The 109545-nt window shown below is 33.7% G+C and overlaps 11 protein-coding genes and 2 long non-coding RNA genes across 21 annotated transcripts; 7 read left to right on the top strand and 6 right to left on the bottom strand.

Moving 5' to 3' along the window:
• Nucleotides 1-5019: 5019 nt before the first annotated feature.
• LOC123713647 (putative ribosome-binding factor A, mitochondrial) lies at nucleotides 5020-12231 on the bottom strand. 2 transcript variants are annotated; one of them, XM_045667419.1, is made up of 7 exons: nucleotides 11982-12231; nucleotides 11708-11909; nucleotides 11355-11523; nucleotides 11128-11267; nucleotides 8897-9000; nucleotides 8126-8279; nucleotides 5020-5794 (listed from the first exon to the last, which is right to left on the bottom strand). In XM_045667419.1, the coding sequence occupies exons 1-7, from the start codon at nucleotides 12074-12076 to the stop codon at nucleotides 5642-5644; spliced, it is 1017 nt and encodes a 338-aa protein (XP_045523375.1). In that variant the 5' UTR covers nucleotides 12077-12231; the 3' UTR covers nucleotides 5020-5641. The 2 variants fall into 2 exon arrangements, with proteins under 2 accessions (XP_045523375.1, XP_045523376.1); XM_045667420.1 differs by having other exon boundaries at nucleotides 11708-11925; nucleotides 11982-12224.
• A 138-nt stretch (nucleotides 12232-12369) lies between these two features.
• LOC123712745 (retinoblastoma-like protein 1) lies at nucleotides 12370-32928 on the top strand. The gene is made up of 19 exons (XM_045665992.1): nucleotides 12370-12655; nucleotides 12838-12974; nucleotides 13153-13353; nucleotides 13784-13974; nucleotides 14405-14565; nucleotides 15289-15424; nucleotides 16688-16770; nucleotides 17472-17638; nucleotides 18372-18582; nucleotides 19451-19660; nucleotides 20616-20739; nucleotides 21666-21773; nucleotides 22782-22903; nucleotides 23207-23386; nucleotides 25843-25966; nucleotides 27826-27923; nucleotides 28969-29142; nucleotides 29702-29855; nucleotides 30263-32928. Exons 1-18 carry the CDS (start codon nucleotides 12518-12520, stop codon nucleotides 29852-29854), a joined length of 2718 nt encoding a protein of 905 aa, XP_045521948.1. The 5' UTR covers nucleotides 12370-12517; the 3' UTR covers nucleotide 29855; nucleotides 30263-32928.
• A 607-nt stretch (nucleotides 32929-33535) lies between these two features.
• Nucleotides 33536-38635, bottom strand: LOC123712746 (SAGA-associated factor 29). The gene is made up of 7 exons (XM_045665993.1): nucleotides 38512-38635; nucleotides 38285-38402; nucleotides 37370-37513; nucleotides 36558-36683; nucleotides 35798-36022; nucleotides 35107-35364; nucleotides 33536-33670 (listed from the first exon to the last, which is right to left on the bottom strand). The coding sequence occupies exons 2-7, from the start codon at nucleotides 38321-38323 to the stop codon at nucleotides 33578-33580; spliced, it is 885 nt and encodes a 294-aa protein (XP_045521949.1). The 5' UTR covers nucleotides 38324-38402; nucleotides 38512-38635; the 3' UTR covers nucleotides 33536-33577.
• Nucleotides 38636-39512: 877 nt separating this feature from the next.
• Nucleotides 39513-43997, top strand: LOC123713412 (polyadenylate-binding protein 2-like). Its single transcript, XM_045667059.1, has 6 exons — nucleotides 39513-39906; nucleotides 40496-40643; nucleotides 40718-40850; nucleotides 40988-41117; nucleotides 41247-41386; nucleotides 42941-43997. The coding sequence occupies exons 1-6, from the start codon at nucleotides 39817-39819 to the stop codon at nucleotides 42975-42977; spliced, it is 678 nt and encodes a 225-aa protein (XP_045523015.1). The 5' UTR covers nucleotides 39513-39816; the 3' UTR covers nucleotides 42978-43997.
• Nucleotides 43998-45130: 1133 nt separating this feature from the next.
• Nucleotides 45131-57364, top strand: LOC123712740. Its single transcript, XM_045665986.1, has 8 exons — nucleotides 45131-45469; nucleotides 45585-45821; nucleotides 51467-51698; nucleotides 51963-52138; nucleotides 52563-52685; nucleotides 54622-54764; nucleotides 55546-55717; nucleotides 57102-57364. The coding sequence occupies exons 1-8, from the start codon at nucleotides 45359-45361 to the stop codon at nucleotides 57213-57215; spliced, it is 1308 nt and encodes a 435-aa protein (XP_045521942.1). The 5' UTR covers nucleotides 45131-45358; the 3' UTR covers nucleotides 57216-57364.
• Nucleotides 57365-57773: 409 nt separating this feature from the next.
• On the top strand, nucleotides 57774-60292 carry LOC123712741. Its single transcript, XR_006754127.1, has 2 exons — nucleotides 57774-57924; nucleotides 59315-60292. It is a non-coding gene; the product is annotated as an uncharacterized LOC123712741 (long non-coding RNA).
• Nucleotides 58121-61961, bottom strand: LOC123712739 (probable splicing factor, arginine/serine-rich 7). 2 transcript variants are annotated; one of them, XM_045665984.1, is made up of 4 exons: nucleotides 61059-61961; nucleotides 60799-60959; nucleotides 59311-59451; nucleotides 58121-59035 (listed from the first exon to the last, which is right to left on the bottom strand). In XM_045665984.1, the coding sequence occupies exons 1-4, from the start codon at nucleotides 61773-61775 to the stop codon at nucleotides 58258-58260; spliced, it is 1797 nt and encodes a 598-aa protein (XP_045521940.1). In that variant the 5' UTR covers nucleotides 61776-61961; the 3' UTR covers nucleotides 58121-58257. The 2 variants fall into 2 exon arrangements, with proteins under 2 accessions (XP_045521940.1, XP_045521941.1); XM_045665985.1 differs by lacking the exon at nucleotides 58121-59035 and adding an exon at nucleotides 60336-60415 and having other exon boundaries at nucleotides 59339-59451.
• A 586-nt stretch (nucleotides 61962-62547) lies between these two features.
• On the top strand, nucleotides 62548-63560 carry LOC123713316 (the record flags this gene model as incomplete). Its single annotated transcript, XM_045666919.1, has 3 exons — nucleotides 62548-62761; nucleotides 62937-63112; nucleotides 63462-63560. Coding segments are annotated over 3 exons (489 nt in total), but the record flags the coding sequence as incomplete, so codon positions are not given.
• Nucleotides 63561-63626: 66 nt separating this feature from the next.
• LOC123712687 (dynein axonemal heavy chain 12) lies at nucleotides 63627-78324 on the bottom strand. Of its 2 annotated transcripts, XM_045665886.1 has the most exons (4): nucleotides 78226-78324; nucleotides 76325-76576; nucleotides 75743-75916; nucleotides 63627-75422 (listed from the first exon to the last, which is right to left on the bottom strand). In XM_045665886.1, exons 3-4 carry the CDS (start codon nucleotides 75875-75877, stop codon nucleotides 63756-63758), a joined length of 11802 nt encoding a protein of 3933 aa, XP_045521842.1. In that variant the 5' UTR covers nucleotides 75878-75916; nucleotides 76325-76576; nucleotides 78226-78324; the 3' UTR covers nucleotides 63627-63755. The 2 variants fall into 2 exon arrangements, with proteins under 2 accessions (XP_045521842.1, XP_045521843.1); XM_045665887.1 differs by lacking the exons at nucleotides 76325-76576; nucleotides 78226-78324 and having other exon boundaries at nucleotides 75743-75982.
• A 237-nt stretch (nucleotides 78325-78561) lies between these two features.
• Nucleotides 78562-87075, bottom strand: LOC123712953 (store-operated calcium entry regulator STIMATE-like). The gene is made up of 6 exons (XM_045666366.1): nucleotides 86730-87075; nucleotides 86298-86442; nucleotides 85535-85656; nucleotides 85111-85310; nucleotides 84780-84854; nucleotides 78562-82298 (listed from the first exon to the last, which is right to left on the bottom strand). The coding sequence occupies exons 1-6, from the start codon at nucleotides 86851-86853 to the stop codon at nucleotides 82209-82211; spliced, it is 756 nt and encodes a 251-aa protein (XP_045522322.1). The 5' UTR covers nucleotides 86854-87075; the 3' UTR covers nucleotides 78562-82208.
• On the top strand, nucleotides 81398-82930 carry LOC123712954. Its single transcript, XR_006754144.1, has 2 exons — nucleotides 81398-81610; nucleotides 82160-82930. It is a non-coding gene; the product is annotated as an uncharacterized LOC123712954 (long non-coding RNA).
• Nucleotides 87076-87373: 298 nt separating the features above from the next.
• On the top strand, nucleotides 87374-107635 carry LOC123713443 (heterogeneous nuclear ribonucleoprotein K). Of its 4 annotated transcripts, XM_045667109.1 has the most exons (12): nucleotides 87374-87516; nucleotides 93459-93483; nucleotides 96771-96877; nucleotides 97258-97314; nucleotides 97946-97989; nucleotides 98324-98399; nucleotides 98927-99034; nucleotides 104686-104814; nucleotides 105210-105569; nucleotides 105817-105986; nucleotides 106698-106784; nucleotides 107354-107635. In XM_045667109.1, exons 3-11 carry the CDS (start codon nucleotides 96788-96790, stop codon nucleotides 106747-106749), a joined length of 1086 nt encoding a protein of 361 aa, XP_045523065.1. In that variant the 5' UTR covers nucleotides 87374-87516; nucleotides 93459-93483; nucleotides 96771-96787; the 3' UTR covers nucleotides 106750-106784; nucleotides 107354-107635. The 4 variants fall into 4 exon arrangements, with proteins under 4 accessions (XP_045523065.1, XP_045523067.1, XP_045523066.1 ...); XM_045667111.1 differs by lacking the exon at nucleotides 106698-106784 and having other exon boundaries at nucleotides 87375-87516; XM_045667110.1 differs by lacking the exon at nucleotides 93459-93483 and having other exon boundaries at nucleotides 87384-87516.
• A 222-nt stretch (nucleotides 107636-107857) lies between these two features.
• On the bottom strand, nucleotides 107858-109342 carry LOC123713068 (lysM and putative peptidoglycan-binding domain-containing protein 3). Of its 3 annotated transcripts, none has more exons than XM_045666560.1 (3): nucleotides 109227-109342; nucleotides 108893-109073; nucleotides 107858-108503 (listed from the first exon to the last, which is right to left on the bottom strand). In XM_045666560.1, the coding sequence occupies exons 2-3, from the start codon at nucleotides 109031-109033 to the stop codon at nucleotides 107958-107960; spliced, it is 687 nt and encodes a 228-aa protein (XP_045522516.1). In that variant the 5' UTR covers nucleotides 109034-109073; nucleotides 109227-109342; the 3' UTR covers nucleotides 107858-107957. The 3 variants fall into 3 exon arrangements, with proteins under 3 accessions (XP_045522516.1, XP_045522513.1, XP_045522514.1); XM_045666557.1 differs by having other exon boundaries at nucleotides 108893-109085; nucleotides 109155-109332; XM_045666558.1 differs by having other exon boundaries at nucleotides 109155-109329.
• Between the last annotated feature and the right edge of the window lie 203 nt (nucleotides 109343-109545).

The raw sequence follows: 109545 nt of genomic DNA on the forward strand, positions 1-109545 counted from the left end.
CTAAACTGAAGACCTTCGACATGATTACCAAAAGCGTTTATTAACTAACCGAGGTTAGAGTTATAGATATTTCTTTTTTGTACCAAAAACTACTATGACATAATTTTCATTTGTAATTAATGCATTGTTGTTTAAAAAAAAATTATTATTTTCATTGGCAACACCATCTTTTGCCTGTCTCTGATTGCGTAGAAGAAATTTCTTCTGAAACTATCAAATAAAACATTTCTAACCTTTGAAACCCATAATTCAAATCTGTTACAAACCTTTAATTTGAAAAGACTTAAATAAAATAGAATTATTCATGTAATTCATAGTTCAATTTACTTATAGCCACGATAGGTTAGGTTACATAAGTACTTGTAAAAGATTACATATGTCTTGAAAATCAATAGTCCTCTACCCTTTACGAGGATTAAGTGGTAATTGACTGATAATCCGACAAGACACGACTTAACGAATGTTGGAACTAAACAGTTAAAGAATATGCCTTGATGCAACATCTTGGGATCTTGCTCTTGTCCTAATTAATTCAGGGCTTATACTGTCGTGAGTTTTTTAATCTCCTTCCTGGAATCAGTACTTCTTACGGACCAACAATTAGAGCGTATATGATCAGTACAGTGTGCAAAGAACCTTCAGTGAGTATAGTTTCACTCTTAAATGACCTCTATATAAAGGTACGGGAAAATACTTATCATATTTGGATTCGAGAAATTGACCTCCAAGAAACCGAATGTGATATTGAGTGGTAATAGTATTTTTCTGTAACTAACTGTTAACTCTTGTTGTTATGAGGTACAAATGAAACATTTAGTCAGTAATATCAAATTCAACATAATACTTCTAAACTTGTAATAAATACAATAAACTTATAATAAGTTCTCACACGCGAAAACCTTTTAATTGTTACCAGAAAAAGCGTATGTTTTCCCCGCTAAAAGCGAATTCACAGAGGCTTTATGCTTATTAAGTCGACGGAAAAAAGTCATGATGGCGTACTCTAAATAAATTAGTGAGTGAATTCGATTAGTCGGAGTGAAATTACATCTTCCGATAAAGGCTTTTCTATGTAGGTCTTATAGATTTTTTTTTATATTAAATAATAAATCTATCTAATCATATCTATGTTACGTAACTAACGTATCTCCTTCTATTATAGTGTAAACACAGTTTGATAGAAAGAGAGAAGATTTTCAGAATAATAATAATAATCTAGTAGGGCTACAGCCCGATCTTCACATATGATCCGTTGCCTTGATTTAAAAAATAAATAAATAGAATGTTTACAATTAAACAGTTCTTTGAACAATGGTATAACAACACGCCACATAACATATATGATATATGTGTTGTGACACGAAGAGTTCTTAATCTAGACGCTGACTTCTTAACCTTTTTTAATGTTAATTAAAGAAAAATCAGTCTTACACGAGCACTAACAAATTTGTATTTAAACAAAATCTGTTTAGCACAATTAGTTTGGAATTATATGTAAAAAAAATAATTTTATTTTTATATGTAAAAAACAATTCAATTAGTTTACAATAAACATAATTCATAACAAAATAAATAATTACTTTCCGACGTAATGTATATTCTCGTATTCTCTGTAGCATCGTTATTCATATACATATTATATATTTTTGTATTAAGGCTAGCTTGGTCGATATAAAGTATTTTTTATAGAACAGGACAATGTTGTTGTAAGAGTAGATACCTTATGAAATATATATACAGATTTTTTATGTATCCGTATTGTTCAAAACACCCTTAGCTTCTACTCTGCAGATTTATCTTAAATTCAAACATAGGGTTCGTTTCCTAAGAGTGTTTAAAGCTCACATCGAGACGTGGCAAAATCAATAATAAAAAACCTAGTCCCGTCGTAGACCCAGATTGCTATTGATCGCCTGGGAAATCCACTGCTCTTGACTAACAACATATAACCCTCGCTCAGTAGTTGTTTTGTGAGCTAGATTCAGCATATCGCCTTAATTGAAACTATGAACTGTTATTTGAAAGAATCATTATTATTTTAAGGAAATTAGGGTACTAGTCTACCCATTACAATTGTCTTTGTTTACGTATGTACTATATAAACAATTGAATAAAGCTTCCGTGACGGATATAAACGTAAAATTATTTCATGATTAACATATTCAACATTTTGAGGGCTTTTCAACAATCGTGGTTTCTTTGTGAATCATACATATACATATACATTTACATATATATATATATAAACAATTTCTTTATAAAATCAATTATAAATTTACTTGAAATTGACTTAAAGACGTGTTGAAGTAAAACTGTATACTTATTTAAATCACCCGAAGGGAATTTAAATTTATTTATTAAATGTTGGTTTTGTAGTTTATTGTATACTTTATGCAAATGAATTTACTGTCCTTAATTCAAATTTTATTCATTTATTTACAGCCAATTGGCAAATTTCAACATAAAATATTATAATACCTACTATTTATTATACCTAGTAATAGCCATAAATACTGAAACAAAGAAAAAAATCTGTTGAAAATTACATTTATTAATTGTACAGTGTATTAGTTTAATACATAAATATAAACCAATTTAAAATATAAAAAGCTTATTCGATGTGGTATCCATTGGATGCAAAACAGTCCTTTGAACGTTGAGGACAGATATCAAAAGAAGCACTCACTCTTTCCATGGGAAAATTCTTCACTGCCAATCGTACGGATTGTGTTAGGGACTCCTAATTAGCATGGCGTTTAGAGCAAGCCGTAGTCTCTAAAACTGACCATAAATCATAATCCAGCAAATCGGGACTAGACGACGGCCAGTCTTCAGATGAATTCCAAAACGTTCGTTTCCACCCAAGACAAAGGAGACTTACTTGAGACTGACTTGATACAACTGTGCCGATGTTTTTATACCTTTTTTTATAAAAGTATGTCTCCGTCACTCCTTCATAGCTAATCCCCATCCCCACCAAACCATCACTGAAGTCCGATAGCGCCCACGTTGCACTCTGTCGACTAATTGCGAAGCTTCCTTAGAGCTTTGTGCATAAATACGTTCATTTTGTTTGTTAAAATGTAAAAAAACCTTTCAAAAATTTCACAATTTTTTTCTGTACCCTTCCGTACCGCTTCAGTAGTAGTATCAGTTAAGAAATCACTAGTACGTCTCTTATAGGCTACAAGTCTCAAGTCATCTTTTAAAATACGCGACATGGTTCTAGGTGCTATCTTCATCTCCCGAGATAAAATCTTTTGCTCGGACAGGATTTCTTGGAATTATTTCTCTTACTGCTTTGACCACCTTTTTCGTACGAACTCTACGTAGACGGCCAGATCTTTTTCTGTTACAAACACAGGAGGTCTCGTTTATTATTAATAGCACGGTACGCAAACATTTTACTAATACCAAGCGTAGTTTTTAAAATTGCATTTGTCTCCATACCTACTTTGTGTAATGCAATCACAGCGGTTCGGTCCTCTTCATCACAACACTCCATTTTAATATCGCAAAATATTGTAGGTACAATAGATGGCCAGACTAAGCCACCTATACAAAATCCACAGAAAACCTTTTGCTACACATTAATCCTCTCTATGCCCTTATATAATAATTATACCTTTAATTATAATTTTTAATTAGTAAAATAGATTATTCAGTACAGAGAGCATATGAGTCATCACGAAATTTGGGCATCATTTAATATTATAAATATTAATATATAGTAGATAATATTTAAATAATTTTCTAAATCATTCAGAATGTCTATAGATTGAATTCTAAACATATGTAAGTACCACTAATGCGCAGAACGCTTATTTACACTCTTTATGAACCCTTATCCCAGATAATAGTTCTTAATGCGTGCACTTAGTGCTGCGCAGACTTGTCTAGAACATATCTATACATCAAATGATAGGACATACGTAAAATCTATATATTTGATTTGGAAGTCCATATATTTTAGATATAAATATTGCTCAGTGAAAGATTGAAATAAAATGACTTTTGTCATGGAACTTTTTAATTATTTAAGATTATAGTATATTGGATACTTCAGTAAAGTTGAATCCATCCTGGATTAGATTCACGACGAAATAATTGTAAGAAGTAGGCAAGAAAACTGATCTCCTAGTTGTCTATAAAATGATAATAGATCACTGACGAGTCTGCCCCGAAGTATTAAAGTAATCTTATACGAATATTTTATACTTTTTAATGAACATAGCCATTAAATCACTAAATTATTTACATTGATGTTGCAGCCAATTATATAAACATAAAACAAAACAAAAATCTAAAACAATAGGGCGTAAAATTGATAGTGTCAAGTTTCTGTTCAAGATTAAAGTGGCCTTTAATAGTAATGTAAAAGATAAGCTATAGATGTGTGATAAACGTAGGACATTAAAGGCGTGTAAAACAGAAAATTTCTGAAGACTGGTATAAGAAAATTAAATAAATCAAAAGCTATAAAAACAACAAACCAATAGAAAATAACAATCTAAACCAATTTTAAATAAAACAAAGTCACTCATGAACACTACGAACGACTATCCTGTATGTGAATTCTTTTAACATAAATAAAACTATTTCTTGAGAAAAATAATTGCAAAAACACGACAAAATCGGACGACGTATGTATTTATAATTTTCTTTCTCCACAGAGGCACATTGTAGGTAAAAACTCATTTCTATTTGCGCTTTTAACGCTTAAGTGGGTCGAGAATGCCTACAAATTAATTAGGTCACCATTAGCAGTTCCCAGGATACAGAAAACACGTGGAATTTTCTAACTTTTAATTACTTGAGTACCTGTGCTGTTTTGTTCTTGTACAATAAACTACATAATTAGTAAATCAGCTAAGTTTCAGGGCAGTGCAAAATAATAATAAAAAAATCTAGTCTATTATACGTTTAATCAGTCTTTGAAGTGTACCATAAAAAGTGTTTATTTATCGTTAGTTAGTTAGTTAACAATCGAATTCGCAGGAGGTAGATAAAAAGATAATCTTGTGTTGATAATACTTTATTTAAACAAATTAAAAAAATCTAAGTCTTGCAACTAAAATTATCTATGTATATTAATGATTTTATCCATATTTTCGAGTGACTTAAAACAAACCGGGATTCGTCGTTCGCAAAAAAAAATTAAAGTTAGGCTTATCACGAACTATAACTGTTTCAAAATTAACAATCCTAGATGGAAAACATTCTATAGATATTTTTAGCATGCCTTTAGACTAGCTAACAGAATGCAATATTATTTGTCGATTACGCAACGCTGAGTGAAACATTTGAAGCTCTATAATGACTTATGAGACCTCTACGCAAAATATTTGTATTACTCCGAAGATGATCAGCCCGAAATCTCACAACGGGACACAGGGCAAACACAAAGAATGAATGAATTCGTTAAACCGCTAACTTCACATCTTTTTTACTAAATATTATAATAATATTCTCTAACAATTTTACATTTATATACAAATTAAGTATTATTCATAAACATACTATAAGTTTAAATTAACAATGTTTTGTCCTTATCCTTTGTCCTTATATATAAACGTGAGAAATCATACTGGTAATGAGGCTTATAGAACGCTTATAAGACCAATCCTTCTTCAAAACACATTTATTTCTTTTCAGAAATATAATCTACAGCATAATTATCATCATAATCATCGCAAAATTCATATATATCCTCATTTGTTTCCTCAATTTGTTCATCTTCAACATGTGTATCGTCTTGCTTACGTCTTGCCCTCTGTAACTTGTTGTGAAGGATCTGGAAGAAATTATAATTCTATCATTCCAATAGTTATAGTGATCAAATAAAAAAAATCAAATAGTTTTACTATTAATTAAATAATCACTATAAGTGATACACAGAATCTATCATAAGGAAGATAAAACTTTACAATAGATCCGAAGCACAGATATTAGGCTGCAGTAAATGAGTAGTTAACAACAAATTAAATTGTTTATTATTAATCTATGATTAAAGATTATGTAATAGATTCTAAGAACGGTTGTTAAGTATTTTCTGCGAAAGTGTAAAAAATCCAGTTATGTAGGGCAAATCTCTTAAAAATACATTCAGCAAGTTTCAAATAAGCTGACCTCATCGAAATGGCACATTCAATGGACTACCTCTTTTATGAGAAATAAAATAAAAAACGTCGAATGCACATTCAGCTATATCATTGAAAGAAATTTCTATCATCAAAATGTTTAATTAACATTTAATTTCAAAAGGTTTTTAAAATATTTTCAATCGAGTCTTTTCAATTATTCAAAACAAATTTGCACTATGAATCATTTTTGAGTAATTTCTCTTTGGTTTATGCATTTATTGTCTGTGATTATCGGAACTTCCGGTATCTAATCTTTTTCCTTGTCTATGTAACATTACATTATCTTTAACATACATTATGATTTTAAGTTCGTAAGATATGATGGCAGAAATGGACAATCGCCAAACTCGATGTTAACTCAGAAATTATCATAGCATTGAATATTATACAGAATTTGTGATTCACCAACTTCCAAATAAGTAGATTTATTTTAAAAAAAACAAGCGCTACAACCTTTTAGTTCTAGCCTCACTCTTCTGTATCTATGTCGACTTTTTGGATCTATGACGGGGTTGTTTACTCCCACCGTACGAACGAATGTTAAATGCGCACATAGACAGAAAGTCCATTGGTTATTAAGGTCGGTAAAAAATAAGGATTAACTTCAAAATTTAATTTTTGTTTACAGTCATGACGAACAATTCAAACGTCTATATAGAAAAGATGTGTTGTTTTCATAATGGACATCGAGGCCAATTTGTTAATAAAATTCAGTTTAAATTAATTTATTGCAAGATAACAATGTTTTTACTTTGCAACAACAGTGAGAATGTTGGCAAGATAACAAAAAGATTTATTGTTTTATTTGTTTTACCCTTGAACTTAACAAAACAATACATTTGCATACGTATAAGCGACCTTTTAAATAACGCTTTAATTTGCGCCAGTACTCCGTAACTAACCCTTGCCATCCTAAGATCGCGACATCAGCGCTACGAATATTCAGAGAACTACTTCGAAAAAACTATTGGAGGTACACAATGACGGCGTTGCCTCTTTTTTTTAATTTCCACTTCTTTCGTATTATACGAAATAATTAATAAATAACATCTTTAGCCTATTGAATTAGTGGCATTAGCACTTATTTTAGATTTGTGTAAAACATAGGCCCTGCATTCGCCAATAACATCCAAAAAGTTAGTTAAGATATAGATGTAAAAAATATAAGGATACAGATGTAAAAATTATAGAACTTAATAAAGTCTTAAACTTAAGTCTTAAAAATACGAAGTAGGAAGATGACAAAGTCTTGTAAGGCTTCTATTGCGTATGCTTTTTTCTTGATTGTAACGACTAATACTACTTTAATTATAGCTTTATCTATACTTAAACATACATTATGTTGAACATACATAAACAAACATGGAGTAGAGGTTTTATAAAGTTAATATTTTTTTTAGTTACATATTTATTTTATATGTTTCTCATAATTTGTGATTGCAAGAGTCCCCTTTGAAGTGTGTAATATTCCGTACATAAAATCTAATAAATTATAATTTACTGCAATTATAATATAACAAATACTTTTTTTATAAATATTTAAATTTTAAATCGGCACTAAGACATCCTATATTATAAAGTGTGTGAGATTGTTGGGCGCAACTGTGGATCAACCGAAGCGATTTTAAAAACTCTTTTACGATTACAAAGCTACTTGTGAGTGTTATATATCAACCAGAAAATTTTAAAGCTTTCGGGTCAAGCTTACCCATACAAAGCCAGGGCTGGTATCTAATTTTAATAATTGTCTGAAAACTTGATCCAAATTGATAATTATATTAATTATTAATGATTATAATCAAGGAGCTAAAACCCTTATGGCCTCAGATCGCATTTGTTTCTTTGATCATTTTAATTTATACTCTGAGCGTCTGTCACGTTTTGTCTTCATGTATATGATGAATTTATCCTCGCCATACGATTCAGTGTTCATAGCATACATAGAAAAAAAACTTTAATTTTAAAATATTTAAAAAAAATACCTGTCGCTTAATCAGGAACTCAGCTATTTCCTTCTTTTGCTCCTTGTGATCAATGTTAGAGGGTGATGTGTTTGTAGTGCGGTATGATATTACAGGTGACTCTGATTCCAGGTTCTCCCACGCATCTTTACTTCTCTTTCTTGCTGCTAACAATCTATAAAAAAAATATTTGAATCACACTTTGCTGTGGCAAATATAGAATTGATCATTTAATGAAACGACCTACTAAAACTAGCCATATCATATCTTTAATTAGTAATAATAAACAATATTTAACAATAGTTTTATAACACTTAAAATGTTGCGTTACTTAAACAATGTAATAAACACGTGTTTATATCCGTTATCGATGTCAACATTTTTTTTGAAATCTTCTCGAAATGTTTTCAATTAAAAAAGTATTGTTTAATGAGTAATGTCACACTTATATCTCTACGTTTGTTAATGTTTAGTCAATAAGCTTCCTTTGTGGCTACTCTCAATCGTTTAGTTTATGCAATGCTAAAAAATATCAAATAAAGAATTCTAAAACATACTTTTATATTAAGGGCTACATTGACAAAAAATGAGAAACTGTGAAAAGTAAACAAATAAAATGATTGGATGACCTACATTATGACTCAATAAAACTAAAAGACAAAAATGTTGAAATAAACAAATTCAAGCAAGCAAGGCACATTAATTGCATTAATTTATAATCTATGGTATTGATTACATCTGTGGTATGGATTTTTTTCCACAAAATAGAATGAAGATAAGAATGTAAACTACCTATTCATAATTTTCGTATGATCTAAACCATACACAGAATTTGTCATTTCCGGTATAGGGTCCTCAAATATTTCATGACGGTCTTCTAATTGCTTTATTTTTGCCTGTAACCAATTTTATTATATAGACTAAATTATCTATGAAATATTGTGTTTGCTAAAAATATTTTGATCAAACATTGAATGTTATACATTAGGTCCTTACATATGAAATTGGCGTTTTGTATAGGAGGAACAATAAGTTGAATATTTTTAAATATAATATTTAAATTAATCAAAGTATGAACCATTGTTTTCTATGCACTTTTAGGTAGTTCATTGATCCCTTTACTAAAAAAAACCAGTCGGACGGGAATCAATAAAATCTGTGAAGGCGATTTGGACTGCCCCATCAGAGTTAAATTTTTTCCCTTGCAAGAAGTTCGTGTAAGTCCGGGGAGTACGGAGAATGTCTTAGACATTCCAATTGAAGCTCTTCTAATTTGGTAGCCGTCTGTTGTGCAGTGTGTTGTCTAGCGTTGTCGTGTAGTAGTCGTGTCGTCGTTGTGTAGCCGCTAGCTTTTCCATCATGGTTTGCAATTGCTGACAATAGACATCAGCCGTAATAGTCTGGCCAGATTTGAGAAAACTGCAATGAACAATACCGGCACTAGTCCACGAAACGCTTACATGTAACTTTTTGGGGTTAATTTTCGTTTGGGGCAGCAGCAGCACTAGTGCCACGGCGGAACTCGTACTCGTAAATAATGCGATACTTTAAGTTTTCCATTTTGTAAAATGAGTGACGCAAACAGAAAAAACAGAAGAAAAAAACAAATTAATGACGGTCATCGAAGCACAAATACATGAGTAAAGCTGTACAAATTTGAATTTGAAATTCCTAACCAAAGAGGAGGTATTTGAGGTCAAAGTTTCCAGTACGACAAAACGCCAATTTCATATGTAAGGACGTAATATTATACCTAGGTAACACTGAAAATGTTTAGAAAATGAAATACGGCTTAATGTAGAAAGTTGCGAATACTTTTATTGTTTTTCGAAGTAATCTCCGTTCCTCTCTACATATTGTCGCATTCAATGGAACCACTGAGAAAAGCAGTGGGCCCACTCTTCCTTAGGGGTCTCTTCTATGGCATTTGCGTACGCTTTCACCGCATCTTCAGGGCCCGTAAACCGAATACCTCGATTTTTATATTTAGTTCTTGGGAATAAATGAAAGTCGCATTGCGCCAGGTGAGGACTGTATGGCGGATGATTCATTATCTCGACAATTGCCATAGTCATATATTCAACAGTCCGTTTTGCGGAGTACGCTGAAGCATTGTCGTGGTGAAGGAGGATCCTGCTTCGAGGGCGCTGCTGTCGATTTTTTTCCAAGACAACAGGCAAATATCGATTGACATACCTTTTAGCACAACAGTCGCGAAACGACCTTTCCGACCAAAGAATGAGGCAATCATCTTTTTTCCTTGACTTCTTCCTTTCTTTAACTTAGATTGCCAATCCTCGAAAGGAAACACCCACCGAGCTATTTGTCTTTTAGTTTCGGGTTCGTAGCAATATATTCAGCTTTCATCACCTGTGACGATGTCAAATACAGCATTTGAGTCACCGCCGTTAAACTTATCTAACATTTGGCGACACCAGTCCATGCGAAGGTGTTTCTGGTCGTCGGTTAAGGTATCCTGACGCCTAAATGTTCGTGTAATATTTTTTTAACTTGACTCATACCAATGCCTAGGCTTGTCCGTATCTGCTGATAGGTCACTCTCTTATCTTCCTTTATCGTGCGTCGCACAGTACTGATGTTATCTTCAGTAGTCGCTGTTAAAGGACGTACCTCAGGCGATTCATCATTGTGATTGCTACGTGCACGTTTAAACTCGTTAAACTAATTGTAAATAGTGGCACGAGATGGGGCTTCATTAAGAAAAGCTAATTTCAGCCTATCATAGATTTGTTGTAGAGTAAGCCCTCAACGAAAGTCATAATAAATCATTGACCGAAAATTTTCACGTGTAACACGAGTTTTAGATTTGCCGCCACTTCCCAAAAACAAATGAATGAATAAGGTTACCACAGAGTTCTAAAATTGAAATTCAAAAAAGCTTTCATTACCAATGTTTCTAACTGGCCAGTTCTAAACATTTTCAGTGTTACCCAAGTATATATGGATATTGTTTAAACAAGCCTACAAACATTGTATAGTGCCTAGAGACTCTCATTTCTTACTTTTAATTCTGGTGATAACTTCAAATTTAATGTAAATTCAGATTTTAATAGCTCCCCCATATCAGTTGGAGTGTAGTCCTCACCATAATCAGCTTGCAGTAACCGTTTGTCAACATCAACAATCTGAGATTCTTGCTTATCTGAAAACACAACAGTACTCATAAAATACATATGTATTTTAAAATACTATTTGATCAAAATTTAAAGTAAGTGGATAATTCAAACACCTTTTACAAAATATATGTATGGCACTTCTCCCATAAGTCTGAGGGTAGATAGCTCATGTCTCAAGGGCCCTGCAATTGTCTGCAATAATTTATCTGTATCTTTGTCACTTGCGTCGCCTTTACATATCCAGAAAATATTGATGGTTTTGAAGTCTTTTGCAACATTGACCTGTAAAACATTTCAAAGTCAAATTCTTTAAAGATATTTAGTTCCCTCAAAGTTTCTCTTGCAGTTCAATAGTAAAAATTCTTGTACATATTATATTATTTGGCTATATATGTCTCTTGATGAGTGAATACATATGTGAGTTGTGTGCAGGTATATATTGAAAGTTTATATATATATATATCACCTTAGATATTTCTATTCCTCTTCCAATAATATCCATTGAAACCGTGCCAGTGGACATTATATCTGTTATGTGTTTCATAAATAGTTTATTTAAAACAGCTACTCTGCGTATTCCTTGATTATCAGGAACTCTTTGAGTTTTTGTCAATGTATTGAGTGTGGGAAGTATATTTAAATCTGAGGTCTGTGAGGGATACCACTGCCTAAAACAAACATAACCTATAAACAAACTTTGCTGTTTTAGTAGTCTACTACTGTTTGCATCATACATTTACCGTTTATTTTTGGGATTTAACATTTTATGTAACTTCATTCCTTGTTTCTTCATGCTGTATAACACACAAGAACTACTGTAAAATCGAAGAATCATTATTGCAATTTTATATACTAAAATTTACAACTAAATACAAAATTCAGATAATTTTGTCACGTTTTAAGCACATAAATGAATATGAAAAAATCTAAAATTCAAGCTCCAATCATTAAATTTATCCTAATTAAATTCATATTTCGCACTAAAGTCATTGTTTTTTTAATTAAAAATACAAATATCTTAGCTGTCAGTTGTCACCATATAACAAAGTATCACTGTCAGTCTTATATTATCCATATCGAAAATGGCAATACTAATGTCAGTTGTCACTAATGTGTACCGCGCAAGTGCAAAACAGGGAGTGTAATGTGTATTATTCCCGCCAAGTATCTGTCAAAAAAGCAAAAATCGGGAAAGTTTACGGCTGTATCATATTGATTTTATTTAATTTAATCGTACATTATTGGTAGTTAATCATTAATACTTTTATTAAGAAAAATGTCGAATCAAGAAGAAAGTGACGAAAATTGGATTGCTGCTATGGACGATCTATGTTCGCAATTAAATGTAGATCCAGGGGCTACAAAAAAATCAAAGGATTCATTTGCTGAAATAAAACGAAACTTTACTTTAGAAGTGAGTATTTTAAATTAATTTTCTTTAAAATAAACTGCAGAAGACTTTGTTTTCATGTTAGTTATATTACACATGTATATCGTGTTCTTTTTTACTGTTCATTGGCTCTTTAACCTAAAGATTCTATTTTATATTATTAATGGTCGCGAATAATTCACGAAACAGTTATATTTTTGATTTAGGGTGACTCACTACATTGGATGGCATGTGCTCTCTATGTTGCATGTAGAACATCCATCACACCTACAGTTGAATCAGGGAAGGCAGTAAAAGGAAACTGTGTTAGTTTAACAAGATTACTTAGACTATGTAATATAAGGTAAGTTTTATGTTAATTGAAACATAACATTAAAAGTTCTATATTTTAATAAAATTATAGAGAATATAGCACACCACTTAAGTACTAGTTTTCTATTATTTTAACAAATTAAACACATGGTTAGTATGTATATAATTGATATTGTACTAAAGTTTAACAGTTGTATTTTTTCTTACAGTCTAATTCAATTTTTCACTAAAATTAAGAACTGGATGGATATGACTTTAATGCCATCTGATTTTAAAGACAAAATCAGTAGATTAGAGCACAAATTTGCTGTATCAACTATTTTATTTAGAAAATTCCAACCACTGTTTCAAGAAATCTTCATGGGGTTAACAAATGAACCAGTAAAAATAAAAAGTAGCAAAAAACATAAGTAAGTATTATTGAGAATAATATACTAACAGTATTCATAGTAAATATAGTGTAACCTATATTCATCATCATTATCAATCATCATTAATAATTATCTTAGATCTAACTGTAGCTTGAAGTAAACATTCCTCTCTAGCATTGTAGATAATAAATTACAAACATCAAAGAATCATAATCATTTAGTACACTCACAGTTAACAAATTAATTCTAATATTGTTTATACTTGGTGTATTGAATATTCAATATAGTTAGTTTCTACAGTGATAGGTTAGAAGCTCAATTTTTTTGTAATGTTTTAAAGAGGTCCTGAGAAATCCATGCTACATAGAATCAGCCTATATTAATATCTAGGAAGGAAGGACTATAATAAAAATATATAAGTAAGTACTACTACTACTATCTATAAATCTATTTGTTAACTCTGTTACAGACTTCAACCTTGCAGTACCAATGCATTATTTAACTTTACTTGGTGCCTCTACATAAGTGTAAAAGGAGAGTTCCACAATTCAGCTGATGATCTTGTGGACATGTATCATTTGCTTCTGTCTTGTTTAGACTTTATGTATGCTAATGCATTTATGGCAGACCGAAGGGATATATTGAATCCCAATTTTAGAGGTATGTGCATAAGTTTTTATTAAAAATATCTGATTCATTTAAATTTCTGCCTTTAATTACCCTCATTATTAAGAACTTAAACTTCCGTATAGGCTGGGATTTTGTTTTTTATTGGCAACAAGAAATTAATCACCCTCTGTAAACTAAACCTTACCATGTAACATCTGATCCTAATTCTCACTTTAATATGGATTTTGTTGTCACATTTTATTTTTTATAAAATAAATTAATTTTTTTATTCTAATTGGACTTCATTGTTAAATAAATTTATATTCCTTCTGCCTCTGTTAGAGAGTTCCAAGCCCACATTTTTAAGATAATTATTGTAATGCAGCCCTATACAGAGTAACCCTACTGGTCTTTACCCTGGTGTGTTCGAAACACACAAACAACCATTTATATTCTTATAATTTTTGTACCTTTAATACAGGTCTCCCAAGTGACTGGTCAGAAGATGACTATGAACAACCAAATCATCCACCCTGTATAATATCAGTACTGTGCGAACTTAAAGATGGACTTGCAGTGCAGGCCAGGACTATGAAGGACTACAGCTGGAATAGAGTTATCAAATCGTTCTTTGAAAAAGGAGTAAGTTTATTTTAATACTCGTACAACTCGATTTTTTTAAACCACCCCAAAAAGAATTTTTTTTATACGAAATACATTGAACCTTAAATTGTCACCAAACCAATAATCAACCCCTATTTTTTTATTATAGTAGATAGGTTATTTTTATTAAAATGCTAAACTAAAAAAAATCTTTCCATATACATGGCAAAACGGCGTTTTCCGGGTCAGTTAGTAAATATTTTATTCATATCATATCTATTTTAACCTCATTTAACTATGTTTATAAAACATATTTCGAGTTGCACAATAGGTGTACCAATTTAAAACTTAATTGACTAATATTGCCAACTATGGTCTTACGTTTATTTTTTTAAGTTATCTACTGCTAAGCATAGACCTTCTCAGGTCTGGGCCTCATTTCTGTATCTGTTTTATGATCACTGGTCTTATCTAAAAGGCAAGTAGGTAATCAGCCGCGTGTGCTTGACACACCGTCGACTTTTTGGATCTAAAGCATGCCGGTTTCCTCACTATGTTAGCCTTCACCGTTGGAGCGAGTGTTAAATGCGCACATAGAAAGAAAGTCCATTGGTGCACGCACGGCCGGGGATCAAACCTACGACCTCAGGGATGAGAAATGCGCGCTGAAGCCACTGCTGACACTGCTCGTTAAGCAAAGATGGCGCCACTAATAAAGAAATTAAAATTATATTCAATGACAATTAATTTGTCCATTTACAGATTTTAAATGGCGACAGTGAGGATCATTTAGGAGTTTTAGATATTGGAAACTTTGATGTCAATGTGAAATCACTAAACAATTTATATGAGACCTATGTACTCAGTGTTGGAGAATTTGACGAAAGAATATTTTTAGGTATGTAAAAACGTTTTGCATGTTTTTTTCCAGTGAAATTTGCTTTCGTTTCTAACCGACATTAAAACCGTAGGAGGTTACAATTCGACGGTTAATTTTAATCCATAATTAAAAATTCCCACGTATAGGCGTACCCGTATCGTAAAATTTATCGTTTCAAGAAAAAGTTGTATTAGCTAGCCATTATTTAATGCAAAGAAAGCCAGTTCTGGAGATAAACGCGTTCACACAAAGAATGATCTTCTTCTAGTAATGAAGATTTGTAGAGTATATAAAAATCTCTATTTATAAAAATAAAATTTATTTTCCTCTATCTGTCTTTCTCTCAACCTCCGTTATTAAATATGACGTTACGAAAGTCCTATAGCAGCTGTCAAAATTAGTTAAAATTTGCTATTTTTGTCGTAGAACTCGTTTCGAGAAGTATAAAATTTTGTCAAAAGTAACATAATTTTATTAAGTCAAGATTAGTTGACCAAACAAATGTTTTTTATCATATATTCTATAAATCGTTTCAATAATACATCCAGAGAATATAATCTGTTTTCATATAAAAATACTGGCCACAATATCACAAAAAAGTAAAAGGACAGAAATTGTCAGTTAAAAACAAAATGTCAGAAATTTCGGACTGGTTGAGTTCTATATTTTCATATGTTCTAAAAAATACACTGGATGTTACTGATGACTTGAACGGTGAAGGTATATAATAAATTAAGTTCTTATAGTGTATTACAGTTCATGAGGCTATCCATTAGATTTTTGTTTTTGCCTGTCAAATGACCGGCGTAATACGCGTTGCGTAAATTGTATGGCAATGTTTTACACATTGTAAATCACGTACGAAATCTTTTCATACGTCCACGTTATTTATTAATTGGCTTAAATATTTATTATGAAGGAGTTTTTTTACTTAAATTAGTATTTTCTTGGAAATTAGCTATCCTAAAAAGACACGAAAAAATTGCGTTTTTCATTTCGTAGTAGTTTCGTAATCTGTATCTCAGATCGCAATCTCGTCTTGACCATCACGCGTTTAGCTTCAATAGGCTGATAGTTCAAACTATGAATCCCGTTAATGAAATTCATATTTGACATACGAGTGTCAGCAGCGCTTGAACTCCATTTTGAGTATAAGTAGCCTGTAGTCTTGGTTCAGTAGGATAATATTTTAAAAAATGCTAGACTCAATAGGTTAATAATAAATATATGTATGCGTTAACGTTGTTAGCTAGATTGGTTATAAGATATTTTCTTTTGCAGGTGACCACGCTCAAGAACACATCGGTACTATCAAGAAAGTGTCCGATACTGAAATATCACAAGTCATAGCCAATTTTGGACCGGTAAGTTTGCGAAATATATCGTGATGAAGTTGATTAATAAATAATAAGTGTTTATGGTCAAATAACGACGTTTATCATGCACCACGGTTTTTTATATAGAAATGGGCAGGAGGTGATGTTAAGTGATACCGCCGCCCCTGGACACTCTCAATGCCAGAGGGTTGGCGAGTGCCTTGCCGGCCTTTTAAGAATTGGACGCTCTTTTCTTGAAGGAGCCTAAGTCGAATTGGTTCGGAAATACTTCAGTGGGCAGCTGGTTCCACATAGCGGTGGTGCGCGGCATAAATTGCCTTGAAAAACGCTCAGTCGTGGAACGGCGGACGTCGAGGTGATACGGGTGGAATTTTGTATCCTGCCTCGACGTCCGATGATGAAACTCAGCATGTATTAATCCGAACAACTCCTCTGAACACTCTCCATGGTAAATGCGGTAGAAGATACAGATTTGGAACCAATTCTTTAAGTCCGTCAAGAAAAGACCGTACCAAATATTCAAACGCCGACAACACAATCGTAATTATAATGTTAATTCCTTTCTATACATAATTAGATTCATAATAATAAACTTCCATAACATTAAAAAGGGAATGAAAAGTAATTCTTACTAATGCCTGAGCTGTTTGGACTATTATATTTAAAATCTTAGACATTCACGTTTTATACTTGCAGCATGATTTCCTTATTCTTCCGTTCTTATCTAGAGTAACAAAGGCTGCCCAGACACGCCTCTAACAGGGCGGAGGTACCTCGGACGAAGAGCTGAAGAGCTTACCCCAGTCTCGGAAGCAAATAACAGTTTAGCCAGACTGGCGTCATTCCTCAGGCAATCAAAGCCGCAACCCTCCGCTTGTCTAATGAAACTCTTTGCGTGAGTATTATTATTTTTTTAAGTTTTTATTTATTGTAATTTAAAATTTTAATTTAGGAAAGTAATTAAAAAAAGAAAGGTAACAAGACCGTACCGTAAATATTACTTTGTGAGTTTAAAACTTCGATTACCTGTTTAGAATACTGAAACTTACCTATTTTATACATGTCCCCTACAGAAATGCGCATACGCATTATATACACTTATACGCATGTTCATACATCTCAAAAAAATTGTAAACTGTTGATAAAACTTGTACAGTTCCCTGAATTGGTATATATCAGTTTGTTTTATATATATAGATCTGTAAGTGTTATGATATAGTGTTCAATTGTTATCTTTTTATGTTTTCAAGGCAATTGCATTGTAGACAAGGCAATACAACTTCTTACTCTCTGCAATTACTACAAAAGAAAAAAATTCTTGAGCAAAGTGAAACAATGTAATCTAAAATAATAATATAGTACTGGTTACCATGGTTACCATTCTTAACCCCTTACGTCACTATTCTTGCACACTTCCTGTTAGTACTTTAAAAACATACGATTCGTAACGTTTTTGGATGGAAAAGAGTTTAAGGGTAAGATTCAGAAACGAGACAACGCTAAGTGTGACTTTCGGACGTCAAACGAGACTCCTCTTAGATAGACTCACGTATATCACCTTTGACATATGTCTATCTATCTCACCCTACGAGAAAAATATTAGTGCAATACATTTATTCGTTCAACAGCGAATGCGGCGTAAGCGACGAAACAATAACGAAGAAAGTGATAGAACCTTGCAACACTTGGATGGAACAATTTGCTGAAAGCCTTTTAGAGAATCAATGTAGTTCAGAAACCATAGCCTACAGATGCAATATGGTCACGTGTTTATATTACAAGGTCTTCGAACATATTTTACGCGAGGAGCATCGGAAGAAGCCACAGGTATCTTTGCAGGTTAGTAACAAATTTTATTTACGCAGGTACGTAACCATTGTTATTTATTTAGTTCCGGCTCCCCACAGCTAAATTAAATTAAAAAAAAAAACATATTATAATATGGCCAACGATGAAATACTATATAATAGCGTTTAAATATTTACAAAACTTGGAAATATACAATAGATATATTTAACTTAGTATAACGAATTCGGGTGTGATCTGTGAAAGTATATATCATAGCATAAATTGTATAAATAGTTTAAATAATAGTAGTTTAAAGGAATTTATTTGCCATTACGGGGTAGAAGAAATAAACTCTTAGTTTGAATTCTCCAAAATAATAGCAATCAATTCAAAAACTTATGTTCGGGGCTTCTAATCTATTTTTTTAGAATACATAATTTTTAAACGTTTTAATTTGTATAAAATATATACAAAACTTAAGTAGAACTTTTATTCAAATTCGACTCCTTCATATTGTAAAAATACACATAGCCACTCTAAGTCGAAATTTCAACAGTTATCATATGTATCTCGAAGTTCTTGTTAAGTAGATTTTTTTGCATATCGCTCGACATTCGAGTTATCGAGATTCCACTGTATTATCGAATTTATTATAAAATTTACATATTAGGTTTTGTCGCGAAACATCATCAACAACACAGAAACATGTTAAGCATCTTATAGCGCACAAACAATTCCGTGAGTTTGGCAGCTGCGTACTACTTTTGCGGGTACTAAGTAAAAATCACTTCGCCCTTAGTATTTCCCTTTTTATAGGTGCCATACTTTAGCGCTAAGTGTGATTTCCGTATGTCAAATCCGATAGGTCTTTGACGTTAAGTCATGAGTCATATTTTTATAATTATCTATATATTTTCAGGTTCTATTATCACAAGAGACATATCAGTTGACAGTTTACGCGTGTTGTACTGAGGTAGTGCTGCACTCATATGGGGTTCATTCGCTGAGGTTCCCCCGGGTCTTGCAAATATACAACCTTAGCGCTTTCCACTTCTACAAGATCATTGAGCTAGTCGTTAAGGCCGTGGTGGAGAAATTAAGTAGGGATGTCATCAAACATTTAAATGCTGTAAGTATATATGTTACATTTCATTGGAACAATAAAAACAGTGGCGCTACAACCCACAGATTGCTGTATCTGTTTCGTGATATTTATGTCGCAGTAAAGTAGTTAAATCACAAAGTTAATAGAATCTCTAGACAGTTTATTAAATATAATCGATATTCAATCAAGTCGCTAGCATTTTGATTTAAATAAAGCAGCGTCGAAAACGTTTAACTGTCTGTCTGACCGAAAGCCAGCGTGTTGATTAACAATGTAAAACAACACTCCGCTATGATTATTTCATTTGTTATTGTTATTTCGGTGTGATCGTGACGAACGGAGAGCTTGGAAATTCCGTGTTTTACTTTATTGTAAATGGTTAGGTTATGTTAGTCTTGTTGCCTAGGAACGTTTAGGAAACTCGTTAAACGTTTCGTTCAGTCAGTTGTCTAACGGAACTTTAGCAACTTGATTGGACATAGATTTTTAATTAATTGTTTAGAGATTCAATTAACTCTCTGATTTAACTACTTTACTGCGACATTTATATTTCCTAAAAGTGGGTAATCAGTCTTCTGTGCCTGTCACAATTTTTCGGCATAGCTTATGCCGATTTTGTCACGATGTGTTTTGAGAAAAAAAAATTGAGGCTCGAGGCATAACACTGTTGAACTGAATATTTAGGATTATGAAATGGTCTGGAAAAAAGCTTGTTAACAATAACCTTCGTACCTATTTTAGACTCCTAGATTCTATCATATCGTAATTTAATCTTTGTCTATTTTACACTTAATTAATTTTTTGATAAATTCAGTGGACAATAAATACTTTACTAAGCTGTAAATACTATTTATACTTAATAGATTTAATTACTTAAAATTTACATCAAAAAAGAATAATGTGCTTCGCCTAATAAAGAGATATCAAAAATAATAATAATTAGTAAAAAACCTTGAACATGATAATTTGTTCGTTTTAGGTCGAAGAGCAAGTCCTGGAGTCACTAGTCTGGACCGCAGATAGTCCATTGTGGGACCAACTGGATAATACATCTGTTCCGCCCTCGGCTAAGGTCACGATACCTGAGTCACCGTTAAGGAGAGGTAAGAAAGAAAGAAAGGAAAACTTTATTATACACCATGTACGGGATATTTAGGTAAAGTCCACTGGATCTAGGATTCCGCGTTGGGGGCAGCCAGTCTCTTCCTTTTAACATATAAACTGTATTTTCTTTTATGATATCTACATAACACAAATTTATATTTAAAAAAAATTTGCACAAAAATTTTCTGTATGGGAATAGGACAGATTGACAAGATATTCTTTGAGATTTTTTAGTAAGCGTATGTAATGTGTGTTTTTAAATGTTGGTGATAATTTACTTTTTAAGGAAGTGGTTAAAGATGAAAGGGCCTCGGAAGGAGAAAAAGCGTTGGGCGAAGAAAGTTCGTTTTTTGGGTTGCTTATATAGGTTTGCGTTGTTTGATGAGGCGGACGGGTTTTTGTTTCCAGGAGAAAGACAGAGCCACGTCGCGTCACAATATAATCTTTAAACTAAAATAGTCTAATTAATGTTGTCTCTTTCTAATAAATGTGATGAAAAGAGACGGATAAAAAATGGTAAATTTTGATTTTTGTGTGAATATTAGTAATGTTTATTTTAATTTATAATAGTCTGTAAAAAAATTTACAAGGGGTTGCCTGGGAAAGATTGCTTGTTAGCGATATGGCCGCCAGTTGCTTCTTAATTTATGTTATCTGAATGTAGTGCCAAATATGTAATGCAACAAAGAGTTGAAAAAAGAAATATCTAAAGGCTATCTAATAATATTTAAAAAAAAATTGTATATTTCACCTTTCAGTTTTTAGACTCAGTATACAATACTTTAACACTTTTAATATTTTGACTTAAATATATATACCAATGGGGCTACAACCTTTTAGGCCTGGGCCTCAGATTTCTATATCGTTCCGTGGTCATTTTTAATAGGCAAACACCGTCGTTAAAACCATTAACTATTTTTTCTAGGTATCCATTCACCAATGTCGACGGTTGACAGATACCCTCCTTTGATGGCGGACCAGGCGAAGAAGCAGTTGTTCAAAGATAATGTTAAGCCAGGCCAATCGTTATTAGGTATTTTAAATATATTCTCTATATAGTGTTGGCGATATATTTTACTGGATTTAAACATGTTAAGAAAAACAAATATATAGTATTGTCTTTTGTTAAAATAGCTTTTACACATTAAGAAAAACACTTTTTTGAACGGATTAAAGCTATGTATTATTTTTAAAACTTATAGTTATTAACATAATTCTAAATTTTATCTTGGTAAATTTTATCTTATCTTATCGTACCAATCTTGGGAAGAATCTTTTTTCTTTCGCAAGTACTTTCGGTTGGTCAAAGCGTATGTAATGATTAGGCCTATCTAGTGTGTGTTCACAGACTGCTGATTTTGTGTGTCGTCTATGTCTTATATCAAAGTAAAAGATTCTTCCCAAGATTGGTACGCGAAGCCATTGAAATAAAAAACACCCCAATTTCAATAGAGCAGACGGCCTAAAATTATCAAACATCTGGGATCCAATAATATCCAAATTAAAACCCGAACAATCCGCGAAAACAGAGGACACCGTGAGTCATTTTTGCAAAAACCCGTCATCTTTTAGTCGATACCAACTTAGCTTTAATCCGTTCAAAAAAGTGTTTTTCTTAAAACAAATATATATAAACCCTAATATGTACTGTAAACGCAATTTAGGACTCTTACAATATAGCGATACCTACATGACGATGATGTCGTGAATACAGTCAAAATCTGTTATAACGACATCAAAGGGATACTCATTTTTGGCGGTAAAAAGCGATAGTCGTGACAGTCTATTACGTTGTTATTAAGTATACATACGTACGGAATTCCTTCGGTACCTTCGATTTTGATCAATATAACCGGTTATTCGTATTATATACCGGTATATTGTCTAAACGATATCGAAAACGATTTTGACTGTACAATTTCCCTACTTGGATTGTAGATATCTCTACCATATTAGAATTTAATTATTTTTATATAAGATAAGTTAAATCAGATTTTTTAAAAGTAGTTTTGGTAGACGATTTTTATTTTTAAATTTTCAGTACAAACAAATACAAAGAATGAAACTAGTCCTCCAACATCCTCAAATGGTGAAATCACTCCAAAGACCCCAAACACTACGCCTAAGAAGAATAATAATTCGCTCATGTTGTTCTTTAGAAAGGTAAAATATCTAATAACTTTTTAGCAAACGTTTCCATGTAATATTTATCTATTAATTAAAATTTAAACGTTACTCTCTATAACGTTTAGCACTCTTAAAGCGTAGAAAATAAGAATTACTTGGTAGTTTACAGAAAAAAATCGAATTGCATTCAGATTTTTTTTAATACAATTTTCAGAAAAACAATTCAATAGAGCATTTAAAATTTTCTTTTCGATACAATTTTCAGAAAAACAATCCAATAGAGCATTTAGATGTTTTCTTTCAATTTAGTTTTCAATACAATTTTTTTTTCAATTTCAGTTCTATAGCTTAGCTGTGGTCCGTATGAACGACCTTTGTATGCGGCTTCGTCTCACCGATGACGAATTGAAAAGAAAGATTTGGACCTGTTTGGAGTACTCAATAATGCATCAGACGCAGCTGATGATGGACAGGCATCTAGACCAGATCTTGATGTGCGCTGTTTATGTTATTTGTAAGGTGAGTTATACTTACTGTGGTATGGTTTAGTTTTAATTTAATTAAAGAGTCTTTTTTATAAAAAATAAAGTAACTAATTCTTTTATTGTATAAATTTATACGGTATTAAACATAAAATTCTTTAGAAATGGAATTGGTATCAGAGATCAAGATACATTTTAATTAAATTTTTCATATTTTTATTGCGCCGAAATGAAAACTCTTTTCACCAAAAAATAACATATTGTTACGAGCTAGGGGATCGGATAGAAAATTCCGTAGATTTCTTCAAGGGTTTATTTCTTGGTAAATCAATGAGGAATTTATGACCACAAATTAATTGCAGAAATGCACTTATAACACACAAAAAACACAGTCACTAATTACTTCACTTATGCACACTTTACACAGTACTTTATCACTTGTAATCACTTTATTCGCACTTTATCGCTTCGGTGTTTCTCTCCTGTTATCGCATTCAAAACTAAAGGCGACTAGTCGCGTTTCGGCTCGCTTATATATCCCTGGGAATAATTCTAAACAATATTCGAGAACTTTCTAGGCGGGCTTGCTACTGAGTAGCGATTGCACAATTCTAGAACGTCCGCACTCTTTGTCTCTTTCGCACGTTGCTCCGTCCTTGTCGTACGGCGTTCTAGAGTGCTCGTCTAGTTTCGAGAAAGTTCTGATATTCACTCTCTCTCTCTCTCGTATCATTTCATCCTTGTCTCACACCTAGAAACTTTGGTCTAGAATATTCCTTCATCAAAGGGGTATACCTAAAAACCTGTAAAACTGCACCACTCTACTACACATGTTCTTAAACCGACTGAAAAAAGGTTTCAGCTTCCTGAAAACTAGGGTAACATTATGGGAATTACAATTTTCTAATATGTGATTGACCCTCTCCTGAAACGGTCAGAAATCATATTACAGTCTGCTGAAAAGTTCTCTAAGTAGTGGAAAAATCTAGAAACATTGCAGTCGACCCGTCTTCGTAACAATATAAATTGTTTCGTAACTAGGAAACTATAAAGCTAATAAAGTGTTATAGTCTAACATAAATATTGTTTATTTAAAGTCCACACAGTTTCGGGTCTTAAATCATATTTATATGTTTGTCTCGCTCGCACTTACAGGTCCTAAGGGGAGGTGTAGTGTACGAAATAATTGTAGAGGTGCATATCGATAACGGGCTAGTTACGATCGATATGCTAATTAAAGTGTTAATAGGAATAATTTCGCTATCTGAAAATAAAATTTCTTCAGTGTTTGTTTCGAAACCACGTTAGAAAAAAATCTCCGTTGTGCGGATTGCGTAAGTCATGTATTGAGTGTGATAACAAATATGTGAAAAACTCGTAACGACTAATCAGGAGTCAGAGTGGGTGTACGGTATCGATAACGTGTCGTGCATTGCGTCCAAATTCCAACTGTCACTGACATTTATTTCCCGACGACTCAGTTTAAAATGTATAGACTATAGACTTTAAAGAACATTGACACTACGGGTTTGAGTGTTGTTCCCACAGTAAAGTGCCTGCTATTTCACCGCGCTGATAGATTTGCTAATAGAGATAAATCATAATTTTGTTCTTTTGTTTTTTATTATTTAATTACAATCAGCTTTAATACGCGACGAGGAGCGTGATATAAAGGTGCACTAAAAAAAATTTTAATTTTAAAGAGATAATTGTATATTACCAGTTCTCGTCTGCACAAGCCCTTGATTTGAGTGCTGGCAGTTAATGTAATGGAACTATTAACGTTCTAAGTTAACATTAAATTACCTATGTGAATAGTTTCTATTTTGATGAATAAAATGCAAAGAAAGTTTTACATTTAGATCGATTATTTATAAAAATCAGCCATATGAAAATAGGCATGCAAATGTCATATTAATTTTCGTAATGTCATAATAATAAGTTATTTATAATTGTTGTCAAACTATCGTCTAAATAGTCGAAAATGCTATAAACGCACATTGTCTTTTAAAAAATAATAAACTTCCGCTTGAAAGCATTATACGGCAGTGAATCTATAACTACTAGGAAGGTTTTGATTTGGAGTAACTTATAAAATAACACTAATAAGGTTTTTGCCGCGCACCACCGCTATGTGGCCACTGAAGTATTTCCGAACGAATTCGACTTGAAGCCCCTCAAGAAAAAAGGGTATCAATTCTTAAAAGGCAACGCACCCGCGAGTAATCCGGCATTGAGTGTCAACGGCGGCGGTATCACTTAACATCAGATGAGCCTTCTGCCCGTTTGCACAAAAACTCAAAAACTCTTCTAATTCTTGGTTGTCGCAAATTATAGACAATATTGTAATCCCCAGTGCCGATTTACGTTTAAAGGTCTTGAGAAAAATTCCATAGAAAATACCTTTATCTAGAACATTCTAATTTCTATTTAAGATCAGTGTTAATTAGCTTGTAAGTATTTAGTAAAAGAAAATTCTAAAATAATTTCCAGGTATCGAATAGCCCCACCAATCAAGTGGAGCGAACGTTCACAGATATAATGAGATGTTACAGAGCGAGGCCCCTCGCTGATAATCACGTCTATAGATCGGTGCTTATTAACAACACCAAGGAAGGTAAATGCCATTTTTTTTAATAAAAATCATTAGCTAATTCGACGACTTTACCGTAGTAAATATATATATACAGGTTGGCCAAAAAGTTATTTTGTTTTTTCGTCCTAGAAAGAAATTAGAGACACTTATGGCCATGTTGTAATACAGGTTCACTTTTTGCTAAAATATTTTTTTAAACAATGTGGTCCGAAGTAAACAAGAAGTTATGATTTGAGAAATGTACATTTCGTAAAACTTAATATTATCTTCAATACTCCCAATAAACAACCATGTCTAACGTAAGGTCTCTTCAGTACCAGTCTAGTGGATAGCATAAATAAGATACAGGATGTAGATTTTTTTGAATCTTAATAAGAATTAGTAAAAAGTGATATTTTCTTTTAAAAATGCAAAATAAATGATCACTCTGCGGTGGTCGAGTTTAAGGACCTCCCTTAGAAATTTTTATTTCAGCTGATGACCCCATCTAACCCCTAGTTGCGTTTGATACATGACTTTTTGGCCACCCTGTATATGAATTAATATAAAGAACGTAAATAGACCCAATATAGAAATACAATGTATTTTCAATTTTATGAATAAAACAACCTTGTTGTTGCAACATGGCAACGAAGTTTTGATATCATATAATTTGGAATTACTCGACTTTGGTTCCTTTGCATAGCACAACTATAACGCCGGAAAACACAGTTTCACTAAAGGAAATTACATAGACAAGCGCAAATCGAACACGCTGCTTTTACTACCGGCTATAATGCAAATATATAAAGCAAACATAACTGAAAGGGTCTCGCGAGGAATTGCGTCCCGGTTCGCCCACAAAAAAGTTACCGATGCAGTCGGGGCGTATCTCGCGAGACTACTTTATTGTACTAATATATTGTATCTTCTAAAAGTAAAATTTAGAGAGATAGAAAAAGTCCCTGAACACAATTTCCGGGGTAGTGTTATTAAATAATAAAAAATAAAAAAAACGACTATAATGCAAGTTATACCTTGAAATATTTTGTAACTATATTTACAATATTATATTTATTATGGCAGTGTGAGCAGTGTTGGCCTAGTGGCTTCAGCGTACGACTCTCATCCCTGAGGTCGTAGGTTCGATCCCCGGCTACTAATAATATATACCATGTATATATAATAGAAGATGTAACTAAATTATATATAAATTAAATATTTTAAGGAATGTATAACTAAGTTTGTTATGAAAGAGCTGGAAACCCTGACACAGGTATATTTTTTACTTAAAAGGGTTCCCAAATCTTACACATTGTAATGAAATTGAACTTAAAATGAATAAACATATTTTATTATTATTATTACCATGGATTTTCTTTCTATGTGCGCATTTAACATTGTCTCGAACGGTGAAGGAAAACATCGTGAACAAACCGGCTTGCCTTAGTTGACCCAAAAAGTCAACGGCGTGCGTCAGGCACAGAAGGCTGATCACCTACTTGCCCATTAGATTTACAAATGATCGTGAAACAGATACATAAATCTGAGGCCCAGACCTAAAAGGTTGTAGCGCCATTGATTTTATATTTATTATGGAACCTATATTACTCACATGATGGTGATTCTCCAGAGTTTGTGTTTATGTTTGTAACATACAATACATCTATTTTTATAAAATACTAGCGGACCCGACAGACGTTGTCCTTCATGATTCAAGCGATTAGGATATTGAAAAACTATTAAAGTACCGCCTGCAGCGCCATCGATCGGTCTGATGTGTAATCTAAACCATCCAGGGCGCCACCCAACGCATACAAAAAAAAACATCTGTCCAGATGTTTAAGAGTTCAGTGACATATACACGTACAATTAGATAATATTTTCTTAACTTTTTTTAGGTTCACCAGAGAGAGGAGACCTTATCAACTTCTACAATAGAGTGTATGTCCAATGTATGCAGAACTTTGCGCTCCGGTTCACTGGAAGAAATCGAGATGTGAGTTATAACTTTTAAATACTTTTAACCCACTTCAAATAAGGAGTATGTGTGCTTAAAAACTGATGCTGGATTCTTATGGGTGGGGTGCATAATGTGGATAAAATGGACTGACTGAATGGTTTATGGGTTCCAAGAAAGATTTTGACCTGGAAGCCACAACTTGCATGTACCTTCATGTAATTGATATGGTTTCTATGTGTGGCTGAGTTTACCAGTACCTCGTTTTATCATTGATTGTAAAATGTAGGAAAGTATTTTTTTAATTGTTGAATTATTATTGTTTAGGTCAATCTCACTGTAAAGTTAGAATAATTCTGTGGAAAAAATGTCAAGGTAATTCGAATAGCGAAACTAAAACTCGAAACGTTGGCGAATAAAGCCGATATAATTCGAGTTCGTACGAGGCACATGAAACAATTGTGAATGTCTTATCGCGTACGGGGGAGGAAGTCTTAAAGAAATAAATATCAGCAAATAGTGCCTGCTATCTTCTATCCGAAAAAAAAATTATCTTGCTAATTTTGCCGATATTCAAATGAATAAATTAAAATATGTTTATGGGTAGAATAGTTTTTTCTTTTAATAATATGGTACAAAAATGTGTAAGGTGGTACAATAGTAAGTTCGCATATTCTGCCACACACAATGACGCGCAGATTTGTCTTTAAAAGAAATTTACATTATTAGTCAATTTGTATCGTACATATCATATCATACGTTATTAAATTTATATCAACTACAATGTCTCACACAAATAATCATTTATTGAATAATACATTTTTTTTTCAAAAGTAATACACCAAGTCGATTTTTAAAGACTAGTTGAAAGATCTTTTAATGCCTTTGGTAAATTATTGTAAACCATAATTGCCATACAAAAGGTGTTTTTCCTAAACAGTTTCAGCTTGATTTTTGGCACAGCCAATTTCTCCCCATGTCTACTTCTTACTTCGACTTCTACACTACAATATGTATGTTTCTGTGCACGAATTTTGTAATTAATATTACTGCAACAATGCTAAGCTAGTGTATAATGTTTCAGGAGAGCAGCCTTTCGCCGTTGCCAGCAGCGCGTGGCGACGCGACCTACTCCCCCGGCGGACAACGCGTGTCTGGCGCACCTCAGCTCTCCGTCAAGACCCTCACTGCCTCCCCGCCCCCTCCCCCGCCTCACAAACACCATCTCACTTATCGGTTTAGCCGGAGTCCCGCTAAGGTAATTCTGATTGCTATTTCTAAAAATTATTTGTTATTTGTATTTCAGTTTTTCTTTGTTTTAAAAATATACTTACCGTGTTTTGTTAACGATTTTCTAGTAATATCTTACTCAAACCTTCTTTCTTAAATGAACAATAAAATTGTTGTATATTAAAAATTATTTATTTTAAAATGCGATTTTATAAAGCATGGCACAAAAAATGTTCAGAAATTCTGATCTATTACTTCAGGAGTATCATTTGGTTATGTAATTTTTTTATCTTTTTTTATCTTCTTGATTCTTGATTAAGTTTTCTTAGTTAATTATAATTTACTTAAATTAATCAGCCTTAGTCTTGTTGTCCGAAGGGCCGTTACTGCGTAAATGTGTATTTAATTCAATTTTTTTTTTGTGTGTGTGGTGGTCATCCTGAACAATTGATGTAAGCCTTATCTTCTTAAGAAAGAAAGGTGCTGCTCTTCCTCTGACTTAAAAGGAAGTCGGAGTTGGATATTTCCTTAGCGCGTTTAATTTTGTGACGTCATCGCAATGATTGGAATTTGAATAATTCTTTCAGGATTTACACGCAATAAACACGCTCGTGTCGTGCGAAGTGGGCGGATTGAAGCGAGTGTCAGAAACGGAGGAAGTGGTGAAGCGGGCTCGTTGCGGAAGTGCTGGAGTAGCCCGGAAGCTGCAGGGACTTGTCAGCGATCGACAGGCTTTGTGAGGTATTTATAGAACTTTTTGTCTTACGAATATTTATATATTAAATAAAAAAAGATTGAACTTTTATTATTCAATCGCTCATAATAAAAAATATATATGATTCCATCGCTCATAGCGGTGTTGGATTAGTGCCTTCAGCGTTCCCACCCTTGAGGTCCTAGGTTCGATGCCCGACTGTGCACCAATGTACTTTTTTTCTATGTGCGCGTCTAATACGCTCATTCGTTGAAGGAAACTTACTTGTCTATTAGATTGACAAATGATGACGACATAGATACACAAATTTGAGGCCTAGACCTAAAAAGGTTGTAATGGCACTGATTTAATTATTTTAATTCAATCGCCGTTATAAAGCCGTTACTCACAATTTTTTGTATTAATATGAAACTAAATCTAACATTTGTTTCAGATGACTGCTTAAGCTGAGATTAATTTAATTTTCTCCAACTTTGAAATGAAAATCATAGCTCTCTAGGCACTTTTTGACGAAAAATTTAACATCAAATCAATATATGTCACAAATTTGCTCTTGCAAACTCTTTGACGAATTAAGTGACGTTTAATGTAATAAGTAAATCAAAGAAATCAAAACGTATAGTCATCGTCAGTTTTAATACAATTCTGTGTCACCGTGTAGGTATTTTAACCGGATTTCAAAGGAAGGTGATCAATTCGACGTGTAATTTACAAACACACGGTATATATATATATATATGTAAAAATTTGGTATTGATGTCAATACACAATCCGGTAACGAAATTTCATATATTAAAAAAAATATTTTCCTAACTTTAATTGTGTATATAATACTGGAATATATATTATATATATGGTGATTAAGATATCTTTTTGACTAAACACTAACGCTGTAATTTATATGTATGGGCATAAGCACTCGTTTTGTCACGTGACCATTTTCATAACAATTTGTTTGGTGGGTGACACACGCCTGTCGGAAGAGTCATTTTGTCTCAAGCTCAAGAACGAGGAAACAACTGTCGTGGCAGTTATGCGAACAACTTTGATTTATTCACAAAAAATATTTTTATTAACAGCAAGGTTTTATATATATATTATAGCAATATTTTTAATGCCAGTTTCAAGTAAAACAACAGCAAGGTTAACTAGTTATTTTTGAATTTAAAATATTTTACTTGGCTCGTAGCGATGTTCAGTGTTGGTTAAATACAGTTTTACCATACCACAGTAAACACAGTTTTAGTAGGTAAATAATATCTTGTAACAGGAACAAAAAGTGTGGTCATCAAATCCCACGACGGTTTGATCTATTTGGATTTATAGCGACTCTTATATTGTGCCTACAGATACCGGCAAACTTCTTGAGCATTAAACAAGGAAGTGGGGGAAAGTTTGCGTATCGTACACGGCGCCGGACACAAACGTCAATTGATTTACCAATCACGCGTTCGATACGTCACTCTCCCAAGTGATACCTAAAAATTGCTCCTGCGCAGGCATGGATATTTGTTCAAGATATTTTCCGGTATCTATATTTGGGCATGTTAATAAACACAAGTAATTTTTGTTACCATGATTACAGTTTTGAGGGAAAGGCCGTAACCATAGTAACACATCTTTAGTCTATAATTTATGTATTGACAATTTATTAACAATTAATAATCTGAAAATTCCAACGTATGGTAGATTAAGAACGTATGAAAGCGACATCCGTACACTAAGTATTTTAATATGATCCCTTTTAATTTGTTTGATTTTAGTATTTGCCTTTCAAACAATATTTTGCTATTTGAAAAGAAAATGTAAGATAAAATATGTTGTCGGTAACTGAATGTACCATTTCTTTTAATCCATTCAGATAAATTTATTAAAAATATGATAATTTCAGTCAATACATAAATAATAAATGTAAACATGGACTTGGACACTGACATACGGGAATCGTACTAGCCGAGTCTGGAATTTGAGTAGCCGTTCGACTCTTATGCGTCCAGCAAAATATCGTCTAAAAATAGAAAAATTGCGTGATATTCGTAAAACAATGGAATATAAAATGAAGTATATTGATCTCATTTATTTATGTTGAGCGTGAGTATTAAGTAAGCCATATTTAAAAGTTGCTCACAAGACCAATCGCACACGTGTTTTAAATATATCAGGGTTTGTATAACAATGAATAGTGAAAAATCTGTATAATACACAAAAACATAGGCAAAAATCTGGCCTATACAATGTAATGCGTAATGTATAGACACACACACAACAAATCTTAATTTACGCTATATGAAAGTTCGAGTGTATTTTTAATAACGCGGCGAATAATTCCATGTGTGCGTTGGGTTTAATGTATTTAAGTCGTTTCCACTGAAGGAAATGATTAGTTTAATATTGAAACGTGTAAACAAAATCATTTTAAAACACATTTATTGTGACTATTATTGTAAATGTCTCATTAATCACAAGTTTCTTTTAGGATTTTAATAATTTCCTTAGGTATGTCTACCTATTTTTAAGTTCCTTTCGACTGAATGGTGTTAATCAGTCTTTTATTTGCTTCCATCTAATTATATTTGTATGTAGCGTGTAAGTTGATCATTGAGACAAATTTAAATCAATTACGGAAATTCCAAATTTAAAATGTATATTTCGGATTTAAACATTTATTTCTAAGGTCTTAAAATAAAGTGTATAGTTATAGCAGTGTTTTAAAGTCAAACCCAATTATTTATGGAATTGTTCTAAATTTTAAAAACATGCATAGCTATAGATATAATTATTATTTGTGCTATGAACATTTTTTTATCTTCTATTCCACAAGCAATGAATTGAACTAAATCAAACTAGATTATGTACAAATTTTGTACAAATCTTGTCTTGTTCATTTTAATAGGTGAGTAACAATTTCCACTTATGGAAAAACCATTCCACGGCTTGAAACAGAATTCAGTTCTAATATAGTGTATTAGCACAACTGTTATGATTAATATTGGAAATGGGAAATTAAAATTCAATATATTTCACACAATCTAAAACGTACTTTTCTTATAGACATCTAGTTGTCATTAATTAACTTACATTTAACGCAACCTGCAACCGCAACAGCAACCAAAAACAACTAACAAATATAATTGCTTTGTTATCAAGAAGATATAGTCTAAAGTACGTCTTACTTATTAATGTATATAATAATAACTACATTAATCCGATTATAATTGAGTTAATAAGGTATTTGGGAATATTCACAATCATTGCTAAACATATATTTCATATTGACGCAACTCACACATTCAAGTCTACACAATTTTATAATTATAAAGTTAACACTTGGAAATGTTCCATGTACATGATTTTTAAAGCACCAATATGTATGTTTTAAATTTTCATGAATATTCGTAAAAATCTAATTAGGATTTGCGCGTAACTTAAACTAACTTAAAATTATGAATTTTCATACACTTTTATTTACTTCTACTTGGTGCAATTCCTAAAAGCTATCAGAAACTTAGTTCAGTTCTAGTTATCTCTTCTCTAAGTTAATCATTATTAATCAGTCAGTTCTTTTATATAACAACATCGTCAATCTTAAATAGGTAACCTATTCTGCCCGAGTTCAGAGTCAATCAATTGTATAAAAAAATGAATGGCGCATTTGGGCTGCTTATTCAGAGTCGGTGGGCGTAAGGGTACGAGAGTCGTTGGGGGGCGAAGGCGTTGAAGAGGGTGAAGGGGCTGAGGAGGCGCGGGGTCAGGTGGCTCGGCCTTTGCCCTCCTTGATAGCGATCACGTATCGTTGAGCTACGCGCTCCGGGGGGGAGAATCCGTCCGCGTACGAAGAATCCTGAAAATGGGATTTTGTTTTACATAAAGCACAATATATATTAAGATATAATTTCGCTTACTACGTTATGTAAATTATTTAATAATTTTGCGATTATATATGTTTCACAAAGTGTATTTATACATATATAGATTATAACTTTTCCTTTGCCTTGAGGCTTGATTATAGCCTGTCTTATTACACTGTTTTTGTGTCGAATGAATACATTAAGTAATAAGGGACTAAACTAGACGGTGTGACAAGCACATATTGGATTTTGACATAAATACAATCATGCTTCAAAATATAAATCGCTTCTTTAAAGCTTAACTGACCATAACACGACTGAATTTAAAATTTTCGTTTACTATGTAGCAATCTCAAATATAGGAAATATCATATTGTTAGACGTGAGCAAAGCTGTTTAAAAAAAAACTTTTTTTTAAACATGCTACTTACGTATAATTTGTATTAACAATTTTCTCAACCTATAATAATTAAAATGATTAAAAAGAAAATAAAATCAAATTTAAAAAATTTGGTCCCTGCCCCTTAAACGCTGGCAGCATTTCCTCACTGTATTGCGACATATATTCGTTGAGCCAGGAAAGCTCTGACAAGCTCTGGGATCACCGGCACCGGTCTGTATCTTTTTTTTATATTTATTTTACAAAATAAAATAATCTAAATCATTGTATGTTACATTTGAAAACCACTGGTTTGTATTAAAGAAACACTAGCCGAGTTGATCTTGTTTAGGAGCGGGACAAGGGCATATTAAAAAAGTTCTCGACTTGTTTTTTATGTTAACTTTAAGCTATCTAACAAATAACCGGGTATTCCATTACAGACCGCGGTAGTAAAACCTCAACGTTCTCTCATGTTTGCTCTCGAAGTACAGAGTCGAACTTGTCTTACATGTCGTGTCTCTGCTTAAATCGTGTTTTATGTAATCTCGAAAAAGTTCGACTAGATAATTTTTTAATGGAATCGCGCTGTTGACCTTAAGGTCCTTTATAATACAGTTCAGGGCTCGGGCTGTTATGGCGAGTGTATCTCGGCCGAAGTGGGCGTTTTCCTGCGAGATTTGAACCACGGTCACAAACCTGGCAGTAAATGTAAAATTAAAAGCGTTTAATGTATATTTATTTTTTATTGACGTTCATATCTGTACATTGTCTTACCTATATGAATAAATGATTTTTGACTTTGAGGGTGATCAATCGCCTGAAAGGCACGACTGTAGCTCACTGTAGTGAGCGAAGTACGAAGACTAGACTAGAAGACATTTATTTACTTTTTCTGTTATCTGGGAAGTATTTTACAGTTTTTTAATTTCCCTTTCATTTTTTATGAGTCGAGTACACATGTTTGAGGATTCGCACAGAATGTGTAAATATGAACTGAAAAATCAAAAAATCTTGAAAAATTTAGTAAAAACGATAATATCAACAAACCTCAAACAAAACTTCATAAGGATCAGCAGCTGAAGACGGGAGCCTGTTCACAACCGCCCGGTAAAAACACGTAGTTTGAGGGTAAAGTGCCATAACCACTGCACCCTTGGGAAAAAGCGCGTGCTCATCAGTCCTGGGATCAGCTCTCATCAGGGGTAAAGGCACCACCCGACGTTTGCTGAGCACATGACGATTCTTCTGCTCTTCATCAATATCGTCGACTTCATACTTCCCTTGTGCAGGGAGCCAGCTCACCACCTGGCATTTAGAAATAGTTTTCACTTGAATTAAAAATATATATATTAAACAATATTTTATATTACAATTATTGTTTAAAATTAAGTAATTTCTGTATTTCATTTTTAATATTTTTTTAAACAATAAAGTTAATTGATGTTTTGCTTTGTTTTGTTTGTAAAAAAATTATTGGCATTTTTATCACTTTGACACAATACAACTACAATAGCACTTTGGTTTTTTTTGTATTAATGTATTATGATTTATTTTACAATGCACCTTCGACAAGCACAATATGCACCTAGAATCCTTAATCTTTTCAGTATTTTACTTTTATTTACGATTACTACGATCAAATGTGTTCACATAGTTCATGTACATAAATGTAAAATTTGTATTTCTCATACTTTAGGTTCTGGGCTATATATAAATACATTATTTAATAAATATTTGCCTCAGCCAATATCCAATTCTCCTCTTTGTCGGAGACTCGAACTAAAGCTGCAACAGCGTCTCCGGCACGTGCCACGTGACCTCCATCAGCTGGAACAGCCCCGCACAAGGGGGGCGCACGCTCACCCACTCTGCCCACATGCAGGGGCAAAGTCTGCGCTGCGCTTAGCAGCATTTTCATTAGGGCTCCACAACCTATCGTTTCCTTATTGCCCGCGTGCCTTGCCTAACGAATAATGTTGATTATTTAACAGGCTGTTGTATCGCTTATATCGATTTAAAAGAGGGTTTAAAGTAACTTCTATACAAACAAAAATGGAGTAAGAATCAATAACAGCAAACGTAGACTGAATTTTGTATGGTGCAAGTTACAATGGTTATGGAAATAAAATTTTAACCTTGGTAGCAAACACAGTACCGTAATCAACACTTTCAAAAAGCCCTAAAAAATCTTAGCACAGATAAAGAATCACGGGCACTTTACCCTCTACATGAACAAATTGGCATCACTGCAAATAAACAAATGTCTGACTGAAGAACTTGTATCCATGGTCATGTAATAAATTAGTTTAAAAAAGTGTCCAAACATTATTTAATTTATTGAAACCATTTATTTACAAAAACTTATAGGGACCTCTAATATATTGATAGGTTTCTTCTATAGTTTTAAGTTGTTTTGTATTAGCAAATGATAAGATGTTTTTAATAATATGTAGTATGTTTTTTATAGATGAATATATCTATGTATATAGATTTTGTACCTGAATTCTTCTTTCATTCTTAATAGCCCGAATCTCATAGATCCTTGACAACGCTGCTCGCAGAACCCTTTCTTCCTGTTCTGCTGCATTCAAACCATTTTTGTATAGGTTCTTTAACTGCATTTGCTGTAATGTTAAGGATTAGATAAACACAATGAGTATGCCTAATATAATGGTTTTGCATATTTTTATATCATTTGGAAAATACATGTACTTCAGATATTGTAGCTTCTAAAAATATAAAATTAAATTTTGTAATTTACCCAGTAACTTTTTGTATTTATTTGTTACAAACACAAACACACAAATCCTATCTTTACAACATTAGTGAAGATGTCTTATTATATAAGCTGAAGTCTTCTGTTTAATAAAAATCCCACTTACTAGTAGAGGTATTGAGAAACCATTATACCATCTTTTATCTAGGAAAATGTTTAAAGTTTTTGGGAGATGAAAACATTTAAAAAATATTTTTTATACTACACACATACTAATAGTACTTCATTATCGTTTGTTCTTGAGGAAGCCATTTCTTCATTGCCATTTTATTTAAATTATGATTTCCCATTCATACCGTGTTTAAGAAATAGTTACAGTATAAGTGTTTGATTTTATGCACCACAGTAAAGGTTAGATAAAAGACTATTTCACAAATAGTACAAATGAATGGCTACTTATTTTATTTTTTGTGGTCAGTTATGTTTGTTTATTTACTGATACTGATGCATTGGTTAAGAAGTTTTATAATTTTCAAATTAAAAGTATATTCATACCACAGTTAATTCATTTATACTTTAATGATGAAAACATACCTGTTGTGATGAGCCAGAATCTTCAGCAGTTGGTGAATTTTCTGCTGTCTTCTCCGCTCTAAGTATACTCTCAATACATTGTTCATTACGACCTCTTTCTGCTTCTATATCATATATTAATCTATGCATAGATCGCAGTCTCTCCTAAAAATAATAAACCAATGTTTTTCCATCACATTAAATTATAAATGCATGAATACATTTTTAGTGTAAAAATACAATTACATTTTAGGTAAACAACTCTAGTAAAGTACTCTTATGATATAAAATTGTCAAGTATTTCATTAGTTTTTTGCTAGGAGCAAAATTAAGTACATTTTCAACATTAATTAATTTATAAAATCTTGCAGTGTTACGTCACATATCATAAAGATTTTTGTTTTTTCATTCTAAGACAACTTTTAATTACCATGATATGTCTATCTAGCTTTAAGGAAATTATTTCTTAAACTCCAAATAGGGCTATCTGTTAATGTTACCTAAGGGTGTAAAATAAGAACTATAAGGCTTCTAGATTATATTGTATCTTCTTATAGTGCCATCTCCTTGCAAAGGTTGGCAATCATCATGGCTAGTTTAATTTTGGATGCAGCGCTTCTAAACAATGACTTAGTGCTTTGGCCAAACAATGTCTAAGGGTAACCAAGACTTACGTCTGCTTCTAATTGCCACTTTGCCTTGTATGATTACTTAAAGGAGCTTGTACTATCTTCTCGTAGTAGATTATTGCATACTTATTATTAATGTGAAGTTTGCCAAAAACACTACACTTTACTCCCTTAATGAACTCTTGATATCCCAACATACATAGAACATCTAGCTATAGTGAAAACTTATTTGTTGATATTTATCTATTTAAATATGTTAATTTATACTTGCTGAATATTATAACACGTAGTTGAAAAAGATGCATACCTGCACTTGTTGTGCCGCTACATCAGCCGTTAGAGGCATTGTTCTGTTCAAGATCTCCCAATTCTGATAATTTCCAACTGATATAAACTACATGCACCCAGCTGATGCAAACAAAAACCTAAAAATTAGAAATGTAAGGCATTGTTTTCTTAAGTCAATTCAGCATTTACAAAAAATAAGACGTCGTAATTTGTTAATTAAAAGCCATGGATATTTCCTCCACTTACCAAGACAGCTGCTCGGAGAAGAACAATATCAAGCATAACAAAATACAAATTACAAACTTCAAAACTTCAAAGTTACTTGAGATTTGGCATTATGGAATAAGGATTTGAGACAAAGTCACTTTTCGACAGGCGTGACGCATTAATGATATTAAACGAATTTGTATAGGAAAGACATTAGCATTGATGCCCATTCATAGTTGTAGCCTCGATAAAAAAAGTACACATAAAGTACTTTTAAATAAAACAACCAAGCATACATTCCTTTTATTTTAATTTATATTGTACGAATGTGTCTTATTTTTGATATTGTCGTTCATAACTGTACATAGTTACCTATATGATTTAAAAATGATTTGATGAGCGTTTCTACATCTAACTAATGTGCAAGATATTAGATAGTTCATTTATGTAAATGATCTGATAAAAATATATACAGACTAACGATCAATAAGTTTTTAACATGTTTTTATGCATTTGGGCAGCCTCTAAATTGTAATTGGTATTGTATTTTTAAATCGTAGTATGTATTTATTATGGTAGAATTATTACAATGTAGCCAGTTACATAAGTTCCGATATTTACATTTACAGGAGGTAAGGCTTTTCTTCTCTAACCACCGACTGGCCGACCTAAATGCTCGTGTGGCTTAAGTTGAGAAGTTGTATATAACTTCAGCGGCAGAATAAAATTGCAAGATTCTTTATGTATTTGGAAATATTTTTGTGGTAGAAATTGATTTTACCAAATTTAATCACTTCAAAATATAATTGTATTGATGTTCCTAAGTGTTTTCTAAATTCACATATAGACAAATCTAACGTTTTTTTATTTATATATCTAATTCATGACACTCGGTCTAGTACTTTTGTTTTGCTCGATTTTGTTCTATGGATTCAACTTAGAATTCAAATAGAGTCAATTGCCAATGTTCAAACCACTTCTGTGATATGTCATAGATCAATGACAATTTTTGTTTTGGCGTTTAATAAAAATACAAATAAAATCCATTAATATTACATTAATAACATCATGTTTGTTAAAGTTTTTAAAATAAAATAAGCCTTTTAAATTTTGAAAATAAAAGTACAAGTATATTTTTGAGTAAATAATTAGGTCAGTCGATTAAAAAGTTTTGCCAATTTGGTTACCGGTACGTCAAGAGGATATTCATTCGAGAAATTAAATTGAAAACAAACTTGTTTATAAGTAAATAACAATATCAATTTCAAAAGTGAAATACGGGTTCTATTAAGTGTTTCAGTTACTTGTGTTTATAAGTTTATTATTCGAAGTTCTAAGTGAAATATGGCAGAACACGATTATTTAGATTCAATGGAGAACAATCACTTAGATGGAGCCAACGGTTCTCTTAACATGACAGATAATAGCTCGGGCGTAAGTATGATTTAATTATTATACAGAAGTTTGCAACTTATTTATATCGAAGCGGTAAAAATCAAAACCTAGGATACCTATAGTTTTTGACATAATAAAAATAACACGCAGACGCGATGCTATCTATGGGATACCAAACAGACGCGCTGTAAAGGCGTAGTCTATATTTAACGAATTTTATTGCATTACTAATTAAAAGTGCAGTTTGTAATGTATGTGTTAAACATCACCTATTATTTCTGTTTAATGTAATGGATGTTTCCAACATATTGGAGCTCTGGGTAATGCTCAAATATTTGAGTAATTGGTTTCAAATAAACCTTAATTGGTAATTAATATCCTTCATTATGAGGCCTAATAAGGTAATTGATTTGTTCTAATGTTGTAATCAATGATTATAGGAATATGTAATAAATAGACAGTAATAAATACCATGACTTGCTTTCTAATCAATATGATCATACTTGTGTATAATAATCGTTTGACTACCCTAGTCATATTATTTTGAAAGTGATTAGGTTAATATGTATTTAATGTATTTATTTGTTTGGGTAAGAATATGTTTTTTAATAGTGTGTTATATTGTTAGGGTGGTGATGAGGCATCGGGTACAGGTTTACCTGACATAGCAGCTATCAAAGCCCGAGTGCAGGAGATGGAAGAGGAAGCAGAGAAACTAAAACAAATGCAAACTGAAGTTGATAAACAGATGAGTATGGGAAGCCCGCCTGGAATAAGTATGTACAAATCATTTATATCTAATAATTAAATATACATCTGTATATTTTACATTTATTCTTCTATTTTATAGCAAGCCCATTGAATATGTCATTGGAAGAGAAAATAGAAGCCGACAATAGGTCAGTGTATGTTGGTAATGTGGATTATGGAGCAACAGCTGAAGAGTTGGAACAGCATTTTCATGGTTGTGGATCCATTAATAGGTAAACAATTTTTTTAAATAGTAACATGATTATCTTTGTATAGATATGTTAAGCGTATCTTTTAATAACATAGTAAAAATATGGTTACATTATTGTTATATATGTTACTTCAATGTCTCATGATTTGCTTCTTACAGGGTTACTATTTTATGTAATAAATTTGATGGTCACCCCAAAGGTTTCGCTTATATTGAATTTGGAGACAAAGACAGTGTACAAACTGCAATGGCTATGGATGAATCATTATTTAGAGGCAGACAAATTAAGGTAAGCAATCCATTAATAGTATGTTGTTAGTAAACTTAGTTAAATAATGTACAGCATTACTTTTATTTTCATTTATTCATCTTAACTGAGTGTGTAACAGCTCTATGACATTGGATAACAATATTCCAGGTGATGCCTAAGCGCACAAATAAGCCAGGGCTGTCCTCAACCAACCGGCCACCCAGAGGGTCGCGCGGGCGAGGCCGCTCCTACCGCGGCGGCTACTCGCCCTACTACGCCAGCCTCAGACCCGCGATCCGCCGCGGCAGGTACAATCCGTATTGATAAGAGATATGTTTATATCAATGTTGTGAGGTTTTGTCAAATAAATCAAAAAGTCTTTAGTTAGATCAGGATAATTGCAACAAGCCTAAATATTACATAATTAAGATGAAATAGAATATATTTCTTTATTATTCAAAATAGGATTTACTTCAGAAGGTGTTGTAAGATAATCAACATTTTCCTAAGGCTGTATTTGTGTAGAATTAACTTGAGTTTGTTTTTATTTGTCCATGTAATTCCAGAAATAGTAATTAAACTTTTTCCTTGAAGTATTAAGTTAACTAGATAAAACAAATCAAATTCTTATGTTTTTTTCTATTTATTTATATCATGCAACAGTAATAAGTCATTACACTAATAAGTAGAATTTATAACTTATTACTTTGATAAATTACACTTAGCACTTAATTGTTAAGGAGATCCACATGAGCTTATTTGGTTGTTATATAGCCATTGTTGTTATAATATTGATATAAACATGTACTCTTGCACCGTACCTTATCGTAATATATTGCAAAACAATTTTCTATTTAAATTAAGTACATATTTCACAAAAAAATTGTTTTGTAATAATATTTAAACTATTGGAATTTTCGGTTTTCGTCTTGAGGTATATCCTGGTGTAGTGCTTGTTGAGTATATTAGCAATGTTTCAATTTTTTTTATCAGTCATGTATCTAGTATGCAAATTGCATGAAAATTTGTTTGGAGCTTAGTCTTGTTTGAAATGTTAAATGAGGAATATATTTATACAAAATAAATTTTATGACAATATATAATATGTATTTTAATAATGCATCCTTCCCTCTTGTGCATGAGGTTAAGAACAGTAAGGAGAGGTTAAGGGTAGACACCATAAAGACATTCTTAAAAAATTCAATAAACTTAATTTCAAGACAACTACATTTTTTATAAAACCATATGTATAATGTCAGGTATTTTGTTCTCATCTTACTTGTGTTTAATGATTTATTTATTTAACAACAACAATTATTGTTGACTGTATGAATTTACATCATGATATTTGCAGATAATTATTCTTATCTTTAAAAAATGTTCCATATTTTAATTTGTAAGTTCTTGTAACAGGGCTCTTATATGGTCGAAGAATAAAAAAAATGCTGGGAATTTACTGCTTTAAAAACACTACAGTTGATGTGTATAATAAGTTTATGTATTGTAGAATGGAATATTTGTAGTGTGTCTAGTTACTTATTTTTCTTGCTCTGTACTAAGTAATATTTTGGCACTTCTTATGTTCTGGCTTCATAAAATTTGGTCTGCACTATTTATTTAAAGTTCTTATTTGTGCATGATTGTTTCATATTTCAATTGTATAATTTAATTAAAGGGTATTTGACCTCAGAGAAATATAGGTTTGATAATCGCTAGAGGATTGGTACAAAATTAAAGAAATAGGAACACAAAATTTAATGGTCAGAATTATAAGTCATATGGTCTGTAAAAATGTATAACATTCAAAGTCAAGTACCCTATTTGCGAAATATAAGCTTACTAATTATGTGGCTTGTTCGCAGGGGTATAAGGCGGGGATCATACTACAATCCGTACTGAGTATGGTAGAGGGGCACCTGCCCCTGATAATTAGTGATAAGTTAGAGGACCTTGTCCGGTTAAGTTAACAGTGGTTTAGTGAGTGTACTATGAACTGTTATTTTAATTTCTCATAGGGTTTTAATAAAGCCACTAACTTTTATTTTAAAAGGTTACACAATGTTCATCATACCTTTGAATTTAAATGCAGTCTCAACATGAAGATCAATTGTAGCTTTAGCTTTAATGAGGTAAAGTTTTGTATTTATCTGAGAATGTGAATGTAAAAAATCATATATTCAATGTGTAATTATTGCTTATTTTATTTTAAATATAAACACACTGTTAGATTTCTATTCTAAAGCAAAGAACAGAAGTGTAGTAATTTTCACAGATTGGTATTAGAGATAATGTAAAAACATACATAGATTTTGTGTACCTGCAACAAGCGAGACATGTTACATGTTTGAATAATAGTTGAGGAAGCAATTTGAAATGATGAGAATAAGAATGACGAAGGATGTATTGAAAGCAGAACCCAATATTAGTGCGCTATTTAATATAACACCATCACTTTTTAAGTTAATTAATTATTTACACAACAACAGATAAAGAAATTTGTTAACAAGTCCACAATTTTACTAATTACCAACTGCTTGAGACTGACAAATAAAATTTTTAATATGGTAAATAAGTCATAAATATTTTTTTCGCTTCATTTTTCTGTGACAATTTAAACCACCTTACACACTTTGTAATAATTAAGTTTTTGTGCACAGTATTATGTAAGATTTATCTGTAATGTTCTGAAAATAAAAATGATACATGGTATCATCACATTTTAAACATATTGGACTTAATGTATATTTAGGAGCTGTTTTTAGTTATTAAAAATATTAATGCCATCATTTTATCATGCTATCGAGTTCTGTCTTGATACAAAAACCAAGAACCTTTGGAAAGAAACTGACAAAGTAATCTCATTGTGAGAGTAGTTTTAATTGTATATATTTTTTTCACCATGGCATATTTTTTGTATTGCTGAGACAATGACATTATTAAAATTGATTTGTTGAAAAAAATAGTTACTGAATTATAATATAAAGAGAATTGAAAAAAATTTCATAACTTTAAGTAACTGATGTGTTTGTTTTTTTTCAATCCTTATTTAATAATTCTATTTAAATATTTGCGCGCGTATTTTTAAAAGTATACTTGTATTTGATGTAACTGTCACAGCCAAGTACAATTGGTGCCGGTTACGATACTTAATTTCCTTACGGCCAACACTACATAGCATACATCATACTAACATAAAATCATAATAATGATTACTTTTTAATTTGCAGTGATAAATTCATTAGTTACTGATAATGTTACTTAAACGATATATATATTATATGATATAAAGGTACCAAACCACTTAAATATATTCTCGGGATCCAATCTGAATAATCTGAATGAATTTAGTACATAACAAACAAATAGTTGCTGAAGTTAATAACTACTGCATTTAATTATAATCTATCAGTTCTATATTACAACCCCTAAGATCATTGTTATTAGGAATCCCGGTCGACAGAAGTTAGTCTAAGCTGAGAATGCTGCAAACCGTAAAGTAAAAGGTTGCAAATCGTAGACGGACTACGGTATAGACCATCAGCATACAGCGTGTGACATAACTTCATAATGTATATCTATGTTCTTACTGATGAAAGGTAATATTTGGTTCTTTACTTTCACTACGGATTTAACAGCTAATTATGCAACAATTCAACATGACTGCGTGTAAAATGTAAAATATGAGGTTGACTTGGCTTTCACAGATTTATCAGTAAGCGGTGAAAACTTGTTTGCCACCAAGGGCTCGGTGGCATACAAATAAAACCCGATACGCAAATAGAGACAAAAACTAATACTCTGTTTTGTTCGCACTTAAGTTTTTCACGTTAACGCCTTCTCTCTTTAGTTATTATTGTTATTTTAGAAGCTCATCTAGTTCTATACTGTATCTACGTTGCAAAAAACTAAATGACTAAAAAACTAAACTAAACCTCGCGATTTAGACGTATCCCGGTATAACATTTATTTTCTGTGGTATAGTACTCTTTTAGAGTTATTTTTGAAGCCAGTCTGTGGTTTTACATTTATTAAATAGATATGTAAATAATAAATGTTAAAACCACAGACTAAAAAAAGTAAATATTTTGAGATAAAACAATTGTCTCGTAATTTTTAAAAACATTTGGAACATCAAGAAAATGTCTATAAACTAATGGTAATATTAAACAAACTACTAAATGTGAACAAATGTGTGTAATGTTAGCTGTGGACACACAATTGTAATTCACTAAAAGCTCCCAATTCCCTGCTTCCGATATTGCACAGGCTTTAATTACAGAATGTCACTAATTACAGCTGAATTTCTTAATTTCGTTAAAAAACTTGAAGATAATGATGACAAATTAACATCTATCTCCCCAATTGAAAGAACACCAGAATTTGAATTCAATGTAAGTAAATATAATAATACCTACCTACCCAACATGAATATCATTATATCATTTAAATATATTTTTTCTTATTCTATAATTTACTTACTACGTGTTGTACTTAAATTGATTTCAGAACTCAATATGCTCTGTTTGCAATGGATATTATGGTCCAAGTTTTGGGGAACCAGTATGTGTTACATGCCATACTTTTTTGTTTCCTGAATTCCAATCATATTTGCCTTGTTCATACTTTTGCACTGAAAAGACAGACGATGGAGACTCTGGAAATGATGAACCATCTGACTTAATTTTTAGCTCAGAGAAAAAATCCAACAGAACTTTCCCAATTCCGGCTTGGTGGCGTATTCGGGTAATTATAAAAAAAAGAGTTAAGTTATTATTATTATTAAGTTAAACAAATTGTTGGATACTTCACATTTACCATTGAGTCAAGTTCACTACTGTTTTCAAACTATTACAACTATTTTCCTAATTTTATTTAAGTAATTGTATAAATTCAAGATATGATACATTTTAAATTACTGGTGGTTCTGTTATATTCCAGTTTTTTATTTTATCCTAATTTTAAGGACATGATAATATAACTTTAGAATTGTTATTTTTATTTATGAAAATGTATTTAAGACTATAATCACATAGAAAAGCTAATATTTTGAAACATTAACAACAGAAAATTCGAAACATTTAATTATAAATCCACCTAAAACTTATTGGGTAAATAAAAATATAATTAAAACCATTAACAATCAAAACATTTTAAATCAATATAAATGCCAACCAAAAATAATGTATCAAGGGGCACAAATATCTAATAAAGTACCTTCCAGTTTGAAAGAAATTAATTATATGTATTTACAAATTAAAAAAAAAACCCACACATGTATATATAAATAAATCATAAAAGTTCAATATAAATGAATAGCATAAATATCTATTTACAAAACATAAAAAAATTACTACTACTATTTATTTATATCTGTGAATGAGCATCTAAGAAATTATTAGTATTCATTAGTCACATGTTGTAACATTGGTTTGACATACCTGCACTTTTGTAAAAAAAATATTGTACATATTCTTAGCAACTAATATTTTTATTTTATATAGCTTATTTTTAAATAGTTTTGCAATGATGTACATTAAGAAAATCACTGTTTGAACAGATTAAAGCTATGTATTATTATTAAAACTTATAATTATTTACATAATTCTATATTTTAAATTTTAAAAAGTGTTTTTCTTAATGTGGTAGGTAAGTAGGTAGGGTGGATTCAATTTCCGCACTTAGACGCGTAGTTGTTTTCGTTACCGAGCGCCATTAGCACGGATGCACTGTCGGATATGAGCTTAATGCAAAAGTCATTAATTCCCATCCGCTGTATGGCTCTGGCTGCTTCGGTTAGAGCGACACATTCACATTGGAAAATTGTGCTTTGTGTGCCCAGAGGTAGGTGTATGTTGATGTTGAGATCAAAGGAGAAAATACCAGCGCCTGAGCCACACCCTGTTTTTGAACCATCAGTGTATATACGTAGCTCATTCAGGGGCGACTGATCCTGCTCCTCTTCACTCAGTTGTATAAGATATTTCTTGTTGAATATTAGTTGGTTAGTGTTTCTGTCACATGGCGCAGCTATAAGAGGTTGCTACTCTATTGCCCTGTTGAGAATCACTGTGTGTGAACTGTAGTGGTTTTTTCCCCATACATCCAATACCATAAGCCTGATGGCAGCCAGCTGCCTCCTGCTGTATGTGTAGGTCCAGAGGTAAGATTTGCAGGGCTATCTTCATTGCTGCGGTCGGAGTTGTTCTCATACAACCGCTAGCAGCGGACAAGGCAAGCCTTTGGATGCGTCCCAGTTTCGTGATCGCCGTTAGAAGTTCAGAGCTTGGCCACCAAACCAGGGCTCCATAGGCTAGCATTGGCCTGATTATGGCAGTGTATAGTCATAATGTTATTTTAGGCGATAAGCCCCATTTCACGCCTAGCATCTTTTTGCATTGATAGAAGGCGATCGTTGCTTTGTTTTGTTTGTGTTCTAGGTGTTTGTTCCAGAGCAGTTTACTGTCTAGAATCACACCTAAGTACTTTATTTCGTTTTTGAGTTTGAGTTCAGTGTTGAAGAGTTTTGGAAGTCTGTGTGGTCCAAGAACCCTCCGGTTTGTAAAGAGTATTAACTCTGTTTTTGATGGGTTGACAGATAACTCGTGCATGTTGCACCATCTCTCAATTACTTTGAAAGCCCTTCCCATGAGATCACATAGGGTGCTTTCAAAGCTCCCCGATATTAAGATAGCTATGTCGTCCGCATATCCCACTGTAGAGATTGCTAGCGTTAAGTTCTGTGATAAGCTCGTTAACTACGATTTTCCACAGTAGCGGCGATAGGACACCACCTTGTGGACAGCCTCTGCTGACAATGCCCCGTGTTGTGGAATTAACAGTGAATTGTATAGCTCGTTGTTTTAGCATGTTGTTTATCCACCCTATCAGGGTTGATGATACTCCACATGTAACGAGTGCTCTGGTTATGCTCGTGAAGTTTGTTTTGTCAAAAGCGCCTTCGATGTCAATGAATGCACCAAGGGTTGACTGTTTTAACTTCAGGGAGTCGCCAATGCGAGACACAACGTTCTGGAGTGATGAATCCGTTGATTTGCCTGGGCTGTAGGCATGTTGATTTGGATGCAGGAATTTGGATAGCGATACCCGGCTGCGTATCTCCAGATCTCCTAGCCTCTCCATTGTTTTTAAAAGGAATGAAGTGAGGCTTATGGGTCTGAAGGATTTCGCCTGGGTATAATCCTCTCTGCCTGGTTTTGGGATGAATATGATTTTCACTTCCCTCCATTTCAAAGGTATTGTTACGAGCTAGGGGATCGGATAGAAAATGCCGTGGATTTATTCAAGGGTTTATTTCTTGAAAAATCAATGAGGAATTTATAGGCACAAATTAATTGCAGAAATGCACTTATAGCACACAAAAACAATCACTTATTACTTCACTTATGCACACTTCACACAGTACTTTATTACTTGTAATCACTTTATTCGCACTTTATCGCTTCGGTGTTTCTCTCTTGTTGCATTCAAAACTAATGGTGACTAGTCGCGTTTCGGCTCGCTTATATATCCCTGGGAATAATTCTAAACAATATTCGAGAACTCTCTAGGCGGGCTTGCTATTGAGTAGCGATTGCACAATTCTAGAACTCCGCACTCTTTGTCTCTTTCGCACGTTGCTCCGTCCTTGTCGTACGGCGTTCTAGAGTGCTCAGTCTAGTTTCGAGAAAGTTCTGATCTTCTCTCTCTCTCTTCCGTATCATTTCGTCCTTGTCTCACACCTAGAAAGTTTGGTCTAGAATATTCCTTCATCAAAGGGGTATACACCTAGTCCTGAAAACGCCTGAAAACGCCTGAAAACGGGTCTCCTGAAAACTGCACCACTCCACTACACATGTTCTGAAACCGACTGAAAAAAGGTTTCAGCTTCCTGAAAACTAGGGTAACATGGAAATTACAATTTTCTAATACGTCATTAACCCTCTCCTGAAACGGTCAGAAATCATATTACAGCCTGCTGAAAAGTTCTCTAACTACTGGAAAAATCGAGAAACATTGCAGTCGACCCGTCTCCGTAACAGTATGTATCGGTGGGCTATACATGCTCGGAAGATTGAGACAAGATAGTCCACCAAAAGGTTCCCACTCCATCTTAGTAGACCTGGGAAGATGCCATCCAAGCCAGCCGCTTTGAATGGTAGGAAGGAGTTGATTGCCCATGTTACTTTTTCATTAGTGATTATTTTGTGAGCTACATTCCAGTATGAGCCAGTGGTGGCTCTTTCTGAATAAGGTTGCCATGCCTGGTCATTGGCAGTTATGCAGCCCGGAAAGTGTGTTTCCATCAGTAGTTCACATGTTTCTCCTGTCTCCTGAAAGAACTCGTCATCCGAGGTTAGTTGCACCGGTGAGGGTGTTTGTCGAACTGTCTCCATGGGGACGTTTGCCTCAGCGACCGCAGCTACCTCCGTCATTGACGTGGGCGGCTTTGGCCCCGAGGATCCCGTCCCCGATGTACTGGCAGTGGTTAATGTGGCGGCAGCTACCTCTGAGGGTTCATCTTTTTCCAGAATTCGGATATAGATGTTCCCCATCAGATAGTAGATGCGGCGTTCATGTAATCTGATATTTAGGTGGCGGTTTTGCCTGGTAATCAGCTTCCGTAAAGTTTCCGTGTTACCAGTGAACTCTGGAACATGCAAGTAAACAAGGCACCTTCTTCGGAATCTCTGACTGAGGCCGTACCACCAGCTTGGTGTCCGGTATAGGATTGTTGATGACATCGCAAGCTCCGGTCAACCATCCCAGTGTGAAGGTGTCCTCGCACCAAGTTTTGAGGACACCATCTGAGAAGTGGGCTCTACCCCGGAATCTGATGTCGTTCGGTTCGGTAGCTTCAAGATCCGCCATGAGCTCATCTTGGATTTTACCCTCGATCTGTAGGCGGATATCATCCGCCTGTTCTTGTGTCATGTCTATAAAGGGCTCAGTCATCACGCTGATGTCCCTGACTCCAGCTGGAGTTTGTTGGGTTTAAACCTTTTACTCTCCCCAGTCGGTGTCACGGTTTACTCCGGCTGATCGCGTTTCTGGCCCTTTGTTTGTTGTTTGGTTGATTTTGGGTTTTTAGTTTGGTAACCCCCTCTAGGTTCCTTACTGCACTTAGAGCCAATAGGCTTGAGCGCGGCAGAGGACCTAGTCGGCTTCGGTGCCCTTTTCCCGCCCCCTGCAGCTGTGGTAGAAGCGGGAGCAGTTCCAGGATTCTCAGGTAGCTTCTGAGAGCCGGTAGCCGGCTGTTGCTGTTCCGTCGCTCTTTTGGCTTTCCTGAGCCGTCGCCTCTTTGAGGAGCTTAGAACCATTGTGGGAGTCGGTTCCTGAATCGCTGATTTCAGGGCCGACATGTCCATGATCGAGGTTTGTGCACTGGACGTGCTCACCGTCGCAGCCTCGATCTTCCGCATCGTTCTTGCTTCGGATGCCCCCCCTATAGACGCAGACATTGCTGTATCATCCTTCGGAGTTGCTATCTTTGGCTCGACCGACGCAGTCAACCTGGCCGCAACAGTGGACGCATCCTTGTGCGGTGGTATATGGGATACCATTGGAGGGAGTACGGTTAAGGGTGCATCCCGGTTTGGCGCCTCCTCAGCCGCTTCCCTCTCCTTTGGTGTCTCGGACGCTGCCCTATTGCATCCGTTTGTGAGATAGGGGCATCAGAGTATCGTGTCACTGGTGACTTGCATCTCGACACTCGGCATTTGGATGATGAACTCGCAAGGACATGACCGCAAGGGCATTACATTCCTGCAATAGTTCGCTTGGTGGTTTTAGTTACGTCTAATACATAGGGTATTAGACCAAGAACAGGGTCGGCAACCTCGGGAAGGTCAGTTCACCAAACTTGCCTTGGGGATCACAGCGATTTGCGCTACCCCCAAGACCACGCCTCCCTACCCATCAGAAGGATGTGGTAGGGTGGGTTTGCACCTATGCTACCATGCAATGCAAGCATGTCGTGCTGGGAACCGTAGAAGCATAGACCCAAACCCAACCCCCTTTTCTTAATGTGTAAAAGCTATTTTAACAAAAGACAATATGATTTACATTACTAAGCTCTAAAATTTCTCAGTAAGTGAATGCAATTCTTTGAAGAAATAAAGTATCTTTGAACCGATATAATAAAATTTGTAAAAGCTATCTTTCTAAAAACTATATTTACAAATTCTAAAATCTATATTTAATCTTTGAGAGTTTGTTTGTAAACCTTGGAAGGTTTGGGACAGATGTAAAAAATCTGTCAAATGTACCATTTGACCAGTAGTCTAACTTGGAAGCTCTAGGTTAAAGATATAAAGTAATTATTTGACCATGGTGTTAATTAAAATAAAACCTCATAGTACTTAAAGTTTACTTATATAAACATCCTGCAGACATCACTAGACAGTGAAACAAGCCCAGAAGACGATGCCAGCAGAGCTAGTAATTCTGGACCCAGTGGCAGTGGCAGCTGTGGTTCGGGGTCAGCAGTAAAAGACCCATTCATCCCTGGGTATGCCCCTCCACCACAACCACCTAATCTTCCTTACACTCTCCAAGCCTTGACTACTCCTCGTCTTCCGGACAATTTGCCTTTGGGAATTGTTGAACATTTGCCATCAGAAGGTAAAATTTTTGACACTTATGTTTCCTAGATTATATGTCAGTCAGAGAGCTCCTGATTTTGATGTTTGCTATTTTTGTAGATGGAAAAGAATTTAATATTATATTCTTAGTATTAATTATTAATAGTTATTTTTATATTGATAAACATTCTATGTACTAAATAGAATGTTTATATAATTAATATATTAATCTTTTTAAATTTATAAATTATTTTTATAAAATATTTTAAGTTATATTAATCCATCCATCCATAAATCTTTACAGTGCTACTATGTATATTCCGATATCTTGACGACATGTCGCTCTGCGCCTGCGCATGTGTTTGTACACGTTGGCAGAGGTTGGTCCGCGCTCGTGTTCCACTTCCACGATGGGCCACATTTACAGCTGCCAGATGGCCTCTGTTTAGACCCATGTTTACTGACTTTGATTGGCAACGGGTGCGAACATTACATTAATATAGATGTATAAAAACCAGTTAAGCCAGTTACTGGACCTGTTTCGTAATCACTGTTTTAATACTTATTTTTAGTAGGTGATCAGCCTTCTGTGGCTAACTCACGTGGTGGATTTCTTGGTATAATGCTAATTTAATTAAGGTAGACCTTAAAATAATAAGTTAATTTAAAAGAACCGTGTACTTTGCCTGTGATTCGAAGGATTCTTCAATTGAACATATTTAAGGTATGATTGAAGGATTCAAATTTGATTAATTCCCGTTTATGTGTAGTACTCAAACATCTTATATCTAAAACTAAAACAAGTATACTTTATTAATTGAAATTTAGCATAATATAAATACATAATATTGTTATTGATTGGTGGCAAGCAAACCACATAAAAATTGTTAATTTTTTTTTTCAGAAATACCAATCTTTGGTCGAGTCTTGCTTCTGCCGCAATTGTTTAGTGCAAATGTGTGTCCAAGCCGCACCCAGCGGTGAAGAAAATGCTTGGAGGTGGAATAGACTACGCAGCGAATTAAAGGTATATCGACTATAGAGTATACTATTGTCTATGGATTTAAAAATTAGTTTTTCCAAAAAGATTTTTTAAATTAACTTAAATTTATAGAAAACTATGTTTATGTACATATTTCTGTCTGTTTTTTTTATTTTATCTTAAGTAAAGTAAAGGTGAAATTTTTCAATTTATAAATAAAGGTATTTATGTGACTTTTTAATTGGGCCTTGTATTTTTCAATTATTTATGTCTTGTCGCTAGTAGTTAGAGACACGTTATAAAATAAATAAAAAAATAATTAGTAATTTTTTGTATTTCGACTCATATCGATTCATTCAATCTGCCTTTTCTATCAAATTCAAAATAACTTTATTCATATAGGTAACCAAGTACACCTATGAACGTCAGAAAATAATTGTAAATTTACATTGACTACCAGTTTGCAAGTCAAGGGCGTAGAGCGGGCAAGAAACTTTTAGCCACTCTTTTTAATCGCTAAGTTTTGAGTCATAAAAATTGTCCAATCCAAGGTACTTAAACGCCTTACACATGAGCAATTAAATGATTTCCTAACCAAAAATTGCCTACTCAATCCACTGTAGTCTGGGTTGCCGTGCTTAAATTTTCGTCTTTCAACTAATTTTAATTTATATGCCGATGATTTTCGAATCTACGTTCAATCAAGTCTCAATGAGCTGCCGCAAGCAATACAATCGGCTAACTATGAGCTGGCAAAGATAGTTGACTGGAGTAAAGATTTTGGTCTACTAATCAATCCATCCCCATCCATCATCCATCACCCATCAAGAGAATAGTTATAATTATTGTCAGTCATTATTTTACGTCGAGAATTGATTGGGCCAGGTTACCTTCTGTATATATTTCAAAAACGATTTCAAATTTTTGGGAGCCCATAGCTGTAGTTCTTCCGAAAATATCTCATAACTCTTTCTTTCTTGGTGAATGAATCCTTTAAGGTGTTATCAGTGATGCTATGGAATTCACTTCTCGTCCCTATTCGCTTAGCTCCTTCTCTATCCTCTATTAAATCTCTACTGCACAGGCATAACCTGTCTACATCGTATCCCTAACTTTCGTACTAACTGATGTGAAACTGATCCAAAACTCTCGTGATTAATGTTACTTTTTTTAAATATTGTCCTGATCACTGTTTACATGTTTTGATTGTTTTGTTCTATTCCATTAGTTCACTAAACAGCTATATGTTTTAAGTATTTTTGCACTTCTTGCTTACAATATCTTTTTTTTTCTTTTCTCGTGTTTGCCCGTGTTTGAGTGGTTGCCCGGAAGAGATCGCTCGAAAGCGATAAGGCCGCCAGTTGCTCTCCTTTTTATTTAATTACAATTTGTATTAGATTTTTGTACATGTCACGAAGTGTTGATACATAAGTAAATGAATATAATTAAACAATCTTCGTACATAGGTGATTAAGGTTGGAGCTAGTTTCGATTTCAAGAAAACTGAAATTTAAATCTTTTTATTTGTTCAGTTCAGAAATTCTATAAATGATTACCAATTTACAATCACCACTTCATTCTGGATACTGGCATTTCGAATCTAGTCACAAACATACAAACGGCGCTTTCTGGGTGATTACATAATATATTACGTTAAACATTTTTAAACCGACTTTAAATTATGATAGAATTGGATAGTATTTGAGTATGATGATCTAATTCTTCTAACCACGTCCGCAAAATTTCCTAAACGCATGTAAGGTTTACAAAGAGTTCTAAAATTGAAATTTATAAACAGTTTTCGTTATCAATGTTTCTAACTGGCCAGTTCTATACGTTTTCAGTGATACCCACGTTTGTTTGTCCACAAATGTCTTAAACTAAAAGGCCTATCGGGAGTATTTTGATTTGAATAGGTATATTCCTACTTAACTGTTCCCGCTTCAAGCTTCTTCAAAATAGGTAATTCTAAATTACTTAGATGTTACGCAACGACCCTCCCGAAGGCATCGCAGCCACGCCCTTGGACATGAAGTGCTGCCACTGGCAGGCCAGCGTCACCGGACCGGCTGGATCGCCCTACGAAGGCGGTGTCTTCTTTTTATACGTACAAGTGCCCTATTCGTGAGTATTTCCTTAATTATTTTTGTCTCTTTATCCGTACTTTGTAACCTTCAATAACGTAACCAGTAGAGGTATGACGCCGATATGTATGAAGCTTATTATACCTAATATCTTTATTTCTTAGACGATATAGTCCATTCATTAGTTAGTAACAATAATATTTTTAAAGCTATGTTACTATAGCTAAGAAAAAGAAAATTATTTACTGCAAATGGGGCAGTCCAAGTATTGTTGGCTTTCTTGCTAAACAAAGATGTGCCATCTTTGCATACAAATTTAATACTTCTGTGTCTTAAAATATCAGAATGTTTCAACCTCTTCATTGTGTACTTTTAGCTTTTAGTATTTTTTATAATTATTTACAATTATTTTTGACTTTGTTGCATACGTTCTGTAGTAACTGGTGCCATCTACATTCAGTTTATAGATTTTTGGTGATATAATTGTCTAGTGTATTTTAAAACTAATTATATAATATCGACCAGTGTTGGCCTAGTGGCTTCACCGTGCGACTCTCGTCCCTGAGGTCGTAGGTTCGATCCCCGGCTGTGCACCAATGGACTTTCTTTCTATGTGCGCAATTAACATTTGCTCGAACGGTGAAGGAAAACATCGTGAGGAAATCGGCTTGCCTTAGACTCAAAAAAAAAGTCGACGACATGCGTCAGGCACAGAAGCCTTAAAAAAAAGGTTGTACCAATGATTTTTTTATATAATATTGAAACTCTGATCGAACAATGGACTTATTTTTTATATATTTACTTGTTAAAATTATTTATAGATACCCTATGAGTCCACCGGTGGTGAGATTCCTAACTCGTATCCTCCACCCAAATGTCTCTCGTCATGGTGATGTGGGAATCGACTCTGTCCACCACAATTGGTCGTTGGCCTTGACTATCAGTAAAGTCCTCATCTCCATTCAGAGCTTACTTACAGACCCTTATACTAATGTGAGTTGGCACTTTTATGATTAAGTAAATTATATTTATAATAATAGCTTTATAGTTAGTACAATTCACGAAGACGCGGGCCACTATTAGTCTAGGCGGACTACATCTACAAGAAGTTAACCATCCACAATTAACATGACTGGCTTCTGATCACACACACTTACGCAGAATTGGTGAAGCTACTGACACCTGTCATGTAGTTAGTATTTTTATTATTATATTATACATAGTAACATTCACTCATATGTGCGTATGCTGTAATAATTAGTACAAAAAATATATAAAAAAATCAAAATTGTGATTTACAATGTATACTGTATATATGAATTTTTGTATTAGTAATAATCAGTTACATAGTTTATATTAAATAGGATCAGTTGTTGAAAAAATTGAGCAAAGTTGGCCTAAAGGCTTCATCGTGTAACTTCGTAATTGGGGTCATAAGTTCGAACCCCGGCGGAACCTATGGTATATGGTTGTTTTGGGTTTTATTCCCGGTGAAACGGTAATTGTTGTTAACATACTACATACATAGATAGATAAAATATACTTGCCTTTGTAGCGGTGATGTGTACCCTCACATACATATTTATATGAATGGTTAAGGACAATACTGAAACTAATCCAAATCCAATGGACTTACAATTGTCTGCTTATTAATTACAGTATCAGTTGAACGCAGGAGAATAACCTTTATTGCACTGTTGGTTGTATTTTTACTTTTTGCTATCGATTTTGTGATGTTTCATTTAATAAAATGATCATTTGAAATTCTGATTTAATATCGAGGTGTAAAAACATCTACTTGCATTTCACGAAATATCGTTTTTAATCCGTCCAAAAATATTTATTTATCTTCTTAACGATTATTCTTATTTTTAATTTTACTTGATTTACACAAGACTTCATGGCTTACACTGCTAACTTTTACAAAGTATTAGTATTGTTAGATTCTTATTCTTTTTTGCGACTGAGGCGCAAACTAGCTGCTGTGGTCTCTGGCAGAATGACCAGCGCTGTGGAGCAACTCTGCTCCTCAGCATAATGCTGAGCCAGGGCCAATTGCAACCACAGCACACACGCATTACACTATTAAATCGTACCGATTTCTTAAAAAAAAATGTTATCTCTCATTCTTTTTTTTTCTTTATTGTTACTTTCTGTGTGTGTTTTAGTAAAATCTATGTCTAACAAAATTGTGATTACTGAAGGAATAGCAGATTCTGAGTCGATGATGTTACATTAATATTATATATCTATTCGTTATTTCTATACGAATCGAAGCCAAAGTCTGTGTTAACGATATTTGGCATAATTATAATCTCTTCGTTATCTAAAGTTTATAACAACTTGATACGAAGTTTTATTAATGATTTTATTTTAGGTTTGTATGGAGCCGGAACTAGGTGAGATGTACGTACAAGATCGTCCAAAGTTCGAAGCTCTCGCGCGACAATGGACCTGGAAGTACGCTATGCTTGATGTGTTGCCATTTTGAATTGGCTAAAATTAAGATTTTAATAAGTGTATGTGTTTATTGCTCTGTACAACCAATATTATAGAAAAGTTTGATGTTCTTTCAGTATCAAAACAACTTATACTTATTTATGAGCTCTGAAAGGAAATATTATGTATACTTGAGTTTTATTCCGCCTTTATTTTTCATTTTCTTCCATATTTCAGTCAATTTCTCACAATTACATAAAACTGGAAGACATTTTTCATTTCCCGGAGCCCTGCAGTAACCGGGGAAAGGTGCTTCCCCGTTTGGCAACCATCTTCGAGAGCCTTTCAAAAGCCACTCCTTATAATTAATTTCGTCTAGAATATCTTTTAAACTGGATAACTCAACTTTATATTGTAGGCGAGGTTTTAAACTACCAGGGTCTAAGAAATGATAGTATACTGCTATAATACGGTGTATATTCTAAAACAAATATTTTATTTCTTTTTTAAAATGGTTAAAATTACCATAAATTCGAATATAAATATGAAAACACTTACCTCGTATTCTCCCGATATCATTTTATCTTTCGGTATAATGTATAAGCATTTCACGGCGTGAAATTAAATATTGAATTGAAAATAATACTACGTCCATATCGAAGTGAAAGTGTATGTAAAACGACTTATAGTTAAAATTTAGGTAAACTAGCATTCATGGAAAAAATAGTCTAATGCTTCTGGTGGAAAGACTGTTTTAATATGTAAGTTGAAGTGCAAATCTGTTGGTTGAAGTTTTTGTTAAACGAATTAAAAAAAATGATGTCTAATAGATATGTGTTAGTTAATGAAGATAATATATTGTATTTATATAAATTAACGAATTCAAACTGTTCTTTTCTGCTCAATTAGAAATGATATCTTAGACAAAATCGTTTTTAAAATTCGGAAAAACTAACACTTGTTAAAATTTGATTTATTTGTTAAAATACATGACAAATCACAATTCATGTACAATTGGAAAAATGAAAGCAAATTATACAAACAGCAGGTAAAAAACAAGACTTTCTTCAACTTTGTCATCGGTAACTTAATATCTAAGGCGAATTGGAAATGTCCATGTTATCTGGTGAATTCTTTTCATCACCTAAATCTGGCGACCGTTCGGCCATGGAAGCATTCGTCTCCTCAATCACCGGGGGAAGATTGGGAGTTTTATCTCTAGATTTTCTTTCGTGCGATGTCTTCGAGTCTCTGACTGAGCGACTCTTAGATCGACGACTGCGAGAAATCGATCGTTTCCTATCCCTGGACTTGGATTTCTTTCGATCTCTGGACCTAGTTCTCTTCCTATCTCTGGATCGAGTCCTTTTCCTATCCCTAGATCGGGATCGTTTACGCGATCTAGACCTTTTTCGATCTCTCGAGCGCGATCTCTTTTTATCTTTGGATCGTGATCTCCTGCGGGATCTGGAGCGCTTTCTTCGAGACTTCGAACGAGACCGTCGCTTTGAACGGGAACGTTCACGTTTTCTATCTCTGGATCGAGATCGTTCCCTCTTTTTTGAAGGAGATCTCTCTTTAACTTTTTTTTCTGGTTCCGGTTCCGGCTTAGTTTTCTCTTCGACCGGCGTTGAAGCCTTTGATTTGGATTCAGAAGTTCCGTTGGTTTCAGGCTCAATGGTTACAACCTTTGTCTCTGGTTCTTTTTCTTCCTTTGGTATTGATTTAGATTCTTCCCGTTTTTCCTTATCTTTGTCAGAATCTTTCTTGTCTTTACGGTCACGATCACGAGAACGATCACGTTTGGATTTAGAGCTGCGATGCCGCGACCGGGATCGCGAGCGCTTGGAACTACGACGATGAGAACGAGATCTAGAAATAGTTAAAATAAGATTATTCAAAATTAAAATACACTATAATTTGGGAAGCAAGTATGACTTGTAGTTCAAACTATCGAAATAATCTTATTAGCTCGTTTAGGACCCGAGTATGTATAGTGGAAATAAAATAAATATGATCTTATTATCATTTTTGCCACATCTAATATGACATTTGCAGAATAATAGATACAGATATAAATATCGTGATTCAGATAATAGAATCACTCTTTATAAATACTGAACCTAGCCTAATAATACTTAACATACCTAGAACGATGCCTATTTCTGGATCGCGATCGGCGGGAACGATGTCTGGATCGCGAGCGAGACCTCTTCCCGCGATGTCGCGACCGGGATCTCCGGGACCGGGACCGGGAACGGCGGCGGGATCGAGAACGAGACCGAGTCCTGTTACAAACTCCCTTATATAATAAATAGTGATTGTACTATGAAATAGAAACTCGAACTTGTAATAAATATTTTTTTGATAGATTAAAATATATAGCCCATGGAGCTACTGCATGTTAAGTGAATACAGTTCATGGACACCAGTAACAGAAATTATCTCACATCATTCAATCTAATTTTTATTAAAACTTTTCAGATATCCATCATGAATAGAAGTAACAACTAAAAACTATAGAATGTAACTAATCGCCATTATCTCAAACAAAATTAACACTTTTATCATATTAGCAAAGTAAAAAAATTCTAATGACACTGTATAAAATGAATATAGCTTATCAAAACTGATACCTTTAAGGCAATATTACTTTGAGAAAACAATTGAAAATAGTTTCCTTTTGCAGATTTTATGGCCTGGTAACAATAGCTTCATATACATACAAAGACAATAATTTAAAATTAATACCATTGTTTGAAAAAAATTCAAGTATTACATAATCAATGAAGATCATTCTTGAACAAGATTAAGTACTATAAATCCTTTACTTGGAACCCCAACCTCTGCAGACCTTATTTTGCTGTTTAGTTACTTACCTTTAACATTAGTTGATACTGTTAATGAAAATAATAATTGCTAATACAAACCTGAGTGATGTTGATATTTTACATAGGAGATTGGTTAATATTCTATAAAACTAAATTAAGTTTTCTACTGACCCTTTTTGTAGATTGTAAATGCAAACAAATAAAGACAGCAACTGACTTGCAATGATCTAGTGCAATGAGACAAGTAATTTTAGGCAAATGTGTGACTAATAACTCTATTAACTTGTCTTATTGCTAAGGACAGGATTAAAAATAAATTAAAAAGGAAGGGCAGACATTACCTCTATGCTGTACATTTCGAGAATAAATGTGGAGCACGATTGAGCTGAGCTAACACGCATTCGCTGCATCTTATGCTACTCTGCAATGTAACAAGATCGCCACAAACATATTACATATTGTGTTGCAAGTCTGTTGCTACCTTTACTGATAAATTACTCCTATTGTTATCCTCATTTCCTTGCAATAAGGCAATATTGCCGGTGGATATGAATAATTAAGCCATTCTAAACAAAACCAAGCCAAATTTACAAATGAAGAATCTAAACAAGGGATAATCAATAAAACATGATAGTATATGAAAATACAGTTATTTATTGTGCAATATAGTTAATTATAGTTGTTTTAAGTTAAAAATATTAGGGTGTTTACCATGTGCTAGAGGTTTATTGACTTGATTCTGGTTATAACAGCAGCATTATAAAACTTTGATATAGAGAAAGTCAAAAAATAAACAAGGGGTACCTTCTTTTATCCTTAGACAGTAATCCAATGACTGGATCGATGGCTGCTGAAATAAAATTCTGAGCTTCCTTAACTCTGCACATGGCTTCCTCTATCTCCCTTTGCGCTGCTTCATTGCTCTTTGTTTGAGGTTTACAAATAGCTTGTGTTGAATGATGAACCTTATAGAATTTTTAATTTATTAGATAGCTATAAAACAAAACCATATAATAAAGGAGACATTAAAATAAGTTTTAAAAAAGAATATTAATTATTCTTACCTTTATCATCTGACCGTCTATTGTCATATCATTATATTGTAAGGCTTTTATTATACTCTCTTGCTCAGCCATTTCAATCAATGCAAACTTGGTTGTATCATTTTCTCTTTCGCAGAAACGCAGGTATGAAACTTCTCCCGCCTGACCGAAATAGTCAATTAACTGCTGACTAGTTAACTCACCTACAAATGCTACCATAATTGTTCTCCGAATCTCTTCAATCCTTCTAGAATCATAAAGAGCCGGTATAGGAGGATAAGGTGGCAAACCTGCTTCAGCAATTTTTGGATCATAAGTTTGTATTACTTGATTTGGTGGTACTCCTTCCAGAGAATTTACTACATGTGCTGGTAGACGAGGTTCTACAGTATTCAACCCAGGCACAAGTGTACCATTACTAGACATTTCTAAAGCTTTATGTTCGTCTGGAATTTCCCCTGATGGCAAGGGTATAACGATCAGCGCCCTGTCGATGAACACAGTGTTGGTCATGTGCTGAGCAACGTTCACGGTTGTCGCATCGTAATATTTGACGTAACATATTCGCGATTGCACTGGACACGACACGTCTCTTATTGTTGGATACAGCCGTATGTCATCGATCTTCCCTAAGTAGCCAAACAAAGTTTGCATCTGATCTTTAGTAGCTTGTGGCGCTATATTGGTGACTTGAATCACCCGTGTGCTGTTTGAAACCATTTTGGCAGACTTACACATTGGAACTGTACATGAGTCTGTCTACGCTTCTTTGATATCACTGCTACATTGTTGTTAAATATTTATATTTGCGGCTATATACTTCTTAGCCAAAGATCAAGAACTTTCTTTAAGTTATATGGGTTAAGAATTAAGATGAAAAATGCACGCAACACGCTCGCGTCGATTTACTTGATTGATGGCCGAAATTCGGAAGCCAATTACAAAAGTGACAGTGACATACGACAAGAGAAGGTTAAGTGAAGGTCTATGCTACTATAGAGTATAGAAATAATTTTACACACCTATCAACTATTTTGGCCCGACAACTAGTAACATAATGGGCCGTAGAATCTTATAAAAAACAACAATTGGCGGCAACTCGAAACTAAGTGAAAAACTTAATCTTAATATTTCGTCAGAGTACTGACAAAATTGTATTAAGTTATTGTAGTATATTTGAGATAGGACTTTTTGCGTAAAAAGCAACTTATCTTAGAAATAACAAATAATCAAACAATAATGAATGATAAAATTATAGAATTAAAACTGCAGCTGCATTCTGGTACGCTTATAATTATATTATATTTCCTAATTATTCATATTATTTTTGCAAAGTTAATGTTTTGAACAAATATATGTTTTAGTAAGTCAACAAAATTTTAATCTGGAGAGGAAGGTAAACTCTTTACGCACGAGAGAGCATATTTTAACAGAAGAAATGGCAAATTTGAAAGTGGTATATGGGTTTTCTCATTCCCAAATAACTGTAAGCTAACATGAATAATCGCTAACTCGGCCTAAACTTACTTTGTCAATTTCGAAATTCTTTTTTGTTATTAATATTAAATTTAAACAAAAACAGGAATTGAGTAGCGAAATATCTCAATTGAAGTGCCAGAAAGCAATAATCAACGTGTGTGCGAAATCCGAAGAGGCGAAGATTGAAGTACACCTATCTAATTTAGATAAACATAAAAATGGTTACGATATCTTATTCAACAAAGGTTTGTACTTTGTACATACAAAAAGGATTTTGAGCTATACTATTCTCATCCAAAGTTCAAATTCCTGCAATTGCTTTACAAATTTCCATTTGTGGAAATAATTTTTTGTTGTAAAGCACAAAATAACTTTAATACATAATGAAAAGTATGTTTTTTAAATTGGTATACACCACAGAGATAGCAATGTCAGCCGTACAAAGAGAACACTTAAAACAGAAAGAAGTAGAAGAAAAGGAAATAATGCGTCAGAAAATGGTAAAGATTTTAGAAAAAAACGAACAGCAAACGAAAGCCGCGGCAGCTATAGAAGATGAATGTGTCGCTATAGAAAGAGAGTGTAACTCTCTAATGGTATATTACCATAAATTTACTATAAGTCCCTCATTCGTGAATTCCCAAAACTTAATATTGAATGAGGCAAAGACCTAAATATACCTATGTGATTAAACTAAGATACTATATTATTATTTTCTTTAAATTTCGGTTCTTTCCTTTTAATTTAGATTAATACTTTAAGATTGATTAAGCCACATCACCTTTAGCAGTACCTATTTTTTCGCACCTCATCATGCATCCTAAATATTTTTACAGTGTGTATATAATTTTTTTCTACACTTATATTTTGTTCGCTTTGAGTATCTCCGTCAGCAGAGTAAGTAATTTGTTTACTAATTTAAATATTCATTTCATTTCATTACAGAATAGAAACAAAGCTATAATGAAAAGGTTGCGACGTAAACTTATAGAAACTGAAGATATGCGGCGGGAATTAACAAAGAATAAATTCTGTCACAATTAGAAATTTTATTAAATAATAGTAAACTTTTGAAACACCTTTTTGTTTTATTATTTATTAAAAGTTCAAAGACATGTTTTAATTATCGCAAAATATTAAAACTACATAATTACTATAGTTCACCAATAAAGTATTATACATTTTTAAGATTAAATAAATTTAGTTAGAATTACATTTTAGTAGTAAATAATGTTTACATTAGTTATCTAGCTGAAGTAGTAAGGCAACACTTCGTTTTACCCAATGAGCTGCTGGCATATCTGAAGGCAAATAAAAAGCAAGAACGAAATTCGAAGAATGACCTGTAGTTGCAAGAACTCCTTTTCTCTCCAGCGTCTTATAAAGAGGACACCTATACCTAGAACCTTCAGCAAAATCATTCTTTAATGTTGGATATAGCCATACTGCTGGCATGTTATCGTTTAATATTTTAGGCAACTGTTCACCTATTACATGTTTACTCCTATCCCAACGACCGCCATCCATAAAAAGTCCTTGTACATAAACGCCCCATTCAGGTGGTGTTGTTTCATAATCAACTTTTCTCACTTCAAAATCGAAAATCAGTAAATCTATTGGAATTTTCTTTGATCGGGCAAAGTTTTGTACAGAGCCGGTTAAAAATGCTTGTGTAAAGAAAAATCCTGATAACCAAAATGTAGGTGGCTTCCCATTTTGATACCAGTCTTCTAACATAGCGAGCCGTTCAATAAAGTCCGCAACATAACTCGGTAGTGGTTTTAAACTAGGATAAGACACTTTTGACCAGTTACTTGGAATACGACCGAGAAGCATAGCGTTAGACTGTAGATCCAATGCTGGAGACATCACTATAAATCCTTTGACAGCTTTTTGTAAATCTAAAAGTGAAGATTTTATCTCACGGTGAAGTTTATTAAATCTTTCCATTTCTTGTATAAGTACTGTATTCATAGATTCATTGTAATCAACGGGATATTTCTTTTGGGCAGTCTCTACATCGAATGCCGGTGGCAATTTCGAAAGAATTTCTGTTGCCATTTGCATGAGGATAACTTCAGTGTTTCCACCCTCACCACCAGAACCTGATCCCTCAACCAGAACTAAAGCTGCTGTTAGTTCCATTGAAATAGTGTAGTCTCGTGTTATTCCTGCGTTCATATGCAGTCCGAAAACCTCAGGAGGAGGATTTACAGGTACAGATTCAATGTGCTTGAGATAGTCCTGATATTCACACCTACGTGGTAAACCATATTGAGCACCAAGATCACAAAATAAGTGATTGGGATCATGAACAACACCAGAATTGACATAATTATCTAAAATCGTTATAATCAGACGTCTATCCCAATCATCGGTTACTCGACCACCATAATTACACTCACCTGTCAAATATTTAATAGCGACATATTGTATTTCTTCATATTGATTTAAAAACATTTGTAGCTGCATAACCGATATATGAAAATCTGAATCATTGAAACCGTACTGTATGTTCCATCCCAAAGGTCCAAACTTTTTCCTTTCTTGAACAACTGCATGAAAGAAACTAATTCCATACAACAGTTTACTAAAGGCTTTATCTTTTCCGGGACAGCCTTCGTAAAACTCTGGTTCTTTTAATGGTTCCGATAAGTAAGATCTGTTCAGATTATGTTGTAGCCCTGTGGGTGGTTCGTTCGTCATTTTCACTCCTACTTGTAATACAGACTGCGGGAATTTATCAGATGGGTAGCTTGTCAACCATAACCTAAAGCTTAAATCAGTATTGGTAAGATCAAAGCCTTCCACAATTTTCTCCAATACCGGTAGCCAGGAAACTGCTAAGTGACAGTTTTGTAAGCAAACCCATCCACCTTCTAACTGAGCCCTTTCAATCATTGCTCTAGCTATAGGCCCTTGGCCTTGTCCTAATGATATAGAATTAAATCTATGTGCATAACCCATTTTTTCACAGTATTTTATCAGTGCACCCATAGGATCTGAGCCTGGTGATAAAATAAATATTAAAGGTGCTAAACAATTTGAATCCCCGAAAGATTTTCCTATATCGAATGGTGGTGGTGTAATATATTTTACTCCCATTTGATTTTCTACAAAGTTAGACAAAGCAATTGTTAATTTATCAGGCCTTAAAAGTCTAACTACCAAGAGTTTTTGAAAAGGTGTTAATTTATCGTGCCAAGGAGCAGGTAAAGGTTTAGTATGCGGTTCAAGGTCATCATAAACCTCCTTCCATTTTGCAACAGTATTAAGAAAGTTATTTTTAAAGCCTTTGTATGCAGGTAAATCGTCAATTCTGCATATTTCATCCCAACTTTTATCCGGCAACCAGTCAAAAGGTTTTTTATGCGGATTCTCAACAGCTATACCTCCAGTAATTAAAAATTTATATTCGTCATGATTCATTTCATCAGTTGATAACATCATCTTAGAGCACATTATAAAAGAAAACATTAGTTTATCTTTATCAAACAGGGATCTGCAAACATTACTGTATAAATTGTATGTGAAAGTGTCTTTTAGAAACTTTAAACGTTTGTCTAAATCCTTTGATTTGTTAGCGTTTTCAATTGATATAATATACAAATTAATGAACCATGTTAGTGAATATTGATACATTGGGTCTACATTTGGTAATTCGGTAACACAGTAATATAAAACAGCTGAATGCGAGGCTATAGGTCGATAACCCAATCTAAATTTTTCTATAATTTCTTCGGTTTCTAAGCTAGCCTCTTGTTTTTTCATAATATCAATGGCAAGCAATTTAGATGAGTCTAAAACTTCTATAGCGCTCTCATCTTCTAAAATATCCCCTTTAGATTCCTGTAAAGTTCGTAAAATGTCATCTTCAACTTGCTTTAAAGCAGCTCTATTAGCCGCTCCTTGTACAATCAACTTTTCCCGCTTTTCCTGTAAATCAGGTCTCTCTTTTGCAACCACTATTCCTAGAAGTTGATCTTCTAGTCCGTCCTTAGTTAAAGCAAAGTTGATAAGAGTAACTTTATTAAACACTTCTGGTAAATAATGTGGGTTTCTAAGTTTTGTAGTCATGTAGAGCCTGAAATGTGGGTGATATTCAATGACATTATCACCAAGAGCTATAAACTCTTTACCAGCTTGCATGTAAGTATTCTTAAGTAGAACGGGATCTAAAGGAGCTTCCACATCCTCTAGTATGCAATCAATCAGTGCCGGTTTACCGTATTCTAAACAAGTTTCAATCACTTTCATATAATTGCCATCTGTAAACTTCATTACTTGTAGATCATTCAATTTCTCCATAGTTTTTATCCATTTATTAGCCTGCCCCTGAGGATCCACGAGTAAGGACCATCTCATTGAATTGTCTTGTATAATTGCGTTATCGATCGAAAATGAATCTCTGGGTAACCCAGCAATACACCAATTTTGTATTTTTATATCAGTACCCAAAATGTCTTTAAAAACAAATTGATCTGAATGAGGCATTTTTAATTCAATTACTAGCTTTCGCCATGTTTCAGTAATAGCTGTGCGAACAGGTAGTGTATACGGTGATAAGTAGGCAATAATACCGCAAGATACTAATATATCTCCTGCCAAATTATCGTACAATTTTTGAAGATTTTCAGCAGCAGCTGTCCATCTGACTCTTTCGCCACCTAGTCCACCAATCAATTTTTCAGCACGATACAATTTGTCTATACACAATTGCACTTCATCTTCTAAAGCTTTTTTCTTTATATTGGCTTCCTCCAAGGCCTCGTTTAATTCAGCCAATTTTGCTTCTAAACGAGCGACAGTTGCCTTTTTTTCTTCTAGAATCGCCATAGTCTGAGCAAATTCTCTTTCGGCCGCCTCCAATTTTGCCTTTTTAGGCGCTACGACTTTTGCGACCGCGTCATACATATCCATAGCAATTATCCATTTACAGAGACCTTCAGCAGCCGTTGACGCCTTTGCAATTATATGTGGCTTAAAGTCTTTATTGGACAGATATTCCTTGCGAATCTTTTGCATCGTTGCTACTGGTATATTATCCTTATCAAAATTTTTTAAGGAATCTAAGAAGCTCATATCACCTAAGATTCTTTTACTTGGACCCCAAAAATCAAAGATTTTTTTACCTGGATTGTCAGGATCAGGTATTTTGTCAGGAGGCAAACCTTTCATAACACAAACTGCTGCCATTACCAGCTTTACTGTAGCAGGGGGATTTTTCATAGATTTTACGATAGTAATATCGGCTGGCTTTAGCGTGTTTAAAGCTGCGATAGCGTCTTCTAAAATAGGTAAAGCTAGAGCTAGATCTGCTTCACAGTCTTTCTTGAGTTCTTGTGCTGCTGCTGCCTGTACATTTGCCACCTTTTGGTCTTCTCTTACCTGTGCTGCAGCTTTATCTGCTATTGCAGTTTCTACTGCAATTTCTTCCATCATTTTGGTTGATTTCGCAGCCATTATAATAAGTTGCGGTTTTAACGCATTCAAATCACGTTGCATTATTGCCACTGCGTCTGCTGCTTGCATAAGTTTATCAAGACCGTTGGTATATCTTAATTTGGCTGCTCGTAACTCTCTTTGTTTGCGATTCGTTAATGTAGTGAACGATTTTATTAAATCCAAATACGAAGCTGATGTTATATAAGTTTTACGTCCAAAATCATTATAAAAATCTGTTGAGACTTTACGTGCATCTACGTGAAATTGTTTACAAGCTATAACAGCGGCTTGCTTTACAGCGTCGGCTACATTAACTTTACCCATATAATGATTTGCTACCATTTCTAAAGCTTCTTCCGGCCAGCTGTCATACCAATCAATTGTACAGCAATTTACTAATGAAGGATATAGCCTCAGTCTAGTTCGAAAAGAGCTGCCAATTGGACTAAAGCATAAAACAATATGCAGTTTCGCTTTACATCGACCTACAAAGAATGAAAATATTTGCAAAGGGCTTATATCCAAATTTCGATTACCTCCTTGTGCGGCGAGACGTACTAATTCAAGAATTTCTTGCTTTTCATCTAAGCCGTATAAATTAGGCACTTCACCAGAATTTAATAAACTATCTAAGTTTTGTATAAAAGTTTCCTCTTTTATTTGACTTTCAGTAAATAAGAAGGTTGTATCTTTGTTTAATCCTCCGGATTCTCGTAAAACTAACTTAAGATCATCATGCCAATCTTTAACACTGTAAGATTTTGTGATTTCAGGTTGAAATGTTTGTTGACCCAAAACTGTACTTGCTAAGCGGGTTAGAGATTGCCGACCTGAACCTCCAACACCGACAAGTAATGCATTGCCAGATGGCATTGAAAGTAGTCGACATATTTTAGATAAATGCTCTAAAGCGTAATCGAATAAGACTATATTCATCTTAGCTTTATGCATCGTATTATATTCAGCTAACATTTGAATTGCCACATTAAGGACTACTTCTTTCGAAGGCATTTCATCATATCTACGTTCACCTTCAACACTGTCAGTATCTAAATAACAACCAAACATTAAATTCTTAATATTCTCTTGAGTGACATCACCTTTTTCATCCTGATAGGTATCTAAAGCAGACTCAAATGTGTCCTTCATAAAATCTCTCGTAGCTCTTTTTAATATATTAAAAAACCATACCCGGTCTGGCTCATCTACAAGCCTATCATAAAATACTCTTAAGATTTCATGTACCCATACCCTGGTAAAAGTTTTTTTACTATCTGCTGATTCTTTTCGCAATAAAGCACAACCTTGAATAACCCTCGAAAAATCTCTTAAATTAAATATATAATGAGATTTTGCAGGTGTTGGCCTTAGACCTTCAGTAGCTTGATCATATATTTCCATGGTAGCGGCAATAATATTCACTATAACAGGTTGCGTATCTTGACCGAAACCATTTCTTCTCCATCCAAGTTGTAACAATGACGTAAATATTTTCGACATACTTTCTTTCGAAAATTCGTTAATTGAGTAAATATTGTAGTGTCTCAACATTCTGGGATAAATGAGCTGTCTACTTCCTCCCACTGGTCCAATGGCACCGTAGAACGTTGTATCGTATAAGTATAAATTATCCGTAGTTTTTAAGTCATACCAATGTTTAATGTCGAAATACAATCTTAATAATTCAATAGCAGGTTGAGCACCATATACTTCTTTTGCTGGCATATTCATATCATCTATAAAAATGATAGCCTGTTTTCCTCTAACAGGTCCGTAATTGTTTTTCCTTCTTTTTACCAGCTTCGACAGTACAAGATCCTGTGTTTGGTTAGCTGAAGTAGTTGTTGTAAAAGTTATAAAACCGGGAGTGTACTTTTCCATGTCAATACAATTCATAAGGAAATTTTGCACGTAAAAACTTTTTCCAGTGCCAGTTGGGCCAATAAGAAGAATAGGCTTTAAAAACTTTGTATGAAGTTTTAAAAGATAAATATATTTTTCCGTCTCAAGAGTTGGAATAACAGTCTGCAATAAATTTATTTGTTCTTTTACTTGAGCTGCTTTCACAGCTTCAGGCCATGGTTTCCAGCAACCTTTAGTTTTGTACATATAATAATGATCAATAATCATACCTTCAGTAGGAATGGAGACGTCAAGCCTATCTAAGTTTGCCGGAATACCAAATTCACCTTTAAAATAATCTTTTACTAATTCATCAAATTTTTCACGAGAGTCTGTATGTAATATTCCACCAATACCCCAAACTATTGCAGTCATAACTGAAGCTAATATCCAAGTTCTTATATACTTTGAATCCTCTTCCCCTTCAATAGCACTATCCATCAACATTTCTATTAATCGGAGGGTGCTGATAATTAAATTCACTTCACCAGCCGTGACCAGTTGAATACATTGCCGCCTGACAAAATAAACTAAAGGATCAAAAAGCCATTCACATAATGCGAAAATAAATTCCTCATTTTCTTCTAGCCATATAGGATTTAAAGTGTTTAACCATGACTTATAAAAGGGCATAGATCCTAACGAGGCTGATTCCATATATATCATACCACAACGAGATACGGTAGCAGGCGAGGCTTGAGATAGATCCATGACTTCAAAAATCATAGACATCACGCTAGACATTGCCATCACCTCACCAGAAGTAAGGCATAGCTTTTTATTATCATCCAAAACGGTATTCATATTTTCTATCCAAACTGCGTCAACAGGACCGTCAAATACAATCCATTTTAGCTCAGGAGTATCTTCAGACGCAAAATTCCTGAACATAGTTGCAACAATCCCATCCGTCCATTCATAAGAAACAGGGTCAAATGCTCCATACAGTTGACCCATCGTTACAGCTTTAGGATTCAGAACTTTGTAAGTTGAGGGACATCCACCTGGTTGGTTTCTTTCATGCATTAAAGTCAAAGCTTCTGATAATACTTTTAATGTCATAGATTTCCCAGCAAACGGGTCACCAACAAGCATAAATCCATGTCTTACAATCATCATTTCATAAGTTTGTATAATTTTAATGAGAGCACATTCCATAGGCTGCAAATTATTAACAGAACAAACATCGTGACATGCGTTTAAAAAGTTTTCATAATCTGGTTTAGGTAAAGAAATTCCTGGAAACAAATCTGATATTATTCCTTCAAATAAAGGTACGTCAAACGACAAAAACTTAGGTAAATTAACATCTGTAATTGATCTTAGTAATAATATACTTTCACTTTCATTGGGGAAACTTCTTTTTAAATTACCAGCCGCCGATAAAACTGTTTTTACGGCACGCATTCCATAGTCATAATGGTTTTGCGACGATAATTGTTCGGAACAAAGTCGATATGTTGTCACAATTTTAACTGATAAGTTTCGAGCATCGATGAATCCAAACGAATACAACGATATCTCACCAATCATAGCATAGTCAGGCACCATCATGGCCACTGTTCTAAATAATACCTTTAAATTGTCTGGAAGTTCAGATCGACCAGCGTAACCAGGATTCATAGTGATACAAACATAACAAGCCGGATTTAATGTTAATGTAGTACCTTCAAAATCAAAAGTTTCGAGGTGCTGCCTTACTGCTTGTACAATACATAAAATCTGTTGAGCTATCACCGACAAAACCTCTACTTCAATTCGGTTAAACTCATCAAAGCACACCCACGCGCCACACGAAGCTAAGCCTTTGAAGAATTTACCCATAGCTTTGTAATCTAAGCCATCAGAACAATTGAATACGACACATTGCACGGCCAACGCTTTCGCCAAGTCTTTAGTGGTTTCAGTTTTACCCGTACCAGCTGGACCTTCAGGAGCACCGTTTAGATGAAGATAATAAGCTCCTATTAAAGTACGATAACAACGATCTGTTAATGGCGTTATAACTAACCGATCTGAATTTCCTAGATATTCATAAGCATAATTAACTACGGCATTAATGATTTTTACGAAAACTCTTTCTTCCTCCCAATAGTAGCGTAGTTGTGCTAGCCATTGAAAATCGGTAACTTCAGTTACATTTTTTCCTACTAAATCGTATATTACATCTTTAGCGTGTACATCAATTACAATTAATGCCTTCACAGTTATACTACTCAGTTTAGTTAAATCAGACCTTCTTATAACAGAAACAGTTTCGTTTAGTTGCTTTGTTAAACCTACGTGAAATTCTTGAAGTTGGCTGAGTTTGTGAGTATTTAAGCACTCATGAACATCAACGGCCCAGTAAATTTGAGATATTGCTAATACAACCATACCCTCCCACGATAATATCCATTCGACACGACCCATATTCGGATAATCATAATATGATAATTCTGTTTCCGATTTAACTGCTTTTAGCATTTGATCCTCAACTTGTAACAACCACTTTTCGACGGAACCTCTCGCCGCTGCGACACTTATCATTTCAATAAATTCAATTTGTTCACCTTCCATTGATATCATGGCTAATATATTAAATTCTGGATCGAAAACCAATCTGTTTATGCCCTCAAAACATTTTTTTAAATGTGGCTGAACTTTTAATGGATTTTTGGTTTCAGATAAAATTTCCAGCATTTCGTCATTCGATAAAAAGAAGAAACGTGAAAAGTACAATCTTTTTTTCTCAAGATAATTATTGACACCATCATTAATTTTTTCGAGTAGGCCTGATGCTATTCTAAAAGCCTCTAACACTCCGGCCCCACTAGCAACATCAAGTACATGCGGATCTTTCTCTACTGATCCCATGTAACGTCGATAAATGTTATTCACTTCAACAAACATAACCCCTTCTTCTTGCATTTGTGCAACAATATCTTTAGATGAAAAAATTGGCAACAAATATAGCCATTGACTTTGAACCTTACCCCACTCATCGATTGTTGAATTCACACGCATTATTTTATCATACCAGGTCCTCACTTGCGCTTCAAATGGTTTTACAAAAGCAGATCCTCGCATACCAACTGTTTTAACTATATGATCATCCAAAACACTTTGAATATCATCTAAGCCAGAAAGAATGAAAATTCCAGTGTCTTTATAAGGGCTTGTTTTAAAACATACATCGGTCCATTCTGCTATCATTTTATTCAAACTAGTAATTAGAGCTAATTCCTTCGTCGCCGCAACACTTACGATTTCATATTGATCAATATCGTCCCATAAATTAAAATTGATAATTTTTCTCAATGTCGTTCCTGCTGTTGGCGTCAATTCAAATCCGGCAATAGACGACATTTCATCCCAATGTCTCTGCACTAGAGCAGGGTTGCACATGATATGACCCATTTGAACATTTGGTCGCCAATCTTTTATTTCTACGACTGCTTGTGCACATAATTTCATAGGCGCAGGCAAATTATTAATATCGGGGTCATCAACAAGGCCTTGAAACCTCTTTTCAACTCCTTCAGCTATTTGTTGTTTTATTTTGGTCCTATAGTTTTTAGAAAGCTTTAAAAATTCTTTGTAATAAAAATCATGGTCTTGTTCAATCTGATTGTGGTCTAAATATTCAAATGGTCCATCCATCCAGGTATAATAACTACGTTTCCACCGATGAACGAGGTGAACTAAACTATGAAACGGCAAAATAAAGTCTTTTAACTCTTCTAAATCTGGGTACTGTGATACGGGAAATTTAAACGTTTTTTCCTCGTTGTTTATCCATATGACCAATTTGTCACAGGCATCGAGTCTATGTACAAGCTTACGTAAATGTTCTAAATATTCAAGTGTGTGATTAATGTCATCCATATTATCCAGAAGTTGTAGATACGGTATCATGTCTACTACCTCTTTACTTAATTTAGCGATTTTGCGTTGTAAATTGTCTTCCATTTCACCTTTAAAAGTTTCATAAGAGGCGGCATTCTTCTCAAATATTGGTTTTATATCAGTTAACCAGTTTACTGTTTTAGTGTTAGAGGCAACGTGTTCCGGACTTAACGACGTCATCTCCAACAGGTTGGAAATAATATTAAGTTGTCTCAATATTCTTTCCTTCAAAACTTCAACCAAAACAGTTTTTGCTTCTAAAATATATACACCCTGTTCAATCAATTCAGCTGCATTTTCTGGTTCTTTCAGTGCCTTTCTGGCTATTATTTCAAACTCATGACAAATTGAATCATTTTCTTCCATATGGTTCTTTACTATACCAGCAATAATGTCATTGATAAATTCCATTGCTTTTAGTTTTAATCCATCGACCATACGTAATTGGCACACAACAGCGCAGTTGAAATATTCATTTTCTAAAATAGCCGTTATTTCCGAATCAATGCCTTGAAAGTATTTGATTTTATCCCGAGATTCTTCAAACTCACCAGCTTCATTTATAAATTTCTTAAGTGCTGCCTTAGCAGGGGCACCATATAGCATACTGTATTCCTTCTTCAGTCTTTCTACATATTGCACCAACGGAGAATAAACAGCCGTTAGTACCTTTTGTAATCTCTCATGTCCATCTTTGTGTAACCACGCGTTGTATTGGACGGGTAGTGCATCATAGTTGTATGGAATTTTTAAATATTGCTCGATGGGCATTAGTCGTTGTGATATATGGGATATGGCATTTGCGATATTATGAAAGACCTCATAAACAGTTTCTAGAGAAGAGTCATAAAAAAATTCTCCATTAAAATCTAAATCAAGGTTTAAGATAGGCACAGAGTCGGGATCCTTTAATGCCGTGATTAAAGCCTCAATAGAACGACGCATTAGTTCTTGGATTTGTATAGATATCATTTTGGTGGCACATTTTACAAATACCGGTATCCGCTTGGGTCGCATGCCTTTTAAACAACGCGGGTTTTTTAGCCATGTTACTAGTATTGAATACCAGGTACTGGATACGAGATAATCAGCACGTTTAATTTCTTCTAAAACCTTAGTTTGGAAATCTTCTAAGTCCATAGGACCCCGAGCGCGATATTTAGCTAAACTTATGATGTGGGGCGGAAATGATTTTTCAGACGATTCTAGAACTAGTCTAATAAACGGATGTAATAACAGGGATCCATCCTGTAGTTTTTTCCGAAACTTAACCATTCTGTCATAATTTGCAGTTACGCCACTAAATTTGAAAAGCGGCTCTTCGTATCGCTTTCTGGATACCCCAGGTACTTCGCGAATTACAGTTTTCACGGCTAAATCATGAAGATTCTCATTCCAGGATTCTTTACTTTCCTGGATTAGCTCTTCAGTAATAGCAGGAAAGGCATTTCGCAATTTAGATGGAATCAACCCGATAATTTTTCTCTCCCATGATTTGAGCATTGGTGGTGGTTGAATTTTATCAGCGCATTGTTTTAGTACTGCAACATGTCGATCTTGGGAAATTTCCAGGTTGTCTAATTCGCATCTTTCTAGCGGCGGTTGAGCAATCCTTATTTTTCTATAGGTGGCGCTCTCTTTAAGAATTTTCCGATACTTAGCTTGCTTTTCCTGAAAATTTCAAGTAACCTTTTTAGTGAATTTAATATATATCCTGGTCATATAAAATACCAAAAAAATGAAATGAAATTATGATTATTTATCTGACATAGTGTTTTCTGGACACATCTATTACCAGATTGTTTTGTCATACTTTACAATTACATAATTCGAACTGAAACCGGGATATTTATAACGAGTTTCAGCTTCTGGGCACATTACCGTAAAAGCAAGTATTTATGGCACACATAGAAAATACATGGGAATTTGGGGACGGACCCGCACCCGCACGTAAGCTACGTGCGGGTCTCTTTAATATCTTAAAAATATACCTTTATCCGGTTGTATGGAGGCAAAGGCACAAACGGCAGCTTGTCAATCTTATGCACATCTGGTATTGGTAACATCTTCGGAATACGACATCCATTTTTGGTCGTCAATAACTTACGTAGATCACTTTCCTCCATGGCTTTTAAAATAACTTAAGACTGGCGTTACAAGTTAGCCTACAAAGATAAATCATAAAAAACTAAATAATTCATCTTGAAAAATTACAAATATCGATAAATTCGTTGTCATAACAAGTTGCTTAGTAACGACAACGATTATAGATACGAGGTTTTATTTGGTCTAAAAATTATAGAATATATACTATATTTCAGAAACTACACCAAAGTTAGGCGTCAGCATGTATTTATTTATTTATATAAGTGGAGTGTTTTCCCCAAACTGTAGCCAGTCCTTACATATATTGCTCGCTTTCATCACTCTCATAACTGATAAAAAAAGTAAATACTAGAGTTAAACTTTTAGTACTAAAGAAGTAATTATGTTTAAGTTATGTTAACGAAGTGTTAACAAATAAAATCAGTTAGTGGCACATTCGTTTAAATACGAAATACCTTATACTATACCTTAGCCACAAATAATTGAATTTCCTAGAATTCTTTTAAAATTTCGATTAGGTATATGTACAACGTGTACTAAAAACAATAATAAAAGTTTCTAAACAAATTCCTGCTTCTGTTTTGCAGATATTTTGATACTTTTTCCAAAGAGTAATTAAATTTCAATTCAAAATAATGCCAAAGAGGTTATATATTTTACACATTAAGGCATCGTTACTCAAGCGGGGGGACAAGTTTGTCTTAAAAGGGGGTCGCAGTCTGTTGAAAAATAATATATATATATACAGTCGTGGTCAACTAATTAGGGACATGCAAGATAGTGAAGAACAATAACCGGTTATGTACATACAAATATAAAACCCTATTGATTTCTCAGTAACTATTATTTGCATAATTTGGTCCGATTATTATGCTTTAAATGGCTGTAAATAAAAGAATAAATAAATAGAAAAAAGTATTTAATATCAAAGGTTGAATATGTATTCAATTTTAAGGTATAAATCTGTAGCTGGACATTTAATTAAGGACAGTAAACTATAATGAAAAGTAGAGTTAAACAAAACTAATAATCTGCAGTATTATAATATCTTTACCAGCTCCATTTTATTACGGGTAAAATCAGTACCCAGTAGCAAAACCATTGTTAGTAATTACCGCTTGACACCGATGTGCCATAGACATTATCAGTTTCTGGCATGTTTCGACAGGAATGTTTGCCCATGCCTCACAAAAAGCTTCATTAAGTTCATCTAAAGTTGTGGTACGATAAGTGGATACTTTTTTCTTGATTTCGTGCCAAAGGTGCTCGAATGGGTTAAGGTCCGGGCTATTTGCTGGCCAATCTAGCACCGATACTGACTGACTGGTAAGAAACGACTTGACTGAACGGGCGGTATGTTTCGGGTTGTTGTCATGTTGAAACGTCCATATAATAGGGAGATGCTCCTCAGCATAGGGAAGCATCGTTTCCTCCAACATTGCCTTGTACTGATGTTGGTCTAAGTTACCCTGAACTTTCCTCACAGGTCCCACGTCCAGAAAATGAACCCCACATTTTAATGTTTCCACCGCCATGTTTCACCTGCTTTTTTGTGAATCTTGGATTCATTTCCGCTTTTACTGGACGCCGTACGTATTGCCTTCCATCTGAAGAAATCAAATTAACCTTGGTCTCGTCAGAGAATAATACATGTTGCCATTGGGCGTAGGTCCAATGTCCATATTTACGTGCAAACGCCAAACGAGCATTTCTATGTTCTTTCTTCAACAACGGTAACTTTGCGAGCCACTCTTCCGAATAACCCTGCTTCTACCAGACGTCGTCGAACGGTCCTCGCTGAGACACCAGCTCTTTCGTCTGTCCCAAACACTTCGTGTTTAGTTAAAATAGAGCCTAGAAACGGATCGTTCCTAGCTAACCTGGTTATCATTCTATCTTCTTGCGGAGTTGTTTTTCTCGATCTTTTTGTTCTGGGCACATTTAAATCTGTGTTATTGCGTCTGACATGTTGCACTGCATTGTATACCATAGTTTTTGAACAATTTAAATGTTCTGCTATCCTTCGGTATGGCCAACCATGCTCGACAACAAACTTCATGATAATTTTTCGTAGTGTTGGATCGCAACTTTTATTTTTACCCATTTTTCTTAAAAATATTTTTCAAAACTTAAAATAAATATCGGGATTGCCGCCAAAACTACCACGAAACAATAAGAGAAGAAGTAATGAGATTCAAATTTTGAAAATAGAACGCAATATCTCAGTGTCCCTAATTAAATGGCCAGCCAGCAATATTTGAACAAATAGCACTACGATAATCTATCAGCTTTACTGTAAAGAGGTTTAATGTTTAAGAAGTTGTTATTGTTTGTATAATCGGGCACATAAATGACTAATTATACTTACATGTAAGAGATATGGAATATGGTTTAGACTCGTTGGAAAATAAAAAATAAATTCACAATTCGCTTTAACCAAAGAGTGTCCCTAATTAGTTGACCACGACTGTATATATATATATATATATATATATATATATATATATATATAAAAACCACACACAGGTACAAAAGATTAGTTTATTAATCGAATTAATAATTATTGTGTAGTGTTATAATGCTAAATTATAATATTACAGAGACGGGGTCGCAAAACTGTTTTACTTAACTTTTTGGTTTATCGTGGGCCGCGACATAAAAATAGTTGAGAAACGATGCCTTATGGTATCAAACAAAACAATACTGAACACATGACGTGAATTTATTCGCATAAACAATAAACAACTGCACACGCATGTTTCAATATATGACATAAATACTTATATATGTATGATATAATACACTCATATGTAAATGTATTCACAATTCCCTTAAAATATTATTTACATCACATGTTTAAATTACATATGCGTTAACAATAAATTCAAAATGACTCAGATCACTAAAAAAATATACAAATATTAAGACTTCGTTGAAGCTTCTTTTTCGTAATATAAGGGCAAGCGCGCACGGGTGACATTTGTCACCGTGACAGTTTCCTCACTCTTAACAAGTCTTTAGATATGTATGGAGATGCGCGCATGTTACGACGTGACAACTGGGTGATATTTATGTACGGCGAACGGTGAATAAGCCCATGGCGAAACGCCCACCGCACCGTTCGGTTTTAATAGCAGGGCGCGTGACAAAATTGTCACTCTCAGCGTCGTTCGTTCGCATTTGCCTTCCGATTCTAGACTTTGATGCACGCAAAATGGCGTCATGCTCTACACCAAAAGTGAATATCCGAGAAATAGTAGCCTGTGTCTCCAAAGAGGGTGTACCTAGTATTCTTTTTGATTTTTTTTTATCGACCGACAACGACACAAACTTTATTGTATCGGTGATAAAAGTAACCAGTGCGCACTTAGCCTAAATAATTACAAACATTATTAATTAAACCTTAGTATATTGTTGCCACACGCCACATTAGGATCTGAACTCCTTATAAAATCGTTTATGTAAATACCCAAGAATTGTGTTTATAAACATGTTTTGGCTCATAGGCCGTAAGAACAAATGCTGTAATATGATGAACTTAATTATCAACTAAAATTTACAGCAACCCTTCGCTGACCATGTCTTCTGTAAACCACTCATATAGTCAAGTTATGTAACAAATTTACATACAGCCGTTAAAGAAATTTTATATAACTGCACAAATTGACGACATACATTACATAGGTGTTTGGGGCTTAATATATGGGACAAAACTTTCGACAAACATAATATCGGTTACAAAATATAATATCTATGGGACGTCAAAAGTAAGCGCCAAGCGCCTTAGACAATTTCCTTACAATTTTTTGTGTCGAGCCCCTTGTGCCCCCATACAACTATCCCAACGTCAAAACAAGATTCAAACGTCAATGTTTCTCTATTACCACTAGTCATACAAATCTAAATGTCATATTTAGTATGTATTTTGAATTGTGTTTGATAATTTGTTAGTCACAATTTAACCGAAATTTATTAACGACATGTTACAATTTGTCACGGGGATTTGTGTTGTAATGAACGTAAAAGATATATTGTTTGTAATTAAAATGAGTAAAGTTATATAATTATGCCACTCTATTACTAAATGTGCACTGCAAAATTAACTCCATACATAACATTGCAATAATTACAAACATTTACAATCTATAATTTGGCACGTTGGTATGTTATTCAAATAAGTACTGGTCAAAAAACCTAGTCACTCAAAAGAAAACTGTACTCTATAGTTTGTATACAGAATGTGTTCACTGAAGTTAAATATACATATACATATTTTGTACACATGAAGTATATGTCCAAAAATAAAATAATTAATCCAATCTATCTGAGTAGAAATATATTATGCAATCACGTTCTGTATGTGTCTTAAAATTGAGATTTGGCACATGTGACTCCTGTATGTCAAAAACTTATTGGATTTGACACATGGAAGTCACACATGCGCTACTCTATATAATAAAGCTAAATTGCTTTACAGTATTTGCAACGTATTACAAAAAAAAATATATTGATAAATTTTATATAGGTAATATTATGTTTATAGCAATGATTATACATATTATAAAACTTACTTTTTATATTCTTTAAAATGACAAATTCCGACGGATCGGATTAAAAACTTTGACAAACTTAACGAATTTTATAGTCAACATAATATCATGTTTATTTATTATACAAAATAAATCAAGATACTAAAATCGATCGTAGTTACAGATGATATTCCGACCGATTTATTCTTTAAGAGACTAAAATCAGAATTCTATTTTTAAATTGTTTGCATAAATAGATTTGAAACGTTAAAAATTAAAAAAAAACCAAATCAAATATGTAACAACGGAAATTTCAAACTTGGAATGTTTTTCAGTAAGCTATAACTTATGACCGTTTTCTAGGAATAATTTTATTTATCGACTTTCTCAGTCTTTATTCGATGTTATAATTATGTCATCAATAAAAATGGCACTACAGGGCTATAAAGTACTTATATTATTATATTAGGAAAGTTTTTCAAAAATCGGAAAATATAAAAAATATTTTTATTTATTTAAGCATTACTGTATATTTATAAAATCTAATTTGATAGAATATCGATGAAAATAGTTCGCTAATATTCTAATAAATAGTGGGACGCGTGTGTTAAAGCATTTAACATTTACAATGTTATACCTGATACAATGATTAACCGGCTGTAACTACTCTTCGTTAAACCCCTTACCTACACAACTATAAAATGTCAACTTTAAGAATATTAAACCGTATTTTTATTGAAAACCGAAGTCAGCGTCGACAACGGTTTAAACAAACGTTAAAACTACAACTTCAGACCCTTGTTTAATAAATTGAGAGACAAAGAGGTGGTTGTTTATGGGGATTAATATGTGGGATGTGTAACTTAAGATAACTTTTTTTAAGTACGTGATTTAAAACGAGTGTATTTTATTATTTTTATGGAGAATGTGGCCAGTTGAGAAAATTGTGTTCGTTATTTAAAAATGCCACGATTCGATTTTATTTACAAAAATAAATTGTTTTGAGCCAGCCACAGAGTTACAGTTTTATCGGTAAGGGGGGTAACTATTAATTAATGTATAACATGCGTCATGATAGATAAGTATCGATAGATGTATCGAGTATACATCACGTGGCTTAACTAACGTCGTAGTTGAGTTCCAGACCATTTTAGCCAAAGACTGAACTTCGAGGGTTTGAAGCCGAGTTACCTCTACATTTCGGCTACACACACCCTGTGTTAGGTAGGTCTTTTCTTTTATGGCGCGCATGACACCGTAACTATAATTGGAATTTTATGAATCAAAGTAAAGGATCATAAAATATGATTTCATTAATGATGCTATATCCAATTAAGTCAGATTGCTAAGAATATTTATATGCATAAAAGCATTAAACATCGTGTAAAAATGTACAATTTGCGATATATGACGATAATCACAAAAATAGTTATGCAGAGTGTTGCCTTTGCCACAGACTAAAGGCTGGCTAGCTAGCTCTATGGTTCCTAGCAAAAAATAAATAATCGTCTTTAAAGTCGCTGTTTCTATATATCAAGTTTATAACAAGAATGAAAACGGAATATTTCAAAGGAACAATAATTTCTAAATCTTTGCATTTACATATTAAGCTCTCGCTAAAATTTTAATAGTAAATATACACAATCTTGATCAAGAGCGCAATTCAGATATCAGAGAATATCACCTAGAAGCGAAAAATAAATTTTGGACTCCTTATGACTCTTCAGTATTTGTGACAGTAATTGTCAAATATGGTTTCTTTCTTTAAAACAGATTAAGACTTATCTACTTAGGCCCTTAACAATCTGGGCTTGGTGTTTGGTCATACACTGGCGCCGAGGAGTCTCTCGTCTGCTGAGTGTTCTTCTTCATCGGAACAGGTCTTCTCTTTCTTTATCGACTGGTACCGCACCTGACATGAAAAATAATTGTATATATAACGTAAGAGTTTACATTAGACTTTTAAAGAATAAGCTAGGGAAAAACAAAAGATACATCGCTTATATCTTGTCTTGTTTTGTTTTGTGTGCTTTACAGTATTCATGTTCAGGGTTTCTCGCGTTTATATCCAATAAGGGCCGGTTATTATATGTAATTCTCACGAATCATAGCTTTCATCATCAAACATATCGTCGAGAGTACAAATCGGCTAATCTACTATACTTATAGTGCGTACCGGGGAAGATCACAATATTTTATTTTATTTTAATAGTAGATAGATAGTAATAATTCTTGGGTTCTGTTATGTAAGGTAAACTTTAAAAAGAAATCTATGGCGCTACAACCTTTTTAGGTGTGGGCCTTCAGATTTTAGTATCCATTTCATGATCATTTGTTAACCTAATAGGCAAGTAGGTGATCAGCCTTCTGTGCCTGACGCCGTCCACTTTTTGGGTCTAGGGCAAGCCGGTTTAGTCAGGGTAGACGGCTAAACTTATCTTGGTGATCAAGTTTCATTTAAGAAACAAAGGCGCGAAAAAGAACTGGAGCACCGCATCACCACAACTTGGGAGAAGTTTTGGAGCTTAAAAGAAATCCTCAAAGGTAAGCCCCCACTTAAACTAAAGAAAAAGGTGGTGCATTCGTGCCTGCTGCCTTGCCTTACATATGGAGCAGAAAATGGCTTTTCAAAAACAAAACAAAAGCCAAAATACGTTCGAGCCAGCGTGCGATAGACAGAAGTATTCTCGGAATTCAATTACGCGAATACTTCTGTTTATTTCAATTCAATTAATTCAAACATAAAAGTGAATGTATTCGCAGAAAAACAAAAAAAATTGATGGTACAAGCCCTACAACTTAAATGGCGATGGCCAGGGCAAGTAGCCCCATATACAGATGACAGATGGTCAAAAACAGTAATCGAATGGACTGTTCCAAAAGGAAAAAGGAACAAGCTCAAACCAATAGAGTGGTAGGCCGATGGGAACGAAAATAATTGGATGACAGTGGCACAAAATAAAATAGGATGGAAAAAGTTGGAGGAGGCCTTCTGCCGGACAGTGGCATCATCTTAGAACAGTAAACATTTGATCTTATCTATTTTTGTTAACTTTCTGGGTTGTCTGGAAGAAACAGCCCTTAGGAGTGAGACTGTTTATATACTTAATTATTACTATTATATTTAATTATTATTATTAATCGTACGATAGTGCTCTTTTGAATATATACTCGTCTATTACCGAGTATATATTCAAAAGCGTGCATATTGTATTTAAAAAATATTATTTATTTGTTAATATTTCGTTGCAGAAACATAATATAATTGACATAATTAAATGAAAAGGAGGGCCTTTTCGCTTTCGAGCGATTTCTTCCACTTCTTCACAACCACTGTAAAAAAAAGAAAATATTAATATTTGTATATTATAAATTAAATTACATAAGGCAAGCAGTGAAGTAGTGAATACACAATACAAAAAGTTATTTAGACAAAACTGTATTTCATTCAAATCAGTACATTTGTCCAGTGAATAATAATAAAGACGAGATAATGAACTAACCTCCGATAAGACTGTTTACATGTTATGTTTTATTAAACGTTACAATTATTATTACACCACTAAATAATTATTATACTCGCCATTTTCTTTACAATCATTATGTATGTGAAACGTTCAGACTTCTTGTTTATTTATTCATATTTTTTATTTAATTACATTAGTTAACTACTGTATCATGTGATGATGAGCATGATATAATCTAAGATCGTTCCACGCCCTTGATTTGAGAACTGGCAGTATATGTAAATTGAGGTTTATATCTATCTATTTTTGCTAAATTTGCCTTTTTTTCTACATATTTTCATCACTCCGCCATGGTGTACCATGCAATAATGTACATGCACGCATGCTCTTTAACACTATAGAAATTAACTAAAACGTCATGATTTGTAAAACGAATGGAACGTTCGGACGGACTGGTAACTGAGACAAGTATCATTTACGTCATGCATGTAATATTATCAGTTTTTTTATATATTTTTTAAGAGGTCCATAGTCATGCGCCTCCTTTATATTACTTGCGGTACAACATACAAGTCGTAAACCATAGAAAAATAATGGAGCCGTTTTAAGGTGGATTTCAACAAATTTACCTTATTTTTTGCCACTATACATATTCATATTAATTATATTTTTTTCCGTTGTAGAATGAAGATAATTTGAAATTCTTAGTTAATTTTCCTTTTTATTTAGGTGGTATTGTGTAGTTTTGTACTTCTTGCGCTTTGTCATATTCTAATTAACATTACAAAATAATTAAATTAAAACTATAATATAAAATATAAATTTTCTCTAATTCCTTAAAAGTAAAATGGCTGCCCTAATGATTTAAGTGTTCTCTTTAACTAGCTTTGTAATTCAACGAACTGTTTAATGAATATACATCTTACCTTCGTCTTTAACTTGGAGCTAACTCCTCGGGGATGGTACATGAGGAAATTGTCTGTCACCCAAAATATTAAAATCTGTATATAAAAAAAACGTTAATATTAAAAAAAAATCTACTAAATATAATTTTATAAATCGCCTTAAATACTCTTTTACGATACAATAACATACTGCTCACGATGTCTTTCTTCAACAACAAGTCAATTTTAATGGTACAGAAAAAATACATTGGATTGATTGAAATGAATAAAAACGGTATGATTTCAGTTTTACCATTTGCAATACTTGTGTCAGCAAAACGAAATTAAATAAATATAATATGTACATACTTACATTAACAAAAAATGGTATAATGAGCATAACAACAGCCAATTCCAGTCTTGGGTCAGATACAGGAGATAGCCGTAGAGTAGATAAAACAGCCTGAACCAGTGGCAGCTGCAGAACTAATGCTAGCATTGACTTAGCAAAAGTCGCCAGTGCAGCATATAATACACACTGGCATAACCATGCAGAACACATTGGTGGTTTACCTACAAAGTAACATTTCTTAATTCATATGCATGTGAAGGATACACCTTCAATATTCTAGATGAAATCCCATAGAAATAAAAAAATGTCATCAGTAATAAAATGCTGTTTTAAGAAAAAGTATCTATATCTGTGTAAAGTGAAAAAAATGTATGACACATACACCAACATCTTGGAAACCTGTTCATCTATTATATAATATTAACGCATTCATTATTTGACTTACCATATTCACCAAAATTTATAAGTGGAATATCATAAACTCTGGCATAGTATTGGGCAAGTCTTATCCCAGCCCATATTATTAACAGTCCAAGGGTTGAATCTAACATAAAATTTACTATATACCTACAACAAAAAAATATTATTAGTTGATAATTTTTAGATTACCTTGGAAGAGTAGACAAATAAATTTTTGTAAACTGTATGAATGTTTAAATTAATATTTTGAATATACTGTGGCGTAAATACTGTGAAAGTATTATGTCTTTTAATGTGACAGGAGGCACACGGGTAGAAGGCACACCTCATCTTAAGTAACACCGCTGCCCATGGACACTCGCACTGCCAGGAGGCTAGCAAGCATGCTGCCGGCCTTTCAAGAATTGGTACAATTTGTAAATATTTTACAGAGTACAGAGTGTCATAAACTTATTTATATATGTAAAAGCATCCAAAAAAACTGTCATTACAGTTTTAAATATTTATTTTTTGCTTGTATTGAATAATAATAAATAGACAAACAATCAGCTGCTTTGCTTTGACAAGTGTCTAATATTTAGATTATAGTTAGTTAGCTTCATCATTATCATACAATATTAATAGGTGGTGGTAATGGGCTAAACATTCTCAATAGCTGTTTATAAAAATATATGTATATGATTATAATAAGTCACAACTCATAATAAATATAGTTAAAAAAGCTAACATCTCTACCTATAAGTCATACAACACCTTTATACATTTTATATAAATATTTTAATTCTTACCAAGTGCAAGGGTTTCCTGTCTGATATGGTGACAACCAAACATTAGCAGCATGTATTATTAATGCACCTAGACCTTGTTTTGATGTGTCATAAAACCAAATAAGCCACGGTCTTCTTGCATATTTTGGCTCACAAAATCTTTTACCTGAAACAACATAGTAGATATACAAAAAAAGCAAAGAGAGCTTAAGAGAGACATGTTTATGCTATTTAGATTTTGATATTAGAATTTGTCCAAATAATAATCTGTCCGTAACATATTTGAGGGAACCTACATTTTAAAACTTTAGAAATTTAATAGATCAACTCTGGTTGTTTCTTATTAACTCTCTTATGTAAACTTGTAAATAAATTTATATAATTTTGAAACAATCATACAATTTCATAATTATGTTAGTGTCAACCTTCACCTCAAACCTTGAAGAAACATACCTATTAGGCACGTAAACGCTAATACAGCAAGTAGAAATTGCAGAAACCATCCATATGTATCAGTTAAAGCATCCTTTGAGCAATGGGGCTCAGACCAATGAATAGTATCTGAGCTATCATTCATTTTTCATTTCTATGTTTCACAAAACACATCAGACAATCTAATATATCACTTTACACTTTTAATATACGTTACGCAAAGATTGCGAGTATGTATTGAGTGAAATATTACCCAAACTAAGGAATTTTACCGTGAACATTAAGAAATAAAATAATGGGCTCTACAAAATGTTAATAAAATATATATATATAAATATAGCACAATTCACATTCTGTAACAATTTTCTGTATTATCTCCGAAATTCAAAATAGTTTCGTAAATTTTGAAAATTGACATTGAATTTTGATTAACGAATTTGACATATGACTATTTGTTTATTGTTAACAAAAAAAAAGGTTCGTGTATATTTTATTGAATTAATAAATATAAGAATCAATTAAGTTTTAATTTTTTGTCACGAATATTAAAAATATAATTATTGAAATGTATTATTTGCATAATAACGACTTTAGGCTGAAATCTCATTCCAATTGAAAATTGGGTATAGACTCTAGACCCTTAGAGTTGCTAGAAATAACAACATGCAAGTTGCAACAAAAATGCCGCCATTTGTATTGTTTTGTCATTGAATTGATTGTAAATTTTTATAACAATTGTTGGTAATTTAATAAAATAAAATAAATAAAACTCTCTAAAACGTGATCACAACCGTTATTGGAATTAAAGGTAAGACTATATATACAATTCCAGTCTTATTTTCAACAAAACAGAAGGAAAGCAATGATACATTTTATCGATTTCTTTTCTACCGGTTATTAAAATGAGTATAGAGTTTTCCGAAATATGTACATTTAAAATCGCTGGCTCATATTTAATTTTAAAAACCAGGGTCATCTTTTTAACCAATGTGAAAAATAGACGTACATTATTTAACTTTAGAGGTTACGTAGGCCCTAGTGTCTTATTATTTACAATGCGCTATGTCAATTTAACAAAGCTTGGCAGATTACTTTACAAATAATAATTGTTGGTATTTTGTTAATTTTTTGCATAATACAAGAACTATATGACTTATTAATATTCATATGTTGTCAGTTCTCTTTTATATATTAAGCTACTTCAGCATAAGCTTTTTGCTCTAATATAACTGGTTGTGAGCCCATTTCTAACTGAAAGAGAAAATAAAATCTAAAATTTATCTCTCCTTTATTAATTTTTAATAACATTCAGAATAAGCTTTGTTGATCATAATCAAATGTTGAAGTTTTGAATCAGTCTCATTTGCAAGTTTTAAGATTAATATTATTTTGATAACACAATTGTCTGTCTCATTAAAGTAACCATTTAAAAACATGTACATCTATGTTAAACGCAATGCTCATATTTTAATATTAAGTGAACTTATAGGTTTATTTTGCTTAAGACTAGAACATCTGATAGCTTTAATTAACTTTGTTTCAGTAATTCTAATTATTGGCCTGTTATGATAACCCTTTCCTCATTTTAATATCTACTTCAATATAATTTGATATTTTTATATTATATCATAATAGCAAAACTCTTAACAGTGTACTCAGTTTCATTGATATAAATAAATATGAGTAAGTATGTATAATATATAAATTAAGGTCAGACAGTAAATAATTTATATGTATAATACACTATTTTAAAGAGACCATTAAAATATACATTTACTATATTCACTTACCAAGTGCACCAATGTGTGAAATAATTACAAGAAAGCTGAAGGTCCTAGTAACTGAGCCACATAAATTATTATTTTTAAAATTTACAACAATAAAATAATAGAGCACATTGATAATGTGTATATTTTTGTTCCCGACTATGACAATAAAATCATATTGTTATGAAATTAATATCTAAAGTATAAGTATCTTTAGAATGGTTGGCAATAACTTAGATAAAAATATTTGTTTAGATTTTAGATCAATAAATATAACACAAGAAAACCTAAGGAACGCTAAAATTAGTACTATTATAAACAAAACTGATATATTATTTCAAATTACAAACTTAAAATTGTAAACTAACCCCTATCAAATCATGAGTATTAACTTTTTTAAAGAATAACAAAGACTGATTGCGTGCATTGCGTCCTATTATAGCTTTTACGTTAGGTATATATCATTTAAAACAAGGCTGCATGCAATACACACCACATGGTCATTATGGTTTTGTGGTAGACACGGGAGCTTAATCGTCACCTTATTTCAATGGGGTGGTGGGTAGAAAAGCATCAATAGCCCCCATGAAATGTGGAACGTAATAATTATCTGTAGTGGTGGGACGGCCAGTGGTTACTTTCCCGCAGTAACCGTCAACAAACGGTTGCTAAGCTACTGTTCATGATATATGCATGAGGCTGGCATGAACTCTGGCGCTTTAATATGCGACTGAGGAAATTACTAGAGGCAAATATAAGTTGTCTCCTCGACTTTGCGATGGCGTGCGGCACGCCCAAGACTTCTCAAGCTTTTCCAATTATCCTCACGAAACGTCCAACGATTCTTACTATTCACGGCTATTTTTACCGTATAACCACCACCTCTTGTTCATAAGTGATGAGACAATCCGTTGTACGCCTGAAAGCATCATTTTGAATTCTTTTTGCCTTTATAGACTTGCACGCGAATGCTACTTGTTACTCAGTAGTAGGCACTTCGCGTAATTGCATGGGGTTCAATTTTCTTTAGGCGACAATATTATGTATCTTTATTACCATTTAAAAATAAATAAGTTTCTTTTTATAAAGCATTTATTTACTTATAATGGACACTGCAATTATTTATGATCATAACATTCTTGTGAAAGTCGGAGGGTCATCAATCATAAAATCAACTTTCATATTTCTAAACTAAATTATATAGGCTACAATGTAAAAAACACAATTTTTAGATTTTCTGGTTTTTCCGAAAGTAGATGGGGCGTGCCCTATTATGTATTTTAACATTGTAATCTTATTTACAATGTTAAGACTTCAATATGATGTTGTATGAAACGACCCTTCTCCAAACCGATGAAGCCGGTGGAGCGGCGCAAAGTTATGATCGATATATCATCAAATATTCAAACGGCGCCGACCCACGAGGAAATGTAATAGATAACTGTTTTCTGAAAGGTCGCTAGGCCAAACAGTATAAACTATATTAAATAAATGCTTTCAAAGGATAATTGTTATGTTATGCCTCCTTCAAAAGATGGAGTCATGAAGAGAAAATCTTGCAAGGAACAATTCTGTAACGTTTTATTGAGATACCAAAGACTTTAACTGAATAACTCCAAAAGATATCCAATTCAGTAGTTATACACAAAGATATAGATACAAAGCATGTCCTTAGTTAGCCTTAGTATATAGTGTTCTATAACGATCGGTAAAATAGTCAATTCATTTTGTAATTTTCGAATAAATAATTCCCTTTGGGGGAGACTTGTCACGAGACATCAATTCTCCTAGACGTTGGTAAACAAATTACAAGAATATTCAATTGGATAATAATTTAGATATTATTATATAGATATTAATAATTATTTTTTAATAGTCTGGAGGTATATAGGTATATAATAACGTTAATAGCTTAACGCGAGTCCTTAAAACACACTGTAATACCAAAAAATAACGGTTTAATCTTATAAAAGACCGTATTGAAAAGCCGACAACGCACTCGGTATCACTTAACATCAGATGAGCCTCCTGCCCGTTTGCCCCCTAAAATCTAATAATTCTAAAATTAATGCAAAATATTTTTTTACATATTAATTGTACTACCCCGTCAGCCTAACTGGTATTATAAATAATGGGGCAGAATATAATCACAACAATGGTAATAATAAACAAACAATCATTTACATAACTACGCTTTATACTTAATTTCCCTTTAAAATGATTATATACTTAGTCTTTATTCCAATTTTCTCTCCATAAAACCCAGTTCAGGAAATAAATGAAAAAAAAAATCGAATTAATCTTCGAGTTTTTCGTTTAGCAACATATTTTGCGATTATTTTTTTATTTACATAGATTCATTTACACGTGAGACTTCGGAGATTTTCAATTCTTGAAATTTAATTTGCATGAATTGAAAATCTTTAAAGAAATTGCATTTGCAAATGCTTATTAAAATAATGGTCTCGTACTGGTTGTTGATATTCTCACGGGCTATTGAATATTTTAATAGGTCGCCAAGAGTAAATTACAGACTACAGCTCGACTTTGACTCTAATAGATATGGCGAAGTTTTCAAAAGGATGTCCACCTTAATTGGGTCACCTCCGCATGATTGCTTTGTCAGCTGACGAATTCTCATGTTTATGTTGCAGTTGATCCACCTGCCGCGATCTCACACTAATATTAAAATCTCTCCATTCTAAATTCTGTACTAAGTAATTAATAGGTTGGTTTCATTATCTCGTATAAAAAGTTGTCCACTTATTTGTAAAGTTTAACGTATTTTTTGATACACTTTTGTTTGTTTTTTAATCTCGCTTTAAAGTGGTTTCTAGGTAGGCTTATCTTCTACAGAATATTTCTTATATTTAACGTCGTTAACGTTGGTTAAACGACGTTGTCCTGTCTTAACTATGAATATTGATTTCGAATTGGTATAGTTAACTAAAAATGCTTTATGATATAAGATATTCTTTGTTTGTTTTTCTGGCGCGTATATAACTATTTATAAGTATATTTAGGAGAACAGGCGAGACATAACTATTGAATGTAATTATTTTATATGCATTTTATCCATATAATAACTCCGATCGAAGCATTTGTTTGATATTCATTTTTCTTACATCCTCTTTGACGATATTAGCAGCACCTACTCTCAATGTTATGTAAACGCCATAAGGTTACATGAAAAACATTTGAATTCTAAAAGAACCTTCTCCTGACACTAACAAACACAATAGAAAAGTAGTTAGCGAAATCGGTCCAGCCGTTCACGCGTGATGCTGTGACCAAGGGAAATAGGGATTCATTTATATATATAGATTTGAGATTGACAGTGTATCAAAACTTAGATGTAGTGTCAAAAAGTATTTTTTTTTCACAAACAAAAATGGTTCATACACGATTGGTTATCGTTAATTCTATTGCGAGGCATTTGGCTGAAAATAGTGTCGTAAGTGATATTAAGTATTGAATGAGAAATTTAACCTACGATAGTCATTACGAATCTATAGTTTTGTTGGTGTCGCGTAACCTAGGCAACGATTGTCTTCATTCTACTATTAGCTATTGACAAATAGATATTTGTTTGTATATGTTTACATATTTAGTATGGCCAAACAAATAAATCGAGGTTGATGTATTTGATCGTAATGATTATTTGGCTGTATTGATTGCTGTGACAGCAAAAGTTTGAAAAGCAATTTGGGAGGACCATTACTAACGGTTTACCCAGAGGTATTTAGTATTCGTCTATGATTGTTGAGACGATAATAATCCAACGCGATACGCAGTTATTAAGATTAGTGCGTAATAATTGCAATTGAGAAAGTAATTTTGAATATTTCGAATACGTAACGGTTCAAACTAAAAAACAAGCAATTTTTTTAATACCGAAGATTTCAAAATTATGTCTGTATTTTCCGAAAGTTAGCTTTTCCATTTACTTTTCTGGTGCCTCCATTGCAAATAACCATCGGAGGTACAAGGTTCGATACTCAACTTAACAGTGTCAGTAACAATAACAGGCCGATCACATCATTTTAAAAAAGAGATCTTATGGGGTGAAGTTTAACGTACATCTCAGTATAATAAGGTGCTTGTTTGACAATAAAATGTTATGCAAACACCACATCTTTTATGCTTGCTGTGGGCAATTTGTTAGGTGAAATTTATAGGTACATCGGCTAACGACATTATTGCATGTTACACTTCCATACATTTCCATATTTACTTAATTTTTAATTGTTTAATTGAATTAGAACACCTCAGTTTCATTAGCGCTCTTATCTTTGGTAATGCGTGGTTAAAAAATGTTATTGTTTGAATTATTAAAACGGGATATTTGGTTGAATTAATGGTGACTATTTTGAATAATGAATATTCAAGGACGATCATAATACCTACACTAATTAATAATACAGAAAATCAATAGAATTTATTAAAGTAACGATCTTTTCTTTTATTTTCAAATAATGGTTTAAATATCTTAAAGTTCATCGTTTATTGATTAAGGATAAATAATTCAAAGGTATCTTTATATCGATGTGTACATTCTAAATAATGTTGTGTGTTTACGTTATGTATTAATAGGATATAAATGTTAGTTTAAAGGTCACAAAGTGGACCAAACCATTCAAATTTAATTCAAAGTAACATCTTTTATGAATATTTCAAAGGACTGTGCTAAGAACCATTTTAATGGAATACACAGACGCGGCCGAACGAGGGTCTTGTTTGTTGTCTCAGTAAGTCGCCATTTCCGGGGCACAATGAGAGGCAGGGTTATCGACAGAGTACCGCGCATGTGCAACACTGGCGCCCTAAAGTCTCGCGAGGCCCTATTAACGCCCGTGCGGAGCCCGACCGGTGTCAGTTCACTCGTAGACAACCACCTAATCTAACGCTCTTAAAACTTACGCGAATCCTTATAATGTTCGTAATAGAGATGAGGGCTCGTAGACTAATATTTTCTTTTTTCTAGGTTCACGTTTGGGGCGTAATTGTTGGTGAGTTAATATCTTTGTCCTATTAATTGCTGGTCCATCAAGCTTACTATGAAGTACGATTTATCCCTCACCCGCCTATATAAGAAATGGTAGCAGGTGAGACAGCTGTTAGTGACATTTGGAGCGCTGTTTTTTACGTTACATTTTTTTACGCGGTCCCTGGGTACCTCTTTGTGAAGCTAACACCTGCCTGCCTTATACACATATGCTTTATCTTTGTGACTTCCAAATCACTAGTTTGATAAGCTGCACAATATGTATTTTACCTTATTTTAACTAAAGCATTTTAGGATTTACTTTAAAAATACTTTATACGGCTCTGTTGTTTTTGCAATTATTTTACTGTTTACTGATTCTATGTCGGACACAATTCGATTTCTACTTTATTTAAATCAAAATCTTCATATTTAAAAATTTCTAATAGACGTTCTTTAGGTTTGAGATATTAAAAAAAATATGATGAGATATTAGCTATATAGTTTGAGAATCAATGTATTGCATTTAATAGTGCAAACGTAAAGTGTTAGTGTCAATGATCTTGTTCACCTGCCATTCTGAATGTAGAATTAGCATTTTAGGGTAGCAACTCGAGATAATGCACCTATGACTTTGCTGGGGTATTTTAATTGAATACATTAAGATTAAATTAAAAAGATGGCAATGAAATTAAATACGGGCTAAAAGATTTATGGAATTTTTATTTTCGGTGAAACAATAGAAATTGGATTGGAGGGACAGAATATTTTACGATAAGGAAAAGTGATTGGTGTAACAGGCCCAAGGATGTGTCTATCCCATTGGTAGTCGCTTCGTATGTGTGTAGCTTTGACAAAAGCTTGTCGTCTTTGGCTTTGTCGTGATGTACGTGTAGAAAAATAAGTAATAAAGTTGAATAATGAACTAAATCTTGAAGCAATTTTGATTTTGATCTTTAATAACGTTACACAAATGGAATTTAAGTCATTAATTATCAGGTAATTATTACATTATGAAATTAAACATAGGAACATAGTATCAAAACATTTACACTAAGACTCTTAATGAGCGTTATCTTAGTTTATTAGTATTGTAGGACATTAAGTCAACATCATAATCATAATATCGTACGAAATCATAATATTAATATATAGGCTAGATTGTAATTCCTGTATCGTTCCTTTGTGAACTTTATTGTAGATTTTTTTTTTAAGTTAGCTTCTATGAATTCTGAGAAATAGGCATAATTCTGAGCTGCAGAATGCGATTTATACGACTCTTATCAAGGCATTCAGAAATTTATCGCTTCGCAATATATTTTCACGACAGTTTTTCGAATACATTTGAAAACTAAGCTCACTTTAGAATTTATATAAGAATAATTGTATTTACTTATATGTAGTTCACATACGGCAAACTTTAATAAAAAATATTTTTTTTATGATTATCTATTGATATAATTGTATTCCAGTGGCGTTACCACGCTCTAGTTTTGACCTTACATGACCAATGATCAAAAAAACATTTATTTGATCATTTTCCCAGCTAGCTTTCTGTGCCTGACAAATTGTTTAATTATATTAAACAATTATGGTGAATATGTATATATATATATAGGTCCTGACGACCTGTTCTAAGACCACACAGGCTTCCAAAACACAACTCAAACTCAAAAATGAAATAAAGTACTTAGGTGTGATTCTGGACAGTAAACAGCTCTGGAACAAACACCTAGAACACAAACTGAGCAAAGCAACGATCGCCTTCTATCAATGCAAAAAGATGCTAGGCGTGAAATGGGGCTTATCGCCTAAAATAACATTATGGCTATACACTGCCATAATCAGGCCAATGCTGACCTATGGAGCCCTGGTTTGGTGGCCAAGATCTAAACTTCAAACGGCGATCACGAAACTGGGACGCTTCCAAAGGCTTGCCTTGTCCGCTGCTAGCGGTTGTATGAGAACAACTCCGACCGCAGCAATGGAGATAGCCCTGCAAATCTTACCTCTAGACCTACACATACAGCAGGAGGCAGCACTAGCGGCCATCAGGCTTATGGTATTGGACCTATGGGGAAAAAACCACTACAGTTCACACACAGTGATTCTCAACAGGGCAATAGAGTACCAACCTCTTATAGCTGCGCCATGTGACAGAATCACTAATCAATTAATATTCAACAAGAAAGATCTTATACAACTGAGAGAAGAGGAGCAGGATCAGTCGCCCCTGAATGAGCTACGTATATACACTGATGGTTCAAAAACAGGGTGTGGCTCAGGCGCTGGTATTTTCTCCTTTGATCTCAACATCAACATACACCTACCTCTGGGCACACAAAGCACAATCTTCCAATGTGAATGTGTCGCTCTAACCGAATCAGCCAGAGCCGTACAGCGGATGGGAGTCAATGACTTTTACATTAAGCTCATATCGGACAGTGCATCCGTGCTGATGGCGCTCGGTAACGAAAACACAAACAGCAAATTAATACTGGAGTGTCACGAAGCACTGGAGGCAATAGCTCTAATAAATAGAGTTACCTTACAGTGGATTAAGGGACACAGTGGCTCTCTCGGCAACGATGCAGCCGACGAGCTTGCGAGAAGAGGCTTTGGTATGATGCCTGCTGGCCCGCATCCGCTCCTCCCCTTGCCCTTCTCGCTAGTTCGAACCTGGATTCGCCAGAGATCCACTGTACTCCAGAATGAACGATGGTCGCGAAGTGTAGATTGCAAACAGTCCAAAATGGCTCTGCCGGCTGTGAACCCGCAACTTACTAAGCGACTTCTAAACCTGAACAGAATCAATCTCAAAACAATGATAGGGACAATCACGGGCCATTGTCTCCTTAACAAACATCTGTGGCTAATCAACATACAAAAATCCTCGGAACAGTGAGGTCGCTCCGCGAAGCCTGTGAAGTGCCCGGGAGACTTCTGTGCTTCTGGAAGGAGTTGGGCTGGCTAAATTAGCCAGGGCTTCTACGCACAACGGACCGACTACGCGTCTAAGTGCGGAAATTGAGTCCACCCTACCTTATAGGTCCTGACGATATTTGTCTTCACCGTAAAACTTAGTATTAATTGCGCATATAAACAGCATTATCCACATTTTAACCACTAGGCCAACACAGCTCTCAGTACCACACCTACACAGAAAGAACTCTAGAAGAAACTGTAAAATGCGTCTACATTTTACCCAACAATTACGTGTGCGCTCCAATTCTTGTTATGTAATTAAATAACAGCTGGTAACAGTTGGCTTTTTGATGTTCGATTGAAATGAATTTTTATCAAATTCATTAGGTTAAAAGAAAATCAAGATGAAACGTGAGGCGTATGGAGATGACGGCCCTATGCAGAAACGTCACCGGCATACTGATGAGGAAATCACCTTCCTTATACCTAGTAAGGTAAAGAAACATAAAGATATTTAAATTAAACACAAGCGGGTTTAGGCAAAGATTTGGTATAAAAACAATATTAATGTTTTGCGTAAGTACTTCGTAACTGGTCGACGAGAACTGTAATGTAATTTTATATATCTACCGAGCTTTGAAGCTCAAAAATCGATATTACTAAAGTTCTTTGATTAACACAAATCTTAATTATAAATTCGATAAGTAAATTTCAATTCCGAAGTTGTTTTAATTCAGGAATTTCGTAAATTAAAAAATAATCGTAAGTAATCTGTTGTGAGCTGTCTTTTGCTAAATTTCCTTCAAATCTCCAATCAACTTCAAAGAGATTTGTAGTCTTATGGGTTTGTTATATGAAATATCTAATTTAACAGGTGGCAGGCTCAATAATTGGGAAAGGGGGATCGAACATATCAAAGCTCAGAAGTCAGGTCAGTATTAAAATAAACATAGAAGGTTTGTGTCACACATTTTAAGTTATTGTAGTTATATCGGTTTGAGGTATTTCTATACTTGATTCATTGAGCAATAGACTACTTATAGTATTTTTAGGTGTATAGTATTTTAGTAATACAGGACTCATGATTAATCACCTGCATTAGTTATTCCATACAAATATCTAATTATCTACTCTTGCCTCTTTAATACTTGTCTTTGCATAGCTATAAATTATTATGAAGAGTATTGGTCCCATCGGGACCTGGAACAAGAAAGCGGCTGGTCCATACAGAATAATCCCCCGGCAGCCAGTTACAGGTCTTTACTGCCCCTGAGAAGCTCATGTAGTAGCGCGATGCTCTACGCGCCTCCACCCCTGTCTATCACCGTACACCATTGTATGAACTTCAGAGCATTTAACACTGTTTTCGTCCTCACTCCAACCGAAAGCCAGTCTTACCCAATTCAGTTACATCTATGAGATACAGTGGCATCAAGGTCTTAGACAATTGATGGTGTGCGGTGGTATGATGGAAGCGCGTGGGGCGCCGCTACAACGCTCTTGGTTGTCGGTCCCGCCCCGCCGGACGCCGCCGAACCCGCACTCGCCGCCCCGCCACGCAGTTTAAAGCCTCTATAACAGTCCCAGATTGCCTCGGCCCCGAACGGTAAATCCCCAAACTACTCTCAAATTGGATCTTTTTAACGTCAACAGTCAGGTGTTTAGGCGCTTTACTCCTGTTTCCTTATCACCACCTCACTGGAAGCACCACCTTTCCCCCTTTCGAGACCGAAGTGTCGAAATTGTCCCAGAACGGACGATCCTTGATCGACATCCCATCGTCCTATAGAACCACGGATGCTACGATTGCCACGCTTCATTATGTCCAAAATTGAATCCCCTGACCGTTGATACGTATTTCTTAGACTCCATAATTATTGTGCTGTCTTTTATCTGAATGAGCGCTTGGAATGCTTGCTACAATGTTTTTCGTCTTTCAGCGTACTGACAATAACGGCGGCGGATATGGATCTCATTATGGATATCGTGAAGGAGATCTTGCCGAATTTGGCTGATGTAAGTTTTGTTGTAATATTTATTTGGTGGAAATTAATGGCCAAGGTAACGGGGTACCGAAATTAAAATTTAATCTTACAGACATATACAAAATTTAATTAAAAATGAATAGATAGTAAACTACAAAAAAGTTTGGTCCCAGTGGCAGTTTTCCTACTGGCTGGCAGGATTTCCTCGCTCTATTGCGATACTTTATCGTTGGTTCGTTCGTACGTTCTTTCTATAGGTACTAACTACTAGTAGGCGCTAAGTTATATCTGTCTCTACTCCAAAGGGAACAAATATTGAATAGGTATTTTGTAATAAAATTTTGCTATTAATTTGTTTCACCAAAGGGCAATTAATAGCAAAATTTTATTAATTTTAATTATACAATGTAACTTTAAATTGGCGCAAGTGCTGTAAAAATAAACAAGCGAATATAATAAAAAATAATTGTTATTATACCCTTTTCCCATTTGCATGTACCATTAATGTCTACCTAGGTGACTCATAAGCACATCGTAACTATTGAATTTCATTCCTAGAATCAAAGAGGAAATGGCGATGAACTCGATATTCGTCTGCTCATCCACCAGAGTCGAGCTGGGTGTGTCATCGGCAAAGCTGGATCTAAAATAAAGGAGTTACGTGAGGTGAGTTTGAATGACTTAAGAATGTATTCGACATTTTCAGGAAAATTCTATTTCGTAGAGTTTGTTAAGGAGAACGGAAATCCCGTCTCGTACGTATTTCCTGTAGGTATCTTGCCGCTTAGATTTAAAGAACATCATCATCAAGGTATCTAAGTTTAAAAAAATTAAAACGAATTTTACCAAAGCTAGTAGAAGAAGTATGGTTCTTGGAAGATTACACAAATTTTCCAGAAGTGCTGGAGTATGTGGCCTTCTAAAACCATTTTTCACTATTTCTGTTTGGTTTAAATGCGAATTCGTAAAGCTTCTACGATAATCATATAAACCCGTTCGTAAACAACGATTCCACATTGAGCTTTCTTTTCTAATTAGCTATTATAATATCTAAAGTGAAAATATGATAATTCTTATCGAAAGTAATTAAAAGTGTATAGCAGATGTCTTAGCGATCATCTGCCATTCTTGGCTCGACTCGCGAGTAATCATGAGTAGATTTTTTACTGGAATTTCGGCCGGCACTCAATTCCGTGAGCTTAGGGCGTAGGGTTGTCAAAAATTAATTAAATTCAGGTCTATATAATTGTGAAACAATCATGATTTAAAATATCAATGTTGTACTTCTACCACTGTATTATAGATGGAAGGTTACTTTAGCAGTCTCCTCGTAAATTAAATTTTAACAAAATATAATCTATATAACATATCTAATTCATCGAAAACTAAGAAACATAAATCATTATTCTGAAAAATACAAAGGAAATAACCTAATAGATATTTATAAATTCTATACAATAGTATAGCTGTTATGTTTTTCTAAAATAAAATCAAGGAAAGAAATACGTGAAATATATACACTTTGTTTACATTATCTAATGGTCTTGTACATTTTTTGTGCTATTATTAGGCAACCCTATTGATCACCGGTGTGCTGTCAGATGAAGGGCAGATGTCGTTGCAGCTGCCGCCTGTATCCCGTCTTATCTGTACCATGTTTTAGATTTACCTACATTTTATTGAAATTTCCGAACATCATAATAGGTGTATTAGAAATTTAGATGCTAAATGCTATAATTATTGCTTGCTTGTAATTGGATATGTAGTCGTGATTTAATACGTGACCTTAAAACCTCTTTTTATAAATAGTACTATTTTTTCGGAAATCTGAGTAGTTTAAGCCTGCAATTGGACTGATTAAGTTTCTATGAATCTTCAATCATCGGCTTTGGTTTACCTATATGGTAGGAATTGACAATATCATATTTTGGTTATGTGTGTGAATTGGTCAACATATAGCGGAAACATTGTGCAGTACGTTTCATTGTGTATGATCAATATCCTATTGTGCACGCGACTTAATCAAGTTTAAAAGCCCGGCCAATTTGTCATCGTGTCTACGTAAACAGTATTAAAGCTTGCCACACACTTTGGCACTTTGTATTTTCACCATTTTTGTTCAGCTTTGTACTACATATGTTCACGATTCGTTGCTATCATAAGAGGTTTCAACACTAAAGATCATCTTTCCTATATTGTATATGTTTATATTTGTCGGTCAAGGGAATTATGTTTCTTAAATCGAAATTACGTAATAATCACATACAACACATACAGTGGTGGATAATTGGTCTAATGAGAAATAACTCAACAGCTAAGAACATAACAAGAAATAATGCGTACCTATACATATATCTTCTAAAAATTAGGGGTAGTTCCGGTATGGACATTATGTCCTCATTAAAAAATACTAAATAAATAGTTTTCCTTAAAATTCTTTAAACATTATCTTCTTTGATTTGTTTTGTAGAATTTTATAGACTTAACTTAAGAAACATAAAGTTTCTTACGCTGAAGTAAGCGAGCCTGTCAAGGGTGTTGGTGAAGATACAGCCTAATAATGCACGTTTCGATCACTTACTGCCGCTATACGTTTAAAACTTTCACATGGACTTTAGAACTTCACCATCTCTATCAGCCACAGACAATGTTTCATAACTTCACTTGAGCGAGTTAGTAAATGCTTGCGGTCTCATACTTAGTGCAAAAATGTTTGATTGGTTGTCCGATTGGTACATCGTTTATTTTTTAATTCCCCAATAAGGGCGCGGGAGCAGCCCCCGCGAACTTCGTTCCGCCTTTATATATTATTTTACATAGCCTACATTTTAGTAGCTACATACATGGAACATTTTGCTATGCTACCCCATAGAGACTAATTTTGCAGAATAAAAATATCAAGTACTAAATTTTCTCTATAAATAGATAAAAATATTCGAACTTGTGCAGCCGTTTAATATTCTGTGATCCATTATCATTTATATAGATTTTTCCCACACATATATGGATTAACAAAGACATTTTTTTTTCAGCTGCGTTTATGTGAGAGGTTAGAATATTAGTGGATATTTTATGTTTACAATTAATTCGTCTCGGAATGTTGTATTGTTTGATTGCTTTGTAAATGGCATATAAATAGTATTTCATTCCCAAAACATGAACAATTTACGTTGGACCGTTTCGAAAAATCACCGGATGAATGGTTTTCTTGCAATTTTTAAAGTTTTTGTATCGATCAGCTGTTTTTATTATTCTTTTACCTTTCCAGGTATAAAGTATATGAAACTTGCCGACCTTGATTCTTTGTCGTAATTTTCGTTACATAACGTATTTTCGTACTTTTTCACGTGTATAACAGCCTATTTTATTTTCTAAGGTGTACTTACGTGGCAAATTTTTGACACTTTCCGTCCATAAGTTACAATTTTTATATGTCTAGATTGTAGGTCGAGCTGATATCGTTAGTATTACTTGTTGAAAATTCTCTTGAATTAGAACTCGGTGGGTACGATATGTTAAAAATCTTTTAAACGCTTAATCAGATGACTTATTCTCGTCTGTGAGCGTTAGTAATCATAGTAAAAATATTAAGTGTGTTATAAGATGGCGTGGTAGGACGCGTGCGCATGGGCAGCTGTCACGGCAGGTGATGACGCAGCCGCGCCGGAAGGCCGCACAAAAACCGCTCGCACACCTGGCCAACGCCTACCTACTTGCACAATGCTTAGACCTTCCCTCACATTTCATTCAAATACGCATCCCGTACAAATTTTTTCAGGTAAATTGTTCTTAACTCCGTAATCAAAAAAAAATATCGCGTCATTGTTACCTCATTCGAGAAAAATAGTATTAATAAATTAATTATTCATAATTGCTTCGCGCCAAACGTCTAAAATCATATTACTCAATAGCGTCTACGTTGTTAGGTACCTCTACATAGTCTACAATATAAATATGACTAACGTCTTGATGCGTCAAGTGTTTTACCCTAATCCGTTAAGGGTGTTAACTGGTAGTTCGTGGCAAATTGTTTTAATGTGGTCACGCAGTCACCTTTCGAGGTTTCGTATGTAAGTGCGGAACATACTTTTAGGTATTTCAATTGATCGATACTGTGCCATATACTTGGTGCAAATTATGTAATAAGGCTTCATTAATTGTTCAAATTATGAACTTTAACTTCGGTAAGGAGTGATTGTGTCAGAAGGGTGGGAACACGTGTTAGTGAGGGGTTTCTATCCGGAGGAAGTACCGGCGCCGAGGTCGAGTTACCGCGGCGCACGTGACGTTTTGTTCCCTCCCTCACATCCTAGATCCAAGCTTTTTTATAAAAGAACGGATGTGAAAAACAATTAGTATTGGAATTAAGGCTGCGTTGATAGTCGCTATGACCAAGTTTCAATAAAATAAATTATTATCCCTGCCATAACATAGTATGACACCGCCTGCATAGTACTATTTTTGATGAAGCAATTTACTAACAGACAGAAATAACAGTGTAATATGTCTACCAATTCCCTTGTATACCGTTTTCGAGTTGGCTCAATTCCAAACTGGGTTGCGCTAAAAAATATACATTAAATTGACATGTAATAACAATGACATTTGTCGCAAGCTGTAATTTGAGCAATGCATATGTTGTCCAGTAATTATAGCCGTGGTGACAATGGCAATTACCTGCGGGACACGCGAGCTTCCGTTTCCGATCGGATCGCGCGTTACTACGGCTTCGTACCATCCTACCCCATACATATCGACCCAAAACGTACCATTCTTTTGTCTCCGCTGGCTAGATGCCATTAGATACTTAGCCCTAGCTATTGATCTCCAAATGAGTTCACATGAAATCTTGATGTTGCCATAAGCTGCCTCATAAATCATAACATTATCAAATAATAAAGAATCGGCTTTCGTGATATAATTTCAAGCTTTATCCTAAAAAAATTATCGTGACTAAACTTATTACTTTAGTAATTAGATTTTGTTCTTAACGGAAAAGAGAAACAGAAATTGTTTATTTAGTCTTCAAAGAAAAGCAACCTGAGCTTCACAAAGCTTAACTAGTCTTTGTTGCAAATAAAGTTTCATAAACAGTTCAAGTAGTCGTTAGAGCGTAGGCGTGGCGCGTGCGGGAGCCCTACAAGTGCACCTTTCCGCGGGGAGGGGTAGTCAGGTGTTGCACGAAGCGAAGCACCCTGCCTCAATCCTCATTCCGTACTCAGCCGTCTGCCAAGATGGTCGTGTCTTCTTGTAGGTCTTGTGTTACGAGCGAAAGTCAAGTTGCGCGAGTGCTGGTTATAAAATCAAACGTGATTTTGATTAAATTAGGTTGGTGATTTTTTATATCGAAGTATTAGGCGAGTGTGTGTTATCTAGTGTTTGTGCGTGACATGGGTGGCCCACGTGCGGCGGTCGATCTCAACGCGCGTGCGCCCTGCGACAGGAAAACGTCACTCGACAATTAAAATAGTGGAAAATCAGGAAAAACATCAATCAATGTGACGATTTGATTTAGGTCACCGATAAAATGATATAAGGTCTGTTTGACTCGAAACATTAACCGGTTTAGACAAAGCCTGGTAGGACTAAATTATTTATTCAAGCCCCAGAGCTTAGTCCGAAGTTTTAAATTCATATTTATATCCAACATAAATTGTCTATAAAAATAGTGTCTTAAATTTTCTCTTAACTTTACTCTGTTAATTAAATAAATAATTAACATGAAATGAATAATCATATGAGGCAAATATTAAAAAATAAATTTTCGCCTTATTAGCCGTGGCAGAAATAGTGTATGGCATAAGAAAGCAGCAGGTCGTAACCTAAATTGAATAGATTGTATAAAGGGGTGATCATTTCAATTCTCATGGGTATATAGGTTAATAATTTTAATTTTGAATAAAGGGTTGGCCCCCTTTCGGGAACACCTTGTCTAGCCGACCTTCGTGTGAAGTCTTAAGACGCTTCTCTAGGATCTATGAAAATAATAATTTACTAAAACAATTCTCCTGCTTTTTATATTGCGCGCATATTAATATGACACCGTGTAAATAACCCTTTTCATTTTCTCGACTCCTAGAATCGCCTTTCAATATACGTATAATATTGTGGTGTTAAACTTTTGTATTTCAATATGAACATTGCCTCGATAGAGTAGGTACGGTACACGAGTACCAATACGAGTAATAATTTAGTTTCACTAAATTATTAAACTTTCCGGGTCTTGAATGTTTAAAAACTCGTCTTATTTTATATACTGTTATACATAACTATAACATTATGTATAACAGTATATTCATACTGTTCTTATTGTATAGAAAACTGGTGCACGTCTGAAGATATTCTCTAGTCCAGCGCCGCAAAGCACAGAGCGTGTAGTACAGCTCGTTGGGACAAGTGAAGCCATCGCGGCTGGCATTCGTGAAGTGCTTGAACTTATACGACAGGTGAGATTATCTATAACCGTTGTCGACTTTGTTCGTTTTACATTTCATTCCTTTATCTATCTTTAGGCGCATTGAAAATCATTTCATTTGTTCTTAGTTGGGTTTGTGCGTTTGCATTTCCCTATTTCACTTATCTGTCTTTAGTCTTCCTAGGTGATCAGCTTTTCGTGCCTTTTAATCGGAAACAAATATAAACTAGCCAAGAATTGAATCTAGAATTTCAGGTTATACGTATAATGTGTTACTAATTAAGCATAACAGTGTTTATATGCTAAACAAGAAACAAATACTGAATTTGTAATATTCCAGGGACTTGATACCGGAAAAATAAGAATTTTATTTAATTTACAAGGCAACATGAAACTTGGAACTTAATTTTCGGATACAAATTCCAGGTCCCCATTCGAGGTGCTGTACAGAACTACGATCCTCACAATTATGATGATTTCTATGCGGAAGAATACGGAGGTTTCGGAAACGGGCAGGATAATGGTCGGGGCCCTCCAAGCCGCGGGCCGCCTTCGCGTGGCCCCCGCATGCCCCCTGGTAACAGAGGCCCTCCGCCCCGTGGACCCCCAATGTCCCGAAACGGACCTCCACAGAGACCTTTCAATGACGGATCAGGGCCTCGTGGAAATTTCGGTCCGCCGCGGGGAAATTTCAGTGGTGGAAGTGGCTTTAACAGAGGAAGTCCTAACTTTGGAAATAACAACAGCCAACAAGAGACCACCACACAAGTGACAATACCTAAAGATGTGAGTTGATTATATTGTATGATTTTATAACCATTTTAATGATAATAAATAGAAATAAAAGCTTAATTTTTTGTTGTTTAAAAATTGCTTTTACTTGCAAAATTCTCTAAAATAAAATTGCATATTGTCGTAATTTTAATTGGAAGTTAAACCCGGCTCTGAAGAATATGATTATTGTGCATGTTCAAAAGCATATCCTCAGTAGTAATATTATGAACTAAGAAATTAATTTATTTTCCAATTTTAGCTGGCCGGTGCGATAATCGGCAAGGCGGGTTCGCGTATACGTAAAATACGTGCGGACAGTGGCGCCTCCATCGAGATAGCGGAGCCTTTGCCTGGCGCCTCTGACCGCGTTATCACTATTAGTGGTACACCGCATCGCATACAGATGGCGCAGTACTTACTGCAACAGAGGTATATATTATTTTTTTATAGTTTAATATGCAGTGGTATCGAAATCCTGGGAACAAAATGCGGACTGTCATCATTTTCACACGCGTTTAAGTTTAAATTAATATTACGTTAATTATACATAACAAAAAAGTGTAAAAAGCTATTTCATTTTATAACATATCATTTTAGTATATAAAAAATTATGAGGTCGTAATTATTTGCCTATGTACAAAATATGCTTTGGAAGAGATTTTAATTATTTTGGACCAGTTATTAAAAGTTGTGTACGGAAATCATAATTAGCATGTGTATAATAAAGGTTAAAACGGAGGAATACACACAAAAATAAGCCTTTATGCCTTATTGCATGGCAGAAAAAATATTGTTCATACAAGGGTGGGTCTAGTTGGCATCACCTCCAATCATGTTTTATCTATTTAAGAAATTATTCAATTTGTAATATGTCCACATCCAAGACTTATCTTATGTAGGCCCTTGTTCATACAACTGATGGCATTACAGCAAGCTTACTTATATAAGCATTCATATTTTTCTGTAACAAGAAGGAACAAGGACAAAATCTATTACATATTCATGTTTGTGTAAATTAAATTAAGTTGTCAGTAGACCTATATTAAATTACTAAAAATGCCATTAGAAATTAGTAGTAAAGATTATAATGAATGACATTTAATTAACTTATCTAAATTAACCGGCTTTGTTTTATAATAGAATGTTCCAAGAATTTCCCGATTTGGCTCCAAACAAAACTAAGATTAAGTAAATGTACAGCTTGAATATATCCACATAATGGTTAAGGTAAAACATATTGAAACATTTTAAGTAGTTTGAGGGTATTTTGTGACTCTGGTTTGTAGTATATTTGTAATGGGTACCTTTAATTTAGTATTCTTAAAGTTAAATTTTATAACATTTTAACTAGGATGGGCACTTTTTAAATATGTTTTATGTGTAAAAGAATCTATGTAATGCAACATTTTTCTAAATAACATTGTTTTTAGGTTGTGATCGTCATTAACAGGAACGCCACATATTGTATGGAAGACTAGTGATTTTGTTGTTTGATATTATATAACAAGGAATCACAAGTCTCCTTACAATGCGTGGGCAAACTCATCGAAGAAGATCGCACGACATGTAACATTCATCTTTAATAACTTTTATCTTCTAGGTTTCATCAGTGTTTTGTTTCTTTCTTGTTTTACTTTAGTTTTTTCTTTTCTTTTTGATTATCTAAAATATAAGGGGTTGCAATGTTTTGCTTAAAAGCAATTAATTTTTTCACCTTTTTAATTATTTAAATCAACAAGATTAATTGTATTATTTTATACTTTTAGCACTCAATAAGTCATAATCTATTTTTTCAGTGTCCATGAAAGCAACCCAACTCTGGGAGGCCGCGGTGGGAATTATTGATTTCATAATGGTGCCTTAACTGGCAACTATGAGGCTCATTCTGTACCTATTCTAAATATTTTACATAGATCATAGATTCTTCATTGTATGAAGTCTTAAAATATTGCTACGGGTTGTAATGTTCTTATAAATTTTTATAATGTTGAGCATTAATCACAATTTTTTACATACTGTGTCAACATGCAAAAGATTGATTTATAATTCTAGCAATAACATCAATTGTTAGAGTAATATAGAAGTATAATAAATTTATTTTGTAAAATTTGTTTTATTTCCTTATTTTTATTTGTCAACACAACACAATATTTTTAGACATAGTTTTAATCAAAACAGATCAAAATTAATTCTAAATGTCAGAAGTAGGCATATGAATGATTTAATTCACATTATTTTGATTATCAATCTTACTTATCTCTTGAATGATAATTCATTTAAGTATCAAGTAAACAAAGAAGTTACTTACAATACAATTTATTTTAAAATCACATCATTTTCTTAAAAATAGTAAAAAAGGTCAAAATGTTTTAAAGCTCTTCAATCTTAGAAAGTCTCCAATCATGTTGGATGTAATGGTGGAATATCTGAATGTTCATGTTTACCTAAAAAGAACAGTACATATACTATGGGAGCAATTACTCCTAGTAAAAGTATAAAACATACAAGATGGAACCACTTTAAGCCAAAATCAGCTCCTTGTGATGTCAACTGTTTTACTACTACCGTCTCCACAGATTCTCTCTCTTTATTTGGTAATAGCTGTGTATCTTCAGATACTGATTCATTTGTATCTATATCTGTATATGGAACAACAGATGGAGCAAGTGTGCTGTTTAATACAACAGCATTACAATCTATTTCAAAATCAGCATCTTTTCCATCTTTATCTTTCAGTTGTAGCCTTTGCACAGGACTTTCCAATAAATTTTCCATTGTGAGTAAAGTAGGGGCATGTTTAGACGTTGAAGTAATTAATTCTGGATCTTTTGAGTTAGGTACTATTTCAGTAAGAACAGAATATGGTGTAACGGGTACCTTGATTGTATGTCTAGCAAAAATTTCATTATCTTTATGTATATGATTAATTCTTTTTAATTCTGATATCTGCAAGAAGTAAGATTGTTTTAAAATACAGCATGCTTCACTGAAAAGAATATATTTGTACACAGTGCATACTCATAAGAACATGGAAGCCTTATTTTCTGGCATTAAGGAAAGTCATACAGTTACATTAGACATGAACAACACGGAAAACCAACCAAATTCAAGTAATTTTCACATTTAACGTAGTTTGATGTTAAATCAAGTGATATGTAATTTACACTGCATATGTATTACTAACTTAGATTTGTTAGTTGATGTTACTGTAGTGCCTTCTATAAAAAAATGTGTAGTTAACTAGTTATTAAGATTTGTATTTCATTACAAATCAATTGAAAAATATACACGAAGTCTGTAATTAGTTTAGAACAAGTCATGATTGCGATACTTACAGAACAATGGAATCGAAGGGCAATGGCTTGCAAAGTGTCTCCTTCTTGAACCTGTGCTTCAATGAAATGATCTTGTGGCTTTATTCTATGTAACTGTATATTTCCATTGTAGTTTAAAGCATTGTCCATAGTGCTATTCATACCACAAACTACTTCATCCCCGTTTTGAAATAGACGTGTCCTGTTAAAAATGCTAACTAATTATTTACAAAATAACAAACATTTACTTGTATCTACCGAACAGACAATGCCTAGCCCTTACCTTTGTTTCATTTTCAAGTTTAATGTTAAAACTAATAGTAACTAGCATGACCTACACTACAAAAATATCTACCTTTTATAAACGTAGACACTTGGTTAAATCAAAAGAAAAACAGCTGTTAGCCATTTACTCATAATTATTTTGACAAATCACAAAAGTACAAACCGACAACAAATGTCAAAAACCTATCTATTTATTTTAGTTCTTGAAAGCTCTACATTGAATTAAGTAATTCCACTGTCAAATAAAAACTCGTTAGCTACTGTGAGTGTCATTGACGTGTCAATTTTATGCATTTACCACAGACGTGATAAATTGTCGTGGATGATTATATAATAATGTATTTTATTAAATCTATAACATGCATATTTAAATTAGGGTATCAATACCG

The sequence above is a fragment of the Pieris brassicae genome, chromosome 8 (assembly GCF_905147105.1).
Source record: "Pieris brassicae chromosome 8, ilPieBrab1.1, whole genome shotgun sequence".
NCBI lineage: Eukaryota > Metazoa > Arthropoda > Insecta > Lepidoptera > Pieridae > Pieris > Pieris brassicae.

Bases quoted from the DNA above. Each gene is read 5' to 3' on its own strand.
- LOC123712745 (XM_045665992.1), top strand. From the start codon at position 12,518: ATGTCGAATCAAGAAGAAAGTGACGAAAATTGGATTGCTGCTATGGAC. The intron at 20,740-21,665 runs GTAAGAAAGAAA...TATTTTTTCTAG, and splicing joins TGAGTCACCGTTAAGGAGAG to GTATCCATTCACCAATGTCG. The intron at 22,904-23,206 runs GTAAAATATCTA...TTTCAATTTCAG, and splicing joins TCATGTTGTTCTTTAGAAAG to TTCTATAGCTTAGCTGTGGT.
- LOC123712687 (XM_045665886.1), bottom strand. From the start codon at position 75,877: ATGGAGGAAAGTGATCTACGTAAGTTATTGACGACCAAAAATGGATGT. The intron at 75,423-75,742 runs GTATATTTTTAA...TGAAATTTTCAG, and splicing joins CTCCATACAACCGGATAAAG to GAAAAGCAAGCTAAGTATCG.
- LOC123713647 (XM_045667419.1), bottom strand. From the start codon at position 12,076: ATGATTCTTCGATTTTACAGTAGTTCTTGTGTGTTATACAGCATGAAG. The intron at 11,268-11,354 runs GTGTTTGAATTA...TTGTGTTTTCAG, and splicing joins ATACATATATTTTGTAAAAG to ATAAGCAAGAATCTCAGATT. The intron at 8,280-8,896 runs GTAGTTTACATT...TTTTTTTTATAG, and splicing joins CATACGAAAATTATGAATAG to ATTGTTAGCAGCAAGAAAGA.
- LOC123713412 (XM_045667059.1), top strand. From the start codon at position 39,817: ATGGCAGAACACGATTATTTAGATTCAATGGAGAACAATCACTTAGAT. The intron at 40,851-40,987 runs GTAAACAATTTT...TGCTTCTTACAG, and splicing joins GGTTGTGGATCCATTAATAG to GGTTACTATTTTATGTAATA. The intron at 41,387-42,940 runs GTACAATCCGTA...GCTTGTTCGCAG, and splicing joins CCCGCGATCCGCCGCGGCAG to GGGTATAAGGCGGGGATCAT.
- LOC123712746 (XM_045665993.1), bottom strand. From the start codon at position 38,323: ATGCCTCTAACGGCTGATGTAGCGGCACAACAAGTGCAG. The intron at 36,684-37,369 runs GTATGTTTTCAT...TTAACATTACAG, and splicing joins ATTCTGGCTCATCACAACAG to CAAATGCAGTTAAAGAACCT. The intron at 33,671-35,106 runs GTTTGTTGATAT...TCCCATTTTCAG, and splicing joins CTTATGAAGTTTTGTTTGAG to GATTCTTCGTACGCGGACGG.
- LOC123712953 (XM_045666366.1), bottom strand. From the start codon at position 86,853: ATGAATGATAGCTCAGATACTATTCATTGGTCTGAGCCCCATTGCTCA. The intron at 86,443-86,729 runs GTATGTTTCTTC...ATGTTGTTTCAG, and splicing joins AGCGTTTACGTGCCTAATAG to GTAAAAGATTTTGTGAGCCA. The intron at 85,311-85,534 runs GTAAGTCAAATA...GTTACTTTGTAG, and splicing joins TATAAATTTTGGTGAATATG to GTAAACCACCAATGTGTTCT.
- LOC123713443 (XM_045667109.1), top strand. From the start codon at position 96,788: ATGAAACGTGAGGCGTATGGAGATGACGGCCCTATGCAGAAACGTCAC. The intron at 97,990-98,323 runs GTAAATCCCCAA...TTCGTCTTTCAG, and splicing joins GATTGCCTCGGCCCCGAACG to CGTACTGACAATAACGGCGG. The intron at 104,815-105,209 runs GTGAGATTATCT...TACAAATTCCAG, and splicing joins TGCTTGAACTTATACGACAG to GTCCCCATTCGAGGTGCTGT.
- LOC123712740 (XM_045665986.1), top strand. From the start codon at position 45,359: ATGTCACTAATTACAGCTGAATTTCTTAATTTCGTTAAAAAACTTGAA. The intron at 51,699-51,962 runs GTAAAATTTTTG...AAATCTTTACAG, and splicing joins TGAACATTTGCCATCAGAAG to TGCTACTATGTATATTCCGA. The intron at 54,765-55,545 runs GTGAGTATTTCC...AATTATTTATAG, and splicing joins TACGTACAAGTGCCCTATTC to ATACCCTATGAGTCCACCGG.
- LOC123712739 (XM_045665984.1), bottom strand. From the start codon at position 61,775: ATGTGTAAGTCTGCCAAAATGGTTTCAAACAGCACACGGGTGATTCAA. The intron at 60,960-61,058 runs GTAAGAATAATT...AAATTCTATAAG, and splicing joins TAGACGGTCAGATGATAAAG to GTTCATCATTCAACACAAGC. The intron at 59,036-59,310 runs GTATGTTAAGTA...AACTATTTCTAG, and splicing joins AGAAATAGGCATCGTTCTAG to ATCTCGTTCTCATCGTCGTA.
- LOC123713068 (XM_045666557.1), bottom strand. The intron at 108,504-108,892 runs GTAAGTATCGCA...TACTTCTTGCAG, and splicing joins CCCTTCGATTCCATTGTTCT to ATATCAGAATTAAAAAGAAT.